We start from the raw sequence: 124,371 nt of genomic DNA, 5'->3' as shown, positions 1-124,371 counted from the left end.
CTCTTGTGGGAAGATTTACCCGCGACAGATGTTGGTTTTTTTTTGTTTTATTATTATTATTTATTTTCTGTACATGACGTAATGCATTAATCTCAACGCCTTGCAACAATATTATACATAATATATAAACTATGCAACAATAATATTTTCACTGTTTTCTATAATAGTGCAACAGCATAATGGTGAAAAATCATGTTGGCGTTTTCCTTTAATTTATAATATAATAAGTTAATTAAAATATAACATGATAGTAAATAATAGCCATATACACATAATAGTCACATGTATAGATTAACAGATGATGCCCACTAAAATATAACAAGTTGGAAGAATCTTGATGGTAAACAATATTGTGGGCATATAATTAATTATTAAAATATACTCTATAATCTATACCTACCTTACAATACATTTTCATTTATCAATATTTATTTTTATTTTTGAACATTAAATTAACTAGGTAGGTATCGACTTTCACTTACAATCATGGCCATTGCAGGCTTACACTAAATTGTTTTAATTGGATTAAATTCATTAATCTAAACATTTAATTTATTTCAATTCATAAATTAAATTATTTACATATTTTACAAAGTGTCCGATAATAATTAGGCTATTATATATTTCTTCGTACAGATTTTCTGACATAGAGAATATTCCTTTTAATGTAAATAAAATCACCTTGAAGGGGAGGTTAGAAAAATATACTCCTAATTTAAAGTAAGTGGGTAAATGGAAATTGTTAACTTTCAAATAATTTTGCTAGATTTTACGTTTCATAACATTGCATGAGCTGTAAGTAGAACTTAAAAAGTAAGCACTCAAATTGAATATAAACTCAGTGTTTTTAGGAAATTTCGATATCATATCATCGGTGAATGCTGAAAATGACTAAAATCTCTAAAATTTTATAAAAATACATATTCTAGTTTATCATAAAATTATCAATATATAATCTATATTTCTATAATCAGACATTTCAGACGAATATAGATTATATAATGTAGGATATAGGTATATGGTAATTGGTATGTTATTACATATGGTCATATGGATAGGTCATGTCCATGATGTAGTAGGTTTCGTCTTAGTCATTAAGAAACCCATGAGAGAAACTCGTAGGTTTATAACCTCCAATAGTCCAATATCTTGAAACTATTTATTTTAGCTTCTACATTGCGCTTTAAAATGTCGAGGTTTGGACAGAACTCAACTACAGCTAGAGTGCTTATTGTTTGGCGTAACTACCTAATTTATCTCACGTAGCATTTGTGATATTCTGTATTCCGTCAACTATATGACTTTATATCATAATTCATAATATGTGCAATTATTGTTGTTTCTATTAAAAACATTTAGTTTGGCGAATGATACGAAAATCCAAAAATTTCGTAGACATATAGGACATAGATAGGTAATATTTTATTTATACAGGTTGTAACAGAATATGACAATTAATGAAACATATAAAAACTTACCTATGACAATTTTTCATATCTTTCTATTACACACTGTACCTGTCTTGGCTGTTCTATAGGTAGGTCAGGTACCTATACCTACAATAAAATAACGCAGAATCTTTGTTTACAGGTTTACATTTGTAACTTTTCAGAAATAAATTGACTTGAATATTGGACTTACCCTGTTTTTAATAGCGAAAATATTTTTATTTCACAATGGTGTTCTCTATAGAGACTAGAGAGGTTTAATCATAGCATTCATGATGTATAAATACTTATATGAAATAATAATATTGTAACCCAATGGCCTACATCGCCGAGGGTAAATTTTTGTTGATGAAAAAAATACTTATATACTCGCATCGCAAGCATAATACAAGTTTATATTATTATATATTTATATGTGTCTAATTTCCAAGACAAACAAACAATAATGATGTGATTAAAGCAATAATATTGTGTATTCGTGTGCCTACGTTAAATTTAACTAGCTTTTTTATTTATTGTCGTCAACATTTCGAATAGGCAACAAAAAAAATATAGCTAAAACTTTCTGTTTTATATTAAAGCTTATAAACCATTTTTAGTGCTTCTCCCGTTACATAAAATGGTGTACACTAATTATTTTTTATATTTATTTTAAATATTTACGGCCATTACGGGCTTAAAAATATAAATTTATCTTTATTTTGGTGCAAATTATAAACTTCTCAGCTCCCACGTCTAAAACCAAATTGGTTTTCTGGTAGTTTATACATTTCTAAGTGATTTATTTAATAAGCTTTAATAATTTTTTTAAAAAGTACTCAACATAGAAATTGTTTGATGGTTGATCATTATTCATCAATATTTTCCATATCATCACCTTTACTCACATGAGTAAGCCATAAGGTAAGAGTCGACTAAGTCACGCTGCGGTTGATACTTTTTATATGCATGAGCGTCGACAGTATATGTTGCATATGGTTAAATTATTGCCATTTAAAGTTTATAGTAGGTATATGAAACATTCAAGAGGAACATTGTCTTAAATGTTCAAAGTTCAAATCTTCTTTATGTAAATTTATCGTCATGTACATTTTCAGCTATAAAATAAATAATTTACAATTTTTTCGTAATGTTGACATATATTTTATTTAAAATTTAAACTTCAATTACTTTTAAAAAATTGAGTGCATATTATATATCCTTTCATTCCTTGTTAGTTTTTAATATTTAAGAATAATTACAGCAATAACTTATGATGAATCTTGTGTACTATTTTCAAGCTTTTTGACCGAAGAAAATTTATTAAATAACGTTTAAAGAAAAAATCGAAATTGTCTATAAATAGCTCAAAGACAGTAAAATATTTTGAAAAATGACACTATATATAGAAAATGTTAATGCTAACATTTGATGAACATTTTAAGTAAATAGATTCTGGGCGAAACGATGAATGTATTGATTTTTCAAGGGCTTGTTTTTTTTTTTTTGTATGTTTTATATGTCACGATAACTAGTGGAAATAATGATCGGATTTTTAACTTCATTATCTTTTTTGACGAGAAATTGAATCTAGTTAGTACTTTAAAGTGATAAAAATGCAAAATTCTAGGGTTTTTGAAAAATTACAACCATTATACCATAGAAATATTAAGAAATTCTTTGATGTCTAAGCATTGTACTCATAACTTCATTTATAGTTATACTTACAAGTTAAAAAACATTTTATTATTAATGATATTGACGCCATTAAATTTGTAGAAGAGCAAATACTTATAACAGCACGTAATGTGCAGCAAACGTTTCAATTTACAATAAATAAAAAATTCAAATTTTGACAAATCTCTTTTTAACGTTACATTTTTTTTTATTCAAAAGTAACTAGTTACAATGACGTTCCACTTCACTATTGGGTTGAAACTAACTCTTCATTTAAAATATAATTATAGACTGTATTTGATATTTATAATCAATTAAATTGAAAATAATATAACACAAAATTGTTAATACATATGATTATATCAGATTATACTGAGAAAATTTTGTAATTACATAATACATAAATATTTACTTAAATTATTAATATATGATTAAATTAAATTCTCTGATACGGATACAATGGAAATGATATAATATATAACCCCCTCGCAAAAAAAATGTTGTTTATTATTTAACACATTCTTCTGCCAATTTACTTCTAAATAATGGTATCTGGTCACTTCCCCGTCCAATACGTTTCCTCGTACGACATTTCCCCGTCCATATTGTATTTATTTCTGAAATATTCAAACTATACCAAGACCGTGTAAATATAATAATATGTGTAATATAATTAATAAAATATAAGTAATAAAAATACAAAAAAATTATCATAAAATATTTTAATGTTGTAGTTCTAAATTATGAGCGATTCCAATTAAGTACTCATCTAGATCACCTCCATCATATGTAATATTTTCTATACGCCTAGCAATATCTTGATATTTTTTCTTTTTTGCTGAAGGTTCCTGTCCAGCAAAAAATTGATTAATTTTTACTTCAGTTAAATGTTGTTCTTTTTTAAGAACCTCAATAAGTCGCCATATAGTAGGATGAGCCGCAGCTAACAAAGACTAGAATGCTCTATGCCAATCTTCAATATTATTGTTTGTTTTTGGTAAACCTGCTTGTGTAGCATCATATTGGTTCCACAATTTCAAATCAAATATTGGAGGTCGCCGTATATTTCTTCGAGTTGGTCTCCCAATCCAAGTCTTTTCAAAATAATCAATTAAATGGATTAATAACTCTTCATTGTCTACAAAAAACTGTTGAGACATTAATTTATCAAATTTAGTTTATTTATATTAGTTTATCGACGAATCATTTGGATTTTACGAGGATAACGAAAAATATTAGTCGAAAACATATAACAATAAAATAGCGAAATGTAGACGTATAGAAAATATTGTGTCTACATAATGATGAACGTGATCTAAATGAGTACTTAATAATTGGAATCGCTCATAATTTAGAACTACAACATTAAAATATTTTATGGTAATTTTTTGTTTTTTATAACTTATATTTTATATTTATGAGTATACTTATAATAGACGGGGATATGTCGTACGGGGAAACGTATTGGACGGGAAAATATCTTACGAGGAAGTGGTTAAGGGGAAACGCGTGACGAGGAAATGGCAGACGGAGAAGTGTCCATGAATCCTAAATAATTAACGTAGTTACTGTTGCGCAATCCAAAAATAATTATAACAAAATTACCATAACGTAAATGAAAAGTGCAACCACATTAGTAACGCTCGTTACCCAACACTAAATATTGTAAAATAATTTAATCTCACAACAGTTTTTATTAAATCTAATGGTATATAACAATTACAATGGTGTTTCAGTGTTTGTATTTAACAAAATAAATAACATTTTTAATAAATCAATTAAAATGGTTACAAACTCAACATTCAAATTGTGAATCATATAATTTATAACTAAAATTAAAATCAAAATTTAATAAATATCAGTTAAAAATAGTTGATTATAATAAAATAAATATATATTTTTAAAATGTATACATATTAATATTGGATACCACATATTTTGACAAAAACTTTATACACACGACTAATACCAAAACCCTTTAATTAGTATAATAACTAAAATAGCATGAAAATATTATTCTTGATGTATTGATTGCATCCAATACAACGCATTTTTTATTTCATACAATTTTGCTCTACTTAAAAATGTAGTGATCAATTGATATTCTGTACAAGTACGTTGTTTAGTACTTGAAGTTGATATCATTGTTCCTCCTTCACATAATACCTTGGTGGTTAAACACAACATCCATTGCAACACCTAATACACAATTCAGATAATTTTAATTTTTTGTTTTTAATAATATATTTTTTTTTAAATTTTTACAATAAATGCTTTCTACAGAATTACTTTGTTGGTTGGAAACCATAGAGACTAAAAATTACAAGTGTTTGACATCATTACAAGTTTTAAATATTTATGAGTTAATTTGTTATTAATGCAATTTTAGTAAATTCAAGTTTAAAATATGAAAACTGGGAGAAAGGAAACTATTATTAGACTATTTGCCACCACCACAATCAAAAAATGTAGTGACAAATATTGCTTTAAGTAGAACCCCAGTCTTTTGTGCAACAATTAAACTGTGCATAACATAGGAATGAATAATTTAATTCTAAAATTTGTATTTTTCAAGCGGTAAGATGGGACAGGTATGTGAAACAACTAAATAAGTTGTATAAATAATATTTAATCAGGTAGCAAATAACTATGCATACAAATTAATTAATATTTAATGCAAATATTTTAAATCAATTTGAATAGTGTAATTGATTAATGATTATATATATATATTAATTACATAAATAGTGTAATTGTATAGTTGGAAACTTTAAGCAGTATTAAATTGTTTCTCAAGTGAACTAATTGTAGGGGATTTTAAGAAACATAGAACGACAACTATTGTATTTTTGCTTTCAAATAATTCAACCTATAAGGCTATAAATAATATATTCTAATTTTATATACCTCATTACTTGTTGGCATTACATATTTTGTAACCCATGATGAAGGTGCCCATAGATATATTTGACAAATTGTTGCAGCAAATGATGCATCTAATCTCTAGAAAATATGATTTTTACATAGGGTTATAATTAAGTTAAGACAATAATTGAATAAATCATAAAAATGCTAATTAGGCAACATAAATTTGAAAAATCCCTCCCTACCTTAGATGTTGATCTTTGCAATAGTGAGTAGATTAATGTTTGTATAATTAATGGTATGTCACTTCCAAGTGCAGGAAGATCTTCTTCCTTGTATGTAGAATTGCGCAACAATGGAGGTTTACCTCTTTCATTACTATAAAATGGATTACTATCAGAAAATATTTCGTAAGCCATTGCACCAACTGCCCAAACATCTGCTTTTGAATAATCTATATGTCCAAATGTTCCTGGCCGAGCTGTGACAACCTAAAAATTAAATCAATATTAATAAAAGCATTTAATAATTGTACCAATTTTATACTTCTGGTGCCATCAACGCAATATTTCCTCCACGATCAGTGTCTGCAGTTTTATATGGAAGATTAAGACCATTATCCTTATCAGCAAGACAACACCCAAAATCTGTAATGGCTATTGCTGGACATACGTCATTACCTTCAGATACATCTAATAAGATATTATCAGTCTTCAAATCCCTAAAATAATGCACTTAAATAACATTTAATTTTATAAAAATAGAGAATATTTTATATGTATTTTATACCTATGTGCCACATTCTGATTACACAAATGAGAAACAGCTTCCAATAATTGTGCAAGCAGAAGAATTTTATCTCTGATTTTTAGAGATGGGGTTTTAGATAAATATTGTTTCAAACTCATGTCATACCTAAATCACATAAATACATTTACAACTTGGTAAGTGATTAAATATAAATAAGTTACTTTTTCATCACCAGAAATAGACTCATGTTCCGACCATAACCTTCTGGATTTATCCTAGTTGGCAGAGCTTGAGGATATAATGTATGTGAATCAATCAATTCTGGCACATAATCCGCAAAGCACAGATGCATCATAACAATGTTTGGATGTGGTGATAATTTAATTAAATTTTGATCATAACTATGAAAAAAATCTTAACTTATAATTATGCACATGGTAAATATAAATGTTACTGCTTTATTTTCAAGCAATAAATAAATACGAGCTTAAAATTGACTTAACCCAATTAACCATTGCTGGTCTGTAGCAGAAAAATTATGTTGGACACAACGAGATGGAACTGTTTCTCTACTCATAGCACGTAATATTGACAAAGCATTACTTTCAGCATCATAATTAAACATCATTTTCACAGCCAAAGGGTAAATTGTATTTGATGATCCTTGCTTTAAGATTATGTCACAAGAGTCTGTGAAATTTAATAAAAACATACATTTAAATATTTTTAATTTTTTAGTTACCTATAACTAAGGCTTGGATTTAAATGCACTTAAAAAATATATTTTACCACAAACATGCCATGTATATGTATGCATATTTTCTATACAATTAGGTATTTGTATTTGGAATTAATAAACAGGATATTATTATTTTTTTAAATATTTAGAAAAAAAAATCAAAATCAAATTTATAGCTTTAAAACACTCGTTCCATGAAATAAATTATGTACTAGGAAAACATTTTCTAAAATCAACTAAAAAAAGGCAAGTTGTGGATATCGCTCTGCTGTACAGTAGGTTACAAGTGGATTACTGTAATGGATGGAATTAAATTTGAATCCAAAGATATTATATCATTGTATACGAAAAACGATTCTGAGCGAAGACGGTTCATCTGTCTAGAATATATTATAGATTATTAAAAATTTTCAAATCTTAGATTTAAAAAAAATTTTTTTATGAATTTCTAGTTTAAAATAATTTGCCAATTTTCGTGATTTTTACACATGTAACTTTGAATGCTAGTAAAAAAAAATTGTGACTATGTATTTCTTTTATTTTTCAACTGCTATTGTAACAATGTGTTAGAAGCCTTGTATTTAGTTTTCAAATCTTAGATATGAAAGGAAAATTTTAATGAATTTCTATCTAAGATAGAAATATATGGGACCACAGACTAAGATAGAAAGGACTGGAAATGAGCAAACTTTTAACGGGCCCAAAGTGCCTCTGTTGATTATATTACTTATATTAGTATATTGCTGATTTTAACGCCACCTAGTGGCAATTGAATACTACAATAGAATTATATAAATAATTAGAATATTATTTAAATATTAATAAATCAGAATACTAATGAATACATGAGTCATGGTCCACAGTTATTAGTTTTTATTATGAACCTATAGGCTATATTAATATTTAGATATTTAAAAAAATCAAAATCAAAATAGTCGATAATTTACCAAGCAGATAGCATACATGTTAGCTATATTATACCAATGTGGGCAGGGAAGGGTAGAAGGACCAAGGCAATTACGGTCTGGCTCCCCATCACCCGCCCACCATATCGTTTTCAGTCCTCTCTATCTTAGTCTGTGTCTGGAACCTAGTTATAATTTGTATTGTAAAGTTATAATAATAAATAATAAGATAAAAATATTTTTAATAATAATAAAATTAGTTTCTATTTAAACCTATTATGAAATGTTAAAGTTTAAATATTTACCATTATGTTAACCTATTTTCTTAATTTTAAATTATTCGAGTTAAGTTTATGTGGTTACTTATCAAAAGTGCTATTGATTTCACAATGATAAAATTTGCAAAATGATAGATTTGAATAATTACTGACAAGTAATAATAATGATTAATAAATGTTAGAGCTAGATACCTCTGTCCTTTTCAATTTTTCTTGCTTCGTATACAACAGCATTATTTCCTTTAGCAATAACAGATCCTAATTCAAACTGCTTCAAACCCAAAGATGAGTTTAAATTCAAGCGTTCAGCAACTGTTAAGTTCTTTTGCATGCGACCAACTGCTTCCTATTAAAAAAACATAATGACTAAAGAGCATACATTTTTAACAATTTACACTTAATACAAACAAAGTATTTACTCGAATTTCCCAACAAACGCCTTCTAGCTGATTTTCGTTAGTTAACATACCATTACCAGAAGCTAGACTTATTCCAACTAGTGCGAAAAACGGTCTTGAGTTGCCATACATGAGGTGTCTGGCTGTACGCCTTCGCAAATCTGCTGATAGCGAGTTGGTTACCCGGTTCAGCAGATTGTCGACGAACGCTCTCCTGGCGAGGTTCCATCGATTCTGCCAGCCGGAACTCGGTGAACTATTGTGGCTAACAATGGGATTCAGTGCTTGGGTGTGAACGTTCCGCGGTGCCACCTTGGTGCGCACCAGCAATCTGATGTCATTGGTACGGTTGAAGCGCAACAACGCCGTACCATTTCTGTAAAATACGCTGACCGTTAACCGAACAGACATTCAAAACACCGATGAGTTACACAGACGGAACTGCCGTTACGGATTGCGCGACTATCGAAACGCATCTGACGTAATGATGTACAGTCGTCAGTCGTACAAAAACTGAACTACAGAAGTAACAGATGCAGTTATGTTTTTAAAAATAGAATAGTTTTTGATGACATTGATTTCGCGACTCACTTAAACTGTTGTTGTTATATGTAGAAGTGTATACTGCTACTGCCGTTTGTCCTGTGTAGAAACTACTAACTTGTGACAAGTATATTTTATTTTGTATTTTTGTTTTCCGAACATCACTAGACAAATAAAATGCTGATATTCAGATATTACTCACCGCTGATTAGGACAAACATATGTTTTGATAAGCAGATCCTACATCCGTAAAACCACAGAACAGTAAAGTTAGTAAAACCATTTTTCTGTCATAATCATAAAACAAAATGTAATAAACGTCGTGATTGGACGATTTATGTAAATGCACCACAGAATGTCATACTTTTTTATATAAATATTATACTCATATGCTGTATAATTATTATCGTAAATCTATATCCTATCTATATAGGCTATATAATCATATATGTATGAATTAAGATAGGTTCAGCAATTTAAGTATTATGAATATAGAAAAAGACATTCCTATGAAAACATATTAAATATTTTTGAAAAAACCGAGAGGCGTATACAATGACATTAAATATATCTATTTATTTGAATAAATATTTCGTGTTATGTACTATATATATATATTAATGCACCTACTATGTATGATACTAAACTACTTTTAGAATTGAATAAATACAGACACCATTTTTGAAAGTATGTACTTATAAATTATAATTTAAAAAAATTGTGTTGGGGCTTGAGCCCCCCATAAACATTTTTCCTATTTGCGCCACTGTATATAGCCCATAGACATAATATAATAATCTTATTATGTCTATGATGAATAGCCATATAAACCACAATGGTAGAGATTTATCTTCTTTATATTTAATTTAAAAAATAAACCTTTAGTACATAATAATAATAATATAAATAACCTATATGATATATAAATTAATAATAAAATTTACGTTTGTAGTGGTAATATCACAAAATATAAAATTTTTTTAAAAAGACAGTCCAAATACTAAATTATAAAATGAGCTCATAAAATCAATTCCATTTAAATATTTATTTTCTGATAAAATAAGCAAAAGCTTTAAAAAAATTTGGAATATCCCTCGTACTACCAACGTGTAATTTTTTTTATCGTTGGTGGATATTGACTAATGTTAGTGCAGTATATTTTGTGATTTTATTGCTACAAATTTAATTCAGGTGTTTAATTAATTTTACGAACTAATTACATAATTTAATATTTGAGCTAATTTTATTAGAAAGTAATGTGAAATCTACTAATTTTTGCAAAAATGGATAAATTATGGATTTTTGTCGTTTACATTTTGACTGTTGGATATTTTTTTGTCCTTGGGTATTACGAACGATTAGGTACCGGTGTACTCACCTGTACTCCTTAAAGTATGACTTCTTATTCCTTTTTCTAACATTTATCTCACAAGATGGACTGTTGGGTAAAACACGATTGTATACGTTTGTCCTTTTTGGCTACACGATTACGTATGTTTGTAGATACTAGATGGGTCAATAGTACCTTAAAAAATAATAAATAAACACGATTGCGTATGAAATTGTATGCAACGTTGTCAAATTTGCTAATTTCATCGTAGGTATATAAAATAAATAATAAATACAATGAAGCTAACTAAATAATAAAAAAGTAATAAATAAATAAATAAAATCGTCAATTATTTTAATAAAATTATCGTAAATAAATTTTTTAAAAATGCTTAAATTTAAATTTCTTGACATCTATAGCCTATTAATTTTAAATATTGTATTACATTTTTTATGGATTTAAACCCATCATAATCCTTTATTGTATTTTGAATTTTATTCAAGTCTTTTTTGCCATTTTCTTTACCATCCCATTATTTGCCGATTATATAATTGATCTGGTCTTTTAATATTTCAATAACAACATGAGTTGGAGAATGATAACTGTGAAATTGTCTATTATAAGTCCTATAAAAGCTTCCAGGTCCATTTGTGGTACTAAAAATCAGGGGCGTCATTTTAGGTTTTTTTTTCGGGTGTGCGAAGTTTCAAGCAGGCCATTTTGAAATTTCACCAAGCCATATAAAAATAGATATACATACGTATATGTATATTATCCTGCATTCAATTATTTCCATACATTATAGACCGGTTATTACAATTTGATTTTAATCATATAAATAATTGTGCATTCATGGCTCGTGCATTATTATTTATTTTAGGCTTCAGCTAGGCGCAGGCCAATTGTAACATTCGAAAAGGGCCAAGGGGTGCAACCGCACACCCTGACCCCCCCCAAATGACACCCCTGCTAAAAATACACGATAATTCGATTGACAAAAAAATATAATTTCATAAAATAAGACTGATTGTGATTCAAAACTGCAGGTAAAAATCCAAGTCTCAAAAAATCTAATAAAAAGTAAAATAAATTTTTTTATTTGATGAACATTTTTAGCTTACTCTGCTATTTTTTAAGCATCTCATAAGAATAATGAAAATGCTGTAAAATCTCAACCCTGGTCATATATGTGGTATATAAAGCGGTATAAAAATTGGCAACGCCTAAAACTTCGTACGCAATCGTGTTGTTAAAAATCAGGTAAAATAATGCGGAATCGTATTTATTTATGTTCTATTCGTAAGATACACTGTTTTCGTATATTTATAAAACGCGTTGTTAGTTGTTACTCATACTTTGGTTAACCCTGACAGCTGACACTACAAAACTACTTAGAGTAGTATATACTCATAAATAATCTAACAAGTAACAATCAATACAATTAGGTAACATATATTATTATATTAATAAAGCTTCTTCTCTATATTGCTAAGTTAAAGTAATATAAATAAATTACACTATAATATTGTTATAGTGACTAGTGGCTCCATTCGACTGTCAGATCTAGTCGCCAAACTCTACTACGTGAAGCATTAAAATATGAAAAAAATAGTAGGTACCTACTTGTAACATTGACAAACACATTTTGTAGATAATTGACGAATCTAACATGTATTACGCTGACAATATTATATCGTGGTGATACAATTATTATTATTATTTATTTATTTACGGGTAATAACCCAATTACATAAATATTGTAACTTAGTATACACATATATATATGTATACCTATAGGTATGGTAAAAGATTTGATAAATAATATTCGAAAAAATAAATTAATGAATAACTAAGATAGTATTACTTAATATTCTAATAATACAAAAAACACAATATAGTAAAAATAACAATTGGAGGAAATACTCAAAATACGAAAAACTCAATACAGTAGTAAAATTATAATAACAATAATAAATCTAATAAATTATAATAGTAATAAAACTATTGAAAAAATCGATAGAATTTGGACTGAAATTAAAAAAATCAATTTGTTCATCATTAGCGATAGCCATCATTCTATTTATAGGAGCGGATAACGCATAATTAGTTTTGTGATTATTTATATAGAAAGTAGTTATGATTGGATGATCTAGTTCTGACTTGAGGAACAGAAAAATTTAAAAAACTTAATAGCTCCGGACCAGAGGCCTGTCCGGAGTCCGGACAGAAAAAAATTATATTATATTATTGATAAATTAATAAAAAAATTGTCATATAATGTTGTTTTTTTATCAACCTGACAAAAAGTTGAAAGTTTGATGAATCTTATTATAAAATGTATTTATTATTTACAATATACATATTTTGTAAATCGATAATTATTTCATCATTCTGACAATGAATTGTACTTGAATGATAAAATCATATTGTATAAAATATATTTTTCAATTGACATTTTAGTTTGTTCACTGAAACAAACATATAAATCAGCTTTACAAATGATTATACATTTATACTTTACCTAAATAATTCGTATCTGTCCACTAGGTATATATATTATATTCGTGAGGGACGTGGTAAAGTGCATTTTAGCCGAAGATTACCACTTATGTGACTGTCATACCCAGGCGTCATTGCGTGTCGCCAAATCAGGTAAACATATAGGTAAACCATATTATACGTGTGTAAAATCATATTCTGACCCGAATAGATGCAGATATTTTATGTTGTATCAAATAGAATATTGAATAAAATACATTACCTGCAGTACATTTTGATTTTTTGTTGCTTATTATTTTAATCTATATCTTCCAAACTCAAAAGTATAAGTGAGTTCAGATTTCACCAAAAACTTATTTATTACTCATCGAATGAAAAAAAAAGTCAAAAAAATCGATTTTGAGTTTTTCAAATATGCAAATGTTTGAAATAACTTTATAATTCAGTTCTATGTGGTTTATTAACAATAACATAAAAAGTAAGTACGATAAGCAATTTCTGATTCCACAAAAATGTTGAGCACATAAATACAAACATTTCATAAAAAAAAATTATAAAAACTTAAATTTTTGATATTTTAAATTCAAAAATACGATTTTTGAAAAAATTCAGCATTTTTAAGTTTTTTTACCATAACTTCCAAAATAAGTTCGACCAGCTTTTTTTGAAAGTACCATAAAATTAGGCATGTAAAAAGAAACATTTTGAAAAAAAAATTCCAAAAAATCGCTTTGGAGCTAAACTGCATTTGCCGAAAAACATGGTGGTTCATTTAAAAATAATTCACTTACTTAAGACAAACAGCACATAGGAATGTGTTAAGGAATCTTGTCATCAGGCTTTCCAATGTTTAAATCATTGACCTATTATAATAGATCAATGGTTTAAATAGTTTTAAAAGGCACATTTCAACTAAACATATTTGTCATAATAATCCAATAGATAATGTTGAAAATTCTAATGCCAATAATTACAAAAATGTCAAAGAAAAATACCTTGATTCACCCACATTAGATAGTCAGCCTAATTGCTCAACAAAAACATCTCAATGTATTGATATAGATTCTGCTATTAATTCCTTATATAAAACAGCTATAACATTTATTATGAGTCTACACAATAATAATAACTTTACGTTCAAAGATGTTTTAAAAATACAAAATGGCATTATTGAAAATTTAACTTAACTGATGGCATTTATGCTTACAGAATTTAATAAAACCCAAGTTGAACATTCAGTCTTTAAGTTAAAACTTAATAAACTCTGCTCAGTTTTTTCAAATCCTTCTCAACCTTGTAGTACTGACTGAGTATCGTCTAGAAAAATGGCTAGTTCAAAATCAATATGTTACTAATTTACTACAATTTACTATTAACAATGAAATTTGTAATGTTCAGCTCATGGGTGAACAATCTATGATGAAAATGTGACTAAAGGAGCTCTGTTGCCCTTGGATGAATAATTTAAAAAATATTTAGAATATGGTGATGATTTGAATAGTTTTATTAATTCAAGTATCTCTCAGTTTGTACAAGGGAATCTTTGGAAACAGAAAACATCCCAGTATGTTAGAAAATTAGTTTTTTTTTTTTTTGTACATGAATGATGTGAAAATAAACAATCCTTTAGGGTCTCATGCAATGTCCCAATCAATATCTGAAATTTACTATAGTTTTGCACTTGCAGAAAACAGTTCTCAACTCTCAAATATTTTCCTGGCTGCATTTATAAAAACCACTGATTACAAAAAATTTGGAAACGAACCATGCTTAATACATTTAATTCAGGAAATAAATGTTCTTGAAAAAAAAGGAATAATAGTTACAACACCAAGCGGAGAGTTTTATGTGCATTTTATTCTAGGTTTAATATTGGGTGACAATTTAGGATTGAACACTATGCTTCATTTTAGTAAATTTTTTTTAACAAACTACTACCGTCGTTTTTGCGAAGCTAGTAAATACAAGGCTTTAGAGCTATTTGTTGAAAATAAACAATTACTGCGCACAAATAACAACTATTCGAATGATATAAATACAAATGACTTTAAAAGCACCGGGATTTATCAAGAGTCTGTTTTAAATCAAATTTATAGTTTTCATGTTGTCACTAATTATTGCATAGATGTTATGCATGATATATTTGAAGGAATATGCCATTACGATAGCTGTCATGTAATTTTTTAGTATACACAAACTGTTAAATTATTTTCATTGGAAAAATTAAATAATCGAAAAACCACATTTCACTAAGGTTCAATAGAAGTTGGTAATATTTCACCCGCAATTACATTACTACATTTACAAAACAATCACTTAAAAATGTCTGCACGAGAAGTAATAACATTTATACATTTTTTTCCTCTTATGATAGGAGACTTAATTTCTGAAGATGATGAGATATGGAATTTTGTAATTATTTTGTTAAAAATAGTTGAGTTATTACTGTCTAACAAATTTTGAACAGTTTTTAATGAAATAAATTACTTTAATGGACCAACAATAAATGTAGTTTATACTTCAAAAGGGTAAAAAAATGTTCAGAACAAAAAAGTATTTTATGTAATATACATCATTATGAATATATTTATTGGGTATAACATTTCAATAACTGATTTAGATTTAACTGATTAAGATTTATGATTAAAAACCATTTTTTTGATATGGATTGTTTTATTTTATTCTATTATTCTTATTTTATTCCATGTTACAATTTTTTATGTATATTATGTGTCAAAATATGCCATACGATAAATAATAAAATTAAGAAATAATTTTAATATATAATTATATTTTATTTGTATGATTAATTATTTTGATTGTTTTATATTTATTTATATATTATAATTATTATCATTGATTTTTTTTTGATAATATAATATTATACCAAATTTTTTTATCTCAGACTTTTTAGGCTTAGGACTTTTATACGGCGGAATTTTTTATGCCTCGGACTTTTTTTCCGCGATTCAGTAGTAGTATAGTACATGGATATATTAAACACTACACAGTAAAACAGTATAATGTAATTTATATGTATTTGTATTGTATAATTAATTTACCTAAACTTCATTATGTTATTTAAATATATTTACATATATTATGCGCCTAAACTATTAAATTATTTTAATATGTATATATCTTTTTTGTTTTGGCTGTATAATTTATATTTACATTTTGCTCACATTTATGTTTGATAATATTTGAAATATTCTAAAAAATAAAAATAAAAATTCAATACCTTATATGTATTTGCAATTTGCATATTATATTATATTTAATATTAATTCAAAACTAAAAGTGTCATCATTGGGTGGCTTCTTTTATCAAATTATCATGTTACTTATTTAATTTATAGAAAATACTCTTATTGTACCTTTTAGGAACAGATTGTGTATATATAAATAAAGGAAAAAAAAAATATTTTATTTCAACCAATAATAAATTCAATTAATATGATTAAAATAATTTATTGAAATGATAAACATATTTTGTTATATTGATCAGATATTTTATGAAAACAATGTCAGCATTACAGTATAATATAATGAAAATAATAATATAAGTTAAATCAAAATGATAAAATGTTTGTCATTTTTAAATATCGTTAGGAACTGACATTTTACTTTTGTTGATTGGATAAATTTGTTTGTAAGCTGTATAGTGACAAATATTTTATTGATCCAATCCATATTTTTATCAAGGTTACCAAGGTTTTTTTTTTCAGTGATAATGTTGCACGCATGCGTATAAACGCAAAATCGCAAACTTTAAAGGGTTATAACTTTTTAAATAATGGTTTCCACTATAAAATTCAGTTTCAAAATCTGCGTTTCAAAATACATCTTTTGATAAAAGGAATTTGAAATTCATGAGAGGCATATGGTAAATTACATTTTAACAATATCAAATTATAATAATAAGTCAGGAGCAGTTGTTCAAAAAATGGTAAGGAATAGAAAACAAAACTTTTGATTTTATGATTTGGATCATAGTATAAGGAATAATTATTAATAATTCCTTAAACTATGGTTTGGATAACACCAAAGTTTATAGATATTAATAAACCTTGGCGGTAAGACGTGACCGTGCATATACCCACACGAGCCTACAAATGCCATAGATTCGGTGGAAAGTATTACCACAGATTATATAATTATATATTTATATTATATTATTATTATATTATTATTATTATTATTATATTTATATTATATTATTATTATTATTTATATTATATATTTTATATAATCTGTGGTATTACTTTTGTGGAGCCACCAATGTAAATTTTGTTTTGATGTCTACGTTTGTGATAAGATAACATTCAAATAATTACCGTCTGAATTTAAATATTACATACCAAGAGTTATAGTCTAATGAATTTATTACCATACTTTTTGATTCAATTTGCAGCTTTTCCACTCTTCTATGTGAGAAGATCTTCTGCTTCTTATGATTTGCACGAATTTTAACCTTAAGATATATTAAGTAAAGGTAATGTCAGAGGTGATGAGTAGTTAACATTAACCGGATTCATCGATTGTAATATCAGATGATTTGTTGACAGGGCAGACAGAAGAAAGTATAAATAAACAGTAAACAAATAAAAACATATATTATACCTTCTTCTTCTTCTTCCTCTGGCACTTAGTACTCTCTAAGAGTTTTGGCCGCCATCACAATATCTCTCCATTTTTCACGGTCCTGTACTATTTCCCTCCACTCTTGTACTCCCAATCTTTCAAGGTCTTCTTCCACAACATCCAACCACCTTTTCCTGGGTCTTCCTCGCGGTCTTTTTCCCATTGGTTTCCAGTTTAGGATTGTTCTACTTATATCCTCTTCACTTCTTCGCATCGCGTGTCCTAACCACTGGATCCTTTGCCCTCTTATAAAGCTGATAACTGATGCAATTCCCAATTCGTCTTGTAGTTCTTTGTTGTATTTTCTTCTCCAAGTTAAATTAACGCTATCATAAATTGGTCCACAAATTGTCCTCCAAATTCTGTTTTGAAAGGTCCTAAGTCTTCTTTCAGTTGTGCTGGTGGTAGTCCAAGCTTCACAGCCATAGGTGAGCGTTGGTCTTATTATTGCAGTATATAGTCTAGTTTTCGTCTTTTTTGAAAATAATTTTGATTTTAAGAACTTATTTAAGGCAAATGCCGCTCTTTCCGCCTTGGCGATCCTCACTCCTATTTCCTTCGACCAATCATTTTTAGCGCTCAGCATAGCTCCTAAATATCGAAATTCATCTACTTTTTCGAAGGTTAGGGGCCCCGTGTCAGGGTTGTCTCCATTTTTTAGCAACTCCATTACTTTGGTTTTTTCTGCATTGATTTTCAAACCTATCTTGCTAGCTGCTTGTTCAAGGGCTTGGGCTGCTTTTATTGTCTCCTCTAGGGAGTTTCCTAGTATATTTAAATCATCTGCAAATCCCAATACTTGTATGTGTTGCTGACCGACTTCCACTCCAGTTGTTTCTGATTGCAATTCTCTTATAACTTTTTCTAGAGCTATATTGAATAGGGAAGGTGATAACGAATCTCCCTGTTTCAATCCAGTTCTTACTTCAAAGGCTTCTGACACCGTAGATTCAACCCTTATTTTATACTGTGTATTTTCCATGCACATTTTTGTTAGCGTCACTAATTTTTGTGGGATCCCGAACTCCTCCATTATATTGTAGAGACTTTGTCGGTGTATACTATCGTAGGCCTTTTTGAAATCAACAAATAGCTGCCAGATGTTTTGGCGGAATTCATACTTTTTTTCTATTAATTGGCCTATGATAGTGAGTTGTTCTATTGTTGATTTCCCTTTTCGGAATCCGCACTGATATCTGCCTAAGTTTTCTTCTACGTACGGCGTTAGCCGTTTTAATAGTATTCTGGCAAACACTTTGTAAGCCGAGTTAAGCAGTGATATTCCTCTATAGTTTTCACAAATTGACTTATCACCCTTTTTGTGAATCGGAATAATTATGGCTTCGTTCCAGCTTCTTGGCATACTCTCATCTTTCCAGATCTTCTGGCAAAACCTAAAGAGGAGGTTTTGCATCTCTTTTCCACCATATTTAATGAGTTCAGCTGGTATTTCGTCTGATCCTGGTGATTTCCAATTTTTTAGGTCTTTTATTGCTTCGTTGACTTCTCCCCTAGTCACTTCACTTACCATTGGCTCTGCTCCACATAGGTTTTCCCTTCTCGTTGCGTTATCTGGGATATCTGCGTTCAACAGTTCAGTGAAGTATTCCTTCCATCTTTCGGCTTTTTCTTTAGGGTCCATGAGTACTTCGCCATGACGATTCTTAATAGTTTTTAGACTTGGGTTGAACTTTTTGTATTGTTTTATGGTCTTAAAGAAATTTCTAACACTTCCCATCGAATAATTTCTTTCTGCTTCTTGTAATATATCACTTAGATACTTTCTCTTCTCTCTTTGGAGTACTCTTTTACACATCTTCCTTTCTAAGATGTATATTCTTTTTCTGTCTGTACTATCCTCTTTAATATAGTTTTCACGGGCAGTTTGTCTTTTTTATATAATAAAAAAAATATTATATTTTTATATTGTCTTGTTCGTATATTATACCTATTGTTTAAAATACAAACATTTAAATATTTAGAATTTAGATATTACCACCAACAAAAAAATCACATACAGATAGGTACTCGAATGAAACTACAATGAATACTTATAAATATTTTATTAATAAAATGTATAGTTTAAGAAACAATAAAAAAGGTACATGGAATGTGATTTATAAAGCATTGGGTAAAAATAATCAAAAAGCAACATTTTGAATAGTGAACCACCTCTTAGTAAATAATGAAGATATCTATACCTAATGAGTTTAATTCTTAAATAGTTTAGAACTCAAATAGTTAACATAGAAAATGAAAGTAATAAACCTATGATTATTACACATTCTGTACCTCAGGAAACAGAAGAACAGTTTTGGGTTATTACTATACATAATTTATATATTAATAGCTTACTGAATTCAAATTTAGAAGAAACAATTGAATTATGTTATCTATTCATAATAATACTTGTAGACAAATAAGTGATTGTAATTGTATTGAAATAAAAGAATTAACAGAAATAAAGTACTTAGGTTTTGTTTATGATAGTTAACTTAATTAGAAATACCATATTCAAATAGGTATAACCACAGAATAGATTAAATAACTAACTATTTTAATAAGTATATTTTTTAACATCTTTAAAATAATAAGACAAATTTTGAATCAAAAAGTTTTAAGGACAGCACCTATATACCTATATTATACTGCATTAATGCATTAGTAAATTTTAAAATTTCATATGGAATAAGAATATGGAGCAGGGTAGTACTTTTAAACCCAATCTTACATAACTAAACACCACAATTAAATCAATCAATTATATCTTAAAAAAGACATACCTCACTCCAACGTCTCCAACTAGCATAATAAATAATAATATATATTAAATATTAATTAATAATTTTTGAAACATTGTGTTCAAGAAAATAAAAATAAATAAATATAAATATGAAACTACTATTTAACACGTCTTATTGGACGGCATTATGCCATGCGGCATGCACTGTAAATAATTAATCGAACGAGAAAAACGAGTTACACCTTACACGTGAAGTAAAATCACAGAGTAAAATACTCATTACTCAAAAATCAAAACCTCAAAACAGTCAGGTCAAGAGACAAGAACCTAGTAAGTACTAAGTAGTAAATACTAACTATATAATTTATTAATTTTTTTATACTAATAGTTAATGTTAATACAGATACAGAATACAAAATAAGTAAGTTATATATATCTTTAATGTTTTAGTTAGCGCCGCGCCGTTGGTAGTTTTTCAATTTTTTTTTATAATCCATGAAGCATGTTCTATGCATGAAGCGAGTAATCATATTTTTTAATCCATGAAATTCGATACTAGCGAAACAGTAAAGTTGTAGGATCTCTTCTGTGTTACATCGAGAGGACAGCCTGCTGCATGGCGGAGTGAGTGCAGCTGCTGGACGTAATATGAACAATGAATATTATAGCTATAAGACATAAGTTCACGCCCCCTGCTTCCTAGTGGTGACTGGTGATTGGTGAGTGGACTAGTAGAGTGGAAGTGGACACTCTGACTCTTTACAGTTTACTGTTTAGTCATGATAATTTATCATGTGTTTAATCAATTTAGTACATTTCAGTGTTTACAGACTTACAGTTTCAGTCGTTCCCATTGTTGCTGAGGAATTGGTCGTCTAATCTCTTAACGATTTAACGTTCACTTGTCATTGTTTTTGATTTTTTGAGTTTCCATAGTTATTTACATACTCTGAGGACTGAGTTATTAACAAAAGGTACTGGACAAAACATTTCAAACGTTTAATTCAACATAATATATTTCTAAGGTAATTATTAAGAAATATTAATTCATCGTTTTTCTGCATGTATATCGATTGATGTTTATTATCTTGACAGCTCTTTTCCAAAATCAAACGACCTCGTTAGGCGATATCATGCCTTTGTTATTTGTAATGACCATTCTTTTGAAAAATTTAGTTTTTCTTTGTTTGAATACACCGTTCAATATTGGATACTAGATAGTATTCGAGTAACACATCAGCTAGGGACTCCGCCATTGTTGTATTGTGTTGTACATTTGTAGTTTGTACAATGCTACAATCGTAAGTTGCGTAGTCATCCGGTCAAGGTCATTCGGGTTTCCTGGAACAAATGCACATTACCACGCCCCTCACAAATTTCGATTTTTTTTAAAAATACGTGTTTTTCAACGCTGATTTTGAAACTGTTTGAATTTTTGTGCGGAAACCATTATTTTGGAAGTTATAGCCTTCCAAAGTTTGCGATTTTACGTTAATACGCATGCGCTCAACAATAATTGCATTAAATTTTAATTGGACTACGTTCTATATTTATATCAATATTGCTATTTTATAACTATCTCATTATTACTAAATTGTTAGTTAAATTATCTTTATAATAATAAAATAAGCTCTATTAAGTTATTTTGCAATTATCAACAAGTAGACAGGCTATATTGTACCTTGTCAGTTAAAGTAATATAAGTATATAGTGGCTCTCGCCTGCCGGTTCCGAACTTATTTAGTCTCGTGATCTGTTTTGTGAAAATGTCACTACCTATATCAGTATTTCAAGAGAACCTTGATATTAAAGGGTCCAACTGGTGTGATAGCGGCCGTTAATCGTCCAAATGTTCTTGCCTTTTTTTAAATTTAAACACTTCAGCTAGGGGCATTATACACTAATATTTTAGCTTATGCTAGTGTTGCAAAGTATTTGAGTATTGGTATTCAAATACTTTTACAAGTATTGAAAATAAGTACATATTTTAAGTACAGTTTATCAAAAAGTATTCAAGTGCATTTTAAAAACTATTTTATTCTATTAAATACTATCAAATAAAATCAATAAGCCAATTAATGTTTTTTGATAAACATTTAATTGATGTAAGACGTAAGTAAATATGTTTATAATTTAATAATGTATTCATTATTCATTACTATTATGAATTTAAATATATTAGATTTTCATAACATTGGTTACCTAGGACTAGATAAAAATTCATATCATATTGTTATTGAAAGTTTGCAAATACTATTGGATAAATTGTCTAAAATGAACATTTGAATATCAAATAAACATAACTTATTTAAATGTATTGTCAACATAATAATTGAGTTCAAAATAATGTTAATTATAATGTTCAAAATTGAGTATTATACCATATCTACCTATTTTGATTTAATACTTCATAATTAATGCATAATAATATATATTATATTGTTAAGAGTTGAAAAATAAGAATGCTTTACAATATAATGCAATATCATGATACTAAAACGTGTCTTATCATATGCTTGTATAGACACAATTATTATGTAGCCATCATGTTTAATGATATGACGTCACGTTTGGGCAAAACAATTTTGAGTTATTATTAATTTGTTATTTGTTTATTAAATTATTTTTCACATTCTAGCTTTCATGGTTTTAAACTGCTTTCTTTGAAACTTGAAAGTATTGTGTTTTTAAATGTTTGATAAATGACCATGGTTTTATTATAATGATAGTTTTTTTTTTTTTTTTTTTTAAAGTAGCGTTTATTGAAAATTTACAATTTATACAATTTTTGTACAATGAGTAAATTGGAGGGAGGGATGACAATGATGGAGCAGTGGTGGATAGTGATAGTTAAAGTATGAATGTTGAAAAGCTTAGTTTTTGGTTGCATTATTTTACTTTTGATATTCATATGATATACCAAATGGCAAATACACCAGCTCACTAGGACTAGGTATAAGGTAACTACTGTCTACTAAAATGGTAAAATACAATAATGGTTTGATTAAATATTTTATTCTTACTATTAATTGAATAATATTTTATATAATATATTTATATATTGTGTAATCAAGTAATTATATTCTAATAAATAATATTTAGTATAGTTGTGGATCATTTACGTTAACAAATACATAACAATTATTTTATTATTTTATTGTATTTCATCATTGATTAAAGTATAATATACAAATATAAGTACCTACCATAGGCGCAACTAGATCTCTAAAACGAGGGGCGCTAAATCTAAATACATCACAGGGCCCGTGGGGGGCAAAGCCCCCCACACCCCCTACACATAGACCAACTTTAATCGATACATCAAAACTTTAAAAAATATATTAAGACTTTTTACAAAAATAAAAAAAATGAACAACATTTCTACTACTACAATATCAGAAACATATTGAAACATTTTAATTTCATAATCCTATAATAATAATTTATAGATTTGAAATCAGCATAAATTTTCTGGGTTTCATGCAATATTTATTCAAAATAGTTTCGGTGTTTATCTGATTGAATAAATATTTTTCAATATTCAACAAAGATAAATAACAAATTATATTATACCACCAAACAGTTATACATTTTTTCAGGAAATTTCCTATCATTTAAAAACATAAAATTCATAATATTAGGTTTATAATAATAATTATATATAAAAAAACAAGGGGTGCTAAATTTTAACTTGGGGATGCTAAAAACCTTTTTGCGCCACTAGTACCTACAGTAAATAAATTTATTACATACATGTATTTTTTAAATAGCCTTGCTATTTTATGATTTCAAGTGTATATTAATCTGAAAGTTTACAATGAGGTAACAATATACTAGTTCTAAATATATCATATTGGTAAATTTAATTGAATAATTATATTTTAATTAATAAATAACTCGTAAAGTAGGAGAAAAACCGAGATACACAGATAGAGAGATAAATAGTAATTAGTGTTATAGTAAGGAAATAAGAAATAAAGAATTAAAATTTGTAAGTAAGCCATTAATCAATCATATTTTATTGGGATAGCTAGAATACTATATTACTATCTATAGTCCGGCTGACGGCCGGTGTTATTACCCAAACATCACGTCACACGCTACATGATGTTGGCGTAAAGATATTTACTGTATGCCGTGTCTATTAGCTTATATGGTCGAAGCTTGAAAGTATAACAAAGTGGTATGTACTTACTTTTCAATTTATATTGAACAGTTATACATTTTTAACAAATAAACTCAAAGTAATGAGTAATATATAAAGTAAAGCATAAAGACTAAATATTTGGATGATTAATGGTGTCCATGATCAATGATAACAGCCAGCTAATAGAAAATGATCAACAAGTTGGCCACTCTCCTTGATATCAAGGTTCTCTAAGTATTTCTATCAGCATTCTTGTTTGTATTTACTCAACGTTGGTCTTTTTTGTCATCGATCTGAAGGAAAAAGAAAAAATTATTATTGAAGGAATACCTAATTATACTTATCCATTAATAATACAGGTTTTTACTATCTAGTCATGTTAGCCCTATCTGGAATACTTGCTATGACTGTAGTATACACTATGCATTATTCCTTTCAATAATCTTTACATCCAACATTATAAATATCTACAGTGTTATAAATATAAATAATTAAGACCCTGAACCTGTATTAAATGTGATAAAAATTATTAGTTTTTAATTTTAAATTTTATCTAAATTTAAAATTTAAGTTTGAATATTTTTATTTAAATTTAAATACTTAAAATATAAAAATTTTAAAAATGGCTTAGAGGCACTATCAGAAGATTATTACAATTTACAAGCTTACATTATTATCCACATAATCATTATTATCATTTTTAAATTATAGTAATTTACATTATTTTCAAATTTTAATATAACATTTATTTTTATAACCAGTCTACAACTTAACTAATCAATGCTACAAATTTGTTTCTAATTCTTTTATTTATGATATTAATGATAAATAAGAATTATGTTAGTTATAAATGTTGTCTCATATAACTGTATTCTATGATATAATGTGATATTATATTCCATGACATTAATTTTGGATATTGGATTATATTATAAATAGAACTACAACATAATTTTTTTTTTAAAATATTTATCATTTTTCTTTTACAGAGAAAAAAAATAATACCTACCATTTAAAATTTTCAAGACTAAATTTCATAAATATTTAATTTTAAATTTGTCATTATTAAATACAACATAATGAATAGATTGGCATTGAATTTTAAAAGATATCCTAATTACACGATAAAGACAAATAAAATAAATAAGGTTATCGTGATTCAAAGTTTCCAAAAGAATTTATACCCCACTGGTTAACATTGATTGGTTTAATATCATTTGAATATAATTTTAAATGTTAATATTAAAAATTATTTGAATAAACTAAAAGTCAGTAATTTATTTATAACTTTTAAAAATGTAATTATTGTTTCAATATTGAAATTATTATGTTGTTATTTTCAGTTTCAAGATGCAAATCTTTGTGAAAACTCTAACTGGAAAAACAATTACTTTAGAAGTAGAATCATCAGACTCAATTGAAAATGTGAAAGCTAAAATTCAAGACAAAGAAGGAATTCCGCCAGACCAACAGCGATTGATTTTTGCAGGAAAACAATTGGAAGATGGTCGTACATTATCTGACTACAATATTCAGAAAGAATCGACTCTTCACTTGGTGCTTCGTCTCCGTGGTGGAATGCAAATTTTTGTGAAAACTCTAACTGGAAAAACAATTACTTTAGAAGTAGAATCATCAGACTCAATTGAAAATGTGAAAGCTAAAATTCAAGACAAAGAAGGAATTCCGCCAGACCAACAGCGATTGATTTTTGCAGGAAAACAATTGGAAGATGGTCGCACATTATCTGACTACAATATTCAGAAAGAATCGACTCTTCACTTGGTGCTCCGTCTCCGTGGTGGAATGCAAATTTTTGTGAAAACTCTAACTGGAAAAACAATTACTTTAGAAGTAGAATCATCAGACTCAATTGAAAATGTGAAAGCTAAAATTCAAGACAAAGAAGGAATTCCGCCAGACCAACAGCGATTGATTTTTGCAGGAAAACAATTGGAAGATGGTCGTACATTATCTGACTACAATATTCAGAAAGAATCGACTCTTCACTTGGTGCTTCGTCTCCGTGGTGGAATGCAAATTTTTGTGAAAACTCTAACTGGAAAAACAATTACTTTAGAAGTAGAATCATCAGACTCAATTGAAAATGTGAAAGCTAAAATTCAAGACAAAGAAGGAATTCCGCCAGACCAACAGCGATTGATTTTTGCAGGAAAACAATTGGAAGATGGTCGTACATTATCTGACTACAATATTCAGAAAGAATCGACTCTTCACTTAGTGCTCCGTCTCCGTGGTGGAATGCAAATTTTTGTGAAAACTCTAACTGGAAAAACAATTACTTTAGAAGTAGAATCATCAGACTCAATTGAAAATGTGAAAGCTAAAATTCAAGACAAAGAAGGAATTCCGCCAGACCAACAGCGATTGATTTTTGCAGGAAAACAATTGGAAGATGGTCGTACATTATCTGACTACAATATTCAGAAAGAATCGACTCTTCACTTGGTGCTTCGTCTCCGTGGTGGAATGCAAATTTTTGTGAAAACTCTAACTGGAAAAACAATTACTTTAGAAGTAGAATCATCAGACTCAATTGAAAATGTGAAAGCTAAAATTCAAGACAAAGAAGGAATTCCGCCAGACCAACAGCGATTGATTTTTGCAGGAAAACAATTGGAAGATGGTCGTACATTATCTGACTACAATATTCAGAAAGAATCGACTCTTCACTTAGTGCTCCGTCTCCGTGGTGGAATGCAAATTTTTGTGAAAACTCTAACTGGAAAAACAATTACTTTAGAAGTAGAATCATCAGACTCAATTGAAAATGTGAAAGCTAAAATTCAAGACAAAGAAGGAATTCCGCCAGACCAACAGCGATTGATTTTTGCAGGAAAACAATTGGAAGATGGTCGTACATTATCTGACTACAATATTCAGAAAGAATCGACTCTTCACTTGGTGCTTCGTCTCCGTGGTGGAATGCAAATTTTTGTGAAAACTCTAACTGGAAAAACAATTACTTTAGAAGTAGAATCATCAGACTCAATTGAAAATGTGAAAGCTAAAATTCAAGACAAAGAAGGAATTCCGCCAGACCAACAGCGATTGATTTTTGCAGGAAAACAATTGGAAGATGGTCGTACATTATCTGACTACAATATTCAGAAAGAATCAACTCTTCACTTGGTGCTTCGTCTCCGTGGTGGAATGCAAATTTTTGTGAAAACTCTAACTGGAAAAACAATTACTTTGGAAGTAGAATCATCAGACTCAATTGAAAATGTGAAAGCTAAAATTCAAGACAAAGAAGGAATTCCGCCAGATCAACAGCGATTGATTTTTGCAGGAAAACAATTGGAAGATGGTCGTACATTATCTGACTACAATATTCAGAAAGAATCAACTCTTCACTTGGTGCTCCGTCTTCGTGGTGGAATGCAAAATTCTTAAACCAATAGCAATTGATATTTGATATAAATTAACTGAAAATCTATATAAAAGTTAACTTTTTACTTGATATTGTGCTTTTCAGTTAAAATATTGGTGTATAATATATATTATACAAACATTTTAATCATAAATAATTAAATATAATTCTGTTTATTCACTCAACATGGTTTATAAATGATTTTTCAATATATTATATACTGTTGCTGTAATGCAAAAACTGGTGATGATGGCAACATTCTTTTAATTTAAATTTATAATATTATAGTAGGTATGAATAAAAACTATGATATTAAGTTATGGTAAATTTAATATATTTAAAAATCAAAGTAGCATTTTTAATCACCATTTTTTACATCATTGTGATAATTTATAATATATACATATTATGTATGTTCTTAATACTGCATTTTTTCCAAAAATACAATTTTGTTTCCTATAATAAATTTTGATAATATTAGCTCTTTTGAGTTGTTAACTGACATTATGTCTGATATAGACATATTATTTTTATGCTATTACCGTTACCTTGAATCTAATAATTAATATATCAAATTTTTATGAATAATGTTTCTGATTACCTATTATTAGGATAATTTACAAAACAACATTATTGACCATATTATAACATTAGCTTGCTATATATCTTTTAAGATACATTCCTATGAAGTATTTTGAATGTCAATGTTTTTTTGTATGTATTTACAACTCTCTTAAGTACTATGGATGATACATTTTGTAGCATTTAATTACTAATATACAGGAACAACTTTAACATTTAAAGGTTATAATTTTATAAAATATATTAATTTGCTAGCTGATGTATTTTGAAACACCTATGACAATTTTATATTTAGTCAATAAACCCATCCACCAGATCCACTTACAAAACAAAAATAATACTCTTCAAAAAAATATAGACAGTTAAGGATCTATTATTTTATTCTGTGGACCCTATTTTTCTTAACATTATAGCCACCCACCCATTTATTTCTGGGGCAAAATCTTCTCTTGGCGCCACTGAACATATATGTATGAAATATAAATACACATCTAAGACAATAGAAGAAATGTATAAAAATCTCAATGCTGATTCCAATTAAAATGTTCAGACACTTGACCAGCTTTCTCAACTCATGTATTGGGAACTGCTGATATACATAGTGATGTATATCCAACCGAGCATAATTTGATTTTGACCTTATATCAAGGGTATCATGAAATATGTAACTTATCCTATTATGCATTGACTATGGCTCTAGATAGAAATAACAACAGTATAAATCGTAATTTATATACCTAGATATACGACTGCTAGAATTGTATTTTTACGAAGGCATAGTTCCTGATTGGTTATTCCAGTCATAGTAATGTAAATAGTGTGCTTAACAGTTCCATTTATGTGTTGTTGGCTTTAAAATTAGAATGAATTTACAGTTGGTGAATCGCAAAGACAAGAATAATATCTGTGTTTTTTTTTGTAATTTGTAATTTTTTATATTAATTATTAGTGTAAAGTATTAATAGCTCAAATTAAATTATTGTAAACAACTGGCAATAGTACAATACAATAAAGATAATGTTCATATCTTCATATCTTAGGTTTCACAAAACGGTAAATTCATCAAATATTAAAGCAAGGAACAATTTGAACTGCTGAATGATAATTAGGTATATTGTTGTAAAAAATAAAACAGAAACCACACAAAAGGACAGAAGTTATCTTAATTTATGAATTATTACAATAGTTAATCTTTAATTTTTTTCTTCTGATTGAAATTTTTAAGCATAAAAGATGATAATATAGTGAGTTTTAATATTTTATTCTTGAGGAATCATTATTGGTTTCCTTGCAACTTCAGAATTTAAAGATCTAGAATTTACCTTTATAAAACAAATAATTTTACTATAATCTATGCAAATAATATTATCAATTTATCATATTGGATTCTAGTGGCGTACAAACGGAGGGGGGAGTGGGTTTCGGGTTCAAACCCCTCCCCCAGGACCAAAAAAAAAAAAATGTGATATTATTGATGAATTTCTTATTATACATGGACCCCCCCCCCCCCCCAGATCTAATTTGAATGTATGCCACTGTTAGATTCTGAACGAAGTGATGAATGTATTGATTTTACAATGATGTGTTTTTTTTTTATGTTTGTTTGTTTTTTTTGTGTTAGTGTACAGCATAATTAGTCGAGATAATGCTCCAATTTCAAACTTTGAGGGTGGTTTCCGATGTAAAAGTGAATATCCTTGGTGCATTATAGAGGTCAAAAGTAAAAAAATTGAGAATAACAAAAAAAAGTGACAGAAAAACGGGAATTTTTACGCAAAAATAGTTTTCGACCAAATCGATTTATTTATATGGTAGTTATACAAAAACTAATCACTGTAAATACTTGAAATTTTCACCAAATGTTTATGTTAGTGTTATCTATATACAGTTTAATTTCCAAAAATGTTTGACTCTTTTAGAGTTATTGATAGACAACTGAAATTTTCGATTTTTATGAGAATTTTTTTTTGAAGTGTCGGTAAAAAAATTTGGATCCCCAAAAATACTTGAAAATTTAATACAAGGTTCCTAATAAGTTGTTCTTATTGTAGCTAAAAAAAAATTTTTAATGCGCGGGGATTTGAACAATTTACAAAAAAAGTGTACAATAATTACCGTACTGCCGGGACCGTAATTTACCACTACTACGACTATAATAGTCCCGTACACTTTACATTTTTTTATTGGTTTCGCGTATTCCTTGATCCTTTAATAGCTAGTAGCTACCCGTCTAAACAATTTTTAAAATATTATTACACTATAATTAAAATCGAATAACCAAGTTTATATTATATTTTGTAAATAAATATAAAAACATTGTAAATAAATTACATCATGTTGGTTTCACAAAAATTCACAATAATTATTAGTTAAGCGTATTATTACTGTTTATAAATCATAATATTAATTAACAATATTGACAATACCAGTTTTTTTTTGGTATGCTGGTTAAATTTACACACTTGGGGTGATACCAAGTCAAACAATAATCACAACTGATGGAATTGTTGGCACATTTTTTTTGACAAAGTGAACACCGCCATAAAGAACGCCAAACATTTTTCTTACCTACAATTTTTTGCACTTTTGCCCAAGCAGAGGGTGAAAAAAATTGTTTTACCTAAAAAACACAATATTGTTTGAATACTAAAAAAAAAAGGAAATATAAAAATTATTTAATTAAGGAATATCTACTTGAAATAAATCAACCATCTCATAAATTATGTTATTTGGTATGCTATTGAATTCATTTAGATCAGTGTCATTTATTTTACAATTTGAACTTAAGATTAAAAAGGTAAATTACGGTCCCGGCAGTACGGTAATTATTGTACACTTTTTTTGTGAATTGTGAAGTCCCCGCGCATGCGCAATATGATAAATAATTGTCCGGGACTCCATCTACATTCTATTAAATATTATAATTTATAGCATTATACTGCTTTTTATAGTTATAATTTATAATTATACTAATTATAACTTATTACGGCTTACCACTTTTAAGTCACAATAGTAGATACCTTATTAAATTATTCAACCTTAAACAAATTAAATAAATAACTTCCCTTTTTAGTTTTGACATTATGGCTAACTATAATGCATGTGTGTTTTGTTTAAAATCTGTAAAATTAAATCCTCGATTAACTTTGCATGTGTAAGTTCATTAATTAATTATGCATTTATAGTGGCATAATATGGTCTAACCTGATATCTGATTCTATAGCTGGTAAATATGCGACGATTAATCTCACGCATGCGCATATCGAGCACCTAATCAAGAGACTCGTCGATGATATCGGCAACAAAAAAATACGCCGTGCCGCCGTGGCTCCATCCATAGTTTATGTCGTTTATGATCTTAGGTTCACATTATATAATATATATTTATATCATACTATAATGATGATATTATATTATCTACTTGGGATCGAAGCATTATTAATAGACATTAATAATCTAATACCGTGATATAGACAATTGCATTGAGAAAGATAAACAATAATTATAACATATCTAAATTAAATGATAACACTGGTGAAGTACTGAACTACTGAATACTGAAATGACTGGTGAATAGTGAATACTATTACTTATTATTACGTTTGATTCAAACATTTTTTATAGGTCTTGGCGTCTTTAATTTGTACGACTATAGCTATATTCATTATTCATTACTTAATAATTTTATATTTTTTCAGTATTATTTTATAGTTATGTTACTTTTACTGAGTATATATTTTATTTAGAAAAATGGATTAAAAAAAAAAAAAAAATACCAAATTCAAAACAATTTCATGTTACTTAACGTTTCATTCAGTAATATTATTTAAATTAAATACAATGTGATATATCTGAGGAAGAAGGAGGTAATTAAAACTATTTATTTTTGTTTTACAAATTCTTGTTACTATATAATTCTTAATTTATTACAGATTTATAAACATAATTTCAAGTTGATTCTACTGATTGTCAGTAGCTGGATATTTTATTCCTTGACCATGAATAATAATAGCAGTATCATTGCTGGAAACTCGGTAGTTTTTTTGGATATCGAAATTGCTCAAGAAAAAAGTGAGTTGTACAAATTTTACATTATTGCAATGGTTCTTAATAATGGAATAGTTTACTGAATTATTTGTTTTTAAATTTTACAGTCGGGCGAATTGTTATTGAATTATTTAATAATGTTGTACCTAAAACAGCTGAAAATTTTAGAGCTCTTTGTACTGGTGAAAAAGGCATTGGTTTATCAGGAAAGCCACTGCATTTAAAAGGATCATCATTCCATCGAGGTATTATTAATTTCATTGAATTTAATAAAAATAGGCTTATATAGGTACTTAATATTTGATAATACATTATACAAACAAGATTCAATATTCATATAACAGTTGATTTCAATTAGATGAGGTCTTTCTTTTAAGTTTTTTCATTACATGTACAACAAACCTAATAAATAATTGTTAAATAGTCTAGTGATTAATATAGACTTTAGTTGTATTACCAATTTAACTCTGTCACGTCTCTGTTCATAGCCATATAAATTAATTATAAAATTTGTTATTGGTAATATTTCCCAAACGTTTTATTTGTACATTATATAGGTTAAAATAGAACTGTAGATAAAATACACTTGATAACCTTTGTAAATAATTGAATCTCTGCAAATTGAGCAAAAATGTGATATTGTGACATACATAATTGTTAATCTCAACTTACAAAGGTAAAACATGGTAGTCATCAACTGTATATTTTGTTTTGTTTTTTATTAAATAATAGAATAATAAATTATTCAAATTAAATTATATTCAATTAAAATATATTCTGATTAAAATAAATGTGGCATTTAAAAAAAATATTTATAGCTGTTCCAGAATTTATGATCCAAGGTGGTGACATTACTGCTGGCAATGGATCTGGTGGTGAAAGTATATATGGTTTGTTTTTTGAGGATGAAAACTTTGAATTGCTGGTAATTTAAATTCATTTTATTGAACCAAATCTTATGTTTAAGTAAACTTAAATAAATATCAATGTATCTCTTTTCTTTCTGTATTTTCAGTATTTGTTTTACAATTTCAGGTATATTCTTAAAAAAAAATGTTATAGTAATTTTGAATTGTATATTTTATTATAGTGTTAGTCTATAGGTAACATCCAGTTTTAAATTTGACAATAATTATGATTAAGCAAAATAAATGTGTAACTAGAATTTTTTTTTTAAATATGAATTGGTATAATCAATTCTCTAAATTAGATATCACTCCTGAATTCATTTTTATTTATACAATATATAGGTAAATGGATTTTACTATTAAAAAAATCTAAAATATATTTATAGTTGGAGAGCGAGAGGATTGAAGCTAGTTAATTTGTATATTTTAAACCGGATTGAGTTTATACTATGAACAATATGAACTAAGAAATTAGGTATGTCTTTTTTCTATAAAAATGTATGATAATATGAGTATTTAATATTTTTACTCTATTCAAAACGATATTGGTAGTTTGAGGTCAATCTGTGTGTAGGTGTATGTATTTGTTCAAAAGTACTAGCCTCCCATATTGACTTGGTGAGGAAAGTGTCTGACCGTCACAAAAACTCTTCGCTGTCGACTGCCATTCTTATTTTTAATAAAGTATAATGATTTTACTTGATTAGATAGAAATAACTTTTCAACTATGTTTTAATATTGTACTATAGATTGAGATTTCTTAGTACCTCATTAGTCATTGGAGATTGAATAGGTTTTATGATACTAAGCCTTTGCAAATCTAAATCTTGGTTTTTATTAATTCGAATTAAGTTGTTAGATTAGTTAATTATTAAACTATATATCATAAAGTAATATACACCATATTAATGATTTCAATAATATTATAAAATATGTTTTTGTTTAATATATGTATTTACTTTTCATTTTTAGCATGAAGAACCTGGAGTTTTGAGTATGGCAAACACAGGTCAAAAAAATACTAATAATTCCCAGTTTTTCATCACAACTGCTCCATGTTCACATTTGGATGGCAAGAATGTTGTTTTTGGAAAAGTAAAAAGAGGATTTTGTGTAGTTCAAACAATTTCTGTTACTAATACTAATAATGACATCCCTATTAATGTGAGTAAAATATTGATAACATATATTAATTTTATTCATTAATATATTTTTTATATTAAAAATTATAAATAGTTTTATTAATATGAAAAATATCTATGAATACTGTATACATTACACAAGGTGCCCACTGACTAGTTTTCACCAGTCCTTCTGGAAAGCAATTATTAAATATCTATCACTAATATCCCTTGAGAATAGTAAACAAATTTTGTAAAGAAGTATAACAATTTTTAGTAATTTTAAAAATCACCACGAGTTGCTTGATTTCCAAGAGAAAAAATTAAGTACAGAGTAGTTATGTACCAACTCATCAAAGTTTATCTAAATCTTAGATCATATACTATGGATGGAGCTATGTGTATACCGAATTGTGTCCAACATCATCCCCACCACTTTCAAAATTTCACAGTATACGACACAAATGCGCATGCCCAGAAGAATTTGTGTCGTGTACCCTGAAATGTTAGTAGGTAGTGGGGATGATGTTGGACACAATTCGGTATACGCATAGCTTCATCCATAGTATATGATCTAAGATCTGAATTATCTTAATATTTTTATGTTTTGATGGTATGCTACACATGTTTGGTATGTCTTATATGCTCAATATTAAACCGATTTGTATAAATACACATATGTCTTCCTTGAAATTGTTCTGTTCTTCTTTAACTGAATGTTGAAAACTTTAATTATAAATTTAAGTATTTTATAATATTATTAATATTTTTATTTTTATTTTTTGTTTTAGCCTTGTATAATCACAGACTGTGGCGAGCTTTCAAGTGATAGTAATACTTGGAATATTAATGAAAATGATTCAACCAATGATGTTTACCCTCCTTTTCCCGAGGATTGGAACATTCAACCAACTGATCTTGATGTAATTACTTAACATTATTTTCTGAATTTTTTTATTTATTAAAATATACTTTTTCAAGGTAATACAAATCTGTGATGTACTAAATAAAATCAAAGAATCAGGAAACTATTTTTTTAGCTGTAAAAATTATTCATGTGCTAGACGAAAATATGACAAAGTGTTACGATATTTTCAATGGTAAGTGTTCTGAATGTTTTATATTATGTATTATAATTTAATTTAAAATTCTGTATTAAATTGTTAATAATTATTATAATTGTAATTACCTACTATTTGAATAGTGTTGTAATAATTTATTGTTATACACTTCAATAATACAATTTAATAATAATCATTAGTTATCTAAATATATGCAAAGTAAGTTTCATGTATTTGAATCATATTTTACAGGTATAAAAGTTATCATAAAAATTCTAAATTGGATTTAAATATGCTGGATACCATACAAACAAGTACATTGTTAAATTTATCTACTGTTCATTTGAAAGAGGGAAATTACAAAATTTCAATTGAATTATCAGAACAAGTAATTGTTTTTAAAGAACTATTTATAGATTACATTAATTGCATATTATGATATAAAACTGGTACAAAAAAAGTCAATAAGTATAATTAGAAAAACATTCTAACAACCAAGTATTTATTGTAAAATATTATAATTTATCTTGAACCATTAAACATATAATTTTGTATTTATTTTTTTTTTTAACTAATTCTTTTACTTTTTATTATAGGTTTTAAACTTAGATTGTAACAATGGAAAGGCTCTTTTCCGCCTTGGTAAGGCCTATGGATCAATTAATAACTATGAAAAATCAATTAAATATTTCGAAGAAGCTTTGGAAATTTTTCCAGATGAAAAAAATATTTTAATTGAGTTAAAAAAAGTTAAGCAAGCTCATAAACAATATTTAGCAACAGAAAAAATACTTTACTCTAAAATGTTTTTATCATAGCAAGATAGATTTTAGAAAATAATATGATTTACCATTATATATATTACTCAGAATATTTTATTTTACTATTGATGAAGAAATTGGCTTAAAGTTTGATATATTAGAAATATTACCATTTTTATATCAAATTATGTTAACTTTTTTTATATTTTTATAATTCTTATTTAATTTTAAAATATTATCTGAACACTTAAAAAACAAACATAAAATCCTTGAGAATCGTGATATAATTTTAAGCACACATATAAATAAATAAGTATTTACTATTAATTATTGTACAAAAAAGTGTTTACATTTTATATTTAAATTAGTCAAAAGAAAATTAGGTTATTGCATATTATAAAAATAAGTGCAATGTATCTTTTTTTTATACAACATGATGGTAATTCATTTATTTATTTTTAAGTTTTCTTCAAACATCGTAAATTCTTGCGTTCTTTATTTTTGTTTCTTATTTTTCTTAGCATCAACATTTGAGACAATACAGATTAGTGATTAATATTCCTCCTTTAACTTTTGTCTATCCATTGTCCAGTATCATAGACCTAACCAATTCTTGGCTCTATTTGACTATTTGTTTCACTTATTTTAATTTAAACTCCTCATCTTAAACATGGATACCTTAGATTTTTTTATCTCACCAATGCACTGAATGCAGTGTCTTAAATGGTATAAGGAACCTGATATTCTGATCCTTTAAACTGTATACTTTTTATTTAAATCTTCAAAATGGTTTTTGAATTCTTGTGTTTCTTCACTTTTGCGAGGCGATGGCCGATGACTGACGAGTGATGACAATAATAGATGTGTCTCATACACGGTTTAAAAGTTAAATAAAATATATTTTAGATTCTGAACGAAGTGATGAATGTATTGATTTTACAATGATGTGTGTTTTTTTTTTTTTTTGTCAAATAATGCTTCAATTTCAAACTTTGGAGGTGGTTTCCGATGTAAAAGTGAATATCCTTGGTGCATTATAGAGGTCAAAAGTAAACATTTTCCAACAGTTTTCAAAAATATCGATAAAAACAAAAAAAAAAAGCGGGTAAGTCGTGTATGTCGCTCTGCTGTACAGTATAGGTTACAAGTGGGTTACTGTAATGGATGGAATTAAATTTGAATCCAATGATATTATATCATTGTGTACAAAAAACGATTCTGAGCGAAGACGGTTTATCTGTCTAGGATATATTATAGATTATTAAAAATTTTCAATCTTAGATTTAAAAAGAAAAATTTTTATGAATTTCGAGTTTGAAATAATTTGCGAATTTTCGTGATTTTTACATATGTTGTCAAAATTCAAACTTTGAATGCTTGTAAAAAAAAAATTGTGACTACGCATTTATTTTATTTTTCAATTTTTATTGTAAAAATATATTATGAGCCTTGTATTAAATGTTCAAATCTTAGATATAAAAAGAACATTTTTTATGAATTTCTAGCTTAAAATAATTTCTGTATTTCGTGATTTTTACATAATATGTTGTCAAAACTCAAACTTTGAATGCTTAAAAAAAAAATTGTGATTATGTATTCCTTTTATTTTGCAACTGCTATTGTAAAAATATGTTAGGAGCCTTGTATTAAATTTTCAAATCTTAGAATTAAAAAGAAAAACTTTTATGAATTTCTATCTAAGATAATTTGAACATTGCCGTAATTTTTTAAGTATTTAGTCAAAATTTTAACTTTAAATGCTTATAAAAAAAAATTGTGACAATGTATTTATTTTATTTTTCAATTGCTATTATAAAAATATGTCAGGAATCTTGTATTAAATTTTCAAATCTTAGATATAAAAGGAAAATTTTTTATGAATTTCTAGCATAAAATAATTTGAACATTGCCGTAATTTTTACGTATTTAGTCAAAATTTAAATGCTTATAAAAAAAATTCGTGCCTACGAATTTTTAATATTTTTTAACTGCTATTGTTACAATGTGTTAGAAGCCTTGTATTAAATTTTCAAGGTTTTCTACCAAACAAATAATTTTTTATCGATATTTATAGAAAAAAAAATTTAAAAAGTTGAAAAATTAAAATGTCAGTATACAGCTCAAAACAAATCTAAATATTTTGAAAATTTTATCAAATTTATAAAATGTCTATATAAACATTCAGTGAAAATTTCAAGTATCTGCGGTCGTTCGTTTTAGAGTTACACCAAAATAAGGAAATCGCTAAAAGTGAAAATCCAATGTTGTAAAAATTTCAATTTCAAATGCTCATACAAATATAATTTGAATTTATGGTAGACTTTTTATTTGTGATAAAGATTGAAAAACTTGTAAGGAATCTTGTATTAAATTTTCAAATCTTAGATATAAAAGGAAAATTTTTTATGAATTTCTAGCTTAAAATAATTTGTGAATTTTCGTGATTTTTACGTATTTAGTCAAAATTTGAACTTTAAATGCTTATAAAAAAAAATCGTGCCTACGAATTTTTAATATTTTTTAACTTCTATTGTTACAATGTGTTAGAAGCCTTGTATTAAATTTTCAAGCTTTTCTACTGAGCGAATACATTTTGAAATTGTTATTAAATATAGAAAATGTCTATATAAACATTCAGTGAAAATTTCAAGTATCTGCGGTCATTTGTTTTAGACTTTTAAAGTTACACCAAAATAAGAAAATCACTAAATGTGAAATCCAGTGGAAATCCAATATTGTAAAAATTCAAATTTCAAATGCTCATAAAAATTTAATTTGAATTTCCAGTGGACTTTTTATTTGTGATAAAGATTGAGAAACTTGTAAGGAATCTTGTATTAAATTTTCAAATCTTAGATTTAAAAAGAAAATTTCTTATGAATTTCTAACTTAAAATAATTTTTTAGTTTTCGTGATTTTTACATAATATGTTGTCAAAACTACGGACATTTCTCCAGCCTCCCCAACACCAATAATGTTTATCAAAACATAACTTAAGGTTTGTAAGTCGTTTGTAAAGTTTTGTAAAAACAAAATTTTCGTTTGTAAAGAAAACCGAAAAAAGTTATGACCATTTTAGGGTGGGGGGGGGGGGCTGGAGAAATGGGTGAAAACCACAGGATTTGGAAAAACCAAACTTTTTTCGGCTCAGTGGTTTGTAAGTCGTTTGTAAAGTTCTGTAAAAACAAAATTTTCGTTTGTAAAGAAAACCGAAAAAAGTTATGACCATTTCAAGTTGGGGCAAACTTTTTTCGGCTCAAACGTTTTTTGTAGATTGGTAATTATTTATATAGGTAGTACAAATTATTTTTACCAATAAAAATATATACTTAAACATAGGCAAATTAAAATGGACAAACTGTTTTATTTTTTTGAGTCCCTTAGTTTCACCAAAAGACTATATAAATACACGTGTCAAACAAAGTAAAAACAAATGTAAGAACAAACTTTGCAATGGAACAGTGACATTAACTCCAGAATTGTCAAAGGATCATATTTTTGTTGAAACATTTAAATTCAGTGAGGGTAATTATAAAAACAACAAATATAAATAGACAAATTAATTTTTAATAAATATTACAATTAAATGTGAATTAATATATATATATATATATTTTAATATTTTCAGAAGTATCAAATACAACGTTGAAAATTAAACTTAATGATATTCCGGAGATACTGACCATAGACAATTTAAACTATAAACTTAGAGGTATAAATTCATTTGTTAATGGTGGTGAATTAAGTGTGACCAGTGTGGGTCATTATAAAGCATACTGTAAAAGAATTTGTTCATGGGAATTGTATGACGACTTGGCTACAAATTCCATAACGGTTAATTCCACGACAAAAGTGTCTTGCGATTATATTTTTTATACAGTGTAATTATACAATTGGAAGCAAGTAAACTTTTTAAAAAATGTACATAATTTAATTTGAAAGCATTAAAAATAATATTTTTACAAAGAAGAACTTAATTTTGTTTTACAATAGTTTAATATTTTACTATAATATTTTTATTTGTTAACAAGGTATATGATTTTTTTCCATGATAATACAGAAATTTCAATAAATATTTGCAAAGAGAAATAGTTTATTTTTTTAAATCATTATGCATTTATAGGACTCCTTTACTAGCTCCCTCACTAAATTTTCCTAAAAAACGCACGGGTACGATTGAATTTTTTTATAACTATATTATATTATTTTGAATATTATAAAATATTAAATATTAAATAGGTACCTAACTCATAAGTCTAATAATTTATTATATTTATTAATTGTGTTAAGTTTCTTAACGTTTCTATATGTTTTTAAGTTTAACAGGAACTGTATTGGTTTTATATAATTTATTTTAAAACATAAGTTTCTACAATTTTACATTATTTTTATAATTTTTACATTTTTATCTACCTCCCTTGTTGGATAAAACATTATCGACTTTTGATTTTCAAATAGCAAGCTATATATGAAGTTTCAAAAATTGTATTTATTTAAAATTAATTTTATGTTAAATTTATGTTTTTATAATAAACCGTTGACGATATATAGACATTTGGTGAAACTAAGGGACTCAAAAAAATAAAACAGTTTGTCCATTTTAATTTGCCTATGTTTAAGTATATATTTTTATTGGTAAAAATAATTTGTACTACCTATATAAATAATTACCAATCTACAAAAAACGTTTGAGCCGAAAAAAGTTTGCCCCAACTTGAAATGGTCATAACTTTTTTCGGTTTTCTTTACAAACGAAAATTTTGTTTTTACAGAACTTTACAAACGACTTACAAACCACTGAGCCGAAAAAAGTTTGGTTTTTCCAAATCCTGTGGTTTTCACCCATTTCTCCAGCCCCCCCCCCCCCACCCTAAAATGGTCATAACTTTTTTCGGTTTTCTTTACAAACGAAAATTTTGTTTTTACAAAACTTTACAAACGACTTACCAACCTTAAGTTATGTTTTGATAAACATTATTGGTGTTGGGGGGGCTGGAGAAATGTCCGTGTCAAAACTCAAACTTTGAATGGTTAAAAAAAATTGTGACTATGAATTCCTTTTATTTTGCAACTGCTATTGTAAAAATATGTTAGGACCTATTAAATCTTCAAATCTTAGAATTAAAAAGAAAAACTTATATGAATATCTATCTAAGATAATTTGATACGGTATTCAACTATGGGGCCAGCTAAACCATCAAACACTAAAACCCTCCAAGCATTCCAATCCATATGCCTACGGTTAATAACCTCTGCCCCTTGGTATGTTACCAATAAAAATCTACATAAGGACCTGAACATACCAACCCTAAACGACTTAGCCAAATCCTATTACTCAAAATTCCACTCAACGTTCCGCACTCATTCAAACCCCATAATTAAAAGTTTATCCTCTACCTCAATCATTCCTAGAAGGTTAAAAAGGCAATGACCAAGAGATCTGCTCAATACCTAATTAAAAAAAAAAAAAAAAATTAAAAACCCTAATTATAAAAAATAAAAATAAATAAACTCAAACCCTAACTTCTTGTCAGGTGGCACTGCTGGGAGCCTTCCTTCTCTGTAATTAATGTTATTTTTTTTTTTTAAGTCACCACACTTACTTATTATACACTGTATGTATAGATTGTAAATAAACTTTTATCGTCAATAAAAAATAAAAGATAATTTGAACATTGCCGTAATTTTTACGTATTAAGTCAAAATTTGAACTTTAAATGCTTATAAAAAAAAATTATGACTATATATTTCTTTTATTTTTCAATTTCTATTGTAAAAATATATTATGAGCCTTGTATTAAATTTTCAAATCTTAGATATAAAAGGAAAATTTTTTATGAATTTCTAGCATAAAATAATTTACGAATTTTCGTGATTTTTGCATAATATGTTGTCAAAATTCAAACTTTGAATGCTTACAAAAAGAAATTGTGACTATGAATTTATTTTATTTTTCAACTGCTATTGTAACAATATGTTAAGAGCCATGTATTAAATTTTCAAGCTTTTCTGCCAAACAAATACATTTTTATCGATATTAATTTTAAAAAAAACTAATAATGATCGAAAATTTCAAATGCCTATGAATAGTTCAACTTAAGTCGAAAGTTTTTGAAAATTCCATGGTGGATAGAATATACTTTTATGAACATTTGGTGAAAATTCATGTATCTATGGTCATTTGTTTTAAAGTTACATCAAAAACCAAAATCGATGTTCTATAATCAATGGTAATATTATACAAAATACCTTAAATTATACTAGGGGTTGTACCAAAAACTGTTAATATTGTTATGTAAGAATCATTTTTGAAATTGTAATGATTAGGCAATACCTACCTGGCTACCTACATAAGTAGGTAGATAAGTAGCAAGTATACCTACCCACCTAATAAATATAAGAAAATACTTATATGATTAAGGATATTTAATATGATTAGTTGGTATATACATAGCAGTTACCACTTAAACTACATCATATTGACTACCACGTCTACACATTATAACTTATAATATACTTTTCAACCTTTTTACAGGGCCTGATTTAGACATTTTGTGGCCTTAGGCAAAATAAAAAATGTGGCCCCTTGTCAATAGTAGCGTATATAGCCCCCCCCTCCACAAATGAGTTGTATATAGCAAAATAATAATTTATTACAATTTAGTATTTACTTATACATTTTCACAAACATAATTATAATATACATATTTTTTATCTCTACAGGCTACAGATTTCTGGTAACTATTATTTATTAATTAATATATATAATATTATATATTTATTATTGATATTGAAAACAAAATTTAACATTTCTTTTATATTATTTATCAACCAAAAAAAAACAGGAAACAATACATTTTTATAGGTACTTAAAATAGAAATAATTAATTTTGCTATTTTATAATACAACTTTTCTTGCTTTTTTGTGTTATTTGCTTTGTCTAGGCATGTCTTCCTCCACGACATTTAAAAAAATTAATTAAATACAATATACAAAACAAAATCTCAGCTACCAAAAACCAGGGGCGTACTCAAGGGGGGGGGGGTCGTTGGGTTTGAACCTCCCCCATGACCTCACTAACCTATGTAGTCTTGTGTGTTCGTGCTTAGGGGAGAGGTGGCCACGGTGAGACATGGGGTACAGTGATCCATTAAATATAAGTCGACTAATTTAATATTTAACCATCAGATGGAGAATCCAGAAGATTCATAAAATCATAATAAACATAATGGTCAACTATTAGTCACGGATATAGATACTAGTAGCTATATCCGTGCTATTAGTAAGTTCAAGTCAAAAATGATACTATCATCTTATCATAATATTGTTATTTTTTTTTATATTGTTATCAAAATGTGAAAAATGTGAGCTTCGTTTTTTTCAATTTTGGTATTGAATTTTATTCAAAGTTACGTATTTTAAGGTATGTATAAATTAAATTTTTCTTGTGCACAATTTATTTATATGCACAATTGTTTATCATAAATATTCATACGAGAATAATAAAAAATCTGCAAAATAATAGATTGGTATACAGTGATACAGTACACAGTGAGACAAATAAATACTGTTGTCTCGCTGTACCCAACATCAGTTAACTCTAAAACAAGACTGTTGAAATAAATTGTGACCATAATAAAGTGATATTAGGTTATGATTTTTATTTAATTTTTAAAATTTAAACATAAAATTATTGAAATAAACAAAATTAATACCTACATTTTTTTAATTGTACAAAAACACAATTAATTATTTTAAAATTTGTTAAAAAAATTATCTTTAATTGTTTTATCATATAATAAAATGTTGTGAAATGAAAAGTTCAAATATAAAAGATAAACTACAAATTTAAAAGGTTTTATATTATATAGTGCCCCGTGACGTGTCTCATTGTGTACAAGGCTGGATCACAGTGAGACACTATAAAATTAAAAAAAAAAATTTCTCTGGGTTGAAATTTCGTTATATTTTAGAATGTATTAATATGTTTTTTAACGCTCAATAATATTTAGAATAAAACCATAATAACGCTGTTGAAAGATTATCACTTAAAACAAAAACAATATTTAAAAAGTAATTTCTAGTGTCTCACTGTCGCCACCTCTTCCCTATATACAAGGCACAGGAGCAATTTTCTAAAAAAAATTTTTTTTAAGGGAAAAAATAATCAAAATATATCTATTTTAAATCATATGTCAACCTGCAATATACAACGATTGCATGCATTATCTGTTAAGAACTGTAAGATTAGATAGGTAAGTAAAAATATTTTTAAAAAGAAGGTGACAAAGTCCCAGTGATAAAAAACAAAATGTTTAACCCCCCCCCCCCATTGAAAACTCCTGAGTACGCCTCTGCCTAAAACGTATTATAAACTGTGTTCAAACAAACGTTAACAATAAAAAATAAATCACTTTTAGTTGTGTCTTGTGTGTTGTGAATAATTTGATTATGTTGATATTTGTTAAGACTGTTGAGTGGTGGCCGATGGTTGTGGTCCGTATGGTGTTTCCGGTATGTATAAAAATAGACTTTTATTTATTTTTATTTACATTTTTGCTGATAAGTGATAAGGATTAATTTGTTTTTTGTTTTTGAATTATAAGTTTCTTATATATTTTATTTTATATGATAAAAGTAATACTCTAAAAAAAATAAATAAGATTCATATATAAATCCGAGGCCCTCTAATAACGGAGGCCATAGGCAGTTGCCTATCCTGCCTAATGGTAAATGTGGCCCTGCCTTTTTACAATTTTAAATTTATAAACGTATATACGTATTGGATTATAAGTTTACCAGAAGAGAAGATCTTACTGGAAATGATTTAACATTTTATAAATATTAAATACACACCAATGAGTTTACAGACGTTGAATGAACTTTTTCTCCTTACCTAACCATACTGGCTGGCCGCAACTAGAGTTATAGAAATGCCACATACATAGGCGCAACTAGGGGTGCTTGAGGGTGCTTCAGCACCCCCTGCAGGCGTGCAGCCGTTAATTTAGCACCCCCAAATCAAAAATACCAAAAATGGAAAAATCACATAAAAAAAGTTTTCTTTGTTATACATAAGTTAGTTTTTTATTTGGCGTTTTTGGTGGAAACACAAATTATTTATGATGATTATAGTTATATAATATGGTTGTATCAAAAATAACCTAACATTGACATTTTTATCTGTTTATACTAGCAGGTTATTATATAAATATATAGGTAGGTGATATAATACTTAATATATTTATGAGGTATACTACAGTTTAGATAATTAAATATTAGTGTACTTATGTTTTTACAGTGCATTTAATTCATTTAAGATTGGTTATAACTTATAGTAATTATAAAATTGAAGAATGGTACTTCGGGGTGCGGGGGCTAGCGCCATTGCCCCACGGACCTGTTTCATCTACAAAATTTTAGTTTAAATAATTAGGTATTTTACATTTACTTTTAGATAATACTAAGAATGAAGTATTTATTTTCCTTTCTATAAACAATTCATTTTGTGCACATTTGTTTTTGCATAATTAATGAATTTGAAATTTAAATCATAGACATATTATAAATAAGTTTATTTGTTGATTTTACCCTGTCAATTATTTGTGTATATATTTTATTATTTTTCCAATTTCCAAAGTCATAATTGCGCCACGTTATGTTTACTTATAAGTCGTAACTCGTAGTCAAATATACCCATGTGATTGGTCCTGTTTGTAAAGACTCCTATAAACAGGGCCGCAACATCCACCCGGGCAGCCGGGGCAATGCCCCGGGGAACGGCCTCCATTCCTATTTTGTGGCCCCTATTTATAATTTTCACAATTTTGAATTTTTATATACCCAGCAATACCTAGTACCTACTGTATTGTGAGAATTTGTGACAACTGTGTATACTGTGTAAGATAAAATTAATTTTAAAAATGTTTGTACTATTACACTATTATAGTAATTATCAAAATATTGATAACTGAAAATTATAGTAAGTATAGTAAATTATAGAAAATCTATTGAAATAAAAGAATCTTTTTTAGGTTTTTTTGAATTAAAAAAACATGGTGCTGCTGACTATGAAAATCTGTTGTATAGTATTTTGGAATCTTATGATCTAAACGTGAAAAACTGTCGTGGACAAGGATACGATGGTGCATCTGTTATGAGTGGCAGTAATAGTGGAGTCCAAAAACGTATTATGTCAGTGGCACCAAATGCACCATTTGTTCATTGCTGCGCACATAATTTGAATTTGATTATTTCTGATGCAGCCAAAAGCACTCAAGTAGCAAATAATTTCTTTGCCACTGTTCAAGCTATTTTTAACTTTTTTAGTTCTAGCGCTCCTCGGTGGGCCACGTTGGTTTTCAGTGAAGACTTTGCTTGCAAAATTAGAAAGAAAGTATTGAAAAAAATATGTCCAACTCGGTGGGAAGCCAGACACGAATCAGTCTCAGCTCTTAAACAACGATATATCGATGTACTTAAGTCATTGATTAACATAAGTTTAATGAGTAAGAAGTCTGACGAACGAAGTGAAGCTCAATCTTTACAAAAAAAAATGGAATCTTTTCAATTTGTGTTGATGTTAAGTGTTTGGGAAAACATATTACGACCACTTCATGGTGTTTCAAAAATGTTACAACAACAAGATATGAATCTACAAAATGCACGAGACAGATTAAAAGATGTTCATTATTTAATAAATGAATTGAGAAATAATTATGAAGATATACTAAATAATGCCAAGTCATTATGTTTGAGATGGAGCTTACCTGTTACATATACTGAACCTCGTCAGATATATGCAAAAAAACATTTTGATGAAGTCGATGGCGATAGGCGGTTAACTATAACAACAGAAAACTTTAAAATTAAAGTATTTTATCCTATTATAGATACTGTTTTAATGCAACTTAATATTCGTTTTAAAGCAATGGACAATGTGTGTACTACATTTGATTTTCTTAATCCAAATAATCTCTTATGTTTAAGAGAAGATAATATTGTAAAGGAGTCATATGATTTTATTCAAACGTATAAAGATGACATTAGTTCTGATTTTACTGGTCAGATTTTATCATTAAAAGAATTAATAAAAAATAAAAATTTAAAAAGTATAAATGAAATGGCCAATTTTATACTTACCAATGATATAGCAACAAGTTACTCGGAAATCTTAGTAGCTTGTACAATATTTTTAACACTGCCAGTTACAGTAGCAGCGGCTGAAAGGTCTTTCTCAAAATTAAAAATTATAAAAAACTATTTAAGAAATTCTTGTAGCCAAAATCGACTTTCAAACATTGCTATACTCAATATAGAACAAAAGCGAACTTCAGAATTAAAAACAGACAAATTAATTAAAGATTTCTCTAATTTGAAAGCAAGAAAGATGAAATTTGTTTAAAATATTAACATCATATTATTTTTGTAAAATGTATAACTTTATCTGAACTTATTCTTTCATGACTTTTCATTGTGTTTTTATTTATAATAAATTTATATTATGGATATTAAAAAGTGTTGTTCTTTACTAAAATGTATGTTTTACATGTATGAAATACTTTTTAATAAAGATTATGTTTGTTTAATTTTATCTAATTGACTCCAATAAATGTGTTCACTAATTTAAACCCTGGTGCAGTGATGCTATGATAGTGGCCCCTAAATAATCTTTTGTCCTAGGGCTCAAAAATTCTAGTTGCGGCACTGCCTATAAAGACCTAATTTGAGTAGGATATGGTGATACTTTTGTTTGGTATCGATTAAAATGTTTACGTAAAATAATTATAATAATATAAATATTGTTTGTTTCGATTGTTTTGATGCTCATAAATATTCTGCTCGGGAATAATGAATTAAAAATCTATGTTCCAATCGAAAAGTTTAATCATAATACGATAACAATACAAAATAGTAAATACTAAATAATATAGTTGTTTTCAAAAATGTTTCTTTATAATGAAAACGAATAATTGTAAGAATATTTTCATAAACTTTAGTAGGTAGTTATTGAAATAATTAGTGTTCTTTAATAAATGAATCACCCGGTATTAAATATAAAGCATATTAATATATTATTATAATTAAATAGTTTTATTTGCGAGTTAACATTTACTAAACGTCTAAATACTTCAACCTTTAGATAGATATTAGCGTTGAGTATAGATAGTATTATACTATTATACTATTATACTATTATTATTATACTATCTATACTCAATGATATTAGTTATTTAATTATTTAATAGTTTTTACTTTTTTTTTTGTGTGTGTTATGATTTGGTTGCTTGTTATTCACTGCAACGATTTTTAACTCAAAACAAATCAGCTGATAACCTGATAAGTTAAAGTCATTTGATAATATTATTGATAGCATTTGCTAGTTGCCAGCACTCCATAGTCCACACGACGTCTTCTCGACAGGCGTGAGCGACTGTGTGAGGCGTTTAGTAACCACTACTTACTACATACTCATAGTGTATATATATATTATTTCAAATTTGTTTCTACAGACATTAAAATGTTATTCGTTTATTATGTTATGGCGTAATACAATCAAATATCGAATATGTGAATATTGGCAGTTGACTTTTAGATTTTTGTATACTAGTTATAGAATAGGTATTTTAATCTTTTAATTTCAGAAATGGCTTCGGTCCTTAAAAAACAAATTTTAAAACAATTATCGAGGTGAGTATAAAACTTGATAGTTTTTGTATATTACTATTCTCAATCTTTTTTTGTGTATTGAATGTTTGATTAAAATGTAGGTTCACCAAAGGCCTGAAAGAAGAAGACATAAATTTAAGTACGTTTAAAGGAGAAGGTGAATTGACATCTTTGGAACTTGATGAAAATGCGTTAATGGATGTATTAGATGTACCGTATTGGGTACGAATAACCAGTGCCAAATGTGATAGAGTTTTTTTTCAAGTCCCATTCATGGCAATCAAGAAAGTTCCTATGTCCTTGGTAATAAATTATAGTTTCAATATTTTGATATTTGTTAGAAAAACAAAATGGTTACCTAACATTCTGTACATGCATAATATTATCAAGTATAGAATTTAATTCCTTAATGATATTGGTCATTTAAGACTAAAATTAGTATTGTTGATATACTGATATCCTTACCTAGTCCTTACCTATCCTTACCTGTTATTGAAAATTTAATTTTTATACAAATATCAAAATAAAATTTTTTAAATATTTTAGTAGTCCATTCATTTGATCTTATTATTATAGCAATATGTTTTTATATTAAATAATTAAATTTTTAAAAACTAGTTACTTTTTATTTTATTTTTTACATAAAAATCAATTTTAAATGATAAATATTTTTATAACTACTTTTTATTATTATTTATGTCATAAACTCATAAATAATTATATTAATATAATATTTTTTGTAGACTTTAGATAAAGTTTCTGTTGAAATTGAGACTTGTGATAATGTGGAATCAATGGCAATGAGGGAAAACATTCAGACTGTACAACCTGGAAAATATAAATTTATAAATCAAGTAATTGATGGCATGACTATCCAAATTAATGAAGTTAATATTACTTTTAAAGATCCTGCTTTTCATGCTTCTGTTCAGGTAAACTTTTTATCTTGTAAATAATTTTCATCTATAGTTATAGATACAAAAATATAATTCCATAATTATTTTATTATCTATTAACATTTAATGCATCTATACCTATTTAAAATTATATTTTGTTAATGGTAATTGTTACTTTTTTGTTTTATTTGGATTGTAGCAATAATTATTACCCATATATTTTTATTTTTAATAACTAAATTTTAATGTTATTAATTATTATTTTCATTCAGAAAGCTGTAATAAAAGAAAAAACTTTTATACGACTATCCTGGACACATAATATTGTTACAACGACATAAATAATTATGTAACAAATTTTATCAACTAATTTTTATTGATTTTTTCTGAGATCATGATATTTTTGTTTATTTTTGGAAAAATATATTTTTATTAATGAAAATTAACTATTCAGTTTTTAAGTTGGTGTTAATTTTGTTTACACAAACTATTTAATCTGGGTATATAGTATATTATATTAATGGAATTATTTCCTTAATTTCTATTATACTAACAGTTTCTGATTATTGATTAATTGTATTAACATTAAAAATAATATATTTATAATTTTGTTGTATAAAATAAAAAAATAAAAATAAATTTTAAATTTTAGATTTTGAAAATATTAGTTCAATCTAAGTCTCCTAACTGGGAGTCTACAAATCTTAAGACAACAAGACTAAAAAATGAACAGAAAACTCAAATATTGATATTTAAAGAATTGACCTGGCAGATGATACGAATTGAATTATATTCTACTAATGATCGAAATAAACCTCCTATAAAATTATTCACTAACGATATAATTTGTCGATTAACTATTAAGAAGAGGCTTTCAGGTAGACTCGTATTCATTTATAATGTTTAAAGTATATTCCTAATTCAAAACTAATTTTACTATAGATTGTTTTATTTTGGGATGCAAGTTAGCAATTTTAATCGAAGAGTTATTGTGTGTTTTTACTGATTCTCAAATGAAAGCAGCGCTGCATTATATAGATTCATTAGCAGGTGTTGTAAAAAAATCAACAGATCTATCTCGCAAGAAAAAAGCAATTCGAAAACTAGAAGTAAATAATTAATTTAATCAATATTTTTTATATTTTAATCATTTTTTATAAATATATTCTATACAGTAATGTATGTGCAACTTTTTAGTGTTTACCTGAATATCAAGCTCAATTAGATCAGGAAAAGAGAGGAAAATTTGTATCAAGTTCAAAAAGTTCGTGTTTATTTAGTTTTCATGATGTAATTGAAACATCATATCATTTTATTGCACAGAAAATTAATCTTCATCTTAGTGATGATCCTGGAAGTAAGATTTTTTAGACTATTTACAAAAGTAGTATAAACTATGAGTTATAAACAAAATAATTTAATTATTTTTAGGTCGTTCATTACATCCAGATTTACAAAATGGTGGTTCAATACAAATTGAAGTAACTTGTTTTCAAGTTGATCTATATCCATATCATTTGGCTGATAGTGATCGATTGCATTGGGGTCTTTACAAAAAAGCAAGTTCATCATTTTTTCAGTGGCTAAAAGATTCTCAATCTGAATTTTGGGAAAATCTGTGTACATTAACGAGAGAAAATTTCCAAATTCCTGATATTCAAAAAGGAAATATCACTAAATATTTAAAAGCTCAATATTCAAAGCTGATGACCAGTTGCACAGTTCTAAGAATGTCTGACTTCATTATATATAGGGTCCAATCTGGGAAAAAAAATGAACAGATTGCTTTTATCAAAGGTATTTTTCAGTATAATGTACATGCACTTAGTAATTAGTCATTTAATTTGTTAACAATATTCAAGGCAGGTTTTTTGTCATTAAAAAACTTAATACTATTTGTATGACTATATTCTTTATTTATCATTATTTCCATTTATTATTATTATTATTATAATTATACCTTAGGTGATAAAGAACGACATAAGTTACCTCACGATTCCAAAGTAATTCATGCAGAATTTACTTATTACTATTATCCTGGAGATGTTGCATTCCCTTGTAAGTTATATTTTAATTTACATAGTAAAATAAGAAATAATATAATTAATAAATACTTCATTTAATGCTTTAAATTATTTCCAGTGCCCCCATCAAAATTTTATGCACAATTAAATCCAGTCCAAATAAAGTTTGATACATTAACTATATTATGGTTAAATACATTTGCATTGAATGTTTATAAATCACTAATGACCACTAATGTAGCAAATCAAGATAATCTAAGCAATATGATTTATTTTGACATTCTCGTTGAAGCAATTATGCCTCGTGTAAGTAATTAGCTATCAAAATTATGATATATTTTCAAAATGCCATTAAAAGTGTTTTATTCTATAAAAAAAATGTAATTTTACAGTTTATATTTGAAGAAGAAAAACTTTGTAATAATCAAAAAGATCGTCCTAAATCATTAAATTTACAAACCAGTAGAGCTACTTTGAGTAATATTCGTAGTAATGAACATGGTATGTCACGATCTGATTTAGCTAATTGCGTTAATGGTTTGCAATTTGCATCTCTTTTTTACTCTTCTGAATATCCAGCAAAAGATGGAGATTATCATCCTGTGACAGAAAAATTATTAAACCATGCTCAAGGTAAGTAAAATCGAAGTCGCTTAGATGTAATGTATACCTTGTCATATAGTAGATCATTTTAACAGAAAAAAACTTTAAAATTAAAGACTTTTTTCTGTTACAAATTATTTCAAATGTGCTGATATACAAAAAATAAAAATTTAAATATTGTCATTATTCCATTTAAAATCTAATATAAATCTATAATACTTATTTAATTATTTTTTATTTGTTCTACTGAACAATTAATTTTTAGAAAACTATGTTTTTATTTTATTTTATTTAAATATTCTAATGAAATTTGAGTTAAGTCATGAATTTAAGTTAAAAGATTTGATCTCATCTGTATTTTACACCATAATAGACCTTCTTTTCTGTTAAACAGTGGGATTTGATAAGGATTGCTTTTCCATTGCTTCCACCTGGCCACAAACATAGTACTTTATTTACATGCATGGGAGATCTTTTTATTATTCATGCACACTCTAATGATCAATTACTTCACGCACTTATAAAATTAATTTTATTGATCTTTTTAAAAACACTATTGAATCCGTTTAACGATTTAATAAAAATGTATTATAAACTAATAATGTAGCGTGTGTAAAAAATATCATTAAATGTATACTAAAATTAGTATTTTGTTCTTAAAATTAAGTTTGGTTTTGCCCTGTACAAAATAGAATGATTCTTAATAAATAATATAAACTAACAAAATTTAAATTTAAAACTTATATTGGCTTAGATAATGATAATATACGAGCCTACCCAAATAATAAAGTAGTTTTATCATTGGAAGAGTTTACAAAAGAATTAAGCCAAGAACTTCTATGGATCGAAGCTAAAGATATTTGGTATGTTGAATAGTAACGGTATGTACTTCGAAATATTCATTTTTGATATTAACTTATTTTATTATGTATATTAGGTGTGTGAGATTAGATCCTGTTTGGGGTGATTTTTATGGTGCTAGAGCGGTTGGATCTACACCAGTACCTTTTCTTGAAGCTTTTCCCCTAACTTTATGGGTTCAGCCACCTACACTTAAGCCAAAATCTGAAGTTTTTAACAGGAGCTTAAAATATGGTGATATGACAGTGTTATGTCATGTTCCAAATTTAATCAGCATACAAATAAATCATTTTCAATATCTTTTTCTATTGCGCGTGGCTGATGCAGTTGATGAAGTTAGCACTTAATTATTTTTATACTTTCATGTTAATATTTTTTTTTTAAATAATTTATGTATATTTAGTTGGCTACATATATTGTTGGTGATCAACATAGCATAGTAGGAAGTAAAACGAGTGGATCATTTGTATTTGCTGCACTATATGCTCAAGTTGAAATAACGTTTGTCACTAGCGCTCAGTTAGATACATTGGGTAAATCTGGAGTTGTTGATGATGTAAGCTCAAGTGTTGTGGCAGATTCATCAAGTATAGCAACTCAAAGTGGTCATAGTGCACAATTGAGCAATAACATACAAACTGCTACTTATGAGGTCTAATATTTTTAATTACCTTTTAGTTAGTAGTTTTATATTTTTAAAATATTAACTTATTTTCTCAAAGGATGTTGGATATGTGTACGATATGAGCCAAGCTTTCAGAATACCAATGGCTATATCTGGAACCAGTTCTAAACAAAAAGAATTTATGTCACAAAAGTCATCATCTGTTGTGTATGATAATGTTAAAGAAATGTCTCAAATAAAAATGGCAGAATCAATTACATCAGATATTAATTTACCCTCTTTCAAAGGCATGAAGAAACGTTGGTTTAATTTTGGAGCATCTGTTGATCTTTCAGGAAAACAAAATATAGACGATTATAGTGATAATGTTTCAGTTAGGTAAATAACAGATCATTAAAGAGGTGCAGCACCAGCATTTTTTTTTTGTCTGTCTTGCACGTAATGTAGAAACACAGTTATTCTTTACTTTCACTTTTACTATTTTGGTTCAGTTTAAGTTAAATCGACCTTTTATATATTTCAAAGAAAATTGTTTTGTGTAAATTTACTAGGTAGTTTAAGAAAAGTGAAAAATTCTCAATATTTTTCTAAATAATCGGAATAAACAAACTAAACATTAAGGGGAAAATGGGAAATTTTACGCACAGTCAGTTTTCGACAAAATCGACAAATTTTGGTTTTTGATGTAACTTTAAAACAAATGACCATAGATACATGACATTTTCGCCGAATGTTTATATAAGTATTATCTATCCAACATACAATTTTCAATAAATTTCGACTTAAGTTGAACTATTTATAGGCATATGCAATTTTCGATCATTATTAGTTTTTTAAATTAATATCGATAAAAATATATTCGTTTAGTAGAAAAGCTTGAAAATACAAGGCTCCTAACATATTGTTACATAGCAGTTGAAAAATAAAATAAATTCATTGTCACAATTTTTTTTATAAGCATTCAAGATTTGAATTTTGACAAAATATGTAAAAATCATAAAAATTCGCAAATTATTTTAAGCTAGAAATTCATAAAAAATTTTCTTTTTAAATCTAAAATTTGAAAATTTAATACAAGATTCCTTACAAGTTTATCAATCTTAATCACAAAAAAAAATGTCCACCAGAAATTAAAATTAAATTTTTATGAGCGTTTGAAATTTAAATTTTTACATATTTATTTGATAAGATTTTAAAAATTTTTTGATTTGTTTTGAGCTGTTTTTGACTTTTTTAGTGTTTTTTTTTTCTATAAATATCGATAAAAATTAATTTGTTTGGTAGAAAAGCTTGAAAATTTGATACAATAAGGCTCTTAACAGTCTTAACACATTGTTACAATAGCAGTTGAAAAATAAAAGAAATATATAGTCACAATTTTTTTTTTATAAGCATTCAGTTTTAATTTTGACAACATGTAAAAATCACGAAAATTCGCAAATTATTTTAACTAGAAATTCATAAAAAAATGTCTTTTTAAATCTAAGATTTGAAAATTTATAACAATCTATAATATATCCTAGACAGATAAACCGTCTCCACTCAGAATCATTTTTTGTTTACAATGATATAATATCATTGGATTAACTTTTAATTCCATCCATTATATTATTAACCTACTGTACAGCAGAGCGACATCCACCACTTACCCGCTTTTTTTTATTGAAAACCAGTAAAAAAAGTTTGGCCATCATCTTTAAAATTTAATACAAGGTTTATTATAAATTGTAATTATCGTAGTAAAAGAAAAAAAATCGTTAGTCACAAATTTTGTTTATAGCATTTAAAGTTCAAATGCTTACAAAATATGTCATAATCGTGAAAATTTGCATGAAGTTATGAAGATGAAAATTCATAAAATTGTGATTTATACCTAAGGTTTAAATAACCCAACACTATGTTCTCAATAATTTTTTCTGAAATAACTGTAAAAAAAATTCCAGAGTCAATGTAGAAAACATTTTGTTAAAGTATAAAAATATATTATAATTTAAATTAAGGTATATAATATATCCTATTAACTGACAAATTATCTCTGTTCAGAATCATTTTTTTGTATACAAAGATACCTTTCATTGCATTCATATTTAACACATGCATTGTATTGACCTACTCTCCATATCTTCTATACTGCAGAGCGATACCCACTTTTAATATTTTAAGAAGTTTGGAAGATAATATGTTAAATTAAAATAATTATTTGGATAGCAAAATATTTAAATTATTTAAAAACTAGCCGGCCAATGTACACGAAATATCCCATTTTGACCTAAACTGAAAATAATCGTTATTGAAGAAGTATGGAATACCTTTTTTGCTATATTACACACAAGACAAATAAAGAAAATAAATGTTGGCGTGGTGACTCTTATTAAAATGTATTTTATTTCTAACTGTAATATACTAATAAGTAATAACAAATTTTAGATCTGATATGAGTTCAGATAGTGAAAGTTTAATTGACTTGAGCTTAGACACAAATGATGGTGCTGATGTAATGTTTAAGTTTCCTTCAGCTCAAAGACCAAAAGGTGGATACATTAAAAATATTGAAATGGCTTCTGAAGTGTTTGATGATATTTTTGGTGGAGGAGAATTAACCCCACCAACTACTTCTAGTGAAAGAGATTCAATCGGAAGTTCTATTAAACGAAAAGATCTGGTAAAATTGTTTTTATAGTATAATGTCATAAATTAATAATGTTAAAAATATATTTTACATTTTTATTTCAGATTGCTATTACCACTTTGAAATTTGGACGAGTTGAAATTCTACATCAATCAGAAGGTCTCAATTCAGTTGTTAAATTACAAGTCACAAATGTTAGTACGGAAGAGTGTCCATATATTCCATGGGATGAATTTCAGGTACCTTATTGCATTTTTACTCGTATGCAATATTTGTTTATTATTTTTTTTAAACATTTAAATTTTTTTCTCTTTGAAAACGCTGCATGTTTCTATTAATCAGGTCAAAATAATATATTAATCTTTTAAATCCAGCATATAATTAGGTTCTCTATTTATATATATAACTAAAGTATATCATAAAAAAACATTTTAAAATGTATGTGACAGGGATATTGAATTGTATTAACTGCGTAATAGAATTGTCTAGTGTCCTTATTTAATTAAAAAAATTATCACTACTAATTTAATATTGTCAATTGCTTGACAATTACATAATTCAAGGTACTGAAAATGTTTTTAAAAATATTTAGTTTAAACGAATAAGTTTGTTGGTTTAACTTTGGCTAATATTATTTTTATTATATATATCTTAACTTTATTACAATGAAAATGTATAAGTGACATAGGCGTGCGCAGACATTTGATTCCGGGGGTGCATAGTATAAATTAGGGCCCACAATAATTTTGAAAGCTATTATAGGTACAGCAAAATTTATATATATATATATAATGCACTAAAAATAATTTATTTTTATTTTATACATTGTAATAAAATAAATATTACATCAAAATATTCTATGAAATTCAACAATATTATCAGCGAACTGAGTAAACCATTTATAGCTTATTAATAACTATAGAAAAAATGTTATATATAATGTTATAGAACACATAATTCTGTTTGAGGGGAATTCTTATTTTTCGTAAAAATAAAAGCATATTAATACTGTTTTATAATACTTGAAAATTTCAAGGTTTAAAATTTACACTTAAATAATAATAATTATTATTATAGGGCCCTTGCTGTTTTGTGTGAAGAGTCCGGGGTTGCCTGGCACCCCCGGCACCTCCTGTGCGCACGCCTATGATCAGTGATAACTTGTTAAACAAGGCGTTATTGAGTTTTTTTTTTCTAATAACATAATGGACTTCATTAAAAAAAACTGAAAATATTAAAGAGGGTTGTTGTTAATGTATAAACTATAATTGCATGACCATTATTAAGTTTAATGTTCACTTTGTTTTAATTTTATCATTTGCCTTTGGAATGCAATTGGTGTGCTTACAAAAATAATTTCCTGTTCATTTCACAGCATAAGAAGGTACTCATAATAACTAATTTCTGGATTAATTTGTTTTTTCGATCTTATGATTCATTTATATTACTATAAACAGCTTAATTATATTTTTTATTTTTCCAAAGAAAATGTCCTAATTCAAAAGATCGACAAAACAACAAATAATATAGTTGCACACATAATATTAGACTAGATAGATAGCATTGTCACATTTTAGGTTTTAGGCGCATCTAAGACTAAAATATTATAGTATAAAAATTATAATTTCTTATGTTTAGTAAATTTATAAAATATGTTATAAATTGATTAACTTTGTTGCATCAATTTATATACATTCAAATCAACTTGGCCACTCCCACTATACCTGAAAAATTTTGAAACGTTTGAAGCAAAAGTGGTATTATGATCTCTTAAATTAAAATAAATTAAATTAAACTTATTATCTAGTTAACTGAAAGTGTTATCAATGGGTGGCTTCTTTCAACAAAACCTCATGACCTGTCAACTTTTATCTCATATTCTTATTGTGTGTAGATTGTTTATTGTAAAAAAAAGGGTTTATATACAACAGAATAATTATTGTAAAACATATTAGAGGTTAGGTTATTAATAACTTGTCCTAGTTGCGCCTAAAATTAGATTTTTTATTTAAACTAAAAATTAAATATGATATATATTGCATAAAAATGTATTCATTTATTGACTAGGATAAATTTACTACCAGAACACGGGATTGGAATGAAGTTGAAGGTGTCGCAGGTTTACCACAGATACCTAGGGTAATGGTTCGATTAGAACACAATATTATGCCCAAACGTGATGATAAACTGATCAATTTGGATGAATGGAAAAATGATAATCTTACTGCAAAGATTAACAATGTTTCTTTATCTTTGAATTTAAACTCGTTAACCAGTTTAGCAGACTTTTTTGTTGATGAACATCCATCAAAAACATTACCATTTGAGGTCAGAGAAAATAACTTATCAATACTATTCATCAAAATTATGTCTAAATTGTCTTTATGTTTATAGGCAACTATTGAAAACACCACAATAAAACTATGTAGTCTAACCCAGAATGATGCTTTACAAGATGAAACAAGTATAAAACCAGCAGATACAGAAATTCGTCTTAGTAGATTAAAAGTCAAACGCACTAATGATGGTTTAGTTTGTGTGGAACCAATCAAAGAAAATTGTGATAATCCTGATAGCAGTAATCAGTTTATAGAAGTAATGGAAGAATTAAAAAAAATTACTATTGAAAATGAATACCTTCATAGAAAACTAGGTACTCTTGAACGGATAAAAGAAGAGAATTTAGATTTGCGTCGGTTTCAAGATGAAAACAAAAGTCTAAAGTTAGTTTTCTAGCATTATTTTGTAATTTTGAAATAAATATTTATTAATAATACCATAATTTTATTTACAGAATATTACTTAGTGAAGCACAAGATAACATTAGTAAGTTGTTGGGAGAAAAACAAAATCTTTTAGATCAGGTACATGTTTTAAAAGAGTCTAAGACTAATATGATAGTGACTTCTTCAAAAAGATAGCGTTCGTGTTGGTGCTTTACTTGCACGTATGATAGATCACCAGTATGACTATTATAAAACAAGGTTTTGTATTTATATTGTTGTTTCGTGTTATTGTTATTTGATATATTTTTTTATATAGTAGTATAAGCATGAAAACATGGTTGCAGTATCTGATTACTATATTATGTCATATTCTCCATGATCTCAAAAATAAAATTACTAAAGGTTAAAAGTAATTCCAAGTAATAACATCCATATAAATTGATAAATAATTGTACTTATTATTTGATACTTAAAATTTGCAAATGCGACACGGTTGAGGTACCAATAATTCAATTTTTTCCATGCCTTAATTGATTGCTAAATAATTTCTCTTAATTATCTCTTATGCATATCTTATATTTATTTAAAAATATCTTATAATTTTGAGAAAAGTGCAAAATCCAATACATTTGTGTTTTATGAATTAATTTTATGTCTATTAATTCTGTATGTTATAAACTTATAAGTAAACATGATTGATAAGCACGCTTGTTTTATTTAAACTTTAATGTTGGGTTGAATTGAAACAACCCTATCTTTAAGAAAGTGCAACACCTGTATTTGTTGTCTCAGTCTTACAAACGCTTAACATAGCAAATTTACACTCGGCGGTTCACGTTTTACTTCGTTAGCTTAAAAATAAGAGTGAATAAACCTAATATAATACTTGATAGTAAGAACGATAATTCAGATTTTAAGTGAGTAATGCGTATATAATAAATTGTAAAATAAAAATGCTCATTATCACTTTAATTTTTAAGTTAAGAGAGTAAAACGTGAGCTGCTGAGCATTAATTTATGTTACGCGTTTGTAAGACTGAGACAATAAATACGAGTGTTGTTCCCTCTTTACTATTTGTGAAAATAATAATGCTGCTATGATGTTATAATATTATAGCTTAAAAACTTTTCTGGTTCATTGTTAATTAGGTACTAGAAAAAAATATATGTACAGTGTTGTTTTAAATATGAATTGATTAATTGAAATTCTTGTATTTTCTGTGATTTTGATGATAGATATTAAATATTATATAATATAATATAGGTACTATATACATTTTACATATTTTATATCTTACATTATTATGTGACGGACTGTCATCACATTTTGTTATATATTTTTACATCACTGATTTTATTCATCTTCTTAATTCTATAGTTATCTATAATATTTATATACAGGGTAATTCTTTTACCAACCAACACTCATTTTAGCTTAAACAGTATTAATGTTTTTGAAAATATTTACATAATTTTAAGTCATTATTAAACAATGCTTTAAAAAAATCCATTTTTAATTTCATATTCCAAAGTAGAATATTTTATTAAAACACTTTCTGCTTTGTTTTGTTATGAATTAAATTTATGTAAACAAATTTATTTTTAAAATTTTTTCTACTTTTTGAGATAACAATCAATCATTAATGAGTGTTTACTGTTAAATGAATCAACCAGTATATAGCCAAAAATATTTTGGATCTAACCAACTTCTATTTTAAATTACCTAACTTAGTAATGTTTTTATTTTTAAGCTATACTATTGATTTTATAATATACAGATAAGCCATTCTATTGCATTCAGCGGCTGCAAATATTAACAATAGAATGGCTTATCTGTATATCATAAAATCAATGGCCATACAAAGGAATGCTTTCATTTATAAATACATGAATAATAATTAAGATTCATATTTTATTGAATACATTTTATTATAAGACTGTTTCATCTTAATGTACTATAAATTGAATAAAAAAAAAACAAATGTTGTGATTAAAATTATGTTAAAATGTTCCATACATTGTTTTTTGTTGTTATTGTAAAATAATACTCTATAGAATTCTCCGTGAGGATATAACCATTACTCATTAGCTGTAGTGAGAGATTCGCCTCCCAGATAAAAACCAGTTTTTTGCTGTTTTATCAATAAACAAAAAAATTATTAAAAATCGTGAGATTAATGAAAATAAAATTTGAAAGATCATAATAAAAACATGTAGCCCTTGTCCTATGCGAGTCTAATAAAAAAAAAACAGATTTATGATATATTTATTATCTCTAGAGATATCGCAATGGGTAAATCATCACAGAACATCCTGTATATTATTTAATTATTAGAATATTTAATTGAAATAATATATTATTTTTTATTAAGGAAAAAGCCTCGGTAACGTGACCATTGGCTTGTTTTTACAGATAATGATAATTTAATTTAAATTGTACGATTCAATATCTTTCAAAAATAAAATTATATTTTGGATGGATTCTTCGTCAGGGCCCAGTGGGTCATGAAGGTGTTCCGGTATGTTGAATTTTTGTCTTGCCTCTTTTGTGTCTCTGCAATCGGTAATAATGTGTTTGATTGTAGTTGTAATTCCACATGAAAGGCATATTTTTGGTGGCTCTTTTTTCATAAGGTGGCTATGATGCGTATGGCCTATTCTGAGGCGATTAAGTATGAGAGTATGACTTCCTCTTTTCTTTTGAGCGACATTGGGTTTTTCCATTTTTCGATAGTTCTTTTTATCTCATTTAATTTGTTATTAATTTTTAGTCATTCTTTTTGCCAGTTATTTTTAATTTGGTTGTATATAATTTTTTTAATATCTTTGTCAGATTTAATATTCCACGCAGTTAGTTGATGTGGGTTATTGACTTTTTCCTTGGCAAGTAAGTCCGCTCTTTCATTACCAGTTATTTCGCAGTGTCCGGGAATCCATGCAAAGATTAAGTTATCGTTAAATTTATCGTGTTTTATGTTCTATTTCTAATAATTAAATTTCTTCATTGATCCCATAACTAAAAAAAAAAAAAATGTTATAGTGCTTTAATACTGTTATTTTTATATATTCTTATTTAATATTTTATTCTAAACAAATTTTTTATCTACTAGTATCAAATGTCTCTATTTACTTTTGCTTTTACATTATGACCTTACCATCTAAAAACATTTGACCTTTAAGCATTAAACTATTTAATTCTTGGATTATACACGTATATGATGTAATAGAATTAATTAAAATGTTTTAACCTATGATTAATTGATATAACATTTTTAGTCTACAAAATATTCTTAACTTAATTTTATTCATATCTTTCACTAATTTTAAATAATTGTAATTTTTCATAGTTTATGAGGATTATTTTTATTTGGTCCAAAATTTGGCTTGATTTATATCCGTGTAGTAAAACCTAACCTAGCCTGCAAATAAAAGAATTGCTATCTGCTTAAAACTCCAAGGTAATTTACCATTTAAAATGAATATCACATAATACTTAATCTATTTTAACTGAAAAATTAAAACCAGATTTTTATATGATAGGACTATTAATTTTTTAATTATTTTATAGTTATTCATTTTATTATATAATTTAAAGTTTAAACAATATTATACTTGTATCTAAATTTGTCCATGTATGAGAAGTTTAACTAAGGATTTTAGGTTTTATGTCTTTATATGTTTTAAAGTTTTAAAATACTATTCACAATTAAACTTGAAAATGTGGGTAGGTACCTAAATTACATGGTTATATTTTAGAGGTGTGAAATGAACTGATTACCAATTTTTTTTATACATATACCTATAAATATAAAATATATTTTTTCCAGGTTTTTAATATATTAGCCTTTTTTGACATTGGGAATTAACATGCTTTGACTCTCCCCTCCTCTCCTAAACATGCATACTGTATACAATATACATAATCATCATGTCCGTGGCTGTATACGTTTTTTATTTAAAATGGAATATAATTCAATGTTTTACTTACCTTATGTTTTAAGTACAATTGTTTTATTGTTATCACACTTATTATGGTTTCCACTTAAAATCTGTTGGAAAATTAATTTTTAAATAATTTTCAATGTACACTTATCTAAGAATTTATTTTACTCAAAGTAATAATTATTATATTATATTATTGTATCTACTAGTGTTATATTAAATTTTACCCCAATTATTACTTGACTTACCATTTCTATAACATTCTGGTCTCTGATTTTTGCCTGTTTATTAATTGTTTCCTTTAAATGTTTTGTTATTATATATATTTTAATTTTAATGTAATTGATTTTTTTCAATATACTATAAATTAATATAATTTTATAATACTGTTATTACATCTATTTAAGATCATACATTTTGTTATATTATAATAGTCTTTTGAAAAAAAAACTTAATTATTTGTGTCAATATATTTTGTTGTGAATTCTATTTAATAAAATTGTATTGTTGCAGATTACAAATTAGTTTTGATTATACTAGATAATTTAACGGCATGTAGCGGTAGACAGATATTATTGATAAAAAGTCAATCCTCAGTATTGGTCAAAGACCAAAGGAAGGATACTTGACAATTAGGAAATTGTTGAGGCCTACACACTCTCCATTGTATTCATAGATCTTATAATAATATTAAATAAAACAATATGACTAACATATTTTGTATATATTTGAGGCACACTTAGTAAATACATTTTTCATACTTTTGGACATGTGAGAGAAAATTTTACAACACCAAAACGGCAAAACACCCTTACATGACAAACAAAAATTCTTAGTCTCAAAAGTTAAAAACAGTATGTCAACAGCTTACACAATTATTGTGTTTTTAGATAGGACTCAAAACATAGAATATTTCACACTTACACTGAAAAGTCTATACTTAATTAGTACATGTATCGGTTAAAATGATGCTTATTTTGTAGCATTATTTTAAAATTAAAAAGAAAAGAAAGAAGAAAATTGCTTCCACTAAAAATTTAAACAAATTTGACTGGGTATTGGCCATAGCCTAATAATCTTTAAAAGAAAAACTTGTGGCCCATGTATGGCAAAAATGTATTTAACAGAGAATTAGAGCAATTTGAAAGAAGACATAATAACGAATTACAGGAGCTATAAGGAAGGCCAAATATTCTGTCATATACAAGAAGAAAAAGGCTCGAATTGTTAAGGCATGTATGAAGGGCGGAGGGCTGAATTATTAAACAAGCACTGATGGCTCAAATAACAGGTAAAAGACCTCTGGGCTGGCCCAGACAAAGATGGAATAACTCATTTGTGAAGGATCTAAGAGTGTTTCAAGAAGGGGCTTAGTTAGACAGTGTACAATAGAGAAGAATGGAATAAGTTTGTGATGGCGACACATTGGACCTCAATGGTCCCTTAAGCTGTATATGATGATGATGATGATTGACCATGTATAAATATAACACACATTTTGTCATAGTTGCAAATTTACTATTTATTTAAGTAATTGAAATTAACAGTTAGATTTAAAATATCTAATTCAAGTGACACACATTTATAATACTCTTATGCCGAGTTGCACTAAAATTTAATGGTCAATTAAATCAAATCATGTTTTATGACCGTTTGATTCATTAAAATAATATGTTGAGGGATCTTTCTTGCGACTCTCCAGGCATTAAAGTATAAACAAATTGATATTTTATTTTAAGATAATATTCCTGTTTTGTTATAAATAATTGTAAGTACTTTAGTATTGCACAATAATTCACTTGTTGACATTACCAAAATATTCCTTTGAAAGATTTGGATCTGGTTTGATAGTTGGACTATTTGGCTTCCAGTTCATCGGACAAACTTAATCACAAAATCATATTTAAATAATAATAATGTAAATTTTAATCTAAACGTTTTTACCTTCTCCATGTTTGTCAACAAATTGGAAAGCTTGAACAAGTCTTAGAACTTCATCTACACTACGTCCTACTGGCAAGTCATTGATGGTAATTTGTCTTATTATTCCCTGAAATAACATGATCAAATTTAAATATATTTCATAAGGAATAAAAAAAAATGTAATATTTACTTTTGGGTCTATAATAAATAGGCCACGGAGTGGTATGCCGTCAGGTTCGATAAGAACATCATAGGCTTTGGCAATTTCCTTTTTATAATCTGATAATAGTGGATAAGACAAACCACCCAAACCACCATGCTATAATTATTCATAAAACAAATAAATAGGAAATATGAATAAAATTAGTTTTTTATTATAATGCAAACTAACCTTTCGAGGGGTGTTAACAAATGCTAAATGCGAAAAATGTGAGTCACACGAACATCCAATTATATTTACACCAATTTTTTTAAATTCATCAATGTGATCACTAAATGACACTAATTCAGTTGGGCAAACAAATGTACTGAAATAAAACCATAAAAATTAATATATTCTTGATTCATTATAATATATTTAACTTACAAATCCAAGGGATAGAAAAATAAAACCAAGTATTTTCCCACAAAATCTGAAAGTTTTATATTTTGTATTTGTCCATCAATAATTGCTTTACCTTCAAATTGGGGCGCTGGTTCTTGTACCTTAACATTAGTCACAGGAGATGAAGCTAAAAAACAACAAATTTAATTGATTAAAATAATGAATTAGATAAACTTAAATAATAATAAGTTTTTAAATTAAAGTCAACTCTCAAGATATGATTATTAAATCAAACTACTTATAAATAAACATCATAATACTGGTCTGTCCGTTCTGTTTTTCCGAAACTGATTTATTTTTATGAATATAAATCTAAATGTACATCAAAAAATTAATCTTTACTATTACCTCACATTATTTAAAAAAAAAGTATATATATAATATACAATATATATTTATAATTATGTCAATGAGACTAAAAAAAGTTGAAATTAATTATTACTGATTCATGCTTACAAAATGATCGTGTAACTGAATTAGTAATTGCAATTTGTTTAAACTTTGGAATGTTCTGGAAATTTTGCTGTGTAAAGCGAACCTGAAATAAATAAACAATTAGAACTAATGGACAGTTTAATATCTATTTGATTTCTTATACTAACAAATGAGAACAATTTTTTTTCTGACAGCAATTGATCAAAATCAAATCTAACCCAACACTTATAGCATAAACATGTCAAGCTTTAGGGAATAGTCAGACCTGCAAATTTAATTTTTAGAATATTTATAAGTCCCTAGTGTGAAAACTAATTCCCTATACAATTACTTTCAGCTAGATCTGAGAATAATTCTAAACACGTTTCTAAATATCCAACTACGACAGAAACTGGTAACTTGAGAAAAGCAACATACACTGCCATGAGACTAGATTTATCAAATTTAAAATATGAAACTTTCATAACAATTTCAAAATGTATGGTTTATATCAGCTGATTCAGCTGACCTCATTGACGGCTTATATCTAAAATACTGAAACTCACAAGTAAAAAACAACGAAATCGGTTTAGAATGCAAATGAGTTTGATCAAATCATTTATAACGATATAATAACATAATATGTATATGTATAAATAAAATAAATGATTTCAGCAATTCTCACTACTCACCACTTTTTCTCTTAAAAACCACAATTTATATTAGGTAATAGCTAGGTAACACAAAAATGGTGTTTAAAAGCTAAGTAGATGATAAATAAAATAAGTGTACTTACTGTTGAAACCGCTGATGCAAATTTTCTAAACATGATGTCGAATATAATAGTAAATTATCAATCACAGATACAACGTCACTTGAAGTCCTAAAGTTTACGGAGACGATTTATGTGAACAGAAAAATGATAATTAAAATTTATGACTTATGGTACATTACGGGAGTTATGTAACAATATGAAACACGAACCCTATGTCCCTATTAAATAGTGACCAGATGACCAGATATAAATATGATATTTTAATATTCTAAGTGGTGTTGTTGTTGTTATAGTGATTCACACAGAAATAAAAAAAACCAACTGAATTATAATATAACTATATATAAGTGATATAATCATATAACTACAGTGATGAGAGAAGTAGGTGATCTTTATTTTTATGGGTACCTACTACCTAGTACCTATATAGGTAATATTGGGAAAACTTAAAAGTTTTTTTTATCAAATATATAACCTTATCAACTGGTTGATATGGAATATTATGGATAAGACTGATAATAGTGGTATTTCTAATTTTAATCCATTTTTAAATTTTAACTGATTTACTGGATACCACTTGAAAACTGGTAAGTACAGCCATACAGGATTTAATTTAAAAAAATATTTTAGCCCTGGCACTGGACAGTTTTATTGTTTTATATTAATATCTGTCTAATATCTATATGTCTATGGCTTAACACGGACTTCTATACTATATAGAAGTCTGTGTGGCTTAATCATCCTGGAGATAAAACGCCATAGCCACGAAAAGTGATTATATGGTCCCGACATTCATGGTTATTGTCCACAACAGAAATTTAAAAATCTGTTTTTATTATTTTATTACAACCATAGACCTTATACTAGTATAACACTATTTATTGCACATAGGATATAGGTATTTGGTTTTTGGACTGTTCGATACAGATTTTATTTCTGAATATTTCTATATCAAAAAATGATTTTTGAAAAAATGTGGACACACCTGATTATTACAACGAGATCGAGGCCTTTTATTTTGTTCCACGTAGTAAAATGATATATTGGTATGGTATTGACATATCGGGGTAATAATTCATAAATGTAATTATTTTATAAATTCGAAGTAACATTAGACCATGGAATGTGTTTATTCGAAGCAGCTGATTTTCGGAGTAACTGCATTACACATATATATAATACGTTATTATAATATGTTATTATATATCTATTCTGTGCTGCATTATTATGCGTTATCATACAAATTCGGTGTAATAGAACATCGTAACTTTGAATGTTTGAGGTAAACAATAATTCAACCCATCATCTTGGTCCTGTCATCATGGTCGTTAATCGTCAAGGTTTATAGATAATTATTTATTTATTATTTATTATCTATAAACCTTGGTTACTCGTTACCATGAATTAACCCTTTCAGTCCCCATGTACATTATAATGTACATACATTTTTATAATTGATAATTAAATAATGATAAGCGCCACGTTCGTTATCGTGTTGTCTATGAATTCGTTATAATGTGTAGAATCAGAATAAAATATAATATCTTACATAAGTGTTACCAACATTATTAAATTCAACTGCAAAAGGGAAAAAATATGATAATCATAACCTGATTATTTTTCGATATGTTTTTTTCCCTCCTGAATGTATGTGATAATTTAAAATGTTGTGCATTTTTTTTATCAATTCTTGATATATTTGTTGATGTTTTGCCACCGGTTTCGTTATTATACGTACAATATCACGGAGTTTATAGAAGGTACTATTTATGTACATTACAATGTACATTGGGACTCGTCGGCTCAACACGACCGCGCGAGGCGCGACGGACTAACGGGCGACATGAACGTCATAATGCTATTATTGCTATTAGTAGTTTGACGTTCGATTTGTTGTTATTTTCCGTCGTTACTTGTTACTATATTATTTTTATTTTAAACTTGTTTTTAATTTCAGTACTTATATAGTAAAAGATATAGTACGGCTAAAAATAATATTTGTTATAGGTATCTATAAATAATAAATATGCATTAAATAAAACATTTATATATTATTAGTTATTATTAATAGCTAGTATTACAATATAGATATCTGTTTTAAAAATATTGGATTAGATGATAAAATGATTTATTTATACGAGTACACATTATATCACAAATATTGTGGAGGAAATTACATTTTTAGATCTCAAAATAATAAAAACATAAATGTGTAGCGTTCGATTAAAGTATGTTATTTTTATACCGTTGAGTCCCAATGTACATTATAATGTACATTACGAATTCTCCGAAAATAAGTGTGCCAAAATTTTTTAATTCACAGGATCACTCATAAATACGGTAAATAAAAAGAAAATAATGAAAAAAAATTTTTTTCCCCCAAAAAAAAAAAGTCGGGACTGAAAGGGTTAAGATATACTAGTTATTATATTAGCGGTAGTTGGAAAAAAAATCCCCGCACTAGGAAAAAAAATCCCCAGTGGCATTATACCGGTAGTATTAAATTATTTTATAAATTTTATTATATGAAAAATAAAATAAATATTGTATATTATGTTAAAAATTGTTATTTTATAATAAATTAAATGTTACTAAATATATAAATGTATTATATTATACGCATATAAAATGTATGCCATGATGGATAAACTTTCGGCGTTTTGAACAGTATACTCGAAATCGCGATCAAGATGTAATTCCAATTTCCAACTGACCAATTAGTTGTTATTTGTTTCAGTTCCGGTTTAAGATTAGATAGTAGACAACACGCATCCTATAATCGTCGTTAAGAGTGTTTTTCCAATGTAGGTACTCTTACTTTATAGGTATTCAGGTAGGTACACAATTAGAGATAATGAACTTTTTTCGATTGCAATAAATTGATGTTATAGCGATCATATTATATGGTATACATAGTAATTACATTACTTTTTACGGTACCTAATATACAATATTTATTTATATTACCAATTTTTTATAAAATTACAACTTTTAAAATATTATACAATATTAATTTTACTTATATTATATAATTTATAACATACCTAATAGTACGGTACTACTTTTCCCGGGGATTTTTTTTCCGCAATTCTATATTAGCACAGATTATATAATATATAATATAATATATAATCTGTGATATTAGTTTATGTTGATTCCTGATCGTCATTATCACATATTTATACATAGTCAATAGACGAGAATAGCCGACTGGTTAGCACTCTGAAAATACCTGTTTTAAATGTTTTAATAATTTCTTTCATATTCTGTTCACAACTATAAATTCTGTCCAAACAAAATAGTTCAAATTTAAATAATTCTTTTTGTACTTCCTAAGAGCAAAATTTTCAACAAATAGTGAGCAACTCAAAATGAAATGATCATATTTTTAGGAGGATTCTTTTCGTGCATTTAAGTTTTCAACTACTAAATAATATAAAAATCCATTGTTATATTTTCTTCGCCTATGACCATGTTATATTATAAAATACAAATTAATTACATTTAAAAAAAAAAATACCATAAGAATACCTACTATTGTAGATTATTTAGATCACACTATCATTGTGAACAAAGAGAAAATACTAAGATATTGTATTGCTACAATCAAGTTATGCATAATACACCTGTTATTCATGTAAAAATACAAACGATTTACAAAGGAATAAAATGTGTACTAATTGATTATAAATTTATTTTATTACTATAGTTTATGTTAGAAATAATATATTACACACATTTTATAATTAAATTGTTTATTATAATTTATTATCATATTTATGTGATTTTTCAGGTCTAAATTATTATGGTTAATAAAATGATGAATAATAATTTCTCAATATGTTATAATATTAAGCGTAAAGAATCAGGCTAAAATAATATTATTACTTGACAATACATACAATTTAAATTTATGAAAAAAATTATTATAGTTAAATTTATAATATACAATCTTCAACACAATAAAATTATTTTTGTTGTACAATAATTATAATGCATTATACAATATTAACATAATAACTACTAAACTAAGAAGAAAAATTTATAAAAATATTATATTCTTGGAAATGGGTATATTGATTGCACTAAACAGTATTATCTCTGCAACATAAATACATATAGTTAAAGTTGAAAACAATGTAATTAAAATTCTAATTTATCATAAATATTAAAAATGGTTCAAAATAAAATAATCTATAGGATTTTATTTTATATGATTTACTAGATATTTTATAATTATTTTATTATTAACATTCGCAGCATATTACAAGAAGAGTCGATGTTGAAAAAGAAAATGAAATGTTAAAGTTGAACAGTTAAAAAATAAATAGTAAAACAACAATCATGAGTTTTGCATTTAAGTTTTAGTTTTCAATTCTTTATTCATTTATGGATAAATTGTTCAATTGCAATTATATTTACAGTAGTGATAATAGTGAAAAAAGAAAAAATTTTAACATAAATGAGCATTATCAATAATTCACATAATAAAGAATATTTTATTTTAATTTTAATTTGCTTTTTATTAGAAAATAATTATAGCAAAGTGATTACAATTTATAAAGAATAACTTTAATTATATATAAAATAATCATATCTAATACATACATATACAGACAATAAACAATGAAATACAAGTACCTAAATGCAAATTGTGGAAATATAATTTACTTATATAAATTATGATCATTAAGATTTTAGACCACAACTATGGAAATTACTATGATACGTTAAAATATTGATTGTATTATTTTACATGTAGTTTTGAATAAATATAAAATGATGATATTTACTAGACAATATTCTCATTTTAAAATTTGATAGTAATACTTTCCCTTTAACATCGAAAATAACAGAGTTAAACAGATTATTTGGAACATGCAATTTATTATGTTGTGCATTTTAGAGATGGTGATAATGCATGTGAACTTAGTGCTCTCTAAGTTGAATCAGGCGATGGCTGTTTTATCACAAGTAACATATTACATAGGCTAAGAGTAAAAAGGTTCCAAGTGGTTTTTTTATCAAAATTTACTTTTTCAAATATTCCTTATAAGTTTTCAATGGCACATGTTTTAAGCTAAAAATTAGTTTGACACGAGTTATAATGAATGACGTACACAAAGCAAAATGTTCATATGTCTTTAAACAAATATTAAAAATGCTCACCTGTAAAATAAGAAATTAAGACATAGAAACTTTTTACTCTCATCTCATATCAACAAATGTTAATGATATTGGTCAAATAATTTCAAATTTGTCAAAATGTGATAGATTGGTTCTTTTTGTAACAAACTACAGTTATATTAATAATTTAAAAATAATAAAATGTATAAATGTATAATTTACTTGTTTAACATTGAATTCAAAATGCTTTTTGACATAGCGTAGCGGGATTCATTTTCATTACTGAATTTAATCCACTGCTGTCTTACATAAGTCCATCTTTTTCTGTGCTCCTTAAGTAATTCACTAACAGTAGGGACTTCTTCAATATTCTAAAAAGTGAAACAATTTAATTTAAACATTGGTATTTTTTAGATAGTTATAAGTATATTTCATTAACTAAAAATAAATTAAAATGTATATTATGGAATACAAGTTTATGATAAAAAAATTTTATAGGAAACATCATAAGTCAATATCAAAAAATAAAATTATATAATAAAAAAAAAAAAGAAAATACAAATTATAACAGTATACTTACATTTTTAATATCCATTTTGGTTACAACATCCTTTGGTAAATTTAAAGGTATTCTATGAACTATATCAGTCTCATTTTCAGGTCTGCTTTTAGGAGGTGGTAATTTATACACATAATCTTCGATTGTAGATGACTCATTATCAATTTTAAGATAACGTTCCAAATTTTCAGATTTCTTACTTTTTACTTGTCTAAAATTCAAAAAAATTTTATTTACCTTATAACTTTCAAAATTAAGCATATTTTCTTCACCTTGCTGATAATGGGTCATTTTTCATCCAAGCTCGGCATATAGAATACATTGCTGAATTATTGGTAAAAGAAGCTAAATCAATGCTACGATCTCGTAATTTTAATACCAATGAATCTTTAACTTCTTGCTTGGATTCATTTACCTTAATTCGCTTAGTTGTATCATTTTCTTCCCTAAAAAAAAGGAAACAGTTATTTCATCAGATGGTGATTATTCTTTGTCTGCTTGAAAGAAAACAGAAATTAGTGTAGCCATTTAGAATTCAAATTAATATATATACTTACACAATTAATACATCATTGTCAGTCACATCATCAACTTTTTTTTGCTCCTTCTTTGCAATAATATCAAGAGCTTCATTTAAACTGTTGCGAGCTTTTTCTAAATGATTACCTCCTAAAATAAAAATTGGTTATAGTTAAATATAATTTTTAATAACTCAGATATAATTATTATAATTACTTATAATTCTTGGTTCTTTCATTGGTGAATCAACAACCTGTGTTGAAGATTTAAGTACACTTTTCCTTTTCTTAACCATGATTTATAATAACTAGTGGCTCTTGACTATAATGAATAAAATAATGAATATGAAATTAAAACTCTATGTTGTCATTCAAAAAGGTAAAAAACTTAAAAATGATAAGGATGAAAAATATTTAAAAATATAATTTTTTAATAAAAACATTGGGTTTTTGACAACTTGAAACTATGTAAAAAAATGTTTTGAAAAAGTCAATACTTTTTTAAATAATGAGTGTTGTTTGATAAAAGAATCACCCTGAATACATAGGTAAATATGAAATAATATACTAATCTTCAATACTTTATATAGCTACATTATGTTTTCCACACACACACACACACACATACAAATACATATTTAAAGCTTACTTTAGTAAAATAATTTCAGTACAAAAATCAAGATCACAATTTGTTACATCATAGTTGATCCATTTATATATTATTAATAAAACAAATAATTAAAATGAACTGTTTAAAATGTCTATACTAATTTTAATTAGGTACTTAGTAAAACAGGCATTTTATGAGACACTTAAATTACTACAAATTATATTACTTTAAAATATGTATTCAAGTTGGTTGTTTACTTGTTGCACTTAAAACAGTTCAAGCTACAAATAACAGTATAACACCTTTTAATAGTTCAAATAAATAATATTTAAAAATAAATATGTATTATAAATTATAATACGAAAGTCATAAATATTAAAAAATAATAAGGAGGGTGTTACATGAAATACATAATAAGCAAGAGTTAAAATCAGTAGTTGGTATTAGAAAAACAGTCTTTTCATCAAAATTTTTCAAATGGCACATAGGTACCTCCATAAAATATACAATTTTTATGATAATTTGGAAAAAAATACTTACAAGTGACGAGATGGTTAAAATATTTTTTAAACGGTTAACAAACTGCAATAATGACAGCTACCTATAGTCCTGAATTCACCATTTCATTATTTCACGTCATTTAACATTATTAATTTGTAATTTCACAAGCAAAAATTAAATATTGAAATAAATAATAATTTTGAAACTTCTTGTTTATATCTGATAAAGTTGATAGTGTCCCAAAGACGTTAAAAACTATATCTTGGTTAGCCACGGTCACGATGTAGATAAAACGGTGTAGTCACTCCATAGACCTTATACTCAGTATAAGGTCTATGATTATAATATTGTTCTGTGATAAGGAGCAAGCCGACAGCCATTTTCTGCGTTTAGTGCGTATCACAAAGTTGCCGACATTGTTTATATTATACTTATCTATGGTTGCTTACATATTTAATATTTTATTATTTTAACAACTCTCAATCACAGAATTATTCTGTGTCTCAATCATGAATTCATGAGCTAAGATAATGTTAAATTAATAAATTATGATCATTTGATTTTTTTCCAAAACATTTTAGTAAAACTTATTGCAATATCCAGTGTACAACGTATCACTGTCTTATTATTATTATTTATAATGATATCGAATAATAAGCTAATACCTATTTTAAGCCGTTTATGGTGATAATGATAAACTCCAATCAAGACATCTATGCGTTATATTAAACTTATTGTATACATTTTTCTCCGATTAAAGGTTTTCAACTTTGACGGTAGATAATAAAAATGAACGATCCAATTGAAAACGACAGTTCCAAAACGACTGAAGTAAAAAAAATAGTAAAAAATGCTACTGATTTACAACGTTTGAAACTCGAAAGACTTATGAAAAATCCGGTAAGCACAACCCAAATGGTTTTATTGTATTAATCAACTCAACTCTGGTACCCAGTATAAGACTCAGCTCCCTAAGAGGACGTTGCACCCACATGTGTTATCGCTGTCTTAAAAGTGCATAACATAGCAAATTGTACGCTTAGCAAATCACGTTTAACTCTGCTAGCTTAAAATTAGGGTAAATTGAGTATAGACCTATTATGAAACTTGATGGTAAGAACATTGAACATTGGCTACAAAATTGAACTATCTTAACAAACCCTCAAACAAACACAGATAATGTTCTTAACATCAAGTTTCATAATAGATCGATTCACTCAAAGCTTAATGTGACTTGCTAAGTGTAAATAAGTTATGTTATGCGCTTGTAAGGGGACAACAAATGATTGTGTAACGTACTCTTAATATCCGGTATCCTTTTCGCAAAAAATATATGCAGGAAACTTAATTTAGTGAAATTCTGCTTGAGTGTACTTCACTTTCTGAGCAATTCAGACCTCGCTGAACAATAATAACCCAACAGTAGACTGAATATAACACTCAGTGCATTTCTGTTTACATGCACCTATCTTAAATCATTAGTAATTTGTACTTGGTGGGCAAATTGGTCTAGGCAAGTACAGCCTGTGCATTTATGATATTTTTTAAATACCTAGTATAATGTGTAGTTTAAAAATTTACTACTTGTCAGATCGACTAATATGTTTGTTTAGCTGTTAATAATTGTACATTACATTAGTAAATACAAACTAGAATCATCATCCTTAATACATAATGTTTAAAAAAAAATGAAATGCTTATAATTGTTATTATAATTGTTTATAGAATGAATTAACTAATCTAATGACTGTATTTTTAGGATAAACCTGTTTATATACCCGAGCCACGATCTGACAAAAAATCTCCTCATGTACCTGAATTTGTAAGGAATGTTATGGGATCAAGTGCTGGAGCTGGCAGTGGTGAGTTTCATGTTTATCGGCACTTAAGACGCAAAGAATATGCTAGACAAAAACACATACAAGTTAAAGCAGAAAAGGTAAGCAATTTTATTAAAATAAGTTAATAGAAGGGCTAAGTATTAATATTTTTTTTTTTTTTTTTTAAAGGAACTTTTGGAAGAAGCGTATCGTCAAAAAATATTAGAAAACAAACAAATGGCTGAAGGGCGTACAGCTAAGAAAAGAGCAAAGAGGTTAAAGAGAAAACAGGTTTTAAGAAAAAAATCAAAGATGATCAGGAAAAATGATACTGCCAATAGTGTAAGTGAAAATGACTCTACGAGTGATGATGACAATCAAAATATTACTGAGGCACAAAGTAACTCAGTATTATGATGAAAAAAATATTTATGTAAAAATATGTAAATAGAAAATATGACTTTTTATTATAGCAGTGGTTTTTTCTTTTATATAAATCATGATACAGAAGTTTTAGTTAGCAGAAGTTGTGGTCATTGCACGATGGCATGTATAATATGAATTACAATATGTATATTCGCCATAGTGCTAATTCAATATAACATGCTCAAGCATATTTTATTAATCATGTAATAAACTAAATATAAAAATTTTGAGAAGTCACTTTACTGTATAGCAAATACAATGAAAGTCAGTCAGCATGATTTCTAAGAATTTTGCTATTATTTATTTATATTGATATTAGTTATTTATTTATTTTTTCTAGTATGATAGATTATAATATAATTTATTTTTGTCAAAAATAAATCACATAATATTATGGCATATAGTAATTATTATATTACTAGCTGTTATTGACTTTAGTAATCAATTCTGACATACCATATTATGATTATGTGAATAGATACATGTTTTAAATAGCTTAAGAGTCAAGAGAATATAAGCTTAAAATCTGTTTTTACTCTGGTCTACGTGCAACATAGATAAAACGCATTTATGTAAAATCATTGTATTTTTAATGTTTTTGAGTAAAATTATCAAACATTCATCATACAAATAATAGAGAACAATATTTGACATATTATATCACTTCAGAACAATTTAACATCTATTTGAATTTACAAAAATGTTCTAATATTTTGTTTAAGTCTTCCCCTCTCTGTAAATCACCCTCATTAACGAAAAATTGAGGCATATTTCTACTAATTATTTGAGGACACAAAATTTTTTACTATTTTAATAACATATTATAAAACCATAGGTACATTAATTTTTATACTCAGTTTTTAAAACAATATACATATTCTAATGTGGTAAGATCTGGTGATTTACATCATATATTACCTATTTTTAATACATCAATTTTATTTGGATTATATATTTTTTATTAGCTATTTATTAATATTGTTATGAAAACATTAATAAAAATGGTCAAGCACTTGCATTATTTTCCAAACAATTCTGTAATATTTCTTTAACAGTTAGTTCAACCTGTTGAGCAAATAATTTATTAGCCACAGCAATATCTGTACGTTCATCAAAGATATCTGGTTTAGGAACTCGTCGCATTCTAAGTTTTGGTCCCTCCATTTCTTCACTTCTTTGGGCAGCAGCAGGAAGTAAAAATATATCCGAACGTACAGATGTAACTGACACACACATGCGACCCAGTTGATTTAAAAATGTTATGCAGTCTTCACTAAGGGTGGGAAATACCTGACATATTCTGACTAATGCAGGAAGTGTAGGCATATAGAGTTCTCGGCGATCTTCTTGAGTTAATACTATAATAAAGTAGTGATTATTATTATTATTATTCAAAAATTTAATAAGATTATAATAATATATTTTTGATATTACCAGACAGAAATGTGTACATTGTGTTAATAGCTAGACGTGCTAAGCTTAACGATTTTGGTAATGGATACTGTTGGGAAATATTTGAAATTAGATCAATCGAAAATATCTGTTTCTGGAAATCTGGTTGACTAAGAAGTTCCGCAATAAAATCTAAACAAATGTGCATGGAAGGAATTCCTAGACAGGTAACTGGAAGTAATTCTCTAGGATATCCCTGAATATAAAAAAATTGAAATTGAAATAAAAAAACCTGATGGTAAAAAATATTAAGTACTGTATAATAAATAAAAATTTATAGATACCTGGAAATGAACTAATTTTGCGAGTGGAGGATCAGCAATAAACATTTGATGTAAAAATGAACAAACAACACCTCGTACTTCTCTTAATGTCATCATGTTAGAAAATGATTTCTTTGGAATAAATAAAATTGTTATATACTATCAGAAAGGATATTCTTCAAATAATAAATATAGACACTTAAATATTATTTGAATATGAAATGGTGGAATAATTTTATTATTCAGCACCATACTTGAAATTTCAGTTACCTTAGTTTTAAGTTGAATAAAAAATGAAAAAGGTACAAACAGAATACAATGACAATGAGTAAATTGCACTTTTTAATATGTTAACCTTGATGCAATTTTTAATTAATATATTTCAGAAATTTCCAAACACTGAGATCTGATCTCAGTCTGATCAAAAATGATTAGAATTCTATTTACAAACTAGAGTTCTTAAAGTAAATACAGAAAAATTAATTTTCTTTTTAAACGTAAAAAACAAGAACAAATTGATGTAAGACTTGGTAGATATTGTCAAAATCTAAATTGATACTTTTAGAACACTAAGTATTTACCAAAATTTACAATTGAGTTATTCAGTAAATCAACAAATTAATAAGAGCATATTAATCTTTTCAAAATAAACTTGGCTACACATGTAGCAACCAGTTTTAGTGAGGCAATTTCCTACCAAGTCTACTATGTTGTGTTATTACAGCCACGACTAAACACACTAGTGGACTTCCAGAGGTGTTTCTCAATTTGAATCAGTTAAATATTAGTAAATTAAAAAATAATAAAGTATTTAAAATGCCCTACAAAATTTTTACTTAATCAACTAAATTTTTAAATAGATAAGCTTACTCGATCATCTTCAGTTTCCAAACAAGCTTCTAATAAAAGTTGTACTGCAGCACTATCTTGTGCAGCTGTCAACACATTTTTATATTCTTCACGATTATTAGTTTGAGTTAGTTGTCCAGTCACAAATAATTTTTGATTTACTAGGCGAGATAAATGACTTCTTGAAGCTGCTAATGATGATTGCAACACTCTAATTACAATACTTAAAACTGTTGGACACCTGAATAAATGACATGTATAATTAAATTGAAGTAGAACTAAATTTATAAATCTTACCTATAAACTCTGGCATCACATTGCAAAACTTGTAAAGGGTCCTGAATTAAATTTTCTTCTTTCAATGCACTTGCTCCATTGTTATGTTGTAAAGCCTTAATAGTAAGTGCCCACAAACTGCGAGGCAAGACTGTATTAAGTCTTAACCACACTTTTTTATATAGTTCTGGAAATAAAAATATTCAATATTATTTTTAATTTTTTTGTGTATGGTACATTTTGACTAGGTTTAGACCCAAAAGCCTGGTTTGGTGTGCATTAGAAGAGCAACTTTATACTACTCAGCCATGCCAGTCTCATTATTCATCTTAAATTTACATTTACCAACAATATTTTACCTTGAATATATCTTGAAACGTTAGAATCTAATGTGTTTGGTAAGAATTTTAATATGGTAGGTGCAAATGGCCAAATTTTAATAGGACGTTCTGCATACAATCTTTTCAATACGATTCCAGCTCGTTCTGGACGTTCAACCATCACACTTAAACCTAAAACCATGTTCAATTTAAAAAACAAGTTTGTTGTTGAAAATGAATTATTTTATCATACCATTTTCTATCAGTTCTGTAGTAATATTTTTAGCTTTATGTTGTAATACAAATTGACTTTCTGATGTTGTATCTTCCATCCAGTCATCGACTAGAGATAAATGAGGAAAATGTGTAGCCAAAAGTCTTAACAAAGTAGAAAACAAACTAGAATATGGATGCTCTTTTTCTGCTTGTTGGACTATATATCGAATAGGGATGTCAGCCAAGAATTCAGTTTTGTACCTGACTAATCCAACTAACTGTAATCTATTGGGCTGAGAAGCCAAAGACATACTATTTTCTTCATATAAGAGTAAATAATACAGCAATAGAAGATGGGCTGTAAAAGATTCATTATCAGTTTGGTCTAATACTTTATTACCAAAAACTTTTAAAATTTCTTCTTCTGTAATCGGTTGATTAACAGCTAATTCTTGAGTAGCTTTATTGGGTACCACTAATATAGAAGTAACATAAGCTTCAATTAATGAAGGTAATAATGGATGTAATGGTGAAACACTTGCACAAATTTGGCTAGAAAACAAAATAACTCAATTTATATGTTACAATTATTAGTAAATTGTTATAGCATGTATACTTGTATATCCATGTTTTAATGTTAACACGATGTTTAGTAAAAGCTTGGCTTTTAAGTAACTGTAAAACACAGTGAATTGGTAAAAATCCCGACATGTTGGCATTTAAATTAGGCGTGACAGGTATATTAACACTTCTAGAAGCTACAACCTAAAATTGAAATAAAAAATTACTGAATTTCAGATGAAATATTGTTAGACAGTAAAAGACTTGACTTACTTGTTCAGGAAATACATCTTGAGTGAAAATTTGTTTCATTTTTCCCATCGTACTTTGTCTGATGTTTATTCTCATTCCTAATGTATTGCACATATGATCACATATCCATGTTAACTGGCTACTATGAAAATGTATAGCCATCAGGAGTAACATTTCTCCAAAACTTGCAGTTGTGTCAGTTGGCCTTAAGTAAATGTATATTATTTTAAATTTGGTAGAATTCTAAATAAGTATGTGCCATTTATTAATTTATAAATAGTAAAATATTACTTTCCAAAAAAAGGAGACTCGCTTCCTGCTAATCTTTTTAACCATTGCACACATTTAGCTTCATTTTCTGAGCTAGCAAGTAATGTGTTGCAGCATATCATTATACACAATGATATTGTGACAAACCTAACACCTTCAGGTGTAGATGGTGGATAACACGTAGCTAAGGATACGAGAGAAGTGATTTCTTCTTCCTGAAATCTGCAAAAGAATATTATCTCATATGAATATAATTTGATATATTTTTACAACAGTGGATTAGCTAAACATACTTAATACCAGCAATCCCTTTCAATGCACAGTAAAGTCTAAGTAGTACACTAGATTCAACTACACTTGAGTTAGGTAAAGTGTTGTCTTTTACATTTTTCAATAAGTTTTGTAATTGCAATAATAACTCATCGCGCATATTTTGAACAGCAAAATTTACAGAATCTTTTGTTCTCTAAATAAAATAATTGTAATAATAATACATATTTTTTAATCAATGAATATACTCACTTTTTGTCGGATGAAAAGAGAAAACCAACTTCTGGCCTGTTGGTCATTTCCGAGTAATAAGCCAGAAATGAATGTCACAAGATCATTATTACTTGACATTTGTTCATTATTCTGATGTGAAACTTTGTAAAATTTATTTTCCAAGGTCAACATAATAGTCAACGCAGGCATTTTATTAAGTTCAACCTATACTTATAAAAAAATAAAATAAATATGGAAGAAAGCAGACAATTAAAATTATTGAAAAAAATTAGAAAATTTAATTTTATCAGGATCAAGAAATTTGATTGGTGTCAATCGCAAAAATTAATTAACAACTTACCGCCATATCTTTTTTTAACAAATTTATTCATAATTATTAATTTTCATTTGTTTTTGAGAAAAATTATTTTGGACCATACCTAATGAGAATGATATAATAAGTAACATTGCATTTGTATAAATCATTACATTCTAAGCAACATTAGCTCAAAGATAAGGAGAATGTTAAATATTATTTAGGACACCCCAAAAAATTATGTTTAAATATTTTAATTTCCAAGTTTTGGGCTTTTTAAAGTGTACAAATAATTCAAAAATTTTGGTGTGAACCTCACAACCCCACTTCTACCATGAGGATATAGAAATGTTTAGAACACAGTTTAAGAAAAGCATTGTGTTGTAAAATAAATGCTGATAGCAAAGTAGTTATGGTAAGCTATTCACTCTTTGTAAAGAAATTTCAAATTAATGTATTGTGCTAACTTGAAAGCACCCATTAAAAAATAATAGAAGTCAGAAGCAATCATGCAATAGAAAAGAAAATGAGCTTACACATTTAGCACGAATCACAAGTGCAGCAGGTGGATACATTGCACTTAACTGAGTTAAGACTTCCATTCGAATACGACTACCACCATTTTCTTCTTCATATCTTTCTGAATTTTGTATTAAACTTGTACAAACTAAAAAACATTTTTTAGCAAATTATATTATTTTTAAACACATTAATTTATGACTTGCCATCATAAAAACAATCAGGAAAATTGGCTACAATCCAACAAATGAAAATTGGTCCATGTTTAACATGAAGCAACACTTCTGCAATGTCTTGAACTGTAAGTATAGCTGGTAATTCAGAAAGAGCAATGTTTAATACGTCACAAACTTCAGGTATGTAAACTGGGTAATCAAATAAATCCGACTGTTTAATATAAAATTCTGAATTAATTGAAGTTTGTGCATTATGCTGCTTGTCGCGGTGTTCTTGAATCTTAAAACATAATGGAAATCAAACAATAGTTAATGTTTTACATTAGTTTATTATTTTGATTGTTATACCTGAGAAGAAATATATAGGATTTCACTCAACACGAGTCTCAATCGCCGAGTAGAGTCACTTCTCTCAAATTCCAGAGACAATGGATTTTGTAGCGAATGTATTAGAACGCTGTCGGCTTGAGTACTGCCCAATTTTTGTCTTAAAAAGTAAAAGCAATTAAAATATTAAATAAAATTTTGCGTGATGTAAATAGCTGTTCTAACTTTACCTTAATAATTGTTCTTTTTTAACATCTATTTCTAATGAATGAAAATCAATTGACAATAGTGCAACAATGGAATTAACTAGTTCTATTCCTGACAACAATGTGAGTACATCCTTCTTGCCATCGGCATAATCTGCCATGTTGTCAGCTGATGATATTAAGCTCATCCGAACCAGACATGGCAATACTGGACGGATGTCTTTTGCCGACAACTTGCATAGTTCTAGTATATCGACGTTAAGCAGTGCTTGGAAAACTTTGTGAGACACGTTTAAATTAGCCGTCATGACTTTAACAAGTTAAAAATCATTCACATGAAATAATTAATAAACCGAATGGTTTTATATTTTTCAATATCAGCTTTTGTTGATGGGATCGCTTATTGATAATTCCAGACCAGAAAACATTTTTCCAAAAAGGCGAAATTCGCAATCTTTTTGGATTTCGTTTTTCACTAGGACTCAATGAAATAATTGCTAAGATTTGAAAAAAATGCGTACTATCGCCCGTTTGTCACAACTTTTATGTTTATTGTTTACAATGAATTATTAATTTAATTCTGATTAAAATATTTGTTGATACCGCGGTTATCAGATTCTACCACGATTTAAGATAGTTACCATAGAATTTAGACACATAAAATAATATATATGCCATAGAACAATTTATAGTATGGTTAATCCATAGAATATTATACTCATCTGTGGAATATTCTATGGTTAATCTGTGGTGAATTTAGGGAGGGCCTAAGGGAGCAATTGTATTAGGCGCCAATTTCGAAGTCTCGCATAAAAGTATCTAATATTAATGATTATTTTTATTTTTACTATACGTTACAATGTTACATTGATCTCAACAAAAACACTACGTCAACTTCGTGTAAAAAAACGCTAAGTAAAAAAAAAAAATATATAAATGCAATAAAATGTGTGATATAAGGTGGAATCTAAGTAAATAGTTTAATGAATAAAATGTATGTATAAATAATTAATTCAAATTTAATAAAAATTGGTTATTTATATTAATTTATAATATGAATTATTTTAACTCAAATTGATCCAATTTTGGTTTACTTAGCCGGAAACAATTTATTTATTGTAATGGTGCTTTCATTATTTATTTCATAAACTATTAGTACTTGGCTATACATTTTTTAGACTGAATCTTCCGGCCAAGTAAACCAAAATTGGATCAATTTGAGTTAAAATAATTCATATTATAAATTAATATAAATAACCAATTTTTATTAAATTTGAATTAATTATTTATACATACATTTTATTCATTAAACTATTTACTTAGATTCCACCTTATATCACACATTTTATTGCATTTATATATTTTTTTTTTTTTACTTAGCGTTTTTTTACACGAAGTTGACGTAGTGTTTTTGTTGAGATATCATTAGTTTTTATTAGGGTCAAGATATTTTTTATTTTTTTTTCCATTATTATGATGTAATGTCTTATTTATAATTTTTTTAAGATGTTTAAACATATCGTTCTGTACAAAAGTACATTTTGTTTCCTATACTTCAGCACCCATTTTAATACTCTATCTGCAGTACACCTACCTTGAACCAGAGGCATTTTTAATTTACCAATTGATCTATTGGTACATTTTTCAATATTTAATAAAATGGAAATAACTGTTTGGATTTTGGATTCTTTCTTTTTAGTGGTACTTCATGTACCGTGTTAATACTGCACTGTTTAATAGTAGTACTATTATAACTTTCAACTACGATTTTAGATTGAGTAGACTCCTGATATTTTTTTTCCTCATATCTCGCGCCTTTTGGAGTTAAGTTACCATTTTTAATGTAGACACAATTCGACATAAATATGAAGACAGTCACAATAAAGTATTATAAATTATAATAAAGACTGTTATAATAATAATTATTATTATAACGACTATATATTATTTAACAATAAAATGCTCAATGGAAAATGATAGATAGTCGATACGGTTAGGTTTGGTGATACCACGTGCATTGAATAATAATATTATGGACACGAGACAATAACGCCGACAACAAGCTCGTACGCAGGACGCGAGACGAAAGAACGAAATTTCAAATTACGAAAACAGAATGCACCGATACCGATAACTGATAAGCGATTGTGGACCATGTTCGCGTGTTAGTATGTTGTATGTGTCTAGCGGTGGGGGGAAGCAATAGTAGTGGGAGACACACGCCGCCGTCGCAAGAATCCTCTCACTCGTCCCGTCAACATGACGCGTTTAATACGGCAGCCGGCGGCGAAAGTAATATAAAATGATCACTTAAATATCCACAGTTTTTTGATCATAACTAAAATACTATTCAACCGATTCTATTTAAAATTATAAAAGCACGTAGCCTATGATTTTCTCGATCGATTGATATCTCATTCTAACTATTTGGTTCATTTATTAGACCTACAGCCTTTAATAAAGAATACCAAAATATTAACACGTATTAAATGGGAATGTTTAGGTTTCTGTATATACACGGTCGAGTGCTTCGCCTTCCTTTTTTTTTTACTTAGCTCGCGACACTACCGTGTCGCTGGATTATTTTACGGTTTGTGGCCCGTTTAAAAATCAAAATAATAGTTACCGGGACCCGTACTATTTAAGTCAGAATTTTATCAAGGAATAACTTTGATGAATAACCCATAGGGCATAGGCCATTGGTTTTATTACTCAATTCGGTTGTAAAGTCGTCAGGGGCGTGTCTAAAGGGGGAAGGGTGTTCACCCCCCCCCCCCCCCCCGAAATCTTAACGAATTTATTAAAAGAGTATTGCTTAATATTTGTTTATAATCAAAGTTTTATATTACAAACATTTGTTGGAAACTAGTGTATTTATATAAACCATTATCGTCATTATCGATCTCTCTACTACTCTATTTAGAATAGATTAGATTGATCGTTATCAGTGAAATCTATGTGATAAATTATTATTGTTATTATTTATTAATGTTACTATTGAAGTATTGAATAATCTGACATATGACCAATGTATATTGTATGAATATTGTATAATGTAAATATATATTCGCCAAATTAATATATAGTAAATAAGTGGTAGTCAGAAAAAAATCCAGGGAAAAAAAGCCACTGGAAAATAATCCACAGAAAAAAAAGCCATGGGAAAAATAAGCCACTGAAAAAAAAGCCAAATTACAAAATTTAAATATAAAACCTATATCAATTAAAATTAAAGTATTAAATTAAGTATTATTTAAAAATTGTTTACACATTATTGGTCAAATATATAAAAAATAATTATAATTAAATATACAAAAAAATAAAATTTAAAGTATTATTAAAAATGTTTAAACATTGGTCATATTGTATACATATACCTATATATAATTATTAACCTAATACACAGGTTATATGTTAATTAATTTAAAAATTTTAACACAGTTTATCATACTGTATTGTCCGTATTCATATATGAAAATAAAATTATAATTTATAATATACATTGAATAAAAATAATATAGGGAACGACACCTGGCACCTTAGTTAGATTATATTATATAATTTTATATAATCTGTGATATTACCACAGAGGCACAGAAAATATGAAATATATTGCACACAGCTCCTGTATCTTTCAATGGTACATTATTGACGCAAAAAATCGAAGCAATTTGGTAGTTCAGAACTCAAAATCAAATTATGCCACCATTCCCTTGAAGGCCGACTTTTATACGAGTCGTAATGAAGATTTACATTTAACTATGCTAACTATTAATTGTTTATTGTTGATCAAATGTCAATAATCTGTAAGTCAACATAATACATTTTATGTTATATTGTATAGATTATTAAAAAAAACTAATGTTTTGAAATTATTATGTAAACATTTTAATAATATTATATGGTATGTAGCCATATCGAACAAATTTATTGATTTAAATACAATGCATATTATTTATTGTATAAATATTTACATGTTTATTTATTCATTAACATATATACCTATATACAAAAATGGAATCAGTAATATCTACATACAATAAGTATATTAAGGTACGAGTTTATAAACTGTTGATAAAAGCTCAAATATACTAATGAATATTACCGATACCATTGATTATAGAATAGAATTATATTCTATAATCAATGCCTATACTGACCCAAATACGCCCAAAGTTTTAACAATGTATTACTTAGAAAAATTTTATCTCGAGTTAATAAAGCTAAATGCTTAACCTGACGTTTTTTAAAAGACGGGGGTTTTTTATACTGATTTAGGAATTTTTTGAATTTTTTCGCGGAAACCATTATTTTGGAAGTTATGGCCCTCCAAAGTTTGCGATTTTACGTTTATACGCATGCGGGGCCACACTATAGTATACTGCCGCGCGGAGTAACTTGAAGTTTGATGACTGTTGTAGCCGGAGACGGACAGACGAAGGAAGGTTCCTTTAGTTTGAAGACCGGAGCCACTTGTGTGTTGCTTTAACCATTGATTATAGAATATTCCATAATCAATACTTTAACTAACAAAGTTCAGTTTACTTGTTAGGTCATTCGTCTGCCCGTAGGGCAGGTACCTCCCCCAGCGACCCCCCCCCCGGGTTAGCTATTTAGGTCCCGGGGGGATTGGGGGGCCGAGCTCCCATCTATTCTAACGAGTGGTCCGGAGGACCTCGAATTTGATAACCGGAGCCGACAGGTGAAGGAAGCCATTATATACTTTTATTAGGTACTTTAATTGACGAGGTACAATATACTCATTAGGCTGTCTACTTGTTGATAATTGCTAAATAACTTAATAGAGCTTATTTTATTATCATAAAGATAATTTAGTAATAATGAGATGGTTATAAAATAGCGATATTGATATAAATATAGAACGTAGTCCAATTATAATTGAGCGCAATTGGTGTTGAGCGTATGCGTACGTAAAATCGCAAACTTTGGAAAGGTATAACTTCCAAAATAATGGTTTCCGCACAAAAACTTAAACAATTTCAAAATCAGCGTTGAAAAACACGTCTTTAAAATAAAAAATTCGAAATTCGTGAGGGGGCGTGATAAAGTACATTTGTTCTAACTGTGTTACACTAAAACTATTTTATATTTGTAAATTTCATCCCTAATATAAGGATAATTATAGGTAAAATTATGCAGTTATTCAGGTGATATATTATATTTGTTAATGTAATGCAATATACTGTTGTCAAACCAATATTTAACGTATTATCAATAACAAATGATAGACGTTTAAACAATTAATGGATTAATGCAGAGCGTTCTTCTAATCTGTATTCTATGGTTCTACCTTCTACCACACCATCTTGTCTACAGATCAAGGGAATGAGATAGTGAGAAAACCTTTAACGTCTCAAATAGTTTTCTCTCTCTATGCGCAGCGTCAATTAATTAAGTCACATTGGGGAACAGTCTGAATTCAGAAGTTGACAAAAAAAAAAACGGATCCAGAATGCCAAATTCTATTGGAGCCACTACAATCCTGCCTAATGCCTATGTAGAAAAGACGTACAGTTAGCAGTCACCACAACAACTACCACCATTCTTGCCGATAAGAGGGAATCTGTCACAAAAGCTTAGCAAATGATTTGGAACATGGATAAGAAATCGGCCAAAAAATGGTTAGGTATACAATCACTGAAGACACTAATTGGAGTCAGATTGTAACACCACTCACAATTGTAAATATCAGTATTTACTTTTGGCCATAATACCACTAACATAATATGTCGTAATACACATTTTAATTTCTAATTTTTAGCTTATTATTGTATTTTTGTTCTACAGACTACAAGTATATAATAATAATTAATAAAAAATATTTTATACAAGAAACATAAAGTACCTAGGTATTTATTTTCAAGTTGATATATATATATATATCAACTACATAATATCAGTTGAGACGGAACACTGCCCTCTAAAAGAATACAGACTGTTATTACTAATACTGAAAATAATGAAAATAAAGTAACAGTATTCAGCAATAATACATGCCATAATAATTAAAAAAAAAAAAAAAATTATTATAGATAATCATCCAAAATTCTTAAAAATAATACAAACATAATTGTAATAATTAATCTTATAAAACAAACATTAATAAACGTAGTAAGTGTGATGCAGTTTGGAAAAAAAAGTTATAAAACAAATTATATTTTATTCCTAATGCTCAACTGTTATTTTTATAATGTTTAAGCAAATAGAAAAACAATTTATGCAATAATAAAAAAATAAACTACTTCTTCTTTTTACCCCTGCCACTACCGCCACTATTTTTGGTTTTCTTATCAGGAGGTGGCGAGGCTGCTTTTTTACTGGCTTTTTTCTTCACCTAAAAATAGAATAGATTAAATAATGAACATCATATTCAATATATTATATTATACTGAATATGGTATATATATATATACGCACAACAGAAATCAAGGCATCATTTGCAATATCTTCTTCATCTTCATCACTAATATCATCAATCTCATTATCATCTACCAAATCTTCAATATTATCTACAGCTTTTTTATATTTTTTTGTTACATTGAAAATTGGTGCATTTTTATTATACGCTCTAGTAAAAGCACTTTTCACTTTAGCTGGGATTTCAGACATAAGATCTTTATGGCCAGGCCATGAGGACAGTTCGTTAAGAGATTCCACGTCATCTTTTACAAGATGATAATGATTCATAAAATCTAAGGATTTATGAACACCGTCACTGCCTTCATCCATAAGAGGTTTGAGAATCTTATCTCTTAAAGTGGTTAAGTAATCAAGATTTATTGCTTCCTTACTTGCAGATAATCTAAATTATTTATTTAATAATTAATATATTTCTTTATAACAAATTATAGTTTAATATAATTTATAGTATAAATATGTCGCATACCTTATTCTAGTATGAATTTGTAATTCTTGTAAAAGTCTGTTCATTTTATTTCCCTTAGAAAATTTCCCTAGCCAAGCAGGGAAGTTAATTTGTTTACTCACATGACCTCTCAGAAATTCTCCAGGACAATAACTAGAAAATATAGCCTAAACCAAAATATAATTTCATATTAATTTTAATTATTAGAAAGGTATTCATTTACAAAATTTTATTAAAAAGCATTTTCATATTATGGTTTTATTTTATATTTGGTTAATTACTTGACAATTGTGACAAATACTTAAACAAATTTCTTGTAGGTAGTTTAATTATTTTTACAAATATAAAATTTTGTTTTCAAATAGATCTTTATTATTTCTTAGTTATTTAAATAAGTAAAAATAGTGAAATGCAATTACTTGTGCAGGGAGTAAGCTCCAGTTATTGGTAGATCTAATTTTTGCACTAACTATATCTCCTATTCGTATGCTGTCTGCTGCTAATGAATAACGTTCAAAAGTTTTCCATTTAGAACCTCTACAAAATTAAAACCAATAAAATAAATAAAATTCAATGTTTATCTAAAAACCAATTTACTGGACATCATGTGGAACGGCAGCTAAATAATTTTCTTGAACAAATAATGGAGATATGTTATAGTCATAAAAGAACAGGTCACATTTATCATTAATATTCATTGATTTGTGTTCTTCGGCAGAAAAAACTTTTCGCACAACATCCCATGGTCCCTAAAATAAAATCATTATACAAAAATATGAAAAACTGAAAATTGATAACAATAATACATTACCATTTTAATATATTTTTTGTTTATGTTTAAATTATCTTTTCCTGCTGCAACAACTGACAAATGATTGAGTGTTAATCTAATATCATTATCTGTACTAGCAATGATTGAAGATAAAGTGTCTGGAGAAATTTTCAATTTTTCTTTGAAACATATACTCATCATAGCAGCCTAAAATTATATACTATAAGTACCGAAACATTTGGATATAAAGTCAAGAAGTATTCATACTTTAATCTGTTCCAATTTTGGTTTATGAAATCGAAGATCAAAACAATAGTTAGATAATGTACGTATTTTTGGATGATTACGATCATTACACATACATATTACTGGGCATTTAGCATTTTTAATTAAAATGATTAACTCTTGAACACCACCTCGATCTTCATTTCCTGCCATACCATCAACTTCATCCATTAAAAGAGCATGCTTTTTAGTCACAGATTTTCCTCCCAAAAAGGGACTCAAAGAAGTTGAAGATAAAAGTTCAGATACATGATTTTGCAATTGTTTCTTGGATCTTGTATCAGAAGCATTAAATTCTACAATATCAAAACCCAATTCTTTGCAAACTAAATGTGCAGTTGTCGTTTTTCCTAAAATCAAATTTTTAATAAAATAGTGTTATTAAATCATATATTATAATACAAACACTTACCAACACCGGGAGAACCAGAAAGTAGAGCGGCTTTGAAAAAAGCTCCATTATCATCTTTGGCCCAAGGACCTATCAATATAACACATTTTTTTGTCATAAATTATAACTAACCAATTATGTAATTATAATATTTGTTATCAAACTTACTTGGTCTAGTTAATTTTTTATTGACTCCTACTCCATGGTTTGAATACCAAGATTTTAACCAATTTACCAGTTTATTGACATTACTTTTTTCGCCTGTTTGACCAATAATTTGTTTTAATGTTAATGGTTTATATTTTTCCACCCAAAGTTTAGATTCAATATTTTCTATCAGGATAGTAGATTCAACTGACTGCGAAGGAGATGATTCTGTTGCATATCCACTTTCCTAAATATTAATTAATATAATATAACATGTGCCTCATAGAAAATTTAAATAAATAATAATATTACATACTTGTGTATTGGGAGAATCTACTGAACTAATTTTAATTTTTTTGTTTTCTGGTGTTTTGGTGGGTGAAATTTTTCTTTTAGAACCTGATTTACCAATTATTGTATTTTTATCATCAAAATATAGTTTATTTTTTGGAGATTCAATTTTGATCTTAGTTGTATTGTTCTTAAGTTCTAATTTTACTGGTGATACTAATGGACTTTTTGTTTGTTGAGGTATAAGTGTTGATTTTACTGTTTTTCTTGGAGATGAATTCGGAGATGAAATAGATTTAGATGATTTAGGTTTTACAATATTTTTATTATTAGCTGGTGAAGCTGTGGGTGTTCTGAAAGTATCATGTTTGACTGGAGAGTTTTTGGGTGTTATTTGATTTGATTTAGCTGGAGATTCTTTGGGTGATACAGGAATATCATTTGATTTTGAGTCATTGAGTTGTTTTTCAATGTTGTCTAATTCTCCCCATTCAAAATCAAAATCTTGTTCAAGCATATCAACCTAAATAACAATAAATACATTAATTAAATTTTTTGTTTTATTAATATAATTGCTTTTATTAAACAGAACAAGATAAAATATTTTATATTATTTAACTCAAACATGGATATTTAAGCTATAGGTAATCATTTATAATAAATGTGTTACATTTAAAGAAAAATTACCTACTTGAAAACAAATATACTTATATGCAATACAATTATTATAAATAAAAGGCAAGATAAATAAGTTGTTAGAAAATAAGTCTTAAGCTTAAAAGAAGAAAATGGAAAAACAGTTAATCAAACATATTTTCAAATACCAATCTATTTTAAACACAAAATGTGTCTTATGTTTATATATTATAAGACTGTCGATGAATATTACCAATATCCATGACTGCACAATATTGTTTCTAAGTATTTGAACAGGTACTCCCGTACAGTAGTACTTATACATAATTAAAATAAAATCTTTTAAAAATCTTCACATTTATACGCACTTGTTTTTTTTTTTTTTTTTTAATCACATTGACGGGACTCTGTTTTACTGGTTCTGAACCAAAAACATCAGCTGGACTAATGAGTTTTCGTTTTTCAGATAATTTTTGTTTCGATTTACCAACTGGTGTAGGAGGAACTACATCGTCTTCATCATCACTTGATAGTACATGCCGTTTTTTTGATGATTTTCCTTTTTGACTTGATGATATTGTATTATTTAAGTTTTTTTTATCATTGCTTCCATCAGTTTTTGCAAAATATGATCTTATATCCTAAAAAATTAATTTTATTCTTAAAAACTTTGTTGTAAACATTGATGAATAGTGAAAATGTTTTAACTTAAAAAAAAATACGTAAAATTGAAACGCAATCATGAGTTACTACTTAATTTTAGTTTATAATGCATATTGTGCTGATAAAAAAAAAATTATAATACTTGCATTGATGTTATTACTACACTTACTTTAGGCATGTTGTCTTTAATATATATACAAGCACAGCGTATAATTATTGTGAACGAGTGATTAGTCACGAATATCTATATAATAGCTGTATTAGATATTATGTTATTATTGTATATGGAGATGATGTAGATAATTTAAACTAATAGTAATTCGAATTCATCATAAAAAGGGTTTTGAACTAACCGTGAGATGTGAAAAATATTAAATGTCAAACATTGAATTGAACCGCCAAAACAGTAAACACCAATACTGAATACACCATTATTATTTATTAATATTTAAAATTTCAAATTGTATCAAAATATCAACCAGTTATCACGATAATAATATAACCACAAAAAGTTTATTGGAATAAAATGTGGCGTCACTTGTTCCACATCAACGCGACAAGACGTGACCTACACGGGCTACAGCAGGCTGATGCATCACCAAACCACACAATGTTTCATTTAATCTGTGGTAATATACGGTCTCGTACGCTGCTGCGTGAAACGTAATAACTAAAAACGGTCGAGCACAATATCTTTTTACTTCAAAAATACTTGACTTTTTTGCTAATATATTCGTTATTATTCAACCAATTTTTTCGAAAATTACAAAGGTATAATCTACAAATCATGCCCGATCTATTGATACCACAAACAGACCAATCCGTTCATTCATTAGGTCTGTAGCCCCGGCTAAAGAAAACGGGCAAATTTACACACATTCAATGGGCAAACTGGCTCGTGTAATATACTACGCATGGCTAAATAACTAGGTATGATCTTAGTTCCGTGATACGCATGTCGATGACGTCAGCCGGAAGGAGTTCTTAAACCCGCCAAAACGGCTGGCTGTGCCCTAAAAGTTTACTGCCGGTTGACGTCATAATTCAATGTAAAGAATGATAAATTAGCTGTTTCTTCCATGAATGCGCTCATTGAACCAAATTTGGTAATTATGTGATCATACCTAGTTATTTAGCCATGGTATCATAATAAAATTGTCATTTCTATTCTCAGGCTCTCAGTTTTACACTTCTTGTTCTTTTTTTATTTATAGAAATAGAACCTAACAGTACAGATTAAGTAAAACTTATTTACTAATTTACTTAATCTGTGCACAGCTCCTACTTTATATTACCATTTATTAATCATGTTAGCATGTTGTTACCAGATAGATCTTCCCCAGCCAAAGCTAATGAGTCTTCGAGCAACAATAAGCAAAGGTATGAATAGTGCCAAAAGACAGAAATTTATTAAATATATATATTTTTTTTTATTTAGTTCCAACTCAATAAATTTACCGTGGGTCACTAGTTGGGAATAATTAAAAATTGCAATATAGTATTTTTATTTTAAGTTTCTATACAATTTTATTTGGTTTTGGTGATCCTTAGGTTCGTGATGTTAGATCAGCATTAACACTATCCCTAAAATCAATAGCATTTAAAGTGATCTATATTTCTTGTATTAGTGTAGTTCTTTAAAATGTAGGACTTAATCATAACAATTTTCACAAATATTAATCTATTTGCTTTGATATGGATAAATATTCAATTATTTAGTTTTTTTTTTAAGTACCCAATAACTATGGTTTGGATTTCAATGCAAAGTGCATCTTTTTTTGATTGATCATAGACAATGCTTTCCAAGTATAAAACTTGTTTCATTTAACGAGTGTTTCAAAGCTAAACATTTTATTTTGCATTTTTAGCATTATTGGGTCATTTTTATGGTTTTTAATGCATATTCGTTCAATATACTATACAAATTTAGCATTTTAATTAATATATATTTTAGTATCTATGTTGAGAATGAATAGTATTGCCCCAAAACATATGCGTGCCAACAACATAGCAGCATCAATTCAATTTTTTCAATATTTTTTTTTTTTTCAATAAAATAACAAATTGTATAAAAAATAAATATAAATGGCATGTTTAAGGTCATTTTTTTAGGTAAAATGCATTTTCTAACTACATTTTTGGCTATTTTTTAGAGCATATTTGTATGGTTTAAAGTGCATTTAAATCCGGGCCCTACAAATAACTTTAAAATTAAAATTAAATAGAATAATTAATAGTTGATCAATATTATTTAACTGATTCATAGGCAAAATATCATATTGATATGATATTATATCTATGAATTGCTCTTTTACTTTTTGAATTTATTTTGAACATTTTGGTTTTCAGAGAAATTAAAAATCTTACGTAATATGTGTGAAAATATTATTACCAACCAAGCAACAACTGATTTAAAAAAGTTATTTGATGAAGGTGCTCTAATTTCAAGAATGTGCTGTAAAGTAAGGAAAAAATTTCGAGGAGAGAAACTTTTTAGACGCCTTAAACAAGTAATTATCAGTTGCCTCAAAAACACTGGATAGGTATTAGTTAAATTATTTTTCAATACATTTTGTATTAATTTAGATTACTGTTTCAATAAAAAAACTTCATCAACTAAATATCTCTGAAGTTATACTAATTTTACTGTCGACATTTGATAATGGTATGCCATCAAAACAAGCTTGTCAGTGGGCTGGTACCCGTATTTTAGCAGCTTTAAGTCTGATCAATCAATTACAGCAATTTGGTGAAGGAACAGCTCAACTAATAGTGAAAGTGTTCCAGAATGGTCAATGTTGGTTAGAAATGAACATTGCCCTTGCTATGGTTAGCAGAGTGTGGATACTTACAAAATCATTAAACAAATCATTTTCACGGTCTTATCAAAATTTTAGGCCTTTAGTGAATCAATCAAAAATGTCTGAAGCTAAATGGCTACCAAATTTTGAATTACCTGAATGCTTAAATAATAATATAGTAGAAAATAGTCAGAGGTAAATGTACATAAATACTAAATAGTAAATACTAAATCATCAAACCTAACCTTACATAGGTTTTATAATTTTAATAATATAATTTTATTATAGTGAGCCAGTTGTGGATTTAGTGAAAAGACCAGGTTCTGTTATGTGTCGAAAACCAGAACCAGAAGATCCAGTTATAAAAAAGAGAAAAAGACCTGGAAAACTAATAAGAATGTTACAAGAGAAGCATAAAAATAAAATTAAAGTTGTTAAAAAACAAAAAACAAAGTAATTATATAATGTATAATTTTTGATGTGTTGATTATGTATTCATTAAAAGCCTTTTTTAATTATATTTTCTCGAAGAACTAAATAAATTTCTTATAATTTTGGAACATTTTGTGGATTTTTATTATTTTGGTAATATATCTACCCCACACAACTCATTTATATATAGTTACAATGTGTTAATACAATATTTTGTGAACAAATTTGACTTAGTGACTCTCACACATGTGATTAGAAGGCCTATTATCACATATTATTTGTATTATATGCTTTTAAAGTCATTCCGCAAAAGAGGAATTTTATTACTCCATCAAAGGCCTTTTTTTGCATTTTTTTTTATTTCATTAGTTTCATTATTAGGTATACTGAAAATGATGGTGACAATGGCGCCCACAGGTGAGGCCAAAGGGGCTATTGCCCCTACTGAGAATATTTTAAAACTATTAATGCCCCGCATATTAGACATTTTTAAAAATCAAAAACAAAAAATTATTGAAGACGTTATATACAATCATTTTATATGCAAATGCAACCAAGATGCATACAACTTTTATTCGATAATTAATATAAATATAATTAATTTGTAACATCTACATTAACATGTATTCAAAAAATATTATTATTGTATTGTAAACCTACACATATAAGGAACTTATATGACATAATGTTGTTTTAGATTCTGAACGAAGTGATGAATGTATTGATTTTACAATGATGTGTGTTTTTTTTTTTTTTTTTTGTGTCTGTGTACAGCATAACTAGTCGAAATAATGCTTCGATTTCAAACTTTGGGGGTGGTTTCCGATGTAAAAGTGAAGATCCTTGGTACATTATAAAGGTCAAAAGTAAACATCTTCCAACATTTTTCAAAAAAATCGAGAAAAACAAAAAAAAAAAATGACAGAAAAACAGGAAATTTTACGCAAAATCAGTTTTCGACCAAATCGATTTTTTTATATGGTTGTAATTCAAAAACTAATCACTGTAAATACTTGAAATTTTCACCAAATGCTTATGGTAGTACTATCTATATACAGTTTAATTTTAAAAAATTTTTGACTTTTTTTGAGTTATTTATATACCACTGAAATTTTCGACTTTTTTGATAATTTTTTTTTGAATTGTCGGTAAAAAAATGTTGGACAACCAAAAAAATTTGAAAATTGAATACAAGGTTCCTTATGAGTTGTTCTTATTGTATCTAAAAATAATTAAAAATCGTAAGTCACGATTTTTTTTAGTAAACGTTTATAGTTCAAAATTTTACGAAATCTGTCGAAAACGCGAAAATTTGCAAGTAATTTTGAAGTTGAAAACTCATAAAATTTTTTGCGTTTATAACTAAGGATTAAAAATACAACACTAAGTTTTCCATAAGTTTTCCTTCAAGTAGCTATAGAGAAAACTCGAAGCATCATTATAGGAAAAATTTTAAGTGCGTTTGAATTTTAAATTTTTACGAAATAGCCGATAACGATTTATCCTGAAACGATTTTAAATATTTGTTATTATTCAAAAAGTATAAGTCCTAGATACTTGAAAATTTTACCAGTTATTAGGATTGGCATTTTCTTTACATGATTTAATTTTCAAAATATTTAGACATTTTTTAAGATATTTATAGACGACTGAAATTTTCAATTTGTCTGAAAATTTTTTTTTGAAGTGTCGATAAAAATTTTTTGGCCCTATCAAAATACTTGAAAATTTAATACAAAGTTCCTCATAAGTTATTATGATAGTGATTAAAAAATTTTAAGAATACATAGGCACAATTTTTTTTTATTAGCACTTTGAAGTTCAAATATTGACAAAAATTCGTCAAAACCATGAATATTTGCAAATTATTTTGTAGTTCAAGAAATATTTAGTTACAATTTTATTTGATAAGCATTTTAAGTTCAAATTTTGACTATATACGAAAAAATTACGGCAATGTTCAAATTATTTTATGCTAGAAATTCATAAAAAATTTTCCTTTTATGCCTAAGATTTGAAAATTTAATACAAGGCTCCTAAAATAGTTTTACAATAGCATTTGAAAAATAAAAGAAATATATAGTCACACATTTTTTTTATAAGCATTTACAGTTCAAATTTTGACTAAATTCATAAAAATTCCGGCAATGTTCAAATCATCTTAGATCGAAATTCATAAAAGTTTTTCTTTTTAATTATAAGATTTGAGAATTTAATACAAGGCTCATAATATAGTTTTGCAATAGCAGTTGAAAAATAAAAGAAATATATAGCTACATTTTTTTTTTACATGCATTCAAATTTTAATTTTGACAACATACGTTAAAATCAAGAAAATTCGTAAATTATTTTATTCTAGAAAATCATAAAAAATTTTCCTTTTATACCTAAGATTTGAAAATTTAATACAAGGCTCCTTACAAGTTTTTCAATCTTTATCTTTTTGTCCACCGGAAATTCAAATTAAATTTTTATTAGCATTTGAATTTCAAATATTGACAAAAATTCGTCAAAACCATGAATATTTGCAAATTATTTTGTAGTTCAAAATTCATAATATTGTTTGTATTTATATCTAAGGTTATACAATTTAACACCAAGTTTTCCATAAATTTTGCTTCAATTAGCTATAGAGAAAATTTGAAGTGTCATTATAGGAAAAATGTTTTGAGCGTTTGAGTTTTAAATTTTTATGAAATCGCGTAATGATAACGATTTATCCTCAAACCAGGTATTCGTATATCTATGATAATATAAGGTATTATGAATTATGATAACCAAATTTAGATTTATTAAGCATTGAAAGAGACTTAACTAATAACATAGACAGTGATATTGTCTTAGAACTAATAATAAAAATGGTAATAATATTTTATGATTGTTTTTATTTTAATTAATAATTATTGTTCTGTGGCTAAATTTATTTGTAGGGCTTCAGCCCCCCACCCCAATATTTTAGACCTAGTTGCACCAATGTTACCTGCTACTTGCCAGAGAACCGTAGGATCTCGAATTTTGCTTTTGGACTTATAGTCTAGTCAAAAATAGTTAATTTTAATTCTAAGCTTACCACATATTATAAGTATATAACCTACAAACTACAAATGCTATTAAAAGCGCGATAAAATAGAGGAATGCCTGACTGGATATTGCGTAAAGATAGCAGAATAGAAACTTCATTAGGCTATAACTTCAAAATCAATTTCGATTGACAAATTTTGAATGTAGGTACAGTAAAACCTCTCTGTATAACGGATCCTCTATTAAACGGAATCCTCCTTATAACGGAAAACGTCAATAGTCCCAGTGTAAATAACAAATGCAATTTTTACCTTTCTGACGGAAAACTCTTTATAACGGAAAAATGTTTGGTCCTATGCGATTCCGTTATTGAAAGGTTTCACTGTGCTAGTTATTAAATCGTAAAAAAAAAAAAAAAATCAAGTTATTTGTAATAAACGCATTAAATAGAATGACGACATACGAATGCGTAATAATCGAACCAAATCTGACCGCTTAATTCTGACTTCACCATTGTTTTTCCTGTACCCAACTAACCTTACATAAGTTTAAGACAAAAATTGCAAAGAAAAGAGTGTCGGGTAGGTCAAGTATAAAAATGTTCCTCTGAAAATGTAAAAGCAATAGAACACACGTGGAAAAGTGGAAAATCATAACTTGCGGGGGTCGGTTGTCATGGATATACAGGTTATGTTGGTTTATTACCTTTATAAAATTTGATGTGATCCTTAAAAGACGATTAGGTTTGGTGTATCATTTTGTTTTTTTTCTTACACTTCGACTTTGAACGATCAGAAAAAATAAATAAAATTAACATTATGTGCAATACGAACGCTAAGAATTATATTACTTCCTACAGAGCGGGTCATAAATTGATACCCAAAGTGCCGTTTGAAAGCAATGTAAGAGTGACTGAATTGTAAATTTGTAAATTTTATAATATTTCACAAAATAGTCATAAATTCTCATCGGTCGGATAGAATGCTTGTGCAGTAATGTTACAAAAGCAACTTTTGATTTATTTTAATCCATTTTGGTTACTGTACAATAATATTAATGTACACACTATTAATATTTGCCCGATTATATTTTAAAAGGGGAAATAAATCATATTTTTTTTACAAGGTATCATCACTGGACGCCGGATTTGGATCGATGCCTAATAACCCAGAGTTGAAGCAATGGAATTATGATACTTCGACAAAAGTCCATTATGGTTTTAAAATTAATACCATGGACCCTATGCACAGATCTATGAAATTATATGCTGACCAAATTCATTACATCATGCCTCAATTGGAAAAAGTAGAAATAAAATGCCATCAATTATTTTTTATGTTTGAAAATATACAATAATTTTTATCACAGTATTGGTCAAATCCTCCAAAATCAATGATCGTACCACCAACCGAGTACAATGATAGATATATACAACCAAAGCTGATGTCAAACATCAAACAGATACCTGCAACAATGAATTGTGTAAGACCAATAATTAAATAATTTATTAAGAAATTAATGTCAGTTTGCAATTGCATTCAAACGTTTAATTAATTCAATAGTGAGGCAATGTCCATGATTAAACATGATTTAATAATCCATGGTTAGTTCATCAAAATCTAGTGAACCATTAAATGTATCAGCTTTTTGTAAAGCAACTTGACATTATAATTTAAGTGTTATTGAAAAACAGGTTCAGCCAACTCCAGTTGCTCCCAAACACCTTGGAACAGTACAAACACTAAAAGTTAGTGAAGCTGGAGCAGTTAGAAAAGTAGACCCGTACGTTAGTACTCAAAAGTTAGATTACATTGAAATAAATCCAGTAAGTAAAAAGTTCTATTGATTTTATTTGCATTTATACATTTAATAAAATACATTAGGATATAGCAAAACAAATTAACTCTAAACATTCAAAATTACAAAACATTAAGACAATGTACAAGCCGTTTTACAATGAACCAATATTCAATCGAAAGAATACTATACGTTTATTACCAAACACTTTAAAATATGTTCCACACAAGTAAATTACATTTGTAAATTGTATTTTAAATTAAATTTATGTTATAAATTATGTTTTATTTTTTCAGTTGCCTCATATCTGAAATGAGAGCATCGTTTAAAAAACCATCTCATACATCAACATTTGTTGATACTGGTGTAGAAATGCCCTTATCTATTTCAAGGAATCCAACTTTGTCTCAAATATTGGCTGTACCTGGGATGTACACAACGGAATACTCAATAATTGGTGGAAATTAATAATACACAAATTTATTACACAATACTATAAAAATATAAATTTACAGTACTCAGACTTGTTTATTTCAGTCCAAATATTGTTTTAATATTTGTTGTAGTAGAGTCATATCATAGTAATCAGCAATTGCTTTGAATGTTTTTAGATATAACATCATATCATTTCTGGGTATTACTGTTGTGAAATTACCAGCACATGAACAATAAGCATTTAGATTTTCCATTTTTATCTGTAAAACAATAGCTTTGTAATAACAATTCACTAAGACAAAACAAATAAATTTATTACTATATACATACTTCTGAGCATTTTGTACATTGCAGATCTTGTAGGGTATATGCCATTACTTTTCTACCAAGTGCATCGATCAAAAAATGTTCAATCAGCATGTTATCATAACTACTATTACAATTGGGACAAAGCCATGTTTTTCTGAAAATATTGTTTAAGTACATATTTTATTTTTATAACGTTTGATTTGATACATGATTGGTATTAATTGTGAACAGTAAACATACTTTCCATCAATTACACTTCGATGAGAATCTTTACACAAATCTATGTCACGGCAATGATTACAACTTTTACAGATTACTTCAGGTAATGTCCAAGAGAGACATGGGTCTGTCCAATCAGCTTCATCACTAAAATTACCAACAGAGATTAAGCGTAATAGATTTTTTCTCAGCTTCATAATATCATCTTCAATTCCAAAATCCAATGAAAGTACCTAAAATATATTTGACATACAAATTAAATTGAATCAAACACTTTTTGGAGAAAATAACTTACTTTGCAAACAGTTTTCACAAATTGCAGAGCTGGATTAAAATGTTTTCCTTTATTTTGCAAAAATGGTGAAAGTGTTTCTTGGAGTTCTACATCCAACACTGGATATTTTTTATAAATTTTTTGAGTAATCCTGTTTAAAACTTCATATTAAAATTATTGTTGAATTAAATAGGACAATATAATTTTATAAATGCATTTTATTTACGAAAATAATCTTGTTGTAAGTTCATCTGCAATCACGGTTTTTGCATATTCTGCTATACTTTCACATGATGCAACACCTAACATATTACTTTGGGTGACTTGTGATAATGATTCTGAAATACGTTTCAGTGTCATAGAATCAATTGATCGCATGTGCTTATAAATTGCACTCATGTAAACAGCAATTGTTTCTTCAAAATGTTTACGAGCATGACAAACATTGGGTAAAAATTCAGATATATTCCAATTCATTTCAATTCCCACCTAAAAATGTATAATAAAAGTACATACATATTATTTAAATTTTTCAGTACAATTCAAAATTACTTCTTCAATATCAGGTCCAGGTGCTTTGTGTTCTTTGAGAAGATGTTCAACGTCTTCATTAGACATATCAATTATATCTCCCATTGCTTCTTTTAATTTATCAGAAAACTTAGCTTTTACTCCAGAATAATTCCACTGTTCAAAATGTTAAAAGAAATTTTTAAGTATTAACGGTATCATTAACAAGAGTTATAACGATTAGTTTTACCAAATCTAGCCACATCAAATATTCCCAACATGGTCCTAATGATATTTGTAAGCTGTGAAACAATTCTTTGTTAGTAATGTTTTGTACAACATAACGTACATAAAAAATTGCATCCTCAAGTGATTTTTTTTTGGTACATATTACTATTTTATTAAAGTTGGCAAATATTATAGTAGAACCAAGCCGTTTAAATTCTGCAATCAACTAAAGGAATTACATATAATAAAATGGTTCGTATTAGTCATAGTCAAATAATAGTCATATTATGTAATAAAAATCTATTTATAGCATTTTACATCAATACAGTACTCACTTGCATAAAAAGTTTTCTCATCAAGCTGTAAAGTGTTTTGCGTAAAGCAGGATCATACAATAATGCATTTGGTGATCTAAGCCACCTGAAAAATAATTTATGAATAATAATTAATTATATTAAGGCTCAAGTAGTTGTTTAGTAACTGTTATAATGGTTTGACACATTAAATTATGTTAATATTACCTGTAAAAATGTACCATTTGAAAATCAGCGAATGGATTTTTGTGCAGTACAACATCGCGAAACCAAACATTCACCATTGATCGCAAAACACGAAATGCAGCTGAACACAATGCTATTTCATCGTAGGTAGGTGTTACAAATGTTCCACCATCCATTATTTCTTCAAGAGAAGCTTGAGGTATTTGATCAAATGCAACACCAGCACTTGTACCTAAATTATATATTTATATATGTTAATAAGGTTAAAATTATAATGAGTCATTAGTTAATGATTTCAAACAAATAAATCAAAGTTAATGGATCTGTATACTAGAGTAGACGTCTCCTTCAGGAATCAAATGGTATACATACAAAGAATATAAATAATTTGTTAAATAAATATTATATACCTTCAAAATCATGAATATGATGCGACTGTAACAATGTTGTTACAGGTAAGGCATCAATTTCAAGTTCTATACAATAAGAAGTATAACAGCCTTCACTATTGACGAGCAAACTTGAACTTTCTTCTGAATCCATTAACATTCTATTAAAAAAATAATAATAATTGGCAACAAATAAAGAAATAACCTGACATTCCTATCATAGTTTAATTAGTAATTACTCATACTTCATACAAATTAGATTACCTATTGTCGTCTGTTTCACGACCACCTAAATCAGGTTTATCAGTTTCTGAAATCCATAACACAAAATTGTGTTTCATCAAATGTCTAGCAAAGAAAATATCTGATGCAAACAATGTCACATCTGCTGGTAAGTTTCCAAGAGGTATCTGTAGGTATCTGCATTGCTCCAACATAATATTTATGTTTTCTGGACTATTCAAATAGTGATTAACAATCAAGCTGCACCCTAAACGTTGCCATTCCATTTGAGCATACATAGAGGCAGTAGAGTCTTGTACGTGAAGAGTTACCACTGGGAATTCAGTCATTATTGGAATATTGGATAGCAATACTTGACTGTCTACATGTTTATACAAGATAAATGATTTAGAAATTACATATTACAGTGGTATTTATACCCTACCTATTGGGGACTGAATCACCAACATCGTAGGTCCTCGTTTTTCATCCCTATAAGATTGAAGAGTTCTCTGTATTTGTCTGTAAACTTGCCTTTCTTCTGTTTCCACTCTAACTTCAAAAATGACATCAGATGGAGGAATATTTGATTCGTTGTGCCCACGAGAAATTCTTAAGATATAACATAGGTAAAGCAAAACAGTTAATTTAAAAGAAATCTTAAGCTAATTACTTATCAACATTACTTGGCATTACGTTCTTTACTATACAAAGTGTTTAAATTTGCCATGCGATTTGAACGAACTGTATCCGTGACCCAAACAAATGCTTTTTTACTAGGTGTTAAAAATAATGCATACATGGCTCGTAAACCCGTTGGGGCTTTATTGCAGTACAAGAATATATCTTTTATAGAACTCTATAAATAAATTTATCAATATATATTATAGTTGTTAATTGTTGGATTCAACTTATGATTAAAGAAAAAAATATACAAACATTAGTTAAATATTTATGAGACACTTGTTTCATTTGTTCTAATGAAAAATGTCCAAGATCTGGCAATGCAGCCATTTTTTTTGCTGCTTCCAAAGTGACAGAACACATACATCCAAGGTTTAATAAAGCCCTTAATTCGGGTGTAACTTTAGTTTCATATATTCCTTCAACGCCCGGTTTAGATAGGTTGCACATAAAATGACTGAACAGATATTGAGTTAAAAATAATTTTATGACTCAAACATGGAATTCACTTACTCTTTGGTTTCACCAAAATCTTTTTCTAAAACTGTGTACTGGTACAAATTCAAAACTGGTCTGGCCCTGGGTAATATCATATTCACTTTAGTACAAGATATATGCTTTTCATTAACATCAATCTCAGTTTGCCTCTGATTTACATAAAAATATCTAGGTACATTCATTCGAATATTGTGCAACTCATCTCCAATCATCGCCCATAGTTTTAAGACACCAGGTTCACCAGACTGACACACCTGTATAATTTGCCAGGGTTGACTCAGAAGTGTTTGCTGTGCTCGTTTTAAAAATCCTCCTAGTGTACCAGCACGTCCTTTAGGAACATGTATTTGATCGTCCCGCGTACGCTTTCCATGTTTACCAATTATTTTAGCTCTCATTTCAAGTTGCCAGTTCCATTTTTTTTTTTGATATACAATCCAATTCTAAAATAATTATACCAAACTATAAATTAATGATAATCACTATACATTCTATATATTCCTAATTTGTCAACTTGTTAAACAAAGAAAATATTTAAATAATACAAAGCTATTTTAAAATATTATTATAGTAAAATATTTTAGAATTTTTTTTAAATTGTATGCAAACCTGAATATCACTAGCTGGAGGAGGCGGTCCTAAAGCTTCCTTCCAGTTTCTAGCATCAATCGGGGAAGGGTCACGCTTACGCTTTTTGGTTACAATTGGTCTTGGTCTAATTTCTACATGATTATTATATTTGTTATCTCCATAATCTTCAATATCTTGAGGTACATCATTTTCAGTCAAATTTTTTTCTGCATGCTCTGGAATTGCTTGAAACATAGTCGTAATTTTTCTTTGCTTTAATGGATCAGCTTTCATCAACATTTTTTTATGTAACCAATCAGGATGTTTGACTCTTGGGACTGGATTAGCAATCTAAAATGAATTTAAGAATAGTTATGATTACTTATATATTTATTTTTATTTTTTAAAGCAAAAAAAAATTACACACTCCTTGCAAAGTGGCTGGAATAGTAATAATTTTCTGAATGGTGCCACTTAAACGTTCTATATAGTAGTCCCAATCAAGAACATCACGAATATCAATATCATCAATTGAATTGTCAGCAAGCCATCTTCTCAAATAATGTCTCTTCACACTTAACTCAGATTGAAATATAGCTAATGGTATAGCTCTTTGTGTAACTGGAGTACCTTCCGGTTTTTTAGATATTATAAATCGACAAGCAAGTCCTTTGTCTTTCACCATTTGATCACCTAAAAATTCAGCTAAACGCTTAGCTGTTGATATAGAAGTTGATTTTTGAGTCCCATAGTCTTCAAGTTTGCGGCTCATAGAACGATTTTCCGATATTAATTCAAACAATTCAGAATCTGGCATGTTTTTACCCTGTAACAAAATATTTTTTATTTAGTTAAGATTTTAGATATAAATTATTTTATGCTTACTTTAGAAAATAAAACATCTAGCCAATAATCAGCAACAGTTGCAACACTTTCATAACATTTTTCTAATGTATCACCCTTTAAGAAGGCTTCAAACACTGATGATTGAAAAATCTTAATAATTTGAAGTTCTCCCCTTCTTTTGACTTCAAAACTATCAAAAGTTCAAGGCTCATTTAATTTACAATTTAAAACATTTATTTATTACAAACCCTTTTAATTCTGCTAGTGATTTATCTAAATTGAACACGGCATAGCGCTTTTTTAGTTTTTTCCCTTCTTCTTTAGAAGCTGGTAAGACCATTGCTAAATAAGGACCATCGACTTCAAAGAAAATGGAATTTTCACTTCTTTGTTCATAAATAAGATTTTTTGAATCAACTAAGTCATGATAGACATGATTGGTGAAATGTTCCTAAACAAAACTTGTGATTAATTTTTATTAATTAAGTAAAATTATTTATAAAATAATTTATCACACTAACTTTGACCATTGAGTTTAAAACTGCATTAGGAAAAGATACAGTAAATTTATTTTTTTTTTCATGTGTTGATTTGACATTATAATTTTCAGGAAATGTTGATGGAAGTACACACCATATACCATCAGTATCTAATTCTAGAGGCCGACCTATTCTTTCAATTATTTCACGAGCTTTTTTAATTATAGCAGCACCAGTACAACACACTATTCCAGCCATTTCCATGCTATGCCAACGTGCACTGTAAATGAAACAATAAGTTAAACATAAAAGTTTCTTCAATTAGGAGGACGCCACACCTGCATGTGTTGTCTTCGTCGTATAAGTGCATAGCATAGCAAATTTTACGCTCAGCAAATCTCACTTATCTCCTTCAATTTATAATTTAGAGTGAATTGACCTATTATAAAAATTAAAGGCAAGATTATTACCGAGAGTATCTCATAGGCTTTTTATTATATTTTAATTTTAAAGCGAGTAATGAGTATTTTAAAATTGTAAATTATTTTTATGTTTAAAAATACTCATAACTTGATTTAAAATTAAATTTCTGTGATCTGCTGAGCGTAAAATTTGCTATGCTACGCACTTGTACGACAGAGACAACACATACGGGTGTGGCGTCCTCTTAACTATTTTAATAAGATCAAATCTAATAGAACAACGATTTTGAAATGTACACATTAATATCTATTAAATTATAGTTGATAAAAATAATTGTTGACAACAATAATAAATAATACATTTTTATAAATATATATACATTAAAATTTTATTAGCTTTAAAGTCAGAGACTATGACAAAATATATAATATAAACCATTGTTTAAGATTTGATATTTTACTTTATATGTCACATTTAGGTATGAACTAAATTTCAACATACCAAGCCAAACATAAATTATTATTTAAAAAAAAAAACGAGGTGCACAGGATGATAAAAATAATCACTCCTTCAACAACCTTCAAAAGTGCTCTTTGCCCATTTCAAAATTGGAATCTTTTATAACTAAAATTTATTTATTGAAATAATTATTGTCTGTAGTACAATATTTTACCTATATTTCAATATTTGAAAATAAGCTTATTAAGATATCATGATATTCACAATATTACATTATACATTTTCAATTTTATGCTAAACTAAACTTTGCAAGAAACAATGCATCTAGATCAGCAGTTCTCAAACTGTGGAACGTGAAAGACTCCATGGTGGTACGCGAAAGGCCGCAAAGTGATAGGATGGACAATTAAAAACAAATTTTAGATTCTTGGCGTAGCAATGATTTTACAATGTTGTGTGTTTTTTTTTTAATATTCAGATAATAAAGGTTAGATTTCATGAAAAATACATCAATAAATAAGATATCGTATAGGTATGATCGTTGATATTGTCGATATTTTTAATCATCAGTGGTATGCGACTGATTGATAATATACTTAAGCGGTAAGCGAAAAAACAAGTTTGAGAACCGCTGATCTAGATTATATGCCTAACTCATCATACAATTTTTTGTAAAATTGTTTTATCGCAACATATTACTAAAATAATAACATTGAAAATGTGTAAGTATTTTGAATACAAATAATTGTAAGAGATCAGTTAAAAACACAACCATTTTAAATCTTAAAAGTACACATATTTTTATAAAGAACTATTTAAGCTAGATACTAAAATAAAAGTCATGTGTTATATTAATCAATCATTTTAAATACATAAAGATTAATTACCCTTTTCTCATGACATATCCATAAAATGAATTAAGAATACACTTGTGTGCTAACTGTAACGAATCATATAATATTTCACGGTTTTTAGCTGATTTGATTTCAACAGGATCACCAATTGTTATTGCTTCAGATATTTGTTTTTTAGCAACTTTACAAAGCCCTTTATATTCGTAACGTCTATCTCTGAACGCTCGTACTGTATCAACGTAAAAAGAATTTTCTTTTTGACAAATAGTTGTAGAACGTTCTTCAATTTTTGTTATGTGAGTTTTTCTATATACTTTGCGACAATATTCAGTCAGTCGTTTTTTTTCCCAGGCGGCTCTTTCGTCTCGCTTTAATTGGTGAAATGCTCTAGGAGGGTCATTTGGAAATTGACCTGGGAACTTCTCTGTTTCTAACTGCTGTTGGATACGTTGAAACTCGGTTCTTGAGGCAGGCACTAAAAATCAAATAAGTAAATTAATGATTTATTTTTAAACTGTTAAACAATAGATTATAACATACTAAGTTCTCCTCTCCATTGCCAGGTCATAGTTCTTTGGCATTTCGCACCTGGAATATTAAAATCACAAGCAGCACAAATTTCTTCATTAACCATAGCTGAAGGTTGTAATCGATTTGTAAGTATAATATTAGGGTACATAGCACCAACATCTAAATGATATATTAATGGTTTCAATAATGGATAAGGATCTGCTTTAAGGGCTTCTAATTTTTCAATGACATCTTTCAATATTTCATCTAAATTTGTTACACTATCCATAGGGACTTTTTCTTCTTCTTCAATTGCAAATCTAAGTATGTCAGATGCTTTCTCAATGAGCATATCAAAAGCTGACGTATCTAGTCTAAATCTACAAGGTATGTCAGCACGAAATACACCAGATTCCAAAGCTTCCACGTGGCCTCCAACATAAGTCTCTTGATCTAATACATGGCCATCATCACTAAGTTTATTTAGTTCTTGTTCTTGTTTATTTGGAAAGATAATGTTTGCGTGAAATGCTTCTACCATCAAAAGACTTTCACATAGTGTTCCAGAACCTTTTCTTAAAACCTAAAATGCACACATCATATATAAATACTAATAGTAAAGATTTTTATTTAAGGATATAATAATTGTATTGAATATTTGATTATTAGTTCAAAATAATAATAAACAATGTGCATTTTAAATAATTACTATATATGATTTAATTTAGCTAAATACTTTCTATTAATTATAGGTTTGATAGTTATTTATATCAATTTAAAGAACTATGAATTGTAATAACTTCTATAATAATCAATGCTATAACTTAAAAAAATAAAATAAAAACTGAATCTTTTGATATTAAATATAGTACAACCTCATTGATCTGAACTGCCGTTAAATACTATGTAAACTATACAGTTTGAGCTGCATTATTAAATATTAAAACGAGTTCTGTAAATTTCCATAAATGCATGTTATTGTGATTATTTTGATATCGAAAGATAATATTAGAATGTAGAGCTTCATACAGTAATACTATATTGCCTTGTATCTTGTATATTATAACACATACATATTCTTAAATCTATAATATACATGTTTTGTTTATTTTGTTCAGTTTAGGTTTTCATTAGTTCCGGCAACCTAGAGCCCTAATAAGACCAAACTAATGAGGTTCTTAAAAATAAGTATTAGTTTGCTAATTTAAGACCAATACACTTGTATTGGAATCATGCATATTGATTTAGGTAACTAAAAATAAAATCTAACACAGATAAATTATATAATAAAGTAATTAGTTTATACGTTGTAAAATATATGGCAATCTAGTAAGTTTAGTAGAAAACTCTTATTTTATTAATTATTTGGAAAATACAAAGCAATATTATTTCAAAAATTTTGATTAATTTCTTCACAATCTTTTAAACACAAATCAATATAATATTTTATTTAAATTGGAAAATTAAATATTATTCACCAATGTGAGAATAATATTTTTTTTTCATAAAATCATGGTGTTAAAAAAAATAAGATTTAATTGAGTTAATACTTTGTCACTGAATAATTGATAGTTCAACAGTAAGATATAATATACATTTTAATCTAAGATCCCAACAATATTGTTTAAGCAAATCACCTCGAAAAATCTAAAAATTTAAAAATTTACTCTAGTAGATTTTGGATGTACTTTATCATCGGATAACCTAACCTAGTTATACAAATTAAAAATTCCATTCATTTCACTCACAAAATGATTTTCAAATAAGTGACTGCTAAAATTAAAAATTTCAACTTAAAGCGCAAAAAAAGTTGTGTACCTAGTACCTACCAATGTGTTTTTATATTTTTTTGACTTTCAATCTTCTATGGTTAATATTTTTTGAATAATAACAAAAGATAAAAAAATCCTAGTTAGAGGATAATTCATTATTAGTTATTAATTTTTTTTATACATTAAAATATTCAATATCTTCTAAATTTGATTTGCTCAAAACGCTCATAACAATGTATGCTATTTTAAGCTGAATCATTTTTTAATAATATTAATACTTCATTTTATTTGTTTATTTACTGAGTAAAATGTTATAACTTATTAAAAAATAATAACATACAAAATTAGGTGTTTTTGTACTTGAATATGTATGGTCATAAAAAGAACAAACATTTTAAGTCTTTATAATTATACATTTTTTTCACAGTTATCTTAGAATGAAATCATACAATACTCAAACAGTAGTTAGACTTATCAAAATTCTAATAAACAATTTGAACTAGTTACTCTATTACTCTCTATTTGTATGTAGATATTACAGTATTCAGTTATTATTCACATTTTAGGTATAACAGTATAAAATAAATAAATTACCCAACATGAATTAAATATTAATCAATCTAAATTATGTTATGTGCCTATTACAAATATATTTGGGCCTAAAACCAGCAAAACAAAATGAAAATTTAAAAATATGTATATTATTATAAGTGGATAAAAAATGTGTATAAGTAACTGAAATACATTAGATCATTAACTAAAACTCAAATGTTACAGCACAAGACATGTGACATTTTGACATGTCATTAATATTATTTTATTTACCTTCAGAAGTTGTAATTGGGCAATGGGAAAATTTAATAACAACCATCAACATTTAATATATGCTCAAAAATTAAATTAATTTTCCTCTTATAATTATAATAATCCTGACCCTTGTTCAGTCATCACATTAATATAACTTGATGTGTTTTAATTATTTACAGTTATTGGGTATTTACTTAGAACACCTACACAATAATTATATAGAGTGAAATCATAATATAAAAGACCAACAACGACTGACAATAATCAGTTTACCACCTTTCTGCAAACCACATCTACACTTATTTAAACATTCATTCAAGGTATGTAGATTTTTAAATATTTAGTTATAGTGTAATAAGGATAGTACATCAGTTAGATGTTTAAAAATTGTATTTGTGTTATGAAATTTATATAAACTTTCAAATGTTTTAAACACATTTCTTTTTTTGTTTTAGTATCATTTTAAAGGAATACAATGAAAATAAGTCTATATTTGAGTTTACTTGTCTTGGCAATAGTCATAAAAATTGTAACAGCTGAGCTGAAACTACCACCTCAACAATATTGTGGTTCTAGATTGGCAGACATAATGCAAGTTGTATGTAAAAACAAGTATAATGGCCCACCAATTGGACAAAAAAGAAGTAAAATGGGTAAGTCTATAATTTTACATACTATATATCTCTAACTAACTTAAGAATAATAAGTAATTAGATTCAAAATAAAATTCTGAGTGAGGTTAAGTTCACTAAAGTCATTGTTGTAGATTTAAATTTAGTATTTATAGGTTACTATACCTATAAACACTAAATTTAAATATAAAATATATCAAAACAGATTCAAACATAATAATATCATTGTGGAAAAAACATCTAAATTCCATCATATTTAAGCTGTTTATAATAAAATTTAAACTCAACTAAATTATATTATCTAATAAGTAGTAATTAACTTTTAAATGTATTTTAATTTATTGTGTTGAACATTAACATTTAAATTTTTTTTGTTTTAAATACTACTGTATTATTACTGAATACTGATACCATAAGAAAAAATAATAATAATAAAATTTTCAAAAAATATTAAGCATTGTTGTAAATTGTATTCAAATTCCTTGTTTAAATCAAATAATTTATGATTATTGATAACTATTTTCATCACTTATCTCCTTTAAAGTTTCATGTGACTATATGATACATATGATACATTTAATGATTATATTCCGCGATAAAGTTTAAACAGAAAAAAAAAATTATCTTATTACTCCATTCAAAATCATCATACATTAATAAAATATTAAAATAATATGTAATTTAATATTTTATTAATAGATTCAGATGTATGGGATTACAAGGACTTAGAAGACTACAACGCTATTGACTATCCATACCAATCTAGGCAAGAAGTTATGTCATATATGCCCACACGTATACTACGCACTTCTAAACGAACAATCATTGATGAATGCTGTCGCAGACCTTGCTTAATATCTGAGTTAAAAGGTTATTGTGCTAATCAAGACTAATAGATTTAGTCATAAGTGTTTTTAGTTGCTGAATAAAGTTCTAATTATTATTATATAAACGTAATATTTATTAAAATCCATACCTCATCGGGCTCCATAGGAATGATTGTGCATAAAGCAAATATGAAAGGATGAACATATTTCATATATAAATAATAAGTAGCAACAGCGTCTGACACTGAATAGTTAGAAAGTACTTGAGGTTCATCTGTAGCTAGTCGACACATGTCTTCTGGATCAAGCTCAACAGGATCATAACGTAATTTGGCTTTAGCAACAGCTTTTAGATTTTGTGATCCTACTGGAAGGTAAGAATCTCGTTTTACCCAACTGAAAAATTAAAATATTACATTAATTAAACATTTAATTATTCATAAAATAAAATTCACATTAGTCATTTATAATTTTTTTATAAATTAATTAAAAATATGCAGAACATTATGGTAGTTGTAGATCAATAAAAAATTTGACAATTATTTAAACTATTTTTTATCCAGTACTAAAATATTTAACATAGTAAAAAACTATGACTAAAAAAATGTATGACCTAATATGCTCTAACTTAGACATTTTTAAATACTTTTAATACATCAAAAAGTTGAATACAGTCAAACCTTAAATATATTTATCTTGAACTCAAATAAACATCAAAAAATGATAGTAAATAGTAAATACTAAATAATAATAAATAAATATAAATTCTAAAGGAGAGTACTATTGCTATTTTTTTTAATTACTATTTTAAATGATAACAATATGTTTAAATATAGTACATATTTTAATTTTTAGTAACAAAATTTGGATATTTATACATATTTTATATATATTTTTTTTTATTGAACCTTATAATTAGGAGTTGGACTTAAATGTTCTAAAAAACAAAAAATACAATGTCATGCGCTCATAACAGTGCCATATCTAGGGGGAGGGCTTTTGAACTTATTCCTCCCCCCCCCCCAAAACAAATCCTGGGTATGGCACTGGCTCATAACAATTTTTTTTTAAATACACAAAAAAAGGCTATTGAAAATATTTTTTTAAGGATCAATTCATATTATTCTTAATTATTCTATGATTTTATTATTTGCTTCTTTCATCTTTTAACACTGAAAATTATATCAGTAAAAAACATAGTTATAAAAACAAAAGTATGATGAGGCAAAATAAATAATTTTTTTTTAGAAAGAATTTTAACAAAATGTTTATCTATTTTTACATTAAAATGACTTAAAAACATAAAAATGCACTAAAAATGTCAAAAAAAACTTCAAATCAATTTCTTGGTATATGAAATTAACTTTGTGTTTGGAAAACAATGTTTTCGGATATTCAAAGATAAATGCAATTTGCATTCAAATGTGTTCCCTACTTATAATCTTTTTTTAAGACATTAGGTATCTATGCTAAAAATTATTTGTATAAAACAAATATATAGTTGAAACCATACATATTTACATGATGTTAAGGTTAATATATTTCGTACCATAAACAATCCATATGCATAGCAGGACGACAACTATACACTCCAGCTGTATTTTTAGAAAATCCTATTTCTTGAGACATATTTAAATCATGAACTGCTGCTCGAGTTTCCACAAATGGCCAATCAAAAAAGTCACCGTTATATGTTACAATTATATGAGGGCGAATTTCCATTATGTGTTCAAAAAAACGATTTATCAAAGCAGCTTCATCAGGTTCGTTAAAAATAGTGAATAGACCTAAAATTTTCAGGCTTTAGAATACATAATATAATTATTTGTAGTCAAGTTATTGAATTACCTTCAAATTCTGGTTTTGGTGTGTACTCAAAATCAACAACATCTGCAGATATAATTTCTCGATTATTAATTAAATATCCTTGACCATCAATCATATATGAAATCATCATAATTTGATCAGTATTTGCATCTGGAAATTTAAGTGGAAGTTTTGTGGTTTCAATATCAAATGCCAAAACAATCATATCAGGACGGTCTATAATATCATCACGTTTAATAAATGTTGCTTGATTATAGGGTCCACGACATTGAACTGTATACCACAATCCGGTGAATATCTTTAGATCTGTAGATACTCGGATATGATATACCACATCATACTCTCTAGAAAAAATCTTAATATTTTATTATATTTTTAAATAAAAACAAATGCAAATAGCATAATCTATTGATACATTTTTTTAAATATTTTAACGATTTTAGAACTATTTATAAATATTTTAAATTGCCAACTTAATACAGGGTTCACTGTAAGAGCCTATGCATCTAAATACAAAATGATTTACCTGATATCAATTATATTTTCCATGTGATCAACTTGCTTCTTTGATGAGACTACTTCAGATAAATTAGCTAAAGATTCTGTCAACATTTCTGTGTAATAAGAATTATTTTTTAAAGCCAAACGATTTTTACGAACTGCTGGCATTATAGCTTGGCGCATTTTATTCATTTCAGTAACTGTTGCGAATGAAATTTTTATATATCTTTGTTGTAATCCTATCAGATGATTTGGCTAAAAATGTAATATCATAATTTAAATTAATTCGATAAAATTGTCAATAATAATAATATACTCATTTAGACAATCATTACCAAATCTAAGTCTTCTTTCATGACAATATCAATACTTGTAAAACTACCAGCAAATTTTTTACTTATGTAAGCAACAACTTCTTGAATATATTCTTTTTTAGCCAATAGATAGAAATATGGTTGAAATGGTTGTGTGACTCTAAATCGAGATCCATCGTCTTTAATAAAATAATAATCAACAGCAGCTACCAAACGTTTATCCTCATCAACAATTTCGGTCTACAAAAATTATGAGTAATTATTATCAAATAAGTAATAACCTGTAATTGCAACAGAATACTATGCTTTTAACGCAAATATTACTTACGCTATGCATATTGATGAGATAACCAGTATGCTCTTGGTAATCTTTAACACGGAAAAAACCATATTTGTTGTCAATTAAATCATTTTCTATAGATTGCTTCAACCGAACATCATTGGAATCTTCTTTAAATTGGCTTAATAAACATATTAAAAATAAAGGATTCAAAGTAAAATGTATATAATATGATACATGACTGTGTAAGATGTGCTGTAGGTACATACTTAAAAAATGACTTCTCTAATGGTTTAACAAAACGACCAGTATTTGCAGGAGCCATATTTGCATGTTAAAATCAAAATTTTTTTACTACAACAAGTAAAAGTATAATCATAAGCGAGAGACACATTAAAATTAAACTCAATAATAAATAATAAAACTGAATACTGAAAAAGTGAATATCTGAATAGTGAATAGTATAGTATTAGTATATATACTATATAGGTAATAAGACAATAATATTAAATTCAGTATGAATAGTATGATAATGCATTGAACAAATTGGCGGGAATTTTATTCATGGATGAAACATTATTTGATTTTCATTGATAACATTTTGATATTGCGCGGAAAAAAACCGAATATGAAACCACGATTTAAGGTATATCTAAAAGGTATACACAAACTCTAATTTAACATTTAGATTTAATGAAGTGTAATTTTAAAACTTGCTGTTGTCAAAACAACACCAATAAATGTCAGCTCACTCCTGTAATTAATTAATTTGACATTAGTGATAACACTGATAATGTGTCGGATAGGTGTAGTAAATTCGCAAAATTCAGAGGTTAAATCAACACCAAATAAATAGTTAACTCGCTATTAGACAAGTTTAGGATGATAGTAAATTAGTAACTACAAAAATTATTTCAACTAAAACAACGCTCAAGGATTATAAATTAACTCAGCTTTTGCGCGGCTACTGTAACATGTCTTAATGTTAAATTAACTCCAAAAATGGTTAATAATTAGGTACTCAAATTCGTAGTATATTTTGCATAAAAATTTAACCACAAGTCCACAACGTTGATATCAATTCAACAGCAAGACAGCCTTAGCTCAAAATCAAATGCGTATAACATTGACTATCATTATTGTTGTTAAAATAATTCCAAATATCTATGTGTGTGTACCAAATGTTCAAATATTATTATTATCATTTAATTATTACAATAGCTTATCCGCTATATATTGACTATTTTTAATTATTGACTATTACATATTATACTATAGTTAATTTTATAATGTGAAGTCGAATATTCAGTGAAAACTCTAAATACCGGACACTCTCGGTCGCTTAAACGTCATCCGCTATTTGGAGGTGTCCGCTATTAAGAGGGAGTGCACATTTCACCGTTCCCAAAATTCCGTCCGTTATTTGGAGGTGTCCGCTATTGAGAGGTGTCCGTTAAAAGAGGTTTCACTGTATCGTGATTTTTCGTCTTGACAAGAGCAATAAACTCGTTTTTTTAATTAAAATTAAATAATACGTTTTTATGAAGTTATGATTATAATAATAGTCAGCTCTGTATTATTGGTTTTGACCACAAATTAAGATAGGTATAGTATAATGTCATAATTCATGGTTTTTATAATTTTACTATTTAAACATTTTAAACCCATAAAGGGAATAAGTTAATCAATAACTTTTAAATGCAAGATGCTAATGGAAAATAAATTTAATAATGGGAGTAGGTATTATTATATATATTCGGAAATCGGAGAATTCTCTAAGCAACAACTAAATATTAAATATCCATATACACATTATATAAGTAATAAGTATCTCATAAATAAATCTACTTGTTCATAATTTATTATTTGTTATACATGTTTATTAAAAATAATGAAACAACTCAACAATTATATGCATAATAAATTAATAACAAGGAATGCAAATAAACAAATGACAAGGACATTATTATTTTTTAAACTCGGGAGACGCTAAAAATTTTATGTTCTAGTGAAATCTAGCGCATGTTCTGTTCTGTTCTGTCGTGCTGCACTTTTTCCACTTTTTCAGTACGATGGTGTCTCATCAAAGGAAAAAGTACCTATACCAGACAAGTGAAATTCTCTCTGGTGTTTTACAAAAGTAAATGCTCTTTTCGATAAAGGACGCAGACACAATCTGCTCAATAATTATACCAATGGGTATAGCTGTAAATATAATCATTGTAAAAATGCATACATGTGTTAGAAAATGTCAAAAAATGCGACTAGGCGACGCGCATAAAAAGCGGCTTTCAAGTATGCACTGAAGGCTGTGACATAGGGTGAAACCGAAGAGGGGAAGTGTAGGATATATGTGTAGTAGCTGCTGGTGTACAATGAACAAAAGAGGTTTTTTTTGTTCATTTTTGTTATATGCATCTCCCCACTATACGTTTACCCACGGTGTGCACCGTTCTACGCCAATTATTATTATTTTTCACCAAACTATAAGACAAAAGCCAACTCCCTCCGCCTCGTCGTTACAACACACGTAAGGGATTTTTTTTTATACATCATAATGAGGAGCGTTTTTGTGCGTGCTTCAAGCACCCGCCACTTACGTGCGCCTGTCACCACTGCTAACGCCACCACTACCACCACCACCTTCACCATCACCACTACATTATATATTATGTACCAGCGTTCTTACCTATATATAATGTATAATAATATGTATTTCTGAGAAAAAAAGGGGTGGCACGCAATTTGTATAGAACATCTATTGTCTAATAATATGTAAAGTATATATAATTAACATCACGACGAAAGCACGGAATATTGAGATTCGTGGAACGGTGGAACCAATGATTTGCTTCTTCTAGTCGTACCTATATACAGCACAACTTTTAGAACCAATGGTTTTTAATAAAGTAAAGATATTACAATACCGCAGTTGTTCCGTTTTACACCTGGTTTTTTAAATACATGGGGCCGCCGCCGCCTTATGTTCCTTCCTGTGAAAGACGTTACATAAGGAAGAACTAAATAGAATGGGACCAGTTTTTAGTTAACATCTGCCCTCTTTTGTTCCACCTTCAACGAATGTAATAAAATATAAAAACTGGGGGTCTTTTAGTTTTGGGGGGAAATGTCCGAGGGCCCTAAACGTCCATATTCTTTGTAAAACTGCACATCTAGAAAACAGCTATGTAACAGTAATAATTTTGTTTTCTCAATCGTCAATTTTAGCTTGAAAGTTGTTAGTGTACATAAATAATAAATTTAAGGTATATGTGATGATCCATTGATCAACATAATTGTTGTTTATAGATTGCAATGATTATATGATACTTATTATTGTTTCAGAAAATAATAAAGTTTTTGAAAATATTTCTTTCACATAATTTTAAGTCGTTAAAAAACAACGTTTTTGGAATTACATTTTATTTTTTTACTCTATTAAACGACAAACTACAATTTTAATTTCTCATTCATCAGCAAAATATTATTTGGAATATTTCCATATTATATAAAATCAAATTTAAGAACAGTAGTTTATTTGTTACTCATGAGTATTTAAAGTTAAGACGAGTGGAGAAATGGCTCAAAAGATAGTGTACCTGTACTACTCAACTCCGCTCGAATAATCTTTAAATATTTATAACTATAGGATCCGGATTCAAATATCCTACAAACTATCACAATAATAATCAAAAAATGCATTTTCAACGCAAAAAAAAATAAATAAAATGCGGGTAAGTCGTGGATGTCGCTCTGCTGTACAGTAGGTTACTGTAATGGATGGGATTAAATTTGAATGCAATGATAGGTATCATTGTATACGAAAAACGATTCTGAACGGAGATTATATTTTGTCAGTATAGGATATCTTATATTTAAATAATGTCATATATTCTATTTTGAAACAAATATTTTATTTTTCAATTAAGACGCATTTTGCATAAGGCATGGTTAATCAATTAGTGTAGTTATCATAATTCATAATACCTTATATTATCATAGATATACGAATACCTGGTTTGAGGATAAATCGTTATCATTACGCAATTTCATAAAAATTTAAAACTCAAACGCTCAAAACATTTTTCCTATATTGACGCTTCAAATTTTCTCTATAGCTATTTGAAGCAAAACTTATGGAAAACTTGGTGTTAAATTTTATAACCTTAGATATAAATACAAACAATATTATGAATTTTGAACTACAAAACAATTTGCAAATATTCATGGTTTTGACGAATTTTTGTCAATATTTGAAATTCAAATGCTAATAAAAATTTAATTTGAATTTCCGGTGGACATTTTTCTTGTGATAAAGATTGACAAATTTGTAAGGAGTCTTGTATTAAATTTTCAAATCTTAGGTATAAAAGGAAAATTTTTTATGAATTTCTAGAATATAATAATTTACGAATTTTCGTGATTTTTACGTATGTTGTCAAAATTAAAATTTGAATGCATGTAAAAAAAAAATCGTGCCTATATATTTTTATAATTTTTTAATCACTATAAGAATAACTTATGAGAAACTTTGTATTAAATTTTCAAGTATTTTGATAGGGCCATAAAAATTTTATCGACACTTCAAAAAAAAATTTTCAGGAAAATTGAAAATTTCAGTTGTTTATAAATACCTCAAAAAAAGTCAAAATATTTTGAAAATTAAATCATGTAAAGAAAATGCCAATCTAAATAACTGGTAAAATTTTTCAAGTATCTATGACTTATACTTTTTGAATAATAACAAATGTTTAAAATCGTTTGAGGATAAATCGTTATCGTTACGCTATTTCGTAAAAATTTAAAATTCAAACGCACTTAAAATTTTTCCTATAATGATGCTTCGAGTTTTCTCTATACCTACTTGAAGGAAAACTTATGGAAAACTTAGTTTTGTATTTTTAATCCTTAGTTATAAACGCAAAAAATTTTACGATTTTTCAACTTCAAAATTACTTGCAAATTTTCGCGTTTTCGACAGATTTTGTAAAATTTTGAACTGTAAACGCTTATTAAAAAAAATGGTGACTTACGATTTTTAATTTTTTTTAACTGCAATAAGAACTACTCATAAGGAACCGTGTATTAAATTTTCAAGTTTTTTTGGTCGTCCAACATTTTTTATCGACACTTCAAAAAAAAATTCTTAAAAAATCGAAAATTTCAGTGGTCTATAAATAACTCAAAAAAAGTCGAAAAAAATTTAAAATTAAACTGTATATAGATATCACTAACATTAACATTTGGTGAAAATATCAAATATTTACAGTGATTAGTTTTTGAATTACAACCATATAAAAATATCGATTTGTTCGAAAACTGGTTTTGCGTAAAAATTCCCGTTTTTCTGTCATTTTTTTTTTTGTTTTTCTCGATTTTTTTGAAAACTGTTGGAAAATGTTTACTTTTGACCTCTATAATGCACCAAGGATCTTCAATTTTACATCGGAAACCACCCCCAAAGTTTAAAATCGAAGCATTATTTCGACTAGTTATGCTGTACACAGACACACACAAAAAAAAACACACATCATTGTAAAATCAACATCACTTCGTTCAGAATCTAAAATGACTATAATTTTTTGTTGTATCCATCTGGCAACCAAATATGCAAGCGATAGGAAAATGACGGTATGATCAGCATCTTTAGCACTCTTTATTTTAACTAAATTAACGATAATACAAAATCAAATTATTTAACTTAGAAACGAACAAAAAATAAACAGTAAACTAGAAATAAATACGATCACAATGCAATCATTGGCTATTTTCAACTGACTATAAGTAATACCTAATATTATATAGTTGTTATTGCACTGGTACTTATATGTTTTAATCATCACATTTGATAATCGTTAAAGATAGATGGACATTTTACTATATTCAATATTCATGAGTAAAGAACTTTTAATGTTTTATATACGTATGACCCTTAAAAAGTTAAAACTATTAAAAGTAATGCATTTTTCATTTAAATCCGGGCCCTAGCTAGTAGCGACTTATATGTCATGAACAATTCGTCCAAAATTCGATTTTATGTACCATGAAAAAAGAATTTAGGGTTTACAGATACAAAAACTTTAAAATGCCTTAAACAATACAACATTTCAAAATAAGCAAAATAAACTTTCTTATCCTCATTTAAAAGTATTTACATAAAACAAATTTGTCACAGTAAGGAAAACAATACAAAGTGAATCAAAATTCCAATCCTAGTTTAAGATTATAAATAACCTATTATGAACTAATGTAATAATGTTCTATAAAAAAAATTATTTTGGACCTATACTCTCTTAAATTTTAATTTATGTTTATTAAGTAATTCTAATTATTTTTGAAAAATAATTTATAATTGAACATTAATTTTGAAAATAATATTTTAAACGTGCATACGAGATTAAAATAAACATCATCTACTTATCTACATGGCTATACATATTCATTAATACTTAATAGATATTTTGTACTTACTATATATTTGAATTTAATATATTTTGATGATTTGATATAGGCGCTGTATAATGTATTAGTGCCCTATAATATAATACGTGTAACTATATTTATTATACAACTTATACAAGTATTACCTTAAAATGTAATATTGAATAATTCAGAATATTATCTAAGATTTCTTTTACATTAATTTTTTTATACTATATAATGTATCGGAATATTATTCAAGAACGCAATAGTGACAATAAAGACAGCTGATGTGTACTTTATACATTATACATATTATTATATTGGTATATTATGTGTTAAAAAATACACCCAGTTAAAAGTGTAAAAAATAAATACTTAAATGATTGTATACAATATATAAATATAATTTATTCATAGTATAAAGCGCTACAGTAAGTTATAGTATTGTATATTAATTATAAACTAGGTAGTAAAAACAAAACATTTTGGAAGCAATAAATTGAAGTATATGCTGTACCTGCACTAATATTATAAATTATAATATAACATAATATTTGATAGTTGATTTAAGTATTATAGGATTATATAATAGAATAAACATTAGGCCAATACATGCAATATTCATATAATCATATGTAATGTACTAATGTGTTATAATTAGTTATAAATTATAATAGATATACATTATAATATATTATATTACCTACTATTTTTATTTTGAGTAATTATTATATTTATTAATAGATTTTGTAACTCTCTACCATCATCACAAGCTTGTTTACAGGTGGTAGATTAAAGTTATTTTATTATTGTAAACTTGTTCTTTTGATGAGCTATGTGTTTTATAATTTATGATAATAATAATTAAAATTAATTATAAAAATAAAATAATTATGCCCT

The 124,371-nt window shown here is 27.2% G+C and overlaps 14 protein-coding genes and 1 long non-coding RNA gene across 24 annotated transcripts; 8 read left to right on the top strand and 7 right to left on the bottom strand.

The window, feature by feature from the left end:
- Positions 1-3,445: 3,445 nt before the first annotated feature.
- On the bottom strand, positions 3,446-9,764 carry Pink1 (PTEN-induced putative kinase 1). Of its 2 annotated transcripts, none has more exons than XM_089226553.1 (10): positions 9,631-9,764; positions 9,061-9,415; positions 8,834-8,987; positions 7,223-7,409; positions 6,941-7,120; positions 6,759-6,884; positions 6,516-6,690; positions 6,215-6,460; positions 6,012-6,107; positions 3,446-5,303 (listed from the first exon to the last, which is right to left on the bottom strand). In XM_089226553.1, exons 2-10 carry the CDS (start codon positions 9,169-9,171, stop codon positions 5,118-5,120), a joined length of 1,461 nt encoding a protein of 486 aa, XP_089082679.1. In that variant the 5' UTR covers positions 9,172-9,415; positions 9,631-9,764; the 3' UTR covers positions 3,446-5,117. The 2 variants fall into 2 exon arrangements, with proteins under 2 accessions (XP_089082679.1, XP_015375564.2); XM_015520078.2 differs by having other exon boundaries at positions 9,061-9,557; positions 9,631-9,762.
- An 11,838-nt stretch (positions 9,765-21,602) lies between these two features.
- LOC149056214 (polyubiquitin-C) lies at positions 21,603-28,523 on the top strand. Of its 2 annotated transcripts, none has more exons than XM_089227292.1 (2): positions 21,603-21,771; positions 26,288-28,523. In XM_089227292.1, the coding sequence occupies exon 2, from the start codon at positions 26,295-26,297 to the stop codon at positions 28,359-28,361; it is 2,067 nt and encodes a 688-aa protein (XP_089083418.1). In that variant the 5' UTR covers positions 21,603-21,771; positions 26,288-26,294; the 3' UTR covers positions 28,362-28,523. The 2 variants fall into 2 exon arrangements, with proteins under 2 accessions (XP_089083418.1, XP_089083417.1); XM_089227291.1 differs by having other exon boundaries at positions 21,603-21,822.
- Positions 24,376-32,468, bottom strand: LOC149056213 (uncharacterized). 2 transcript variants are annotated; one of them, XR_016191639.1, is made up of 5 exons: positions 32,125-32,468; positions 31,915-32,040; positions 31,615-31,828; positions 31,347-31,540; positions 24,376-25,237 (listed from the first exon to the last, which is right to left on the bottom strand). It is a non-coding gene; the product is annotated as an uncharacterized LOC149056213 (long non-coding RNA). The 2 variants fall into 2 exon arrangements; XR_016191638.1 differs by lacking the exon at positions 24,376-25,237 and having other exon boundaries at positions 31,184-31,540.
- Cyp40 (Cyclophilin 40) lies at positions 32,465-40,907 on the top strand. Its single transcript, XM_089227293.1, has 11 exons — positions 32,465-32,786; positions 32,853-32,991; positions 33,075-33,212; positions 33,786-33,892; positions 34,848-35,039; positions 35,788-35,919; positions 35,978-36,096; positions 36,310-36,445; positions 36,654-37,923; positions 40,203-40,343; positions 40,447-40,907. The coding sequence occupies exons 2-9, from the start codon at positions 32,919-32,921 to the stop codon at positions 36,873-36,875; spliced, it is 1,119 nt and encodes a 372-aa protein (XP_089083419.1). The 5' UTR covers positions 32,465-32,786; positions 32,853-32,918; the 3' UTR covers positions 36,876-37,923; positions 40,203-40,343; positions 40,447-40,907.
- Positions 40,908-46,388: 5,481 nt separating this feature from the next.
- Positions 46,389-48,276, top strand: LOC149056212 (zinc finger MYM-type protein 1-like). Its single transcript, XM_089226828.1, has one exon. It carries the CDS (start codon positions 46,976-46,978, stop codon positions 48,221-48,223), a length of 1,248 nt encoding a protein of 415 aa, XP_089082954.1. The 5' UTR covers positions 46,389-46,975; the 3' UTR covers positions 48,224-48,276.
- Positions 48,277-49,201: 925 nt separating this feature from the next.
- Positions 49,202-64,508, top strand: LOC107170067 (bridge-like lipid transfer protein family member 3B). 4 transcript variants are annotated; one of them, XR_016191322.1, is made up of 20 exons: positions 49,202-49,509; positions 49,590-49,791; positions 50,232-50,420; positions 51,037-51,262; positions 51,327-51,493; positions 51,582-51,741; positions 51,816-52,181; positions 52,350-52,442; positions 52,527-52,714; positions 52,801-53,041; positions 53,766-53,874; positions 53,949-54,207; positions 54,276-54,524; positions 54,595-54,875; positions 56,925-57,159; positions 57,231-57,365; positions 59,194-59,454; positions 59,521-59,849; positions 59,921-60,110; positions 63,680-64,243. XR_016191322.1 is itself a non-coding variant. In XM_089225301.1 (20 exons), the coding sequence occupies exons 1-20, from the start codon at positions 49,466-49,468 to the stop codon at positions 64,317-64,319; spliced, it is 3,816 nt and encodes a 1,271-aa protein (XP_089081427.1). In that variant the 5' UTR covers positions 49,202-49,465; the 3' UTR covers positions 64,320-64,508. The 4 variants fall into 4 exon arrangements, 3 of the variants coding, with proteins under 3 accessions (XP_089081427.1, XP_015375563.2, XP_015375562.2); XM_089225301.1 differs by lacking the exon at positions 63,680-64,243 and adding an exon at positions 64,308-64,508 and having other exon boundaries at positions 59,921-59,990; XM_015520077.2 differs by having other exon boundaries at positions 59,921-59,990.
- A 782-nt stretch (positions 64,509-65,290) lies between these two features.
- Positions 65,291-67,936, bottom strand: LOC107170062 (peroxiredoxin-like). Of its 2 annotated transcripts, XM_015520071.2 has the most exons (8): positions 67,720-67,936; positions 67,532-67,618; positions 66,778-66,859; positions 66,304-66,448; positions 66,109-66,244; positions 65,908-66,036; positions 65,739-65,844; positions 65,291-65,678 (listed from the first exon to the last, which is right to left on the bottom strand). In XM_015520071.2, exons 2-8 carry the CDS (start codon positions 67,562-67,564, stop codon positions 65,590-65,592), a joined length of 720 nt encoding a protein of 239 aa, XP_015375557.1. In that variant the 5' UTR covers positions 67,565-67,618; positions 67,720-67,936; the 3' UTR covers positions 65,291-65,589. The 2 variants fall into 2 exon arrangements, with proteins under 2 accessions (XP_015375557.1, XP_089081428.1); XM_089225302.1 differs by having other exon boundaries at positions 67,532-67,935.
- Positions 67,937-71,190: 3,254 nt separating this feature from the next.
- Positions 71,191-75,039, bottom strand: mip40 (Myb-interacting protein 40). The gene is made up of 7 exons (XM_089225732.1): positions 74,865-75,039; positions 73,932-74,036; positions 73,754-73,865; positions 73,469-73,642; positions 73,218-73,407; positions 72,860-73,008; positions 71,191-71,611 (listed from the first exon to the last, which is right to left on the bottom strand). The coding sequence occupies exons 2-7, from the start codon at positions 74,008-74,010 to the stop codon at positions 71,596-71,598; spliced, it is 720 nt and encodes a 239-aa protein (XP_089081858.1). The 5' UTR covers positions 74,011-74,036; positions 74,865-75,039; the 3' UTR covers positions 71,191-71,595.
- A 244-nt stretch (positions 75,040-75,283) lies between these two features.
- On the top strand, positions 75,284-77,117 carry LOC107170065 (PRKR-interacting protein 1 homolog). The gene is made up of 3 exons (XM_015520073.2): positions 75,284-75,725; positions 76,585-76,764; positions 76,835-77,117. The coding sequence occupies exons 1-3, from the start codon at positions 75,615-75,617 to the stop codon at positions 77,060-77,062; spliced, it is 519 nt and encodes a 172-aa protein (XP_015375559.2). The 5' UTR covers positions 75,284-75,614; the 3' UTR covers positions 77,063-77,117.
- A 521-nt stretch (positions 77,118-77,638) lies between these two features.
- On the bottom strand, positions 77,639-84,126 carry IntS2 (integrator complex subunit 2). Its single transcript, XM_089225731.1, has 16 exons — positions 83,582-84,126; positions 83,373-83,511; positions 83,055-83,304; positions 82,866-82,996; positions 82,053-82,238; positions 81,824-81,996; positions 81,552-81,752; positions 81,282-81,465; positions 81,064-81,212; positions 80,485-80,999; positions 80,271-80,423; positions 79,933-80,098; positions 79,657-79,876; positions 78,808-78,918; positions 78,506-78,719; positions 77,639-78,429 (listed from the first exon to the last, which is right to left on the bottom strand). The coding sequence occupies exons 1-16, from the start codon at positions 83,863-83,865 to the stop codon at positions 78,077-78,079; spliced, it is 3,429 nt and encodes a 1,142-aa protein (XP_089081857.1). The 5' UTR covers positions 83,866-84,126; the 3' UTR covers positions 77,639-78,076.
- A 5,289-nt stretch (positions 84,127-89,415) lies between these two features.
- LOC107170060 (germ line transcription factor 1) lies at positions 89,416-94,090 on the bottom strand. The gene is made up of 12 exons (XM_089227966.1): positions 93,798-94,090; positions 93,334-93,606; positions 92,355-92,852; positions 92,060-92,285; positions 91,913-91,981; positions 91,483-91,850; positions 91,255-91,422; positions 91,041-91,192; positions 90,863-90,980; positions 90,465-90,610; positions 89,996-90,380; positions 89,416-89,912 (listed from the first exon to the last, which is right to left on the bottom strand). Exons 1-12 carry the CDS (start codon positions 93,804-93,806, stop codon positions 89,817-89,819), a joined length of 2,508 nt encoding a protein of 835 aa, XP_089084092.1. The 5' UTR covers positions 93,807-94,090; the 3' UTR covers positions 89,416-89,816.
- Positions 94,091-94,773: 683 nt separating this feature from the next.
- Positions 94,774-96,991, top strand: LOC107166144 (uncharacterized). The gene is made up of 4 exons (XM_015514687.2): positions 94,774-95,008; positions 95,978-96,138; positions 96,215-96,624; positions 96,718-96,991. Exons 1-4 carry the CDS (start codon positions 94,936-94,938, stop codon positions 96,884-96,886), a joined length of 813 nt encoding a protein of 270 aa, XP_015370173.2. The 5' UTR covers positions 94,774-94,935; the 3' UTR covers positions 96,887-96,991.
- Positions 96,992-100,427: 3,436 nt separating this feature from the next.
- On the top strand, positions 100,428-102,200 carry LOC107166148 (uncharacterized). Its single transcript, XM_015514694.2, has 6 exons — positions 100,428-100,784; positions 101,008-101,187; positions 101,251-101,364; positions 101,576-101,707; positions 101,766-101,908; positions 101,976-102,200. The coding sequence occupies exons 1-6, from the start codon at positions 100,701-100,703 to the stop codon at positions 102,145-102,147; spliced, it is 825 nt and encodes a 274-aa protein (XP_015370180.1). The 5' UTR covers positions 100,428-100,700; the 3' UTR covers positions 102,148-102,200.
- Positions 101,713-117,530, bottom strand: PolE1 (DNA polymerase epsilon catalytic subunit 1). 3 transcript variants are annotated; one of them, XM_015514691.2, is made up of 30 exons: positions 117,318-117,530; positions 117,097-117,229; positions 116,790-117,008; positions 116,480-116,709; positions 115,975-116,297; positions 115,676-115,913; positions 114,276-114,522; positions 110,119-110,671; positions 109,612-110,053; positions 107,885-108,122; positions 107,612-107,814; positions 107,403-107,553; positions 106,945-107,343; positions 106,557-106,868; positions 105,963-106,390; positions 105,705-105,906; positions 105,452-105,624; positions 105,211-105,377; positions 104,808-105,147; positions 104,565-104,704; positions 104,176-104,386; positions 103,990-104,074; positions 103,677-103,880; positions 103,469-103,603; positions 103,143-103,405; positions 102,938-103,067; positions 102,664-102,875; positions 102,445-102,577; positions 102,193-102,374; positions 101,713-102,103 (listed from the first exon to the last, which is right to left on the bottom strand). In XM_015514691.2, exons 1-29 carry the CDS (start codon positions 117,371-117,373, stop codon positions 102,213-102,215), a joined length of 6,729 nt encoding a protein of 2,242 aa, XP_015370177.2. In that variant the 5' UTR covers positions 117,374-117,530; the 3' UTR covers positions 101,713-102,103; positions 102,193-102,212. The 3 variants fall into 3 exon arrangements, with proteins under 3 accessions (XP_015370177.2, XP_015370178.2, XP_015370176.2); XM_015514692.2 differs by having other exon boundaries at positions 102,198-102,374; XM_015514690.2 differs by having other exon boundaries at positions 101,713-102,374.
- On the top strand, positions 112,833-114,251 carry LOC107166147 (LIRP-like). The gene is made up of 3 exons (XM_015514693.2): positions 112,833-112,987; positions 113,123-113,320; positions 113,999-114,251. The coding sequence occupies exons 2-3, from the start codon at positions 113,143-113,145 to the stop codon at positions 114,190-114,192; spliced, it is 372 nt and encodes a 123-aa protein (XP_015370179.1). The 5' UTR covers positions 112,833-112,987; positions 113,123-113,142; the 3' UTR covers positions 114,193-114,251.
- Positions 117,531-124,371: the final 6,841 nt, after the last annotated feature.

The sequence above is a fragment of the Diuraphis noxia genome, unplaced genomic scaffold (assembly GCF_037042655.1).
Source record: "Diuraphis noxia isolate RWA-SAM2 unplaced genomic scaffold, SU_Dnox_SAM2 contig0004, whole genome shotgun sequence".
Taxonomy (NCBI): Eukaryota; Metazoa; Arthropoda; class Insecta; order Hemiptera; family Aphididae; genus Diuraphis; species Diuraphis noxia.
Note: the sequence above shows the minus strand (reverse complement) of the source record. Positions and strands in the feature narration are given on the sequence as shown.

What these genes read in the sequence shown, in the direction of transcription:
- Pink1 (XM_015520078.2), bottom strand. Translation starts at nt 9,450, where the DNA reads ATGTCTGTTCGGTTAACGGTCAGCGTATTTTACAGAAATGGTACGGCG. An exon ending in AAAAATTGAAAAGGACAGAG is followed by an intron (nt 7,410 to 8,833) that starts GTATCTAGCTCT and finishes TAAATTTCACAG; the next exon opens with ACTCTTGTGACATAATCTTA. An exon ending in AATCAGAATGTGGCACATAG is followed by an intron (nt 6,691 to 6,758) that starts GTATAAAATACA and finishes GCATTATTTTAG; the next exon opens with GGATTTGAAGACTGATAATA.
- LOC149056214 (XM_089227292.1), top strand. Translation starts at nt 26,295, where the DNA reads ATGCAAATCTTTGTGAAAACTCTAACTGGAAAAACAATTACTTTAGAA.
- Cyp40 (XM_089227293.1), top strand. Translation starts at nt 32,919, where the DNA reads ATGAATAATAATAGCAGTATCATTGCTGGAAACTCGGTAGTTTTTTTG. An exon ending in CGAAATTGCTCAAGAAAAAA is followed by an intron (nt 32,992 to 33,074) that starts GTGAGTTGTACA and finishes TAAATTTTACAG; the next exon opens with TCGGGCGAATTGTTATTGAA. An exon ending in TTCAACCAACTGATCTTGAT is followed by an intron (nt 35,920 to 35,977) that starts GTAATTACTTAA and finishes TACTTTTTCAAG; the next exon opens with GTAATACAAATCTGTGATGT.
- LOC149056212 (XM_089226828.1), top strand. Translation starts at nt 46,976, where the DNA reads ATGAGTGGCAGTAATAGTGGAGTCCAAAAACGTATTATGTCAGTGGCA.
- LOC107170067 (XM_015520076.2), top strand. Translation starts at nt 49,466, where the DNA reads ATGGCTTCGGTCCTTAAAAAACAAATTTTAAAACAATTATCGAG. An exon ending in TTGAAGCAATTATGCCTCGT is followed by an intron (nt 52,715 to 52,800) that starts GTAAGTAATTAG and finishes GTAATTTTACAG; the next exon opens with TTTATATTTGAAGAAGAAAA. An exon ending in AGTGATAATGTTTCAGTTAG is followed by an intron (nt 54,876 to 56,924) that starts GTAAATAACAGA and finishes AACAAATTTTAG; the next exon opens with ATCTGATATGAGTTCAGATA.
- LOC107170062 (XM_015520071.2), bottom strand. Translation starts at nt 67,564, where the DNA reads ATGTTTAGAAAATTTGCATCAGCGGTTTCAACA. An exon ending in TTGCATCAGCGGTTTCAACA is followed by an intron (nt 66,860 to 67,531) that starts GTAAGTACACTT and finishes TATTTATTTCAG; the next exon opens with GTTCGCTTTACACAGCAAAA. An exon ending in TTTTTCTATCCCTTGGATTT is followed by an intron (nt 66,245 to 66,303) that starts GTAAGTTAAATA and finishes GTTTTATTTCAG; the next exon opens with TACATTTGTTTGCCCAACTG.
- mip40 (XM_089225732.1), bottom strand. Translation starts at nt 74,010, where the DNA reads ATGGTTAAGAAAAGGAAAAGTGTACTTAAATCTTCAACACAGGTTGTT. An exon ending in GAAAGAACCAAGAATTATAA is followed by an intron (nt 73,866 to 73,931) that starts GTAATTATAATA and finishes TTTTTATTTTAG; the next exon opens with GAGGTAATCATTTAGAAAAA. An exon ending in AATGACCCATTATCAGCAAG is followed by an intron (nt 73,408 to 73,468) that starts GTGAAGAAAATA and finishes TTTGAATTTTAG; the next exon opens with ACAAGTAAAAAGTAAGAAAT.
- LOC107170065 (XM_015520073.2), top strand. Translation starts at nt 75,615, where the DNA reads ATGAACGATCCAATTGAAAACGACAGTTCCAAAACGACTGAAGTAAAA. An exon ending in AAAGACTTATGAAAAATCCG is followed by an intron (nt 75,726 to 76,584) that starts GTAAGCACAACC and finishes CTGTATTTTTAG; the next exon opens with GATAAACCTGTTTATATACC. An exon ending in TACAAGTTAAAGCAGAAAAG is followed by an intron (nt 76,765 to 76,834) that starts GTAAGCAATTTT and finishes TTTTTTTTAAAG; the next exon opens with GAACTTTTGGAAGAAGCGTA.
- IntS2 (XM_089225731.1), bottom strand. Translation starts at nt 83,865, where the DNA reads ATGACGGCTAATTTAAACGTGTCTCACAAAGTTTTCCAAGCACTGCTT. An exon ending in TCCTGATTGTTTTTATGATG is followed by an intron (nt 82,997 to 83,054) that starts GCAAGTCATAAA and finishes AATGTTTTTTAG; the next exon opens with TTTGTACAAGTTTAATACAA. An exon ending in AAAGGGATTGCTGGTATTAA is followed by an intron (nt 81,753 to 81,823) that starts GTATGTTTAGCT and finishes ATTCTTTTGCAG; the next exon opens with ATTTCAGGAAGAAGAAATCA.
- LOC107170060 (XM_089227966.1), bottom strand. An exon ending in TAGATTCTCCCAATACACAA is followed by an intron (nt 92,286 to 92,354) that starts GTATGTAATATT and finishes ATTAATATTTAG; the next exon opens with GAAAGTGGATATGCAACAGA. An exon ending in CAAATTCATACTAGAATAAG is followed by an intron (nt 90,381 to 90,464) that starts GTATGCGACATA and finishes TAAATAATTTAG; the next exon opens with ATTATCTGCAAGTAAGGAAG.
- LOC107166144 (XM_015514687.2), top strand. Translation starts at nt 94,936, where the DNA reads ATGTTAGCATGTTGTTACCAGATAGATCTTCCCCAGCCAAAGCTAATG. An exon ending in TCGAGCAACAATAAGCAAAG is followed by an intron (nt 95,009 to 95,977) that starts GTATGAATAGTG and finishes TTTGGTTTTCAG; the next exon opens with AGAAATTAAAAATCTTACGT. An exon ending in ATAGTAGAAAATAGTCAGAG is followed by an intron (nt 96,625 to 96,717) that starts GTAAATGTACAT and finishes ATTTTATTATAG; the next exon opens with TGAGCCAGTTGTGGATTTAG.
- LOC107166148 (XM_015514694.2), top strand. Translation starts at nt 100,701, where the DNA reads ATGTGCAATACGAACGCTAAGAATTATATTACTTCCTACAGAGCGGGT. An exon ending in ATTACATTGAAATAAATCCA is followed by an intron (nt 101,708 to 101,765) that starts GTAAGTAAAAAG and finishes AAAATACATTAG; the next exon opens with GATATAGCAAAACAAATTAA. An exon ending in TTAAAATATGTTCCACACAA is followed by an intron (nt 101,909 to 101,975) that starts GTAAATTACATT and finishes TTATTTTTTCAG; the next exon opens with TTGCCTCATATCTGAAATGA.
- LOC107166147 (XM_015514693.2), top strand. Translation starts at nt 113,143, where the DNA reads ATGAAAATAAGTCTATATTTGAGTTTACTTGTCTTGGCAATAGTCATA. An exon ending in ACAAAAAAGAAGTAAAATGG is followed by an intron (nt 113,321 to 113,998) that starts GTAAGTCTATAA and finishes TTTTATTAATAG; the next exon opens with ATTCAGATGTATGGGATTAC.
- PolE1 (XM_015514690.2), bottom strand. Translation starts at nt 117,373, where the DNA reads ATGGCTCCTGCAAATACTGGTCGTTTTGTTAAACCATTAGAGAAGTCA. An exon ending in TGAAAGAAGACTTAGATTTG is followed by an intron (nt 116,710 to 116,789) that starts GTAATGATTGTC and finishes TTACATTTTTAG; the next exon opens with CCAAATCATCTGATAGGATT. An exon ending in CTGGACCTGATATTGAAGAA is followed by an intron (nt 103,406 to 103,468) that starts GTAATTTTGAAT and finishes ATACATTTTTAG; the next exon opens with GTGGGAATTGAAATGAATTG.